At 45.0% G+C, this 144,179-nt stretch overlaps 3 protein-coding genes across 6 annotated transcripts; 1 reads left to right on the top strand and 2 right to left on the bottom strand.

The window, feature by feature from the left end:
- Positions 1 to 51,889: 51,889 nt before the first annotated feature.
- On the bottom strand, positions 51,890 to 54,346 carry LOC136469667 (uncharacterized; the record flags this gene model as incomplete). The annotated part of the gene is made up of 4 exons (XM_066467768.1): positions 54,264 to 54,346; positions 53,655 to 54,189; positions 53,116 to 53,280; positions 51,890 to 52,738 (listed from the first exon to the last, which is right to left on the bottom strand). Coding segments are annotated over exons 1-4 (1,632 nt in total), but the record flags the coding sequence as incomplete, so codon positions are not given.
- Positions 54,347 to 68,981: 14,635 nt separating this feature from the next.
- LOC136477111 (small ribosomal subunit protein uS4y-like) lies at positions 68,982 to 110,343 on the bottom strand. Of its 4 annotated transcripts, none has more exons than XM_066475141.1 (6): positions 109,962 to 110,343; positions 87,970 to 88,056; positions 72,988 to 73,060; positions 72,288 to 72,337; positions 70,329 to 70,559; positions 70,144 to 70,236 (listed from the first exon to the last, which is right to left on the bottom strand). In XM_066475141.1, the coding sequence occupies exons 3-5, from the start codon at positions 73,005 to 73,007 to the stop codon at positions 70,333 to 70,335; spliced, it is 297 nt and encodes a 98-aa protein (XP_066331238.1). In that variant the 5' UTR covers positions 73,008 to 73,060; positions 87,970 to 88,056; positions 109,962 to 110,343; the 3' UTR covers positions 70,144 to 70,236; positions 70,329 to 70,332. The 4 variants fall into 4 exon arrangements, with proteins under 4 accessions (XP_066331236.1, XP_066331237.1, XP_066331238.1 ...); XM_066475142.1 differs by having other exon boundaries at positions 70,365 to 70,559; XM_066475139.1 differs by lacking the exons at positions 72,988 to 73,060; positions 87,970 to 88,056; positions 109,962 to 110,343 and adding exons at positions 68,982 to 69,588; positions 69,923 to 70,048 and having other exon boundaries at positions 70,365 to 70,423; positions 72,288 to 72,298.
- Positions 93,915 to 95,027, top strand: LOC136469666 (MDIS1-interacting receptor like kinase 2-like). Its single transcript, XM_066467767.1, has one exon. It carries the CDS (start codon positions 93,915 to 93,917, stop codon positions 95,025 to 95,027), a length of 1,113 nt encoding a protein of 370 aa, XP_066323864.1.
- Positions 110,344 to 144,179: the final 33,836 nt, after the last annotated feature.

The following is a 144,179-nucleotide window of genomic DNA, read 5'->3' as shown; positions in this document are numbered from 1 at the left end:
GTTCATGGCTCACTTTTGGGAACATTTACACCAAGGCTTAGGAACTAGTTTGATTCGCAGTACCGCTTATCATCCTCAGACAGATGGTCAAACTGAACGAGTGAATGCTATTTTGGAGGATATGTTAAGAGCCTATGTATTGTCTTCTAAGGGATCATGGGAGTCATGGTTACCGTTAGCTGAGTTTTCTTATAATAATAGTTATCAAGAAAGCATCAAGATGGCTCCCTTCAAAGCTTTATATGGCAGAAAATGTAGAACACCATTGAATTGAGTCGAACCTAGAGATAGAAGGTATTATGGCATTGACTTTGTAGAAGAAGCCGAGAAGAGAGTTCAGATTATTCAGTAGAATATGAAAGCGACCCAATCATGTCAGAAAAGTTATGCAGACAGAAGGAGACCCCTTGTGTTTGAAGTTGGTGACTTTGTTTATCTAAAAGTCACGCCAATGAAGAAGAAAAGGTTTGGAGTCCGAAGAAAGCTTGCCGCGAGATTCATAGGACCATACAAGATCTTGGAACAAAGAGGTCCGGTAGCCTACAAGTTAGAGTTACCTGAGACAATGAGTACCGTTTTCCCAGTTTTCCATGTATCACATCTCAAGAAATATTTGCGTGTTCCGGAGGAAAGAATAGAACCTCGAGGTATCCAACTCAAATCAGATTTGATGTATCGTGAGCAACCAGTCCGGGTGTTAGACACTAAGGAACGTGCTACTCGGAATAGTGTGGTGAAAACATACAAGATACAGTGGGATCATCATGATGAGGGAGATGCAACTTGGGAAATGGGAGAGTATCTACAAAAAGCTTATGAAGATTTTTATAACAAATGGTTCATAACCCAAATCTCGGGACGAGATTTTTATAAGGGGGGAGGGCTGTAACACCCCGGTGTTATACCTGCATTTAGTCACTGCAAATCATGCATATCATGCATCATCAAGCATTCTAATCACACATGCCTAATCATGTAAATAAAAATTGAAACACTGCTTCGAAACATTTGAAACACGTTGTGAAACCTGAATGTTGCATACCTTTGTTAGACTTGTTTTGCCCTGATTTTGCTTGCTAGGTTAGTAAAACATGGTTGGCTACTATTGTAAATCATCTAGGATTGTTTAGTTCAAATTTTTGGAGCAAGGTTGTATTCAAATTAATTCGAAATTTGGCTTCAAAAATAAATTCCAAAAATTAGGATTTTGAGTTAAACTTGGACTTTGAATTTACAATTCAAAATCTAGAAAGAATTTGGCTTTGGTCATAAAAGCAAAGTTGTAGAGAATTAAATTCTAAGCAACTTTAATTTTTGGTACATTTTCAAAAGATGTCATTTTCTTGCTCAAAATAATATTTGAAAGATGGCATTTAAAAATTCCTTGAAAATACAAATGAAAAAGGCTTTTCCCTCCTTCGCGGGCCGTCGCCTCACTTCTGGCCCACGACCGAAGTCGGCCCAGCCAGCCTCCCGCGCGCGCCTCGCCTCGCTCGGCCCAGCCCAGCCCAGCGCAGCGCCGCGCCTGGCCTGCCTCCGCGCGCCTACCCGCTGACGCGCCGCGCCGCGCGTCCCGACCGCGGCAGAGCTCGCTCGCCGCGTGGCGACCATGCATCGGCGTCGCCCGCCGCGCGGCAGCCACGGCCTGACCCCGCGCCCACGCGCCCGCCTTCACCTGCCGAAGCCAGTGCGCTCGCTGGCTCATTCTCGCGCTGCCTCTCCTCTCCGCCAGAGCCGAGCGCCCGCAGCTCTGCCTCTCGCCGCGCCGCGCACCCGCCGGCGAAATCCGCCGTGGCTCCTCCACCTCGGCCAGCAAGCATGCGCTCGCAGCTCCGCCTCGCCCTCCTTCAAGTTGTGCTCACATTTGCGCCGCCTGCCGAGCTCAGGTAGAGCCGTCTCAGATTTGCCACCGCCGACCATGGCGCCGCCGTGCTCGGTCGCCATGGCAGGCCCCTCCATTCTCTTCTCCAGCCCTGCCTAGCTACCCTACCGCATTCGCCAGCTTCTCGCGCATCACGTGCGCCCGCTTGCTCACCCTGCCGTGGCTGGAGATGGCCACCGGCCTCGTGGCCGAGCCGCGCCGCCGCGCCAGCGCAAGCGCCGGCATGGCCTCTGCCTCAGTCAGCCAGGCCGAGCCAGGCCGTGGGCCGACGCCTGCCGGGCTGTCTCCCCTCCCTTGCGCTCGGGCCGCGTAGGCCAAAAGCGGCCGTGGGCCAGCTGATTCCAGCGGGCCGGCCCAGTAGCGATTGAAGGAATTATTTTCAATTTATTCTTTATGATTTGAAAATAGAAATGGTTTGCAAAATGTTTGGGTACTCAAAGTTGCTCCAAATCTGTTGAAATAAATTTGTCTAGGTTCCTTATCATCAGATCCACTAGGGAAAATTATTGCATGTCATTTTTGAAATACTTTTCTGTAGAATTTTATTTAATCATGTATATTGCTGATAACTTGAAAAATATGTAGAAAAATCTATATGCTTTAGAAAAATATGATTCCAAGTTTGTTAATCTTTTTATGTCATGTATTTCCTAGGAAAAATATGTTTCATGCATGTGTTGTGGGAAAATTTTGAGGTGTAGTTCAAGTACCTTTAATGACTGAATTTTGTTAATTTAGCTAGAGAGCAAACTTTGTATAAAACATGCATGTGATAAATTTTGTACAGTCATTGTATGCTATGAAGAACATAGGAAAAATACTAACTCTGTTGTTTGACACTTTTCACAGTTCAAAGTATTTTTATGTTCATAATCCTGCCATAGCTTGTGATTTTTGTGTAGGCTAATCCACCCATTCAAATATCATAAAAATCTGTTAGTAAACTACTTAGGGTAGTACTATGCTATAGTAATTTTCTAAGATTTTTCTAAGCAAGAAAAATAGAGGTTGCTATTCAAACCTATTATTAATTAGGTTTTAATTAAGTGTTGCTTTTTGTGGGATTTAAGAAATTAGTAAAGCTTTGGTGTATCTTTGAAGCATTTAATAAAATATGTTGAATTAATATATTAGTGGTAGAAGAGAATGCAGTAGATGACATGTGTTTGTAGTATATTTTCTTGGATGATGTTGACTACCTTGCATTCAAACATATCCATTGTATTCATCTCATCTGATGCACCGATTGCATAAGCACTTACACACATTGCATCATACAGGATCGCAAACCGAGAACCCAGTCGTCATACCCGAGGAGCCCGAGGAGCAGTTCGAGGTGCAGCCACAGGAAGTGCCAGAAGCCGACGAGGAGGACGTTGAGGAACTTCCGGAGTGTCTAGATCACCGTCCGAGCTCCTTCGAGAGAGGCAAGCCCCGGAGCATTTTCTCCTGGTTTGCAATTATTAATTCAATGCTTTACTTTAATTGATGCATTATTTTCAGGAGTTGTTTGCAACCGTTGCTGCATTATACCTTGTTTACCTTTGTTATACTATATCCTTGTTACCCTAGTATCTGCAGTCGAGTCAATGCTTAGCTGGCTTAGACCGGTAGAAGTCAGGTGATTTCCTGTCACCTGCGAGCTATAGGTGGTTACCTGGATCTGCTTGGATGACTATGAAGTCATGGTATAACTAAGTGTTAAATGAAGTTGAGACCGGACGGAGACTTGCAGAGTTTTGGACTGTAGTGCTTTCCGTCTATGTCGATTAAGGACCGACCGTTGTTGGGCCTCGAGTCATGTTGAACGCATGCCTTATATTTAGCTGGCCGGATAAAGTACCTTCTGACCGCGAAGCTAGGAGATTTTTCGGGCCGAGTAGATTGCCCGCAACGCACTGTGCCGGAGCAGGTGTGGTAGGACACGGGGGCGGGATGATAAGACCAAAGTGCAGTCGGTCGGCCCCCGGGTACATGTGGTTCCTAGCAAACTCGAGATTCCTGGAAAGTTGACTCGGTGATCAATATCTCACTTTAGCGGGTGAGTGAGGTTTGTGTAAGGAATAAATCACTAGCTTGTTAGGAATCGATTCGAATCGCCATCGCTCCTGGATAGTGAGCACTTGACTTGAGTTACTTCATCGTAGTAAATGTTTATGGAACACTTGGATAGTTATAATGAATATGACAGTTTGGAAGTTGTTTAATGATCATTGGTTATCATTATCTGCTTAATCACATGTTTACTCTAGTATAGGTGTAAATCTAGTTGACAGGTTAATAACAATTAACTCGACAATAATGCTTTTAGAAAGGTTTTTGAAATGCTAAAAATGCTTCTTTTGCAAATGAGTCAGCTACCCTACTATAAAGCCCTTCATAATCCTTGGTGTCATTTATTTTCGGTTATGTCGGGTAAGTCTAGCTGAGTACCTTCTCGTACTCAGGGTTTTATTCCCACTTGTTGCAGATGGGCAGATGTATTATGGCTACTGTATCAACTGCCTGTATCCTGCGATGGGTGATGCTTAGGACCATGGGCATGGTCATTCCTTACGTCTCGTCTGATGCTTTTGTTGGAGATGATCATTTGCTGGCACTATATTTGAACTCCGCGTGTGTGTGTGTGGTTTGAACAAATGACTTCCGCTACTTTTATTCGAACTGGTTTTATAATAACTATGTTAAAACTCTAATGTATCCATGATGCAAACTTTTATGTAATATGTGATGGTGACCGCTAAACTTATTACGATCTTGGCTAGAATGGAAGTTGGTTTGAAATCCTTCGTGATTTCACAGACTACCGGGTTATACGGGCTTAAGTTTGCTAGATCGTCTGCTCTAGCGGGTGATTTTCTTACTTAATTTCGTATAATTGGTCGGTTCTGTTACACCAAACTATCTCAATGTTTGCAGGGAAAGTGGTCCTGTGATGGGTCCACCAGATGCCTGTAGGGCCTTGGAGCTGGTGTCCTGCATATGAAGCCTTCATGCCTTCTGTCAAACGGAGCAATCCAAACCTTTGCTCTATCGTGCTCAACCATTCATCCGCTTGTAATGGTTCCTCTGCCTCATGAAAGATAGGAGGCTTTGTGTCCATGAAGTCCTTAAAGCTACTATACTGGTTTGGCTCGGGTCCCTGGCGGACATGCCGATCATCACGGTTAGCCATATGGCGCATAGCCTCAGCTAGCATGCACTGACTTTCAACAACTGTTTGCATTAGCTCAGCTGGTGTGGGCGGTGGAGGAGGTGGTTGTTCCTCATCTCCCATGCTACGACCGCGACGAAGGTTATAAGCCATCTACAAAAGGTATAGCCAATGAGCACTGACGATGTGGAAACTTTTGTAGATGAATTGTATAATTATGCCAAACTGATTCTATTGGAGAGAATGCATTTATATAATCAACAGAGGCACAATCATTCATCACAATCACACAACTCATCAAGCGCATCAATTGACACATAAATGCGATGAACTTAACTAGCAACGAGATCTATAGACCGCAAAGACGAAATTCATCAAAAGCTCACCTACGTGGAGCATAATACATTCGATAGGTTACATCCAAGCCATAGAGGTTCCAAACTTACATCAAGGGTAACATAGGGTTCGATATTACATCCCAACGATTAACTTGATACAAAGCTACTCGTTCATGCATGAGGATCAACAAAAGACTAGCTCTAGCGCATTAGCTAAGTAGTAAGCTAAACTACGCATCGTCCTCGGAGTCAGTGTCGAAGATCTCTCCTCCATCTTCATCACTAGCAGGCTCTAACTCCTCATCTTCCTCCTCATCAGGTGGAATGTCCTCAGGTCCATTGACCTCCATGTCATCATCACCTTCAGCCATGATGACACCAGAGCCCATCTCATCCTCATCATCAGGTGGCAGGAGAGGGTGAAGTTGATTGTGTAACAGGTGAACCTCCTCATGGAGATGGTCATTGTACTCTTCGGCAACTGTCACTTACTGCTCTAGCTCCACCTGTCGCGCTCTCAACACATTCTCCTCGTGCCAGGCTTCATTCCGTTGGTTCATCACGTGAATCAACATGCGTTCACAGTTGCGGTGAGCAACTATCAACCTTTGAACCTCAAGGGTCTCTTGGTCCCTTTCCTATGTTACTTGCTCCAAACGGTGCTGAGCCGCATTCCTCTCAGCAGTCACTCAAGCTAGCTCTGTCCTCAGCCTTTCCGCCTCAGTAGGCTCAGAACGGGGCTCACGAGGAGCTAAACGGTGACGAGGCGCCCTACCTCCAGTGGACTTGCGAGCAGTGAGTTTTGTGCGCGCCATCTATAGCAAAAAGTTACAACATAAGGGGAGAATCATTTAAGGGATACGAAATTTAATTAGTCGGGACAATCATATTTTAAAGGAGGGAGTAATGCAAGAAATGCCATGTATGCTTGAACATGATGCATGCACGATCCGTACGTCCTCACAAACCTAGAAAGATTTAAAGGCTAGCGAAATATACGGTGGCATACATACGTTCTCTCGTATACGGTAGCTAGTCGATCTACAACGATACATTGTTAGTGTACCTGCAGAAAATTTTATTTTAGCCCAGTAATTTCCCAAAATGCATAAAAGCAAGCAGTAAACTAAATACTTTCATACATACATCCCCCGATGCATATACTCTAGTATCACAGCTACCCGTCAGAGATACCCACATTTAAGTACTCTCATAGATACATGATTGAACATGTAAGTATGCGAGCAACCACAACTACTCTCCCCTAGACCGACGGTTGGACGGTCATGCTCTCACAACTCCCACTTACCAGAGCATAGAGGTATTTCGATCCATACATTACCACCCAAGCAGATGGCATCCATACAATAGCACGCCGTATGGACGACGAAACAGAAACAAGCAGGAACCCCCAAGTTAGTACTTTAATAAGCCACCTAAGAGTCCTTATTTGGGCATAAGGGATATGACCACTGGCAATACTTAGTATTTAATTTAGGATTTTCACAAATACTTTTGTTTTAAATACACAAATGACATGTTTAGTGTCGAATCTTGCTCTGATGCCAGCTGTAACAGAACCGACCAAATCATAAGAACATAAGTACAAAAACAATCACCGAAGCGATCAAATTCCTGTACTTAAGCTCCCATAATCCCGGTAGTCCAGAAATCACGAAGGATTTCAACCAACTCTCGACATATAAACCAAGATCATAGTGATTCAACACAACACATCATCCGTTACAACATTTCATAAGTAGCATTCGGATTACATCCATCAGAGTGCGAATAAAATATTACAAACCAGGTTTAAATTTGCGGAAGCAACATAGTTTGGTACATAACTTCATAGTTTCAAATACATTGCCAAGTCTGAGTCATGTCCCACAAAAGCATTATCAGGTACGAGAACTAGTAGAGACCGCGCCCAATGGTCTAGTCTTCATCCCCAGCTAGGAGAAGGCAGTACTTGCAGCAACCAAAGTAGAACTAGTCATCTGCAACAGGTGGGAGATAAACCCTGAGTATGAGAAGGTACTCAGCTAGACTTACCCGTCAAAACCAGAAATAAAAGACACCAAGGGTCATGCAAGGCTTTTGAGGTGGGCTAGCTTGACACAGTTGCATAAAAGAGCTTATGATTATAGTAATCAATTTAAACTTAGCATCAAGCTTACCATCATTTACCTGTCCACTAGATTTGCACCTGTACTAGAGCACTCACTTATTAGGAGCAAACAATATTAACCATAGCAGGTATAATAAGGCTGTCATCATCATATCATCATTTCCGAACCATTATGTTATTAAGTGTATCTACTTTGGAGATAAGCTCGTCAAGTTCTCACTAACCGGGAGAGACGGTGACTCGAATCGAATTACAACTCAGCTGAGGGGGTATTCCTAACTCTCACCCTGGCATACTTAGCAAGGGTAGCCGTGGGTCACCTTTGGAACATCTCAGGAACCAAATTCGTGGGTTCGATCAACGCCAGCACTCTCATGGATTACCCTTCTGCCAGGATGATTAGGACTTTTAAATCACCTACCCTTGGACTCATGCCTACGGCTCCCTTCCGAGGCGTGCTTTATACTTATCGACTCCCGGCCTGAGGTGAGCTACTCGGCTTCGTGGTCGGTCTCCAGACCCGACCAACTAAGAGAGAGGCATGCGTTCAACATGAACAGGAAAGGCTCCAAGATTCAATCCTTAATCGACACAGACGGAGTCACTGCAAACCGGCAAGCCTCCGTCCGGTCTTCATTTCAAATTAAGACTGGTTCTTTTCCACGATAGCAAATCTAGTGTATCTTCCTATATCTCGCAGGTGACAGGAAATCACCTGACTTCTACCATGTTTAAGCCGGGCTAAGCACTATACGAGCCTGAGCTACATAGGATTCAGGGTAACAATATCTGGACAAGGATTGGGTAACCAATGCAACAAGTGTTTGCATCCAGCACCTAAACTTAATGCAACAATATATCTATGTAACAATAATACTGTAACTGCATTTCAGAAATTAGGAGGCTTAATATGCTCTAGGGCTTGCCTTTCACAAAGTTGCAAGGACGGTGATCCGGGCACTCAACGGCGACCTCGTCTGGCACTTCTCCTGAAGGCTGCTCCTCCTGAATCTCCGGTGTCGGCTGCTGCTGCTCGCTCGGTTCCTCGAATTCCAGCAGGGTCACTCCTTCCGGTACACCTATTGCATGCCGATGCACAAGATAAATATCATGGATGCATAAGGAATGACATGATGCTCAATGATGAATGAATCACAGTAAGTGTTTACCGAAAACATCACTGGACACTCGTTTACCGAGTAAGACTAGCCCTATTCAAATCACTTTAAAACAGGTATCTAATTTAACTTGAAGAACAAGATCAACTTACCTAACTTGCATAACATAAGATAAAGATGCTCATCTTCAGTTAAAGGCCTAACACCTAGGAACATTACCACAAACTTAGAAATAGTAAAGGCATACATAAATCAACATTTAAAGTTTCATATGCACACAAGTAGTCCCTTAATTCAATCACAATAAGAGTTATACAAATCCAAATGACTTGCATGAGGACATTCTGGAAAGCTTATGAAATTCTCTACAAATCATTTGTAAACATCAAAGCATGATTCTTAAGTTAACCAAATCAAATTCTAGTAAACCTAGAATCTATCCAGAAATGACAGGGTTACTAAATTAATTATTGAATGATGATGCAAAAGCATAATTGGACCAACCCAAGTTTACCAACATGTTTTTCATACCCAAGAAACATCAGAAAGTATAGTGCCAACTTCTAAATAAATTATTTAATTTCCTTTTCCAATTTATTTAGTTAATTAGGTGATTAAAGCAATATATAGTAAAACTGTTCATAAAAATCTACAAAATTTACAGTAGCTATCTCATGCTTCACATAGACTACCATAAAAATTTCAAAGCCATTGAGCAAGCAGAACTTGTTGTATCCAAAATAACAGGTGGCATGCCTATTTTTAGCATAATTAGGAAACCCTAATGAAAAGTGTCAAGCAACAGATTTCACATTTTTCCTAGCATCATTCTAGCATAAGAACCTTACTCACCAAATTTTACCTATACTGGATCTATAGAAAAATTATGAAAATTCACACAAGATCCATCCATTGATAAAAAGAAATTCTATAACTCAAAAACTATATATGCACTAGCTCTGAAATTTTAACCAGAGCTTCTACTAAGCAATAATAGATTACCCACAAAATTTCATAATTTTTGGACTACAGAAACTCAAGATAAAATTCAAACAAGTTTGCATGCATCTAAAAACACATTTCAAAGTCCTATTTCATTCATCCAAAATTTCTAAAACATGTGCTCATATAATATTTTTATTAAATACTATACATTACTAGGAACTCAACAAAATTGGAACCATAGCATTTGGAGCTACCAATTAGGAGATACACATTTTTGAATCATGCACACAATTCTGTGAAAAACAAAATAAACAAAACCAAAAACAAGAAAATCAACTTCGCAACTGGGCCGGCCCGAACAGATCCGGCGGCCCGCGAAGCCCACGCCCGCATACGCCAGCGCGGCCTAGAAGCAGCGCAGCCCAGGTCAGGATCCCGCCTCTGCGCTTCAGCGGCTGACGATGGGGACCCGCGCGTCAGTGAGAGAAACAGGGGAGGAGGAACGGACGGTGGCGTAGTTCGTCGCCGGTGGCTTCTCCGGCGAAGGCAACGGTGCCAACGTGTTCGCCTCACCCAAGCGCACCTAGGGAAACCATTTATTGCAGCTAATGACTCAGCTAGAGGGGGTGGTGATGGCCACGACGGCGCGCGGCCACGGCATGGCCGGCTCCGGCGAGGCTACGGCGTCATGGCCCTAGTGGCTCACTCAATGAGCTTCAGCGTCACACACAGAAGCTAGCGCAAGGGAGAGAAGGGGCGATAAGGGGCTCGAGCAGCACGGCCACGTGTGAGCTCGGCCGGCGGCGGTCATGGCGACCCGGTGGAGCCGCGCTCACGGGGAGGTCTACCTGAGGCGAAAATGGAATGGCGGTGGTGTCGCAGACGTAGAGAAGTTCACGGTGGGGCTGTGGCTTGGATGAATCGGTTAATGGTGCTCGGTGTTGGTGGATTTGGCTCAGCGGTGTCACGGTGTCCCGGTCGCCGTGCTCGCGGAGGAAGGGGACGGCAGTGAGGGGAAATGGCGAGACGCAGAGAGAGTGGCGAGGAGTTGGCCTTCTTCTGGAGCTCGGGCGCATGATGTGGAGCCTTTGGTAGAGCCTGCGCGCCACGCGGCGAGACACTCCTGCGCCGGTCGGCCACGGCGAGTTTTGTCCGATTTCTGAAACGGCTGAATCGATGCCCGACGACATGACTGACAGCGTACTTTTGATGACCTATAACTCCCAAACGGTGGCGATCTGGTTCATGGTGTAGTTAACAAAATTAAAGGTCCAAGTGAGTACAACAACTTTATTAATTGGAGCTTGGACTAATTCGGTTAGGATTGGGAGATACAAGCCTCCAAACAGGGATACTTGAAACTAAAAATCGCCAAAAAGACTTAGAAAAAATTCTAAGTGTGAATTCAGCATGGAAATATGACTTGTGGGCCATGTTTGAGCATGTTCTAGCCATTTTCATGAAATGATCATAGAACAACTTTTGTTCCTTAATAAATTAGCTACAACTTTGATAAAGAGTGCACAGCCATGCAAAGCCTCTAAGCTGGTCTTTTGAACCAGTCAAACAGTGACACTCCAAGGGTTATTAAAAGTCAAACCTTCACTTGAGGGCATTTTGGTCATTTTGATCTACATGAACAATATCCCAACAAGTAACCTAAGTGTAGTTAAGGTGTAATAGACCATAATCAACCACTTTACAAAATTGTTATACCAACTTTTAATGATCACATGTGATAAAGCAACTAAAACAAGCAATTCACTCATATGTTGCAATGCAACGTTTCACATGTTGCATGACTTTGTTGTTATCCTATACTTGTCACATTACTACCATGTTGCCATGTTTCAAAGTATGAGAATTTCATGTTACATTCACATGTTGCACTACTACCATTCTAAGCAATCAAGCATGAAACACACACAATTGAAAATGTTGCATATGCATGTTTCAGTAACAATGACATGCTGAGATAGATGATGCACATGTTTATGACATGAAATGCAATTAGTGAAAGCCAAACACCTAGGGTGTTACACCGCTTTGCACCTGTCGATGATGGCGTCCAGACATAGTGGCCTATTGTCGGGATGAGGAGCTACCTCCATGTCGATACAGTCGAGCACCGGCTTGACTTCAGCCACCACAGCATCGAGTTTTCCCCTCTGGGTTTACGCCTCTAGCTCCAGCACGTCGAACTATGCCTTGGTCCTTTGATGATATTCTATAGACACCAAAGGGATTCGTTAAATGAAGCAATCACATCAGCAACAACTCTGACCATGAGCTACTCACCTTCCAGATCCTTGGCCAGTTTCTCCACTCGCCCAAATGCCTTATCCTTATCCTCTTGGAGTTGACCGGCGACTTAGCGCAATTGGCCGAGCTCCGTGTCTTGCTCTACAAACATAACGATCGTCAGCAACATCAAGACTGTTAGGCAATGCAGAATAAACTCATCGACCGAGAATACCTTTCTTCTGCTTGGAGATGCCTCTTAGCTGCTCGAAGATGCGCCCTAGCTGCTCGGAGATGTTGTTTAGCTGCTCAGAGGTGCGCTCCAGCTGCTCGGAGATGGTCTTCAGCTGCTCGGATAGGATGCCCTTCTGGTACTCTAGGTCCTTGGCGTTGGATTCAGCAAGATCCCATTCGTGCTGGGCCCTCTAGATGTTCTTCTCCATCAGCTTCACCGCCTCCTTTAGCTTCATGTTCTCCTCAGCAAGGGGATCCATCCTCTTGATTAGCTGTTGCCGGTGTGTGGTAGTTCATGCTATGCCCTGCAAAAGCACCAAGATTATAAAGAACCCTATTCTCCAACGCCAAAGACGGACATCACTGATGCAATACTAACCTCGATCTGCTTCATGGCTATGGAAAGGGTGGACCATAGCCTCTTCGCCTCCCTAGAGGTGTCATCCTCCTCCACGACCATAACTTCGTCCCCCCACTTGCGAAGGATGCGGACGGCTTGGGGTCATGATTCTTCATGCTCAATCTCATCAACCTCGTCCTCTTCCTCCATAGCTGGTGGCACTTCCTGGGGGCTTAGTGGCGCTCCTTGGCTGCTCGGTGGCCACACAAAGCAACCAACCATGCCTCGTGGCATCTCCGAGCACGCCGCTTGCTCCTCCAACGCTGCCGGCCTCTGTGCCCTAGACTCCAGTACGACATTGGCAGCTCCCGTTCCCACCTCCAAAGATTCAGTGGCTCTCGCCGTTGCTCCCAGCGTCTACGTTGCATCACCCGCTGTCGTCGCTAGCCACTCCTCTCCAACTCCACTAGCAGCGGTAGTCGACTCCTCCACAGGCCAACAACCACCTGGGGACTCTGGGGCAGAGTCAGCCCGCATTGTCTCCATGCCAGGAACAGCCCCCGGTTGCTCGCCAGTCTGGCTTGAAGGATTTAGATCCTCTGTGCGCCTCGTCCTGCATTAGTTTAGCTCATCGATCACCACAACTATGAAAAATAGAAAGCTACTGATCCCAAGGCAAAGATACTTACACAACAGCTTCTCGGTAGACGGTTCTGAACCAGCGCTGCCACCCCAAGCACCTAGGTGCTTCCCTGGGGTCAACCCGCGTGGCCTAGGCTGGAGGTCTTGCGGCCCCACCATCGATGTCTCCTCCGCCTGCTGCTTGGGGACTCCTTCCCCTCTCTCTGATTACACCTCCGTGCGTGGGTTGAGCGATGGTGCCTTAGCGCTCGGAGGGGGAGCTACTGGAGCCTCGTCGTCGTCCGACCACTCAGACATCGCCGCACTTTGTGTCTGAGCAGTTCGGTCACCACCAAGTGAGATGCCGCCTGACTTGTAGGGAGCTACATCCGTTGTTCTCCTCTTCTTTCTGGCTAGCTCATCTTGTGCCACCCTTTTCCCCCAGACCTTCTCCAACACCGAGGGACTCTCCTTCTGACCAGCACCTGTGCCTCTGAATTCGGATGAGGTGCTGACGGCACCTTCCTCCTACTGAGCAGTCGACATGGCGTCCATAGCCTTCGGCCAATCGCTCCATGGCACACCCGAGAAGTATGCCACCCATTCCTACAAATGGATCTTTCCACAAGCGAATCAGTTCACTACTCGGCACCGATACAGGATAAAAAGCATCAGGAACAACAGTCGAGATTTTTACCTATGGAGGTGGGTTCGTGTAGTTGAAGGCTCTCGGCTGCCCTAGCATGCTGAACGATGCATTTAGAGCGAATAGTTCAATAGCCTGGCATAGCATAGCCTCCTTCGTTAGTCTCTTTGTCCTCTCCCAGGTGCCATCAATATCTCCCTTGAAGTTAAAGCCTAGATGGGCCCTCTCCTTACAGGGCTGGATGCGACGCACTATGAAGCTCACCGACACCACCACTCTATTCATCTTCATGCCCTTTATTAGCCCAAGGTGCTCCTTCACCTGATCCATATTAGCATTGGTCGGCTTCTCTGACCAGCTCTTCTGGTTCTCTAGAATTTGGTCGATGTCGCATCAGACGGCAGGATGACTCTGCTTCATGTAGAACCACCTGGCGTTCCACCCCTTCAGCGAGGTATTCAGTGGCACAATAATGTACTCACCCACTATCCCATCGTGGAGCTGTAGATACACACCGCCGACCACCTTGGAACCGCCCCCGCCCTTCTTCTTCAGCCAGAAAAGGTGTCGAAAAAGATTGAAGTGGGGAAGAATGCCAAGATACACCTCGCAGAAATGGATAAACACAGTAGTGTGCAAAATGGTGTTTGGATGCATATTACACAAGCTCACTCCCCAGAACTCCAACAGATCCCGCAAGAAAGGATGCACCGGAAGTCCTAATCCACGCCAGAAATAATCTTCAAATACTATGACTTCGTCGGTCTGTGGCATTGGATAGGGCTCACCATCGGCCGGACGCCATCTGGTGGTGACTCGGTCAGGAAGAATGCCTACCTCCACCATCTCGTAGAGCTCCATCTCCCCCAAGAGTGACGGCACCCATTCCTTGTCATGGCTTGCTCCGACGGCCACCTTCTTCGGGTTACCACCTCCCCTCTTCGGCGCCATTTCTCAGATCTGGATTGGGACTGGCGGTGGAAGCGTGTGTGGATGCGAATGGGGGAGCGTGAGGGCAAGGAGGAAGACAAAGTGGCAGAGTAGCAAAGGTGGGAGCACAGAGTGTGGTGATGTAGTTATAAAGGCAACATCTCTACTTTTCGCATTCAAGGGTTTTTGGGAAACTGCACCATGATTTGCGCCCTTCCGAATTCCCTAAAGCAGCGTGTTGGTCCGTTATCTGGGCTTCCACGCAACTGTGGCCCATATCACCTATTCTTCGATGAAACTTGGAACTGCACACCGAATATTCACTGACTTCTCCGCAATACCATCAAGGCTCAGTAATTTGTACTGTATAGCCATTACTTCAGGTTTTTTCCACGATTTGATTTCTCTGAGATTTCCACTTGTGGCTCGGGGACTACGTCATTATTATGACTTGGTTTCTCACCATATTGGGGACTTTCTTTTGGTTACTATTGTTTCTGACCCTGGCACCACATGACTACGTCACCTACTGTTAGGCTCGGGGACTAAGTGGACACACTTCACCTTGCGGTGAATGTGCGCTTTTCATTTTAGGACTCCACCCATGGACTGGTTGCCTGCTTGGCTAGTCTTTGGCTTTTCTTCTACTTTCTGGACCCTAGCACCACATGACCACGTCACCTACTGTCAGGCTCAGAAACTAAGTGGGCACACTTCACCTTGCGGTGAGTGTGTTTTCTCTAATCTAGATGACTCCATGCTTCCTGAAGTTGAAGACGATTACCTCCCTTTCTCGTGGTCAGACTCTAAGTGGGCACACTTGGTTCACAACGAGAAAAAATTTGATTTTGAACTTGAGCTCCTTACATCCTTATGGCAAGCCTTACTTGGGATACACTGCTCGGCGACGGTTCACAACTGCTCGGTGACTCATTATGGTGGTTGGACTATGAGTTTGACTGCTCAACTTTGTTCACACCTACTCGGACAAGCTCAAGACGGCGTTGCACGGCGGATACAAGGCGCTCAGGGACTAGCTGTGGGGGGTACGACCTCAGATACCCACGGCAGACTACATGGGCTGCGCCCCCAGGGGTGGTCCATCCCACAAGACAAAGCCTTGTGGAGCACGGCGCTGCTCGGTGCGCCCCGCAAGACACTGGGAAGATATCCTAAAGATACTATGAGATATGTTAGGATACGTTCGATCCCATGATTCGTGTAATCCGTTATTACTTTCTGGTTATCTCCTAGATCTAACCGACTTGTAACCCTGCCCCTAGACTATATAAGGCAGGCAAGGACCTCTTTAAAACACATGCAATATCATATGATCGCCAATACAAACCAACAGACTATAGGAGTAGGGTATTACGTCGCGCTGACGGCCTAAACCTGTCTAACTCTTGTGTCTCTGTTGCCTTCTTGTTCTTGATTATGCGCACCTCTATCGATCAATCTAGCTTCGTGGGATACCCCTCGGAGGACTGCTGAGCATCTTTTGTCGATAGCTAGACTCATCTATAGACGAATTCATGGTTTGGTAATAGAAGTGTTTGCTAAAAATTGAGTTCATCCTTCCTTCTCCAAGTTTTTCCTTTTTGTTGACTTTCATGGTCATTTTTGGGAGTTTTTCTTGCTACTGGTTTGGCTGAGATTTTGGCATGTTTTCTGAAGTATTTGGGACCCTTGGAACCTATCCAATTCATGTCTTGAATCTCATCTTCTAATGCCTTGGTTCCAAGCCCCAAAACTCTTGTCATCTTGCTCGATCTTTTGGTGATTTTCTTGAGAATTCTTTGAGCTGAGCTTTTGGTGCTTGTCTTGGTCCTTTGAAAGGTGCTATAAGGTCTTGAGAATATGTCTAGACTTTGCCTCTAATAGATTTTCCACGAGCACCTAGAAATCCTCATTTTAAGGTTTCTTGCAAAACCCCATTTTGAAAGAGGGATTTTGAATTTCCCATTCAAGATTTTATCTTTGTGACTTGATATCTTACGGACAACTTCTAAATGGGTTAGTCAAGGTCTGTGCAAAGTTTTAGATTTCTTAGAGTTCATTTGAATGGGTTTTGTATCTTTATTCAAAATCTCTTTATTAAACAATGCATACCGAGGCATCTGGTTTGCATACTAGGGGATCTGGTTCAAACTGTGATTTTGAGTTTTTCTCCATTTTTTGCTCATTTTGCTTTCGCGCCTTTGTAGATCCATTTCTAAGGTCAGTAGACATGCTATTGATACTTGATCTTGGTGAAAGCAAAAAGAGAAGAGAGAGAGAGTGTGTGTGTGTGTCGAATTGGGATATAGGTCAAGTTCTCTCTCGGTGAACAATTTTAATTGGCCTCCATTTACCCCCTCCCCCCCCCCCCACACACACATACCCCACTAATCGTCGTTTCGGTCCTTCACAGCCTACTAACATTAATGGGAGTGAAGAGAAGTATGTACGGGAGCAAACCTCGAATGTAACAAGTGAAGAAATACAGTGAAATCCTTATGCAATCAAAATATTAATACAATGGATGGCCCGATAAATATTAAACATCACCACATGAAGAATAAGTGGTTATAAAGATGAAATAGAGAAAAAACAACACCACCAGATAATACACTAGTGGAAGAAGAAGTCATAGGATCATCAATAGGTAGAACGTTGTGGTGGTTCCAGATAACAACCAAAAAAGATTATTTGTACTCGTACCCACAAAAAATAGCATAAAACTCTAAATCATTGAGACAATGCATAAAAAGAATATGAGTTAAATGCATGAGAGACCCTTGAACTTATAACGGGGTGTCACTTAGATCCATGAACTTGAAAAATGCATTTCTGGATATCTAAACTTGCTAGATGATACACCACAGGTCCATACTTGCCACGCAGGCATTTTATCTGACGTGGCATTGCCACGTGGCAGGAAAATATGTAGTGAACCCCTTGAAATCTAAATGGAATATCCAAAGAGGGCATCTGGGTTCTTCCCTCACCAGGTCACGCTCGCCACCATTCGGCGCAATGGCGCAGAGCGCGTCACGCGCTGCCCACCTCGCCTCTGCTGCACCTTGCCAAGCACTGTACATGCCGCACTCACCCCTGGCCACGTCGCCACTTGCCCATGACCTCGCCTTCACCTCCAAAGCCGAGCCATGTTTGGGGATCTGGATCAGTTCGCCGATAGAGGCATCTTTGGCATCTTAGGCGGGAGGGAGGGCTCGGCTCTAGCGAGCCCCTGCTCGATGTCACCGCGTCGTGCGGGCTATAGGAGGTGTCAACCATGGCCTGCTTGCCTCTACTCAGCAGCCGGCGCAGCGACCGTAGCCTGGTTGAGACCGGGGACCACATCCCATCGATGGCCCCGGGCATCCGGCTCGCCGGCAGCAGGGAGTTCATGGGCGGCGTGCTCAGGGCCACGGGTCACATCGAGATGTCGATGACCAGATTCTCCTTCCTGCGCCCGAAGGCTGAGGAGCTCACGGTGGCGGCGCTGGTGCTAGCGACGGGCGGCGAGGGTGTGGCCAGGCCAGCGTTGGTGACCTCGTCGTGGGTGCCCTAGAAGAGGACGTTGGTGGGGAACACGGGGAACTCCAGCGACGCATCGGAGGGCTCCTCCCATGGCAGAGCGTCGATGTCACATGAGGGGGATCTCGTCGCTGGGTTGGAGACGACTGACCACAAGACGGCAAGGAGACCGGCCAAACTGTGCAAAGGTCATGTAGGGGGCGTTAAGGCGATGCTAAAACACGTCTTGGATAGAACAGAGAGGAAAAGAATTGGCGCCATAGCAGAGCTTCAGCTCCGGCGGCCATGGCGGCTGATTCCACGAGATTCCAAAATTTGTCACTTATTGAAGATGGTTTGCAACGAGGTCTCGTCCATGGGCTAGCTAACAACCGGCCGCACTCATGGCTGTGAGGGATTGGAATGGGAGGCACTGGTGTGGACGAATTTTGAAAGGGCGCAAAGGTGGTCGCAGCGCATGCGTGCTCTGCTTAAATAGCTGGCCATGGCAAGCTCGATTGAGGCACAGATGGGACTCGGGCTGGCTCTAGGGCACGGCGAGGGCGCCCACTTGCGCGGGGTGATGACGGCGCACGGTCTTGGGATGAGGCGAGGCAGGGCGGGCAGCAGCTCGTGCATGTGGCCATGGCCGTGGCGGGATGAAGCGCTGCTTGCTTCCCCTGCTTCCTCGCCGCCCTGCTTCGTCCAACACATGCATACACGTCCAGCTCCTTAGACTTTAGGGTGTTCATTGCATATTTTCGGCCACGTGGCGTTGCCATGTCAGATAAAATATCCGCGTGACAAGTATGGACCTACGGTGTATCATTTAGTAAGTTTAGGTATCCAGAAATGCATTTTTCAAGTTCATGGACCTAAGTGACACCCCGTTACAAGTTCAAGGGTCTCTCATGCATTTAACTCAAAGAATATTTAACATTCATGAAATTTTTTAAGCACTTTAAAAGTTAATTTTAAATCAAAACATAATTTTAAGCATGTGCTTATTAAAAACTTTAAATTTCACTTGAGCACATGTGCTAGGAAATTACATGATAAAATATGACTTTACGGGCCATGAAGTTAGTGTTATAATTTGATACCCTTGGTTTGCGCAGCAACTCTCGGATCTTTGAAAGGATATGATAGAGTACACCACAAAGCTTGCAGCATATCAAGACAATGCAGACGAATCTCGTAGGAAACCCTAGATGATGACGTTGAAGCAAACACAACAAGAGATTAAGATTTTGCAAAATCGACCGCAAATTCTATATGCATAACTCCAAAAGTGTACACTGATTGTTGTTCTCTCATAACCCTCTACTTGACCCTGTAGGACCCTTCAATTGTTGCACTTTACAATGATTTAGTACAATAGAATTGTCTAGCATGACTCTCTTGAGCGCTCCCGATCGCTCCTTACAAGCCTTAGATGAGACCCTTGTGTTGGCTTAGTTGATGCCTATTGCCTCCGCCTCTTGTTTATATAGTCCTCTCCAAGGCCCCCATATATTCAAGTAGGATCCCTACTCCTAGTAGGATTCTACACTCAAGTCCTAATAGCACACCTCTCTTGAGTTCCATTACAAGAATACAAAAAACAAAGTGCCACGCATTCTCCTATTGCGGCAAGTTTCCATCCCTAGCTCCTTTTGCACCTCACATCACTGCAATTGGACCCAAAACCCGAGTCAATGTATTCCCCTAAATTGAATCTGTAAAAGAGTTTTGTGTTGATATTTGTCAAAACCTCATGTCATTCCTTTGTTAGCAAAATAAACAACAAATCATTGTGTCCCCTGAAAGGATCTAAAAGGTCTTATCGCGTCTAGAATACCAATTCTTAGATAAGTTTTCGACATTTAGGGGTAGTTTTAGACCTAGCACCATATGAATAGCCTTCCACATAAACCTAGCATAAGTGCACTAAAAAAGAAGTGTTGAATGGCTTCTAGCTTACTACAAAAATAACAAGTCAAATCACCACTCTACCTCTTTGATAGATTGTATTTTTTGAGAATAACCTTCTTTTAAATAATCAAAGAAAGATTTTAGTCTTTAGAGGTATATTTAGTCACAAAAATATTAGTGAGACTCTAATCCCGCTATCAACTCGTTATTGATAAGAATTCTACATATACAGTTTACATAGAAAACATCATTCTTATGCAGCCGCCAAACAAATACATCAGAATTTTGTTGTGGGTTTACATTGGCCACTCTAGCAACTAAGTTATGATACTAGATCCAAATAAAATGGATCATGCATGATCTTTAACATCTAATTAAAAAATTACAAGATTTTTAGGACCCTAGCTCCTTCGTTTTGGATCGAAAAAAAGAAAAGCAACTTAATCGAAAAGTCAAATATAGCATTGAAAGTAGAATTTTCATTTCAAAATTACAAAATCTGTAATACCAAATCCAAGCAAAATGGATAGTGCTTAATGTTTAGCATATCTACTTAAATGATTACAAGATTTTTGGTGGTCACTGGATCCTTCCCTTTTTGGATTAATAAGAAAAGAGAAAAGGCAGCCAAAAATGTGACTCGGTGTAACAGTCACGCTAATCAAGATGGCGTGTGTGACCCAGCCCCATGCCAGGTGGTTGGTATACCCTAGCGTGACCATAGTCATTTGTCCTACCACATATACATCTTGTCATGTAAAAGAACTACTTTCTGAAAATTTAATTTGACACGTGTTATTGTTAAAATATTATTTGTTTATTGTTAAAATAAAATTTCTGTTAGCTAGCTGGGCAGAATGAAACTAAGCATCTTCGTTGTACTGTAGCTTGACGTTCCATAGTTTGTCTTTGGCTTATGGTCGCACCATAAAAGCATTATGCTGGATCACACATACCATAGCAAAATATAAAACATATTAAAATAACTAATCAGTGCAGCCTTTTTGTTATTCAGCTCTGGTGTTTGTGTCCATAAAGCACCACATGATGGCATCTGTGGGTGCTAATTAAATTAAACACAGGGGCAGGAGCAAACCCTAGCTAAATTGCATTGACTGCCCTGTGACACCAGTTGGGAAGTGTGCTCCTAGATGTCTAGTAAATGATCATTTCAGGCATGCATGTTTCATAGTATTGACTAATTAAAGGTAGTACGACCTAAAGTTACACGGAGTACTTTCTGTCGTTTTCATCTTCTAATAATAAGCTACGACATGCAGTCTGGTCGCTTGTGTGTTGTGAAATGGAGTGGGTGAGAGTTCATGTGGTTCTTGCCTAACCTTTCATATATATTTAAACCAACTTTAGCATGAATTAATACCCAGTAATGTGTTGTGAAATGGAGTGGGTGTCACACAAGAGAGTTCATGTGGTTCTTGCCTAACCTTTCATATATATTTAAACCAACTTTAGCGTGAATACCCAGTAAACTAAAGTCAAACAGACTTGCTGTACTATCTATAAATAACAGAGAACGAAGAAGTTTATCTTTAACATAGTGAAGTACTGCCTCTGTTTTGAATTATTAATCGTTTTGGTTATGTATCTAGATATAGTGTATATCTAGGTATATAGTAAAAGTTATATACTTAAAAAACTCAAAACAACTTAATTATAATTTGAAAAACAGAGGGAGTACCAGCAGTCTAGAAGAAAAAAAATTATAATTTGATCCGCATCTAATTTTTTCTACAAAAGATATCCTATATAGATTTGAAAAGATATGTTGCAGTTAGCATCACCTAGTCTTTGTCTGCTAAGGGCGCCAGGCCCATGGCCAACACTAAAACCAAAACCATGTGGCATTTTCTATAACTGCCATATCAAGACACTGTCCCTAGAATTATATTACAGCACAAAATGCAGTTTTCACTACTACACAATACCTTTGTAGGGGCGGCTCTAGAGGCTCTGTAGGGGCGGTTTGCCCAACCGCACCTACCCAAGCGCCTCTACAAATCATGTATTTGTAGGGGCGGTTCTCAAACTGCCCTTACAAATCGATTTGTAAAGGCGATTGGTGTTATCAGCCGCCCCTACAAATCGATTTATAAGGGCAGCTGGTAACACCAGCCACCCCTACGGTACATTTTTCGTAAAAAAATTTAAATTTATAATTCAAATTCAACCAGAATATATATATATATATATATATATATATATATATATATATATATATATATATATATATATATATATATATATATATATATATATCATTACATCATTATCATATTCAGATTAACCAAATTTAACAAGTTCTGCCGCTTGTCGTCAGCGGTGAGCTCCAACAGGCCCGCGAAGGCGTCGTCCGTGTCGACGGTGAGATGCCTCGCCATCTCTGCGACAACGGCCGCCGCCGTCGCATTCTTCATGGGCGTGCCGGTCGCCACCGCGCCGCCGTCGACGCCTGCCGTAGAGGACGCAGAGATCGGCATGCTGTTCATCACTGGGGCTCCTCGGATCGGAAGAACTGAAGCAACGATGAGAAACAGAACAAGAAACCAGTCAAGAAACTAGTCAAGCAAGTCATCACTAGTGCGAGATATGGACTAGAAATCCCACAAAATCGGAAGCAGCACACAAGACAGATGCTACAAAAATGGAAGGAAGAAAGCCCACACCACCAAATCGCGCAACAAAAAAACACCTCAAATCAACCCCACAAAAATCCAATCTTCGGCTAGATCAGGGACTGCTCCACCGAGCTCACGCTCTCAGCCGGCCAGAGAAGGCAAGTGAATAGTACTCCCCAGCTGCTCCATGCAGCAGATCGAAGTAAGAAAGAGAAAAGTCTAGGGAAGCCTACTTGTTGAGAGTCACAGAAGCGCGTGATGCGGCGAACCATCTCAGCAGCGAACCGCCCCGAAGATCTCCAGAATCCCCATGGGGAGCAAGCGTCAAAACGGGGAAGCGCGAAAGATCGGGAGAAAAGCTACGGCCCTCAGTTGACGCCTTCGCGGGCCTGCTGGAGCTCACATCGGATTCAGATCCGGTCGCGCCAGCCCTCAATCCACCACCGGGGACGCCACCATCCAAGATCTGCCGCTTGGAGGATGGGCTCTCCCTGGATCTGCCGTCGGGGAGCGCGCCCACCCTAGATCCACCGCCAGGGGGCGCGGCCAACCTAGATCCGCTATTGGGGGGCGCCACGCGTGCCGCCACCACCGGTACGGGCCGTCACCATAGCTGCCGCCCAGGGTGGTGGCCGCCCCGCACGCCGCCGCCACCGGTTGGGGCCGTCCTGTGCGTCGCCGCCAGTTGGGGTCGTCCTATGCGCCATCGCCACGGAGGGAAGGTGGGCAAGTGCCACCGCCCCGAGCGCCGCCACTGCGGCACCGAGAGAGGGAGAGAGAGGTAGGCATCAGAGGGAGAGAGAGAGAGAGAGAGAGAGAGAGAGAGAGAGAGAGAGAGGTGGGTGAGTGAGGGAGAGAGAGAGAGTGGCCGTCGGGTGAGAGAGATAGAGAGCGAGAGGTTGGATAAGTGAGAATGAAACCTTAGGGTTTGGGAAGTCCGGCGGGTGGAGCTAGTTTTGTTCCTGGTGGGATGAACTTCGGCCGTTGGATTCAGATCAAGGGCTTAGATCGTTAACAGCCTTAACAGGCCTGCGGGTTTCAGTGGCCTACAAGCGAAAGTGAGGCCCAAGCCTAGGTTTGGAGCCTACGGGTTTCGACGGCGGCATTTGTTGGGGCGGCTGGTGATTGAGCCGTCCCTATAAATCGCAACACCGGGGACGGCTGGTGAGTGAGCCGCCCCTACAAATCCCACCCATTTGTAGGGGCGGCTCGTATCACCAGCCGCCCCTACTGTTCCATTTGTCGAGACGGCTGGTCTCGTGGCTCTCGAGCACTCCACTGTAGGGGCGGCTCCATCACCAGCCGCTCCTACAAAAAATTTATCCCGCTGCTACAAACCGTTTTTCACGTCAGGTGGGACACTAATAAATTTTAGACGTTCATTCACACTCTCCCTCACGTGGTATTCTCTCCCATTCACATATTTCTCTTCTATTCACGTTACGGCCACCAGCGTCACCGAGCTCAATCTGTGGCCTGGCATGCGGCGAGCGGCAGGTGGTGTGCATGCGGCCACTGCGTGGAAGGGGGCGCATGGCAATGGGTGGCGCAAGTGAGGTGCAGAGGGTGGTCTCTGTGGCGAGCTAAAGGTCGCGGGCAGTGGTCGTTGGTGGCTGGTGCCTTCCCCATGGCATGGAAACAAATTAAGCCTCGCCCCCAACGCGAAAATGTTCCTTGTTCACAAGTAGACTCAGTTTCTCAAACAAGAAAACCATTTCTGATCTCTTTCTTCATTTGCTCTTCTTCGACGTCATCAAAATGCTAACATAGCAGGATAATAAATACCACTAGACATCACCCATCCGGCACATTTATGTGTGAAAACGGATCAGATATGAATATATCTATTTACCATATTTTTTGCCATATACTTATACATATTGATCCGAATATTGACCGATATTAATACATGATAGATATTGTGGATACCGACTCGCATTCAGATATCCATTTAACTTTGTTGTCTATAACTATAAATATCCATCCGATGATTTCAGCGAAACAATTCTTGTAATGAGATATCGAAATATGGTAAAGTATATTAAACTCTATACATATAGATGACCAATAATAAATGTACAATAGTCATATTAACTATATAAATTAATATATCAATAATCACATTAATTATGTGTGCATTATTAGTATTTAAGATAAAACACGGGCTACTAATTACTCGTGGACACAATTTTTTAATAGTTCTGTCGGTGTTTCGTACAAGCACCGGTAAGTAAATTTATAGTAATGCGCGTTAGGCTCGGATGGTGCGCTAAAGGACACAAGATTTATACTGGTTCGGGCGGAACGTCCCTACGTCCAGTTTGCTGCTGCTCGTGTTATTAGCACCGTGAACGATCTGTAGTAAGGGGTACAAACTATCGAGAGAGGGACTGGTCCCAAGTCTCTGATGGAAGGGTTGAAAGGTGGTCAAGAGCTTCGTAGCCGCTTGACTGTGCGTATGAGTGCGTTCTCTGGTTCGGTGTTCTTTTTTCTTCGGTCCCCCTTGATGGAAGAAGCGCATCCCCTTTTATAGATGAAGGGGCCGGCTTTACAAGGGTAAGGGCTCCAGGAAGCGTACTCTACTTAGTCTTGTGGCTCACGTCTACCTGGTCAGGTCCTCCACTCTGATGAGTGCGAAGGAAGATAAGTGTTTACAATGTTGTCGATGTCTCTGTAGGATGCCAGGTTAGTCACAGAATGCTGCCCTGCGCAGGGTATGGGCTGCAGTACAGTGGTTTTGACTTATGAGCCTCCCCCAGCCTTGCTCCGCACGCCTTCTGGTTCTCATGAGTCCTCGTCGGGAGAATGCGAGGTCGGGGTCCGGTGTAACGCCGTGGTCAAGGCCTTCTGACTGGGAGGACCTGAGGGGTCGGGAAGCAGGCGCCGCTCCCTCGGGTCCACCGTGTGGTGACGGAATACCCATCGTTCGTGGAGATAGCAAATCCTTTCCTGGAGCGTAGCGGTTGTCGTATATCTTCGTCGGGTTCCGTGTCCCAGAGCTGAAGGCGGCGCCTACAACTCTACAGGGTGAGGTGCACGCACCTGTAATACCTTTTGGGCTCTGCGGCGCCCGGAAGGGTCTAAAGCATCAGTCCTATCGTTCCCTGGCAGTCCTTTTCCTGCCAGGGCGCAGGGTATGGTCGTTGGAGCCATGGTTGACCCGAACGTCTTGTCTCGTCCTGTACCCATCATTATGAGGGATAGATATCGATCAGGGCGAGGCTCGTTCTGGGCCGTCGGGTGAGGCTGACCCCGCCCCTCCGGGGTCGGGCGAGACGGAATTCGTCCCTCAGCCCTCGGGCGAGATCGAGCCCGCCCTCAAGGCGTCGGGCGAGGCGGAGTTTATCCCTCGGCACTCGGGCGAGACCGAGCCCGCCCTATAGGCGTCAGGCGAGACGGAGATTAGCCTTGAGCTTTTGGGACGAGGCAGGGTTATCCTACAAAGGCGTCGGGTGAGGCTGACCCTGCCCCTCCGGGGTCGGGCGAGACGGAATTCATCCCTCAGTCCTCGGGCGAGACCGAGCCCGTCCTCAAGGCGTCGGGCGAGGCGGAGTTTATCCCTCGGCCCTCGGGCGAGACCGAGCCCGTCCCGAAGGTGTCGGGCGAGGCGGAACCGAACTCCTGTCACTCGAACAAGGGATGATATGGAGCCCTTATGCATCTAGAAGTTTTTCACGTTCGGTGGTCATCGGTTCCACCTTCTGGGGTACCCTGGTATTAGGTCCCCGACAGTAGCCCCCGAGACTCCAGGTGATTCGGGTAGAATCGCCTGGAGGGTGTTTTTGATTTCGTTGAAGCTAATTTGCCGGAGGGTGCGCGCGAGCGCACCCGATGGGTGTAGCCCCCGAGCCCCCGGGTGGCTCGAGTAGAGTCGCCCGGGGGGTTGTACCGGCCCCTTCGCGGGTAAGGCTGAAGGACTTAGTTTTTCATCAACTGGGTGTTTTTCCGAGTGGGTCGTGGCGTCCCGTTTACTGGGGACTGATTCGGGGCCGTCCTCACTGGTGCTTCTGCCCTTGGTGGCGGATTGTTCGTGGATTCCTTCTTAGTTGGGCCGGCCGGCGAGTTGCTGGGCCCTAGGTGGGCCAAAGAGAAAAGAAACGGGCCTTTGTGGCTTGTGCTTCCCCGGTGGGTGGAGAGTCCGGATTCGCTTGGGGAAGGCGAACCGTCCGCCGAGATTTTTTGGGATGAGAGGATAGGGACTGCGGGCGCGTGTCCCGCGACGTGACGCGGTGGCGTGCGTGGCAGACCCGGAGATCGAGGCAGACGGTTGCCCTTCTCGCGTCCGTCGCCCCCTATAAAACCGCGGGGCTCGCCCCCAGGGTCCCGTGTTTCACTCCCCTTCCTTTGCGTTCTAAAACATCCGCCGCCAATCTTCCCAGCCTCTTGCGCCCGCATCGCCACCGTCGACCGGCCTGCGTTTGTGTTCCAGCCGCCGTTAAGCTCGCGCCTGCCATTCCCCCCTCCTGCTTCAATGGAGTTGTGGGGCAGATCAAGCATCACTTCCCGGCGTCTGGAGGGCCTCGTCCGCCATGGCCTTCTCCGCCCACTATCCGCCGTCCAGGAGTGGTTACTCCCCGGCGACGAGGGTGAGCCGGTGCCGCCTGAAGGGTATGTCGTCTCCTTTGCCATCTTCCATGAGCGGGGATTCGGGGTACCCGCGCATAGATTTCTTCGGGGGCTATTAGATTACTATGAGGTAGAGCTGCAGCATCTCACTCCCAATGGGATTCAGCATATGGCGGCGTTCGTTGCCCTGTGCGAGGGTTTCCTGGGGATCGATCCCCATTTTGATCTGTGGCGGTATTTCTTTAGCATTAGTCTGTCGAAGAGGAAGATTGGGGGGAAAGAAGTGAATGCGCCGATGGGGTGTGCCAGCATTCACCTGCGCCATACCCGGTCGCAGGGTTACCCGTACATGCGTCTGGCCACATCCAACAAGGGATGGCATTCGTAGTGGTTTTATGTTAAGGATGATGTGAGTGCCACCCTACCGAAGTACACCGGACGTCTTATTGTGGATGCTCCGGAGTCGTGGGGCTGGGGCGTCCTGACTAAAGACAAGAAACATATCTCCGACCTTCTCTCCGCCCTCCATGCCCTGAAGGGTCGGGGTGTAAAGGGGTTGGGAATTATCGGCGCCTACCACGCGAGGAGGGTGGCACCACTGATGGCGCGTGTGCTTCCCCTGCATCGGATGATGCCTGGGATATCGTTCGAGGGGATGGTGCTCGTTGACGAGGCGCTCCCTTATTCGGAAGTGGCGCAGCGTATCAAGGAGGCAACGGAGCCGACGAAGGATTCCGCCGGCAGGGTCCTCGACATCGTGTATCCGGTGCCCGGGCATCCTCCAATGCGGCCGGAGCCTGGGTTCTTCGAATTCGTAAGCCCTCTTCTCCCGCATTCTTTTCTTTCTCCTGAATCTCCCTCTTTTAACACTTGCTTCTGTAATGTTGGGGCTAGCCGAGGGGGCTAGTCTTCAAGGATAGCCCAGCCCCGCTGCCGAAGGACAAGGTTGTGGCGGCGGCGAATCGACTCGCGACCGAGCGGGACAAGAAGGCAAAGGAGGAGATGAAGAAGGCGAAACGACTGAAGCAGGAGGCACGGGATCGGGGAGAGGACGTGAGTAGTGAGGATGACGATGATGATGATGACGAGGTAGCCGTCGACGTGGATTGGGGCGTCCTGGAGGACGAGGACACGCTGACGAGTGGCCACCCATCCGTGCAGGGGCCCTTCCCTTTCCACGCGGAGGGAAGTGGATCGATGAGGTCAGTGGAGGCCGGCGAGTCCGCTGCTTCGCATGGCGTGCCGGCCGAGGACCGGTGGATGGGAGAGGGCGGGCCTGTCGCCGCCATCCCCGAGGCGACGATGGAGGGGAGCAGCTCCGGTGCTGCACCCCGTGAGACGATGGAGGGGGACGGCTCCGGTGCCACGCCCGACGAGACGATGGAGAGGAGCGACTCCGGTGCCGCGCCCGACGAGATGAACCCCCCTGCCCCAGAGCAGGGGGCAGGCATGAAACGGTCCCGCCCAGATGAGTCAGGGCAGGGGTCTGGGGATCCATCCCCAAAACGCTTCCGCCGGCCGAGGACGTCAACGTAAGCTGTTGATTCCTCTGTTTTTATCCTTTTTCCATTTTTATTTTGACTTAATGGTTATTACCTTTGCGCAGGTTCTTGCGAACGGGTCACCCCCTGGGGCTGGCGCCCAAGAAGAGTCTCGCCCTTCAAGCGGGATAGACGGCGTCGCCTGGAGTCACCCCTATTTCAGGCAGGAGTGGTGCCGATGTCGGGGCCGCGTTGGCCGAGCCGACGGCGTCCATGGTGGCTCCCACGCCCGCGGAGGTTACTGAGCGAGCGGTCTCTTCGGTGGCGGACGTGGAACAGCCGGCCGAGGACCGCATACCGCCGGTGAAGGTGGTCGTGACTGCGCCAAGCCAGGATCAGCCGGACGCGGTCGTGGTGGCACCCGAGGGCGTGGTGCAATCCACGTCGCCAGGCGCCCATGTGGATCCGCCCGTGGCGCTCGAAGCGGTCCAGACGGAGGAGGGTCCAGCCGGAGGGTCCTCGAGTGCGGCGGTGGTGCCGCACAGGGTCAGGAGGGAGCCGCCACTGACCCCTTTGTCGGGAGGAAGCTGCTCCCCTGCGCGGGGGGAGCCGCCGCTCCAGTGGATGGCCGCTCAGGACCCGACATCGGCTCTTTTCTCGCTCGATGATCATTCCGAGAGCATGGAGCGGGAGGGTCTTGACATCGGGATCTCGACCATGCTGAACGCCCTGGACCAGGCCAGAGGAGCCCTCCGTGAGATCGTTATCCCTACCACTCAGGTATTTTCTGGACTTTCTTCTTTTTTCATGTGTTTTTGTGTTTTCGTATTCCCGATATCAATCTTCTTCCTCCTCAGATTCTTGTTGCTCGTAGCCGGGATAAATCCCAATTCCTCCGCGAACAGAAGGCGGAGAGGGATCGCCTTTCCGAGGAGGCCCGGCTGTGAGCAGACTTGGCCGCCCAGCTTGCTACTGTCCAGGAGCGGGAGGCCCAGGCGCGTCAGGATGCGGAGGAGGCGCACGGGATGTTCGAGGACCTATCGGCGAGGTCTAAGCTGGATGGAGAGGAGATTGCCAGGCTCAAAAAGGAGCGAGACGAGCTGCTGCAGAGGAATGCCGTGGCCAATGAGAAGGCCGGCGAAGTCCTGAAGGAGCTGGAGATGGAGCGGGACCTCCGGCGGAAGGCCGAGAGTAGGGCCATAGCCCTTCAGCAAAAGGTGGACGAGGACGTCGAGGTGGTCCGCTCTCTCCGGGCGAAGCTCGATGACGCGGTGAAAGGAAAGTTGAGTGCTGAGAACATCGCCACCAAGCTGGAGAAAGAGGCTGCCTATACGCGAAGGGCCCTTCAGGTTGAGAGCGATGAGCACGATCTTCTACAAGCTACGGTCGGGGTGGTCCTTAACGCCCTGAATGTGACGGAGCCGGTGGAGACCAGCCCGCTCGCGGCCCGTGTCGGAGGTATCACGGCTCGGGTGGGCCAACTTGAGGAGAGTGCCTTTCACGCCGGGATTACCCAGGCCTTCACCGTCGCCCACGCCCATTATGAGAAGGAAATAAACCTGAAGGTGATGAGCGAAGGCTTTCCGTCCACCTACGAGGATGAAGAACTGGAGGAAATGGAGAAGATGGTCGCTCCCCTTGCGAAGAACCTGGCAGACAATCTGAAAGAAATGGTTCTCCCTTCGCGGGAGTAATTAATTGAACAATTTTGAGAACAGCTTATATGTAATATGTGGACAAGTGTCGGTACTTTTTGAGTCTGGACGCCTTTCGTGCTTTTGCGTCTTAATTTCGTTTTGTTTGATTTTTTGCGATTTTATTTCTTACGGTCTTACCAATATGTTCCCCTGAATTATGCCGCTGATTATAATGCGAGGAGATTTGAGGAGGTAGCCGTACCTTAACAGCCCCCGAGTAAAGTCCGACCCCCGCACCTGCTGGGGTCGGATGTTACTGGAGACCGGAATCGTGGTTTTGGTGAAAATGGATGTCAGCGCAATAATCCCCGCCCTGTCTTCCAACGGAAATCCCCACTGGGGACTTTTATGGGCTCGGCAAGGTGGGGCCTTTGTCCCTGCATTGTTTGGCCCGAGCCCCCGATCCTTGTTAGGGTCTGATAGGGGTCGGGCGTTATTTGCGTGTTATCCCGTCCTCGGTTTTCGCAATCGGAGGGGCTGAGGGAACGACACTTGCCTCGACGGCTTGAGTATCGCGCTCAACGAGCTCGCTAACAGGTACGTTCATGCGGAATCCGGGTCCATCATTTGCTGATGGGGTCGGCAGAGCCCTCTGGGGGCACTCCACAACTTCTTAACCCGCCTCCCGGCAGATGCCTGAGTCGTTCGATAAGCTCAGGGGGCCCAATGGCCTCTCCTCGATGGAGATTCTGTGGGTTTGGCTCGAGGTTAGAATCGAACGAGAGAAGGTCGAGACGTCCCGGTTCGCTTCTGAGCGAGGTCGGGCAGGGCCACTGGGGCTCGTCTCGGTTATCTCTCCCTGGCTCTGTTTGGCGTGAGGCGGCCTCGAGCCCTTTGCGGGCCGACCTTCGAACCTCAGCCTGTGGTTGCCTATATCGAAATGAGGCAACAGCCGTTTCGTGGTGCGACACGAATCGTTGGGATGCAATTTTTTGCATATGAAATGTTTTGAATGCAAGATTTAATTGAAAGTAAAGGCGGTGACGTTACCTTGGTGGTATGAGTGGCGGAAAAGCTCCTACCAGATGGGTTCGGGCCCTGACGTTTGTGACGAGGTTGGAAAAACCTGCGTAAGAATTGCTATTCTTTGTTTTCGTGTCTCGATGACAATCCGAGCTGTTCGATTAACTTGGGCAACCTGACAGCTTCTCCTTTGGGGGAGATTCTGTAGGCGGACCCCTCCGATCCCCTCTTTGGGAAGGCAGACGTCGAAACTAGAGACGCGAGAGACGTTGAGCATGATTTTTCTGGTGAATAGAAACACCGTAGCAATCGGGGCGTAGGGTTTGCTAGTTCGTCCAATTTTACTCAAAGCTTTGTGCCTGTATGTCGCGCCCTTAGTTTCAAGCGTACGAAGGGGTCGGGTGGAGAGGATGTCTAGATTGGTAGTCATCCTCGACAGCCCCCGAGTGATGCTCGCGTCCCTGCTATTTGATGGGGTCGGAATCTTGCGAACAAATTTTAACGCATAAAGTGAGAAAGCTGAGAGGCTTATCTTTCTTTGGTTGTTCGTTCGTCGTGTCTTCTGGGCCGAACAGCCGACCCAGGAGATCTGAAAGGTCCCATCGCCGGGTCATCCGTGGTCCTGCATGGGGAGGCGAAAAAGTTGTCTGCCTATGTGGGTGCCTTAATCGCCGCATCCGGAGCGGGTCAGTGGCGGGCCATACCCAGGCAGTGTTCAGTTTGACCAAAGAGGGACGCCTCGTAGACCGGGGTTCGTCCCGTCACCTCTGGCGCGTCCCCTCAGATATCAATCAGCATTGATTGCGTATTAAAAAAGGGGAAGGGAGAGGGTTTTTCGTCCGACCTTTCGCCTTTCCTTAGTTACAGCACTTCCTCTTTAAATAGGGAGGGGGAGAGGAGTTCTCATCCCACCTCCCCCTCTGCCTCCGAGCCGCTATCTCTCCTTCTTCTTCCTTTCCAGCCAAACGCGTCCGTGCGTCGCGGTGGTTCCTGAGTGAGGAAGAGTTATGCCAGAGAGAGATAGAGAACTTACAAACTTGCTCGTGAGTCTGGTGCGTGATGTCGAGCCGGAGGTTATCCAATGTAGATGAGATGGTGCACGCGGCCCTTGCTGAGGAGTCGCTGCTGCTGAAGGAAAAAAGGCGTCGGTGGGCGTCGTACGTCGTTGACTGCGCCGTCGTTTGCCGCGCTCCTCCCTTGGCGGGAGGCGTTTCCTGCCCATACGCCGTTGTCAGGGTTATGGCTGGAGATGATGGCGTAGTCCCCAGATGCCATGGCGGTGACGTTGCTGCCGGGGTTGCGGCTGACGACGATGGCGTAGTCCCCGGACGCTCCGGCGGAGGCGTCGCAGATGGTGGCGCCTTCGAGGATCCAGCGAAGATGTCGCCGATGGAGAGCGTGGCACGACGACCACAGTAGGCGAGCTGGCCCGTGTACATGCCCCGGACGTCACCGATGGAGAGCGTGGCGCGGCGACCGCCGTAGACGAGCTGGCCCGTGTACACGCCCCGGACGTCACCGAGGGAGAGCGTGGCGCGGTGACCGCAGTAGTACTTGTGGTAGAGCCGAACCGAGACTGTAATGAAATAATGTTGTGGGGAAGCCCCCGAGTAAACAGTTCTCAGAGTATATTGTTCCTTTTTTGTAATGACATCGCTTTGTAAGTGGTGAATTTGTGCAAAAAATGAACAAAATTACATCTTTTGCTTATGGCAAGTCATTTTAACGCTTTCCAACTCTCCTCATGGTCTAAGTCATAGGAAGCTAGGAACATCCTGGGAACTAATTCTGATTGAACTGGTGAGCAAAAGAGTTTGCAGCCACTGGGGCGTGGGTGTCTCGCAGTCCTACCAGTGGTATTCAGAATTGGTTCCCAGGATCTTAGCCCTCGAGACTCGTTTACGAGGCGAATGGAAAACTTAGAGAATGTTTGTAAGTATAACACAGGGATTTTTGTATTTCACATGACATATGTTATGATCACATGCCAGCCCTCGAGTGAGGTCTGACCCCTCGCGATTTGCAGGGGTCGGAAGTCACTAAGGATCGGGGTTCTGTTAAGACAAAAACTGATAAGGAAAAGTGTAAGCTTGTTTTAAGGATAGAAACGACGTAGCTGCTCAATGTTCCAGGCGTTGGTGAAGACCTCGCCTTTGATGGTTTTCAACTGGTAGGCGCCTGGGCAAAGTATTTCCGCGATGATGTAGGGCCCTTCCCAGGGCGGGGAGAGTTTGTGGCGATCCTTGTTGCTCTGCACAAGACGGAGGACGAGGTCTCCGACGTTGAAGGCTCGACCCCGCACTCGTCGGCTGTGGTACCGCCGTAACGCTTGTTGGTACTTAGCTGAATGGAGGAGGGCGATGTCGCGGGCCTCATCTAGTTGGTCCATGGCGTCTTGGTGAGATGCCTCGGCTCCCTATTCGTCATATGCTCTGATTCTTGGTGCTCCATAGTCGAGGTCCGTCGGGAGAACGGCCTCGGAACCGTAGATCATGAAGAAGGGTGTGTAGCCGGTGGCCCAGCTAGGAGTCATCCTTAGGCTCTAGAGCACAGCTGGGAGCTCAGCGAGCCAACATGCGCCGAACTTGTTCAACCGGTTGAAAATTCTGGGTTTGAGGCCTTGAAGAAGCATGCCGTTTGCGCGCTCGACCTGTCCGTTCGTCCGGGGGTGCGCGACGGCTGCCCAATCGATTTGGATGTGATGTTCATCACAGAAATGAATGAATTTCCTACCGGTGAACTGCGTGCCGTTGTCTGTGATGATGGAGTTCGGTACTCCAAAGCGATGGATGATGTCGAGAAAGAACAGCACAGCTTGCTCGGATTTGATTGTGGATATTGGCCGAGTTTCAATCCATTTTGTGAACTTGTCTATGGTGACAAGCAGGTGGGTAAAGCCCCCGGGCGCCTTTTTAAGTGGCCCAACCAGGTCAAGCCCCCAGACCGCGAAGGGCCACGTGATGGGGATCATCTGGAGAGCCTAGGCCGGGAGGTGTGTTTGCCGAGCGTAGTATTGGCACCCTTCGCAGGTGCGTACAATTTGCTCGGCGTCAGCTACTGCAGTGGGCCAATAGAAACCCTGTCGGAATGCCTTCCCAACCAAGGTTCTTGGTGCGGCATGGTGACTGCATGCTCCACCGTGGATGTCGCTCAGTAGGAGTTTCCCCTGTTCGCTAGGGATACAAAGTTGCAGAATTCCGATGTGACTTCGTTTGTAGAGTTCGCCCTCTACAAGAACGAAGGATTTGGCGCGTCGCGCGAGCCGTCGGGCTTCTATCTTGTCGGTTGGTAGTACGTCGTGGAGGAGATAGTCGAGGTAAAGCGTTCTCCAGTCATTGGGAAGATCGGACTCCATTACTGGGTCTTCTTCAAGCTCCATGACCTCGGGGTCGGGAGGAGCAGTTGGCAGATCGGCCCTGGGGGTCGGACTTGAAGGGCCATCGTCGGCTTGTTCCGACCCCGCATAGCGTACCGAGGGTTTGTGTTGATCACTGGCAAAGACGCCTGTTGGAACTGGCTCTCGGTTGGATGCTGCTTTTGCGAGTGTGTCGGCCGCTTCGTTGAGACGTCTAGGGATATGATTGAGTTCGAGGCCGTCGAATTTGTCCTCTAGGCGTTGGACCTCTTGACAGTATGCCTCCATCTTGATATCGTGGCAGCCTGACTCTTTCATGACCTGGTTGACGACCAGCTGAGAGTCGCCCCTGACATCGAGGCGTCGGATGCCCAGTTCGATGGCGATTCGTAGGCCATTGATGAGTGCTTCGTATTCTGCAGCATTGTTTGATGAGGGAAAATGAAGCCGAACCATGTACCTCATATGTACCCCGAGGGGGGATACAAAGACTAGTCCTGCTCCGGCGCCCTTCTTCATCAGCGATCCGTCAAAGTACATTATCCAGTACTCTTGGTCGGCGGCTGCTGGTGGCATCTGGACCTCGGTCCACTCCGCGATGAAGTCAGCTAGCGCCTGAGATTTGATCGCCGTTCGGGGGACATAAGAAATGCCCTGATCCATTAGCTCGAGTGCCCACTTTGCGGTTCTTCCCGTAGCGTCATGGCTACGAACGACCTCGCCGAGGGGGAAAGACGTCACTACTGTTACGGGGTGTGACTCGAAGTAGTGGCGTAGCTTCCTTTTTGTGATGAGGACGGTGTAGAGGAGTTTCTGGATCTGGGAGTAGCGGGTTTTGGAGTCGGATAACACCTCGCTGATGAAATATACAGGGCGCTGCACCTTGAAGGCGTGCCCCTCTTCCTCCCGCTCTACTATTAAGGCCGAGCTAACCACTTGGGTGGTGGCCGATATATATAGTAGGAGAGATTCTCCATCGCATGGAGGAACTAGGACCGGTGGCTTAGTTAAAAATTGTTTAACCATGTCAAGTGCCTTCTGAGCCTCGGCTGTCCACTCGAAACGGTCCGTTTTCTTCAGGAGTCGATAAAGGGGGAGTCCTCGTTCGTCGAGGCGTGAAATGAATCGGCTGAGGGCGGCAAGGCACCCGGTGATCCGCTGAACCCCCTTTATGTTTTGGATCGGGCCCATCCTCGTGATGGCTGATATCTTCTCTGGGTTGGCCTCGATGCCACGCTCGGAGACGATGAAGCCGAGCAGCATGCCCCTCGGGACCCCGAAAACACATTTTTCGGGATTGAGCTTGATGCCGTTCGCTCGGAGTTTCGCAAAGGTGCGTTCAAGATCAGCGACAAGGTGGTCAGCCCGCTTGGACTTGACTACAATGTCGTCGACATAGGCCTCAACGGTTCGCCCGATGAGATCTCCGAAGCAACTAAGCATACAGCGCTGGTACGTTGCCCCAGCGTTCTTCAGACCAAACGGCATTGAAACGTAGCAAAATGATCCAAAGGGCGTGATAAAAGATGTCACGAGCTGGTCAGACTCTTTCATCGCGATTTGATGATAGCCTGAGTATGCGTCAAGGAAACAGAGGGTTTCGCACCCCGAGGTGGAATCGACTATTTGGTCTATTCGTGGCAAAGGAAATGGATCCTTTGGACATGATTTGTTGAGGCCAGTGTAATCAACACACATCCTCCATTTCCCGCTCTTTTTCCGGACAAGAACAGGATTTGCTAACCACTCTGGGTGGTACACTTCCTTAATGAATCCTGCGGCCAGTAGTTTGGCTATCTCCTCGCCGATGGCCCTGCGTTTCTCCTCGTCGAAGCGACGTAGGCGTTGTTTCACCGGCTTGGATCCCGGGAGGATTTGGAGAGTATGCTCGGCGACCTCCCTCGGGATGCCCGGCATATCCGAGGGTTTCCACGCAAAGATGTCCTTGTTGGCGCGGAGGAAGTCGACGAGCGCGCTTTCCTATGCGGAGGAGAGCGCGGTCCCGATTCGGACTTTTTTACCCTCGGAGCTCCTAGGATCCAAGAGGACGTCCCTGGAACCCTCTGCTGATTCGAACGATCCGGACTGACTTCTTTGCGTCGGGTGTCCCTTCAATGACCTCCTCCCTCAGCGTGGCGAGCTCTTCGGATGCGATGACCGCGGATGCGTGTCCGCAGCATTCGACCTCGCACTCGTAAGCGCGCTGGAAAGAGGTGCCGATGGTGATGATCCCACGGGGGCCCGGCATCTTCAGCTTCAGGTATGTGTAATTGGGTACGGCCATGAACTTCGCGTAACATGGTCGCCCCAGAATGGCGTGGAAAGTCCCCGGGAACCCCACTACATCGAAGGTGAGGGTCTCGGTCCGGTAATTGGATCGATCCCCAAAAGTGACGGGCAGGTCAATCTGCCCCAGTGGCACGGCTTGCCTTCCAGGCACGACGCCATGGAAAGGTGCTCGAACGGGACGGAGGTGCGTTCGGTCGACGCCCATCTCGTCGAGCGTCTTGGCGTACATGATGTTGAGGCCGCTGCCCCCATCCATCAGTACCTTGGTGAGCCGCTTTGGACCGACGATTGGGTCGACGACAAGCGGATACCTTCCCAGGTATGGGATGGCATCTGGATGGTCGGTCCGGTCGAAAGTTATGGCGGATTCCGACCACCGAAGATAAGCTGGCATAGCCGGTCCAGCGGTATAGACCTCTCGACGTGCGACCTTCTGGTGGCGCCTGGAGTCGTAGGCCATCGATCCTCCGAAGATCATGAGGGCACCGGTTGGAGTTGGGAAGGTATCGTCCTTCTCCTCCGTGTCGTTAGTGGTGGGAACAGGCTCCTTCCCCTGCTCCTCCTTGTTCAGGCCCCCGGCCAAGTATTTGCGCATAAGGCCGCATTCCTTGTATAGGTGCTTGGCCGGGAAGGCGTGGTTTGGGCATGGCCCCTCGAGCATTTTCTCGAAGTGGTTCGGAGTGCCCTCCGCGGGCTTCCGGCCACCTTTGCGGTCGGCAGCGGCCGCGAGTGAGTTGTCGCGCCGTTGCTTTTTATTTTTCCTTTTGGCGGAACGGTTGGAGGCGCCTTCGCTGGCATCCTCGTCCCGCCTTGTCTTTCCGTCGGAGCGATCAAAGATGGCTCCGACCGCCTCTTCTCCAGAGGCGTGACTGGTGGCGATGTCCAGAAGTTCCTTGGTAGTTCGTGGACCCTGCGTCCCAGCTTGTGGACCAGGGACTCGCAGGTCGTCCCGGACAGAAAGGCTCCTATTACGTCGGCGTCGGCGACGTTTGGGAGCTCATTGCACTGTCGGGAAAAGCGCCGGATGTACCCGCGGAGGGTTTCATCGGCCTTCTAACGGCAGTTCTTGAGGTCCCATGGGTTTCCAGGGCGTTTGTATGTGCCCTGGAAATTACCCACGAAGATCTCAGTCAGATCCGCCCAACTCTGAATAGCATTGGACGGTAGGTGCTCCAGCCATGCTCGTGCCGAGTCGGCCAAGAACAGCGGGAGATTGCGAATAATGAAGTTATCATCACTCGCACCTCCGGCCTGACATGCAAGCCGATAGTCTTTGAGCCAAAGCCCGGGATTTGTTTCGCCAGAATATTTAGGAATGTTCGTAGGTGGTCGATACCTTAGAGGGAACGCAGCGTTGAGGATGTGCCGTCCAAAGGCTTGAGGGCCTGGCAGGACGGGGCTCGGGCTTCGGTCCTCGTTGCTGTCGTAGCGCCCGCCACGTCGGGGATGATAGCCGCGGCGCGCTGCTTCTCCTTCGTCGCCGTGGGCACGTCTCCGGGCGTTGATGATGCTGCGTACGTCGCGGCCACGACCGAGGTGTTGATGTACAGGGACGACGGAGGGCTGCCCGCCGGCTGGCGGCGTTTGGTGTACGGATGCGTCCTTGGTGGGACGCACTAAGGGCGTGCGCTGGCTGGTGTCGGGTTCGCGTCGTCGAGACAACGAACTTTCCGCCTGCTGCGCTGCTGCACGCTCGAGCAACGTGCGAATCTCCCGATAAGCGCGTCGATCCTCGGACGTCGCGGCCTCCGGGAGGCCATGCAGCAAGGCGGTTGCTGCGGCAATGTTCTGGCTGGCTCGAGCAAAGTGAGGAAAGGCCCCATCGTCAGTGAGGATCCTTTGATGTACGGTGCGGGCTGTGGCGCACGCGCGCCCCCCGTCTTTGCGGCGTTCAATCTCGCGATTGATGTATGCGTATTCCCGTGCGAGCCCTTGCCCGGCCTCATCGATCTCTTGCTGACGAGCCCTTAGCTGCTCCATCCTCAGGTGAGATGGGGCCGTCCCTTCTTCCCCGGATCTGCTGTCAGGATTGTTTGTAGGGGTGGCCTCTTCCCTGGAGGCGCTTTCGACGTGACCCTCGGGGGTCTGGGTCACGTAGCATTCCCGGGAAGGGTGGTGGCTCCCCCTACTGGAATCTGAGCTGGAGAGCGATACAGGTTCCTCGTTGAGAAGCTCGTAGAGGGTCTCCTGTATCCCGCTCAATCGCCCCCACGAACTCGATGTCCGTGGGTGGTTGAACCACACGTAGCGCCAGAAGGAGGCCAGCGGTTGCCGCAACGTTGCGGAGACCGAACGGAAACGCTGTCGGGGCGCTCCATACGGACCCTTCTGGACACATGGTGGCGTTGTGAGAGGCCTCCTTGGGTGATGGGACTCCCCGGGAGTTGCCCGGTGGGCCCCTAAGCCTGAGACGGCTGAGGTTGATCGAAGGGGGAGATGGGGCGGCTGAGTGAGTCAGCGCCAGCTCTCCTCCTAGTGTGATGATGAAATCCAGGTCGCCGAAACGCACGGGTGCGCCCGGGGCCCAGGTGATTGCGTGGGTGGCCATCCGAGACCTGATTTGGAACGCGCAAAGCCCCTACCTGGCGCGCCAACTGTCGGTGTTTCGTACAAGCACCGGCAAGTAAATTTATAGTAATGCGCGTTAGGCTCGGATGGTGCGCTAAAGGACACAAGATTTATACTGGTTCGGGCGGAACGTCCCTACGTCCAGTTTGCTGCTGCTCGTGTTATTAGCACCGTGAACGATCTGTAGTAAGGGGTACAAACTATCGAGAGAGGGACTGGTCCCAAGTCTCTGATGGAAGGGTTGAAAGGTGGTCAAGAGCTTCGTAGCCACTTGACTGTGCGTATGAGTGCGTTCTCTGGTTCGGTGTTCTTTTTTCTTCGGTCCCCCTTGATGGAAGAAGCGCATCCCCTTTTATAGATGAAGGGGCCGGCTTTACAAGGGTAAGGGCTCCAGGACGCGTACTCTACTTAGTCTTGTGGCTCACGTCTACCTGGTCAGGTCCTCCACTCTGATGAGTGCGAAGGAAGATAAGTGTTTACAATGTTGTCGATGTCTCTGTAGGATGTCAGGTTAGTCACAGAATGCTGCCCTGCGCAGGGTATGGGCTGCAGTACAGTGGTTTTGACTTATGAGCCTCCCCCAGCCTTGCTCCGCACGCCTTCTGGTTCTCATGAGTCCTCGTCGGGAGAATGCGAGGTCGGGGTCCGGTGTAACGCCGTGGTCAAGGCCTTCTGACTGGGAGGACCTGAGGGGTCGGGAAGCGGGCGCCGCTCCCTCGGGTCCACCGTGTGGTGACGGAATACCCATCGTTCGTGGAGATAGCAAATCCTTTCCTGGAGCGTAGCGGTTGTCGTATATCTTTGTCGGGTTCCGTGTCCCAGAGCTGAAGGCGGCGCCTACAACTCTACAGGGTGAGGTGCACGCACCTGTAATACCTTTTGGGCTCTGCGGCACCCGGAAGGGTCTAAAGCATCAGTCCTGTCGTTCCCTGGCAGTCCTTTTCCTACCAGGGCGCAGGGTATGGTCGTTGGAGCCATGGTTGACCCGAACGTCTTGTCTCGTCCTGTACCCATCATTATGAGGGATAGATATCGATCAGGGCGAGGCTCGTTCTGGGCCGTCGGGTGAGGCTGACCCCGCCCCTCCGGGGTCGGGCGAGACGGAATTCGTCCCTCAGCCCTCGGGCGAGATCGAGCCCGCCCTCAAGGCGTCGGGCGAGGCGGAGTTTATCCCTCGGCACTCGGGCGAGACCGAGCCCGCCCTATAGGCGTCGGGCGAGACGGAGATTAGCCTTGAGCTTTTGGGGCGAGGCAGGGTTATCCTACAAAGGCGTCGGGTGAGGCTGACCCTGCCCCTCCGGGGTCGGGCGAGACGGAATTCATCCCTCAGTCCTCGGGCGAGACCGAGCCCGTCCTCAAGGCGTCGGGCGAGGCGGAGTTTATCCCTCGGCCCTCGGGCGAGACCGAGCCCGTCCCGAAGGTGTCGGGCGAGGCGGAACCGAACTCCTGTCACTCGAACAAGGGATGACATGGAGCCCTTATGCATCTAGAAGTTTTTCACGTTCGGTGGTCATCGGTTCCACCTTCTGGGGTACCCTGGTATTAGGTCCCCGACAAGTTCCAATCTTTTAAAGTTTTTTTTTTTAGAATTATTAAAAACTACATTGTATATACTTTTCCTATTTATTCATATTAACATAATTATCCATATTTTTTTGAGCAAAAACATAATTATCCATATTAACTTAATGGCATTAGTTATATACTAATAACTAATTAAATTTCATATATCCTTATTAATATTAAATTAATATGAGTATTCGTTACTTTTGAATAGTTTCAATGGCATATATTAATAGTATTTATAAAATAAAAATAATTAGTCATTAGTGCAACTTTTAGATAGTTTCACCTAATACCGTATTTTTCATATATACGGATGGTACAATATTTTTTTAATACATATCTAAATTGGATAGAGAAAAAATAATTGAAAATGGATTTGAATACATCCATTTAATACGAATATGGATGTCTATATTACAAGTTTTAACATATATAGATTCAGGTATTTCAAATTTTGATGCGTGCATTTCCACCTTGGAACTGACCTCAGGAAAGGCAAGACAACCAATTCATGATAACTAGTTGAATTCCCCGCATGTTGCTGTGGGAATTTTGAGGTTACAATTTAGAGAACATATCTGTAATTGAATGGGGAAAAAATGTGAATGAGATATGACTGGTGATATCTAAAGTCAACAGTTTAATTTGTAGATGATAGTTGACTAAATTCATCCTAATGGGCATATATATATACCGGCATATACGTAGAGGCTGTGAGCTTTGGAATACACGTGGCTTTAGTAGAAAAGCCAAAAAGAAAATATAAAATGTAGCAGTATTCATATTATATACTACATATCCGGTAAACTAATCCTTCAAAGCTATGAAATACGAAAGCTTAAATATGAAAATATATGATCATGTATATATAGAGGCACAAACTAAGGTAAAACTATTATCCAGTTTGAATCCGAGCTAAAGATTATCGAGTTTGAACCCGTAACCCTGCCTGCTCTCCTTTTCTATCTTTTCACACATCTTCGGGCACTCGCTGGTTCAGCGAAAGGGCACCGCGCCCACATGACGGCCTTGACCTAGTGACCACGGAGGTGGAGGTGTCTGGAGGAGCAGGTTGCGGCGACCGATGCTCATTGTGCCGGAGACGGCGCGGTGCCAGGAATAGACGCGGCTGGAGGAAGATGTGGTGGCACTCGCTCACGGTGCCGGCAATAGAGGCGGCGGGAGGAAGATGTGGTGGCGCTCGCTCGGTCAGAAGCAGCGCTGCGCCGGAGGAGTAGGTGGAGATGGCATGGTGTTCGTGGCGGCACGTGGATGCTTCTGGTGAAGGTACCGATTGGTTGCTTGGCTCGGAGCATGGAGATGATGGGGAAGGGCGGTGATGGTACGTTGTTGGAGTCCAGACGTCTCGCGTCGTCGACACCATCTTCCATGCCTCTTTGGCATCCGACGCCCAAGGATCGCGGCTTGGAGCTGCTACCGGCAATGGCGTGAGGCTCCACTACCGGTTGTGGCGCTGCCATACGGATGGCCTGGGCAGCCTGATCCACTGCCGAGGAGAGCAGTAGCACAACTATTTAAAATGAGGAGGCAACGACGATGGTTCACTTCAGGTACATAAATTGTAGTGGCAGATGAATGGATGCGGCAAATGGCATAATGCCTGTGTGGTTGTGCCCGTTCGCTTTTGTGGCAGATGAATGGATGCGGCAAATGGCAATAATGCCTTTATGGCTGTGCGCTTGTGTGCAAATTGTGCAATTGAACATGCAATGCGTTAAGATGAGGGAGGGAGGCTAATATGTGCTAGGGGGTAGGGAGGTGAAGAGATGAATTAGCAGCTCTAAAAACTGTTGTTCACATCAACTATGTAAATTGAAAACTGCCACACGGATGGATAGATGGAACTCTGGATGCGTGGGCCAGGAGGGAATGATGATGTGGAGAGTTCTGGATTGAGAAAAATTGGTTAGTGGGGTTTTGTTTTTTAAGAGTATATGATTTCAATGGCACAAGAAAAAAAGGGTATGCATATTAATCTACTTAAAGTGTTGTTGATGGCTCCATGTGGAGACAGGTTGTCAATTGACCTAATAATAGTTAACTAGAGGATGAATTCTTTTGACGTACGTAAGTTAGCGGATGAATTCTCAGTGGGGGTAGTTGTTTAGATACACACTTAAATCTAGCAATGTATGAAGGGGTGCATGCAAAATCCAGTCAACCCTGAGAAAAAGTGACCGGCAATGCTGCCTACGCCGGCATGCCTGGTTCGTGCGCGACAGCAAAAAGTTATGTCTCCCACTTCTATTCAATTGCCAATCTTTAGGAAACACACACTTTACTTTTGCAGGTAGTATATACTCCAATATGAGGTTGTCTCCAACAGGAGACCCAAACCTAAAATATACCTCCAACAGTAAAGAATTAGCATATATAAAAGACCTATTTTAGGTGTCAGAAGAGATATAACCCAAATCTGAGTATCCTCTCTCCTGAAGACCCATTTGTAGAAAGGGTTCTCTTTTGGGTCTTGTTGTTGGAGAAGACCAAAAATAGATATTAAACTCTTTGCATTTTAGTGCTACCCAAACATAAAATGGATCTTGTATTTTAGGTGACGATTGTTGAAGACCATCTCACGGGCATGTCTTTAGGAAACTTTCGGACCAGGGTCGTAAGGTTCCCACACTTTACTTGGGCTCTGTCTTTAAATGCACCTTTGTTAAGCCAGTCTCACTCTGTATATACTCCTCAATTGTTTATATTCATCTCAAACTCAATCTATATATATGCGGATGAAATATTAACTAATTTTTACAAAAAAAAATCCAACACACTTGGATTATTGATGTGGATAGGAAGACAGCCAAACAACCCTTACCAGTGGTGACTGTTTGGTGGTCAAAGGTATTGTCAAATGTTGGTATGGCAAACCAATGCATGTAACTAGCTGCTCACACAACAATTAGCATAAGGCGATAAATACTTTGCATCATCTCAGGCGAGTTATGGGGGGCTCGAGCAAGAAATCGATTTATTTAGGACAAAACTTTTGATAATATAATTAATTTAGTTTGATTGACAGGGGTAACAATTGTGCCTAGCAAAAGGCAGTTCAAATGCTCTTGTGAGGGTGTCCGTCCGGGCGTGTCCGTCCGGATGCCTCGTTCTAGGCCTACGCAGCGATCGGGCCCAACATCAACGGGCTTGTGGCCTCTCCAATCGATTCCGCTCGCCAGCTCATCTGTCTACGTGTCGTCTAGAACATTTCCGCACTCCTGACCATCGCGGTCGCTTTCGCCGCGTCGTTCACCCGCAGCGGCTGCGTCCACCGTGCCATGCGTCTGTAGCGGCCGCGTCCACTGCGCCATCCACCCGCCGCGGCCGCGACGCGCCGTCTGCTCGCTCCACTCTGCCTCGCCGCCATGGCCATCCCCTATCGCACCCCATCTCGCGTCGCGCCCGCCCCAATCCCGCGCCACGCCGCATGGGGCGTCCCCTGCCGCGCGCCCATCCACCTTGTCCGTCGTGGCCATGGCGTGTAGCACGCCACCACCACCTTGGTGCCACTAGGAGGAGGTCGTCGTTGGTACCGCGGTAGGTCATGGCCGCGCGGGCGAATGCTGTGTTTCAAGTGTTTCAGGCGTTTTAGACTTTTGTTTCAAGTGTTTCATCCGGATGTTGCAAAAGTAGATGTCGGATGTTGCATATGTTACAATGACAAAATAGGCATGTTGCAAGCCTATGTTTCAAGTGATTCAGGTGTTTTAGACGTATGCTGCAAATGTTTCATCTGCATGTTTCAAAAGTAGATCTTGGTGTTGCATATGTTGCAATGGCTACAAACGCATGTTTCAAGCACATGTTTCAAGTGTTTCATCAATTTTAGACTTATGTTGCAATCTGTTTCAGACTTATGTTGCAAATGTTTCGTCCAGATGTTTCAAAAGTAGATCAGGTGTTGTGGACTGCCGTCCGCCTACTACTACTGCTGAGGTGCCGCCGTGGTTCGTGTGCAGGTGCCTGAGGCCGGCAGACGCCTCCGCGATGTGCATCCGCAAGCGTGGCAAGTGGCGCGCGGGGTCGCGGTTCCGCCACGCGGGGCGCGGATGGGCGTTGGCCACAGTTCTGCCGTGCGGGCACGGGATGGGCGCGGGGCGTGGTTCCGCCGTAGTGCAGCCGCGGGATGGGCGCGGCCGCGCGGGGTGCGGTTCCGGACACTGGCGCTCACTACTGGACTGCTTGAATTCGCCGAGTGTCCGAAACACTCGGCAAACCACCTAAAACACTCGGCAAATGGTTCGCCGAGTGTAACACTCGGCGAACAGCACTCGCCAAAAAAAGTGACGGCAAAGCCAACTTTGCCGAGTGTTTTTTATCGGGCACTCGGCAAAGCCTTTGCCGAGTGCCCGACACTCGGCAAAGTTCAAACCGAAAAAAACCCAAAAAAAACCGGAATTTTTACCCAAAAACAATAGAATTTTTTTTTTTTATCGATGGAGGCCCCCACCGGCCAGCGCCCACCCGTCTACGACATTTTTCGCGTGAATTTCATGGCTACGCGACCGACGCGATTCGAACCCGAGACCTCTCGCTGTGCACGTACCTCCTCTACCACTACACCACACTCGCACTTATGTCTGGATTCCGTTTTAGTTCCCAATAAGGCCAATATATTATATTAAACCGAGTGTAAATTGCATGTTTGAGGCCCTAAACGAATTCAAATAAAAAAGTTGTAAACTACAAAGTTTCATAACTTTTCAAGATCTACGCTTTTAGTTTAGGAATTTTTCCATCCGAGGTCGTTTACAAAATTTGAATTTTAAAATTTTGAAATTCAAACACAGTTTTGCATGACAAGATGTTTTCAAATCAAAAAGTTGTAAACTACAAAGTTTCATAACTTTCTGAGATCTACACTTTTAGTTTAGTAAGTTTTTCCATCCGAGGTCGTTTACAAAATTTGAATTTTAAAATTTTGAAATTCAAACACAGTTTTGCATGACAAGATGTTTTCAAATCAAAAAGTTGTAAACTACAAAGTTTCATAACTTTTCGAGATCTACACTTTTAGTTTAGGAAGTTTTTCCATCCGAGGTCGTTTACAAAATTTGAATTTTAAAATTTTGAAATTCAAACACAGTTTTGCATGACAAGATGTTTTCAAATCAAAAAATTGTCAACTACAATGTTTCATAACTTTTCGAGATCTACAGAGTTTATTTTGGTTGTTTTTTTCATCCGAGGTCGTTTGAAAAGTTCGAATTTTAAAATTTTGAAATTCAAACGCAGTTTTGCATGACAAGATGTTTTCAAATCAAAAAGTTGCCAATTACAAAGTTTCATAACTTTTCGAGATCCACAAAGTTTATTTTGGTTGTTTTGTCATCTGTTCATCCGACATGGTCGTTCTAATATTATTCACAAATCTTATATATCTCTCTTGTAGTTTCATAAACTATAAGAGAGATATGTTAGATTTGTGAGCAAATTTATTTTCACTTTGTCGTATGAAGAAAAGACCAAAACAAACATTGTACATCTTGATGAGTTATACAACTTTGTAGTTGAAAACTTTTTCATTTGAATTAATTTACTGCTTCAAAATGTGCTTTAAAATTTTCTTTGCCGAGTGTCAAAAAAATAACACTCGGCAAAGAGCTTCTTTGCCGAGTGTGAAAAAAACACTCGGCAAATAAGCTCTTTGCCGAGTGTAAAAAAAAAACACTCGGCAAAGAGACTCTTTGCCGAGTGTAAAAAAACACTCGGCAAAGAGCCTCTTTACCGAGTGTCAAAAAAATACTCGGCAAAGGCGTATTTGCCGAGTGCCCGAAAAAGAACACTCGACAAACCACCTGACACTCGGCAACTGGCCGGTCTCCGGTAGTGGCTGGACGATGGGAATGGGACGGGACGTGTGAGAAGCGATGTGGTCACGGGGCGCAGGAGCTGCATCCGGGGACACGGGCTTGGGGCCGAACATCTGGGCGCTAGCCTTACCGAGATCGGGCATATTTGGTTGGCTCTGACTAAAGCTACTTGGGCCTGGTAGCGATCCAGGGGCAGGGTCAACTGCCTTCTGTTGTTGGGATCTTAACCAAACATGTCCATAGTATTTTGTCACAACAATTTAATAGGCATCATAGACATTAGACCGGGCCTTAAGCTATAAATAATCTAATGCTCTCGTCGCATAATCTGTAGCACCTGCTGATTCTTGACCGCACCCCTTTAAAGCCATCTTTTGAATTTTATTGTTCAAAAATGGTATAATCATATTTATCATAAGTAAATGTGTGCTTGTCTAATAGTATGTAGATCCAAAATATTTGAACTTTTCTATGAATTATGATATGAGTAAAGAAGTACATAAAATGTTTGTACGGACAACAGAAAACTCATATGTACTATCATTTAATTTTTGGCCAGTGTGAAAGGCCAATAAAAATAAAGAATTTTCACATGCATTAATTAGTTTAAGAACCACCAATACAAACGCATCTTCACTGGCGTACCATTAGTATTTGCATTATCTTACAGCATGTTTAGATCCATTAGCACTAAAAATTAGCTAGCTAATAGCTACTAATTTTTAGTAGGAGGCCATTTGGATCCACTACTAATAAGTAGTTGAATAGTGAGTTGAAGGTGTATATTAATTATTAGCAATTTCAAACTTGCCAATGAAATTAATAGTTAGCAGCCCTCCAGTTAATAATTAGCTGTTTTATTAGTAGAGGACTGTTTGGATCCTCTCATCTAAACTTTAGAGCTAAAGCTCCAAACAGATGGTCTAAAGTTAGCTCTAAACTTTAGCACATCTCACATTAGAGCTTAAAAGTGAGCTAAAATGCTCTAAAGTTGTTAGACCTCTAAACTTTAGAGGAGAGGATCCAAATGCCATTAGTATTAGTATTATCAGTAGGGCCAGTTTGGATCCATTAGCACTAAAAATTAGCTAGCTAATAGCTGCTAATTTTTAGTATGAAGGCCATTTGGATCCAGCTACTAACATGTGGTTGAATAGTGAGTTGAATGTATATATTAACTATTAATATCTATTAGCAACTTCCAAACTTGCCAATAAAATTAATAGTTAGCAGCCCCATAGCTAATAATTAGCAGGTTTACTAGTAATAGTTAGCGGCTCATACAGGTAATCCTATGCACCCGCGGTTCCAAGCGCACTTCCCTCGCATTTGCTCCAGGCTCGGCCCCCGCCGATGTTAGGGCGGAGCCTGTGCTCGTGAACTGAACAGGAATAGGCAAGGACATGGGAAACCTCAAGAGAAGAGAGATCATGAACACAAGCACCGCCAGGACGAACCGAGGCTCAAGTGTGCCTTGGCTGCATTAGGGCCGCACCGCTTGCCGCACTGAGGCCCGCGCTTGCCTTTGCTACGTTGGGGTTGTGGCCAGGACGCCGAGGCCCCGCCAAGGCCCGCGTTTGCCATGGCCGCATCGAGGCCCGCACTTGCCTAATGATTAATTGTGGCTTTTTTGGATAAATGATTGCACAATTTATATAGATAAAAATAGGAAATTGTTTATACGCCCGAAACATATAATTTCCAATCCGACCTTTAGCTTCCGACCATATTTTGCTGCCGACGACAGATTTAAACTCAGGTCAGAAGGTTTTGACACAAGAAAAAATAACCAAGTAGAGCTACACTCAGTTCGTTGCTTGACTATTTTCTTGGATACATTGGGTAACAAATTTCCTATAATCTTTACCCGAGTCAAAATATCAAACTATAGTGATAATTTTTTCCTTCCATTGCGATTTTACGCTATTCATTATTTGTCCCTATCAGTAACACATGTGGGTACTAGAGAACAGACTTTAGAACGATATCCCAATTTGGCATTAGCCTCAACATTTTTTGTTCCCGGGACTAAAGGTTCCTGCTCAACAGTCGTCCGCGGGACAGGGATCTTTAGTCCCGGCTGATATTACCAACCGGGACTAAAGGTAAACATACCTTTAGTCCCGGTTGGTAATACCAGCCGGGACTAAAGCTTTTAGTCCCGGTTTGGGTGATGCCCCGAGAATAAAGATTAATCTTTAGTTTCGGTTTGGCCCCCTAATCGGGACTAATTATTCCGGCCTATAGACTAGCTCATTTCTTCCTCCTCGAGCCCGAGCCATTCCATTCAAACTCACTGCCTCTATTCTTTAGCTTGCTGTTGTTCTTGCTCTCTCCCCCTCCATTGGTGTTGCTCTTCGATTTTGGAGGTAACAAACTTAATCTTCTTATGTTTTATCAGTAGCTTATCTCATTTTGCGATGTAGATGCATGTGTAACTTTATATGTTGGACTTTATTATGATTTTATGTCATTTTTAGCTCAAAATCACATGATGATTTGCATATATGTTTGGATAAACAAAAGTTAAATTAGTTCATCAAAATGACTTGATAGTTTAGTATTGCTAGTATATGTAGTACATTTCATGGTTTAGTTAGATAAATGAATATTTTTATTTTTATTTAATATATTACTTTAGAAATGAGAAATTTACAATAGTTTGCAAAAATAAGTATAGAAAGTAACTTGATATGGTGGATTTGATTATGATTTCTATGTCATTTTTAGCTCAAAATCACATGATGATTTACAATAGTAAAATCACTTGATAGTTTGATATTTTACTATTATACATAGTACATATTTCATGGTTTAGTTAGATAAATAAATGAGAAAATTTCTTATTTGGCCCTGGTTTAAAGTTGTCTTTCTTCCTTGGTCCTGAAACAAAATTTCTTACCCATTTGGCCTCACTCGAAGTTTCGTTTTCTAATATGACCTTACCGTCATCTCCTGCCTCTAACACTGTTAAGTGGCACATAAAATGACCAAACTGCCCCTGAGACATTTAGAGCTCTAGTTCTTTCAGTATAAAGAGAACCAAACTGTAGTAAGCGTTGTGCTATGAAATAATCAGAGTGACGATACTTACTGCTATAAATGCATCACATCAAAATGGGATCCCCATCAAAATATACTAAATCATGTCAACTTGATCATAGCACACAATTTAAACAAGTTCATCATCCTAAAAATTTAAAAGGGGCACAGAGCACATAGTTCAACATAGTATTCGACACATACATCATTTTCACACATCAGTTTCACAGTGCACTAGTTCGACGCATACATCAAGTTTATATTAAAAGCGACATTGCAGGCACATGAAAGTCACAAACTGAGCCTCCTTTTACTTCTTGTGCTCATTGCAGGGCTAACAGGATTACATATTTTGCTTCTTGTGCCCATCGCAGGGCTATCAAGTATCAGTGGCTTTATGGCAATGTCTTTAGCTATATTCTTCCGCTTTGTCTTTGTCTTAGCCTTGGCCTTCATAGTTTTAGATGTTGGTGCTGCACCACTTGTAAGCTCCGTAGATGGTTCAGGTTGATTTGAGCCTTTTTTGGACCTGCAAAAATGCATGTAATGGGGCATTCATTTTAGTTAAACTTGGAGAGATATACTGTATAGAACTAACAGCTTATTGATTAATCTCTAAAAACTATGACAAAATCAAATCTGCTCATAAGCCATTTTTTATGCGAATTTCCATGCATTTGATAAGAAATATGTTCTCATTGTGTACAAAATTGACATCTTAGTAAATCAGCAAGAACATGTTGTTTGTCATTTTTGCCTGCTCACTGCATTTCGCTTTCTAGAGAAAAGTTAGCTTGGGAGTGGCAGCTAGGCTTGTTAGGTTCTACTATGTACTTGATCAACATATTGAAGTGAGTCTTGCTATGTGCTACAGATGTTTCCTTTCAGATTTTGGAGTTTCTATGACTCAGATTAGTGAGCAGAAGATAGTTTTAAGCTATATATAAGCAAGGTAAATTTGCTTCAAGGGACAAGGGTAGCTCGATGCTCTGCTGAAAACTAGAAAGCTCGATGCTCTGTCTTTCTGTGTCTGTGTCTGTGCTGCACTGATCTATGAAAGTGAAATCTGCTGAAAACAAAAAGAAAGCTGCTATGCCAGCGAAACCAATAGAAATCAGTAGCAGTACCTTGCTGATCCTGCAGATTCAGTCGTGCCTTGTTTGGACTTTTTCTTAGATGCAGGCTCAATGCTTTGGCTACCTCCTACAAATTCAGATTTTAGTAATCGAAAAGTTGAGCAAAAAAATTGTACAAATAAGAATCATACCCTGCTGATCCTGCAGATTCAGTCGTGCCTTGTTTGGACTTTTTCCTAGCTGCAGGCTCAATGCTTTGGCTCCTCCTACAAATTCAGATTTTAGTAATCGAAAAGTTGAGAAAAAAATTTGTACAAATAAGAATCATACCCTGCTGATCCTGCAGATTCAGAAGCGCTACGCTTGCCTTTTTTCTTAGTTTCTGGTTCCACGCTAAGGCTATGGTAAATATAAATGAAGTTACATTCAAAGCATGTTTTCATATAATGATGAACACAAGATTTTCAGTTAACCTTGCTGGAAAAGACATGGATCGTGTTGTTGTTTCATCATCCATCGGCACAATGCTAGGATTGAGATGCTGCCTTCTTCTTCTTCTTTGGTTCCCTACAAGTGAAAATATTAAGTCAGGGCCACTTATCTTTAAATTTCCTCTCTTCTATGGTACTGAACATATATACCGACTTTTATTACCTCAGTGCTGCTAGAGCTTTCTTGTCTTCTGGATTACCCTTTTTACATGTATGCCAGTGATGCCCAACCTCCAAACAAATAGGACACTTATGCTGTCTTTTTTTCTTGTTCTTGTCAGTGCATCCTTTGAACCTTTGGTTCCTTCGCCTACCAGAAGTGGGTTTTAAGAGTGGAGGATACATGAAAAATTCATGTGTTGCTTTAGGCCATTGAGTCTTGTCAGGCATAGCTGGGATTAATTGAGCATATGCTACTCTAAATTTGTCAACAGAGTAATAAGGGTCCACATAGTTATCTAGAGCTGCATTGCTAAGTGATGTAATAAATGCTATGGCATGTCTACATGGAATTCCAGAAACCTGCCATTGCCTACAAGAACATGTTCTATCAAGCAAGTTTACCACAAACCGAAAGCCACTACCCCCCAATGTAGTAACTTCTCCCACTTCCTCTGAGCATTCCTTAACTTCCAACTCCAACTCCCTGCTCTGTTCATTCAATTTCTTAATTATATGTGGGAGAATCAAGCCATCTAGCTTCCTTGAGATTTTTCTTCTTTGGTTCCATTTGCTCATCAGCAATTGCCTAATCTTGTCCAAGAAATCATCCAAATTCAGGGACTTGTGTTCCTTAATCCAATTATTGAAGCTCTCAGCTAAGTTGTTGGTTACATAGTCTACCTTTGATCTAGTGGAGAACTGACTCCTAGTCCACAACCTACTATGGCATTTCCTTAGGTATGCGGTTGCGGCTGGTTTTTCTTTCTCCATTGCAAGCCAATGCTTCTCAAATACATAGGGGTTCCATGAGTAAGCTGCTGCCCAAAGATGGTCATCAAACACTTTTCCATGGAACTTCTTCTTAAAGTTGGTCACTAAGTGAAACATGCATTCCCTATGTTCTACTTGTGGAAACACCTCTTTTACACCATTCATGATTGCCTGCCCTGCATCAGTACATATGGCTAAACTGTTTGGTGAACCAATAGCATCTTTGAGCAATTGCATAAACCAGATCTAGTTATCATTAGTTTCAGAATCAAAAACCCCAAAAGCTACTGGATACAACCAATTATGGCCATCAACACCCTGAAGCACTAGCCAATTGTCCCTTGTACTTGCCTAGTTAAGAATGTACTGTCTATAGCTAGATATGGCCTGCAACCAGAAAGGAACCCCTCTATGCAAGGTTTCAAAGCAAAGAATAGGCCTTCTAAATCTGAATTTTCTCATTAACTGTGTGATGATCAATAATTACCATACTACCTAGGACAACATTGCTCAACTGCTGACTTAAACCTAAATAGATTATCAAAGCTGCTGTCCCAATTACCATAAAGCTGATTTAGTGCTAGCTCCATACCCTTATACACTCTCATATAGTGAATGTGTACCTTGTGGTGCTCTTTTAGTTTCTTCTGCAGTGCTTTTGCTCCCAAAGTTGCATCATCAATGAGCCAGTCCTTCACCTTCTCACATATCCAATGCTTCGTAGCATTCACTACCTTCTTTTTTCTTCTCGTGCTAGAACATGTATGCTGAAATGAATTCTTTTTTACCTGAAATGAAATGTTGTAGTTAGAAACATTTAAACAATAAGATGGCAAAGTGTACACAATGGTAGGATTATTACCATTATAGTCTGCTTGTCTTTTGTTGTTGAAGCATGTATCCTCCACGAACATTTGTCTTCATTTTTCCTTGAACAAATACCTGTGAATCTTTTTGGTGCACTTTTCACAGTTCTATATTCAAACTCATTTTTATTGCATGTTGAGATAATGCCAATTTAAAAGTTGCCATGTTGGGATATGTTGTGCCTTCTGTCATTGGAGGGTCTTCTTTATCATATTCTGTGTCTAGGACATGACCTTTCTCATTGTCGTCTCCTACTAAATCCTCAGCCTCCTCTATTTCAGACTCCGACTCAGACCCTGACTTTCCCTAACTCAGACCCTGACTCAACTTCATCCTCATCATCTTCTACTAGAACATATTGCTTATCCTTGTCTTTGGCAGAATAAACAACTAGGTCCAAACCATGTACAGGTTCATTGTACATACCCTCATCATCTACACCAACATGTTCATTCTCTGGTTGTGGATTTCGTAGATAAGCATCGTCACTATCCCACTCAGTGATAGGATGGTATTGCTCAGAAGGATCACAATATGCTATGAACATGTCCACAACCTTTGTATTCATGTGTCTCTCAAACATTAACATCAAGTCTTGGTCTGTTTTAACTTCTGGAAAGCTTTTCAAAATGTGGTCATGATATTGAAGATGAGCAACTTCCATGTAACCAGGTGGATATTGCTCTATGATTGATTGAATTAAGTCCTTTAAATTTGTTCTGTCACTATCCACAATTTTCTCAAAACAAAAACATCTCAGATCCTTCCTAGTTTTCTTTGGATTACCAAGATGTTTAAAGTTCAGCATAAAAGTGGATTTAGGATCCATCCTGTGAGCAAAGTAATTGTAAACTTAAGTCATTTATACAAACACACAAATTAGAGTCAGTGATTGTTAACTCACCCTTCAAGCCAATCTGCTTGTACTGCAGATGCACCACCTCCTCCAATGTCTAGGTCCTCGTCTGCACCTCCGTCGGGCTCCATTCAACTCGTGCTGGCGTCGTAGGCCACTGGCACACAGAGAGCCGAAGTCCAGGCCAGCTTCACCAAGAGGTGGAAGAAAAACGACGGACGGAGCAAACACACGAGATCGGGAATGCAGCCGGTCAACCTACAATCGGGAAAAGTTAGTGGAAAAAAAGAGGGAACTTCTGTATTTGAGGAACTCATGGCTGGCAGTGTTAGATGCGAGGGGAAGGGAGCGCGAAAATTGAACAGAAACCGAGCTCAGCGAGGGGACGGAGGTAGAGGGAGAGACGAACCGTGGCGAGACAGCTGCGCGCGCGGCCGCCGGCGACGACTATGCGACGGGAGTGGAGGTCGCCACTGTCTCCAGGCCGTCGCGCACCCTGGCCGCCGCGACCCCAGGAAGCCACGCGCCCTGGTCGCCTCGAGCCCAGGCCGCCGCGCGCCCTCGCCTCCGCGAGCCTAGGCCACCGCGCGCCCTCGCCTCCATGAGCCCAGGCCGCCGCGCGCCCTCGCCTCCGCGAGCCCAGGCCGCCACGCGCCCTTGCCTTCGCCCGTCCAGCCGCCTGCTGAGCCTGCGCGCCCTAGCCGCCGCCCTGCAGTACCTGATGAGATGGTGGGTTAGGGTTCTTTTTGTTTCAGAAGAGAGCGGACTCGAGGGACAGAGACGAGACCGAGAGGTCTGAGATAGAAGAGAAAGAGAGACACGGTTCAGTTAGGGGTATTTCTGTCTGTTCAATAAAAACTGACGACTCGACGATGGCAAACTTCAACAGATCTCACGGTAAGACTAGATTGGAAAACAAAATTTCGAGTGAGGCCAAATAGGTAAGAAATTTTATTTTAAGGCCATGAAAGAAAGATAACTTTAAACCAGGGCCAAATAAGAAATTTTCTCTAAATAAATAATTTTAGTTTTGTTTAAATATATTATTTTAGAAAATGTGAAATTTACACTAGTTTGCAAAAATAAGTATAGAAAGTAGATGACAAATGGTACCGGATCCTCGGCCTCTCGTTCGGTTGCGAAACGACTGAGGCCAGAACTCCCTCTCATTATCTGCGGCAAGTGTAAGCAGAAGATTGTGATGGAGTACCGAGTCAAGAGACAGGGACCCAACAAGGGTCGTGTTTTCTACAAGTGCCGAGATCGTGATGTGAGTTTCTTACGCATTTGATTATTATGGCTAATTGACCTGCTTTTCTTGAATATTTTTGACTAAATATTTTTTAGCTTTAATTTCAGTGGGAGGGCAATGGATGCAATGGTTGGTACTGGGAGGAAGATTATGCTACATACGTGCAGAATTCGAGTGCGCTTGAGGTAGCGGCTGCTGATGATGAGGCAGTGAGCCAGCAGGAGAAGCTTATTGATATTCAACAGACGAATGATTTGTCTATTTTAGTTGCGTACGATCATGAAATAATTATGTTACTGAAGTGCATTGTAGTTTTAGTTTGTTTAGTGATAGTTGGGATTGCTTACGTTGTAGCCAGGCTTAGTTAATTAATCAACCATGTGTGTGTCATCTATGTTGTGTAATAAAATACTTAATTATGTTCAAGGTTTTCATAATTTGTCATGTAATGCAGATTATGTCATGCCATTGGATGTACAATGTCGATCGCCGCTCCCAAGACTTTATTGAGGGCGTGCACTATTTCTTAGGTGTGGCTGAGGCAAATAACCGGGATGGTTTCATGTGCTGTCCATGTGCCCTATGTAAGAATTTAAAGGAATATTCAAGCTCAATGAGTCTTCATTCACATTTGCTTAAGTCAGGTTTCATGTCAAACTATATATGTTGGACTAAGCATGGAGAAAGAGGGGTCATGATGGAAGAAGGTGAAGGAGAAGATTTAGACATTGATGACATTATTACTCAGTATGGTGCCTTTGATGATACTACAATGGGGGGAGATGAAGAAGAGGTAGCGGCAAAAGATGATCTCGGTGATGCTCTTGGCGACGCCATTCGTGATGCACAACAAGAATGCGAAAGTGAAAAAGAGAAAGTTAAGTTCGAGCGCATGCTTGAGGGTCATAGGAAGTTGCTATACCCGACGGCCGAAGAGGGGCAAAAAAAACTGGGTACAACACTGGAATTGCTACAGTGGAAGACAAAGAATGGTGTATCCGATAAGGCATTTGGGAATTTATTGAACCTCATAAAGAAGATGCTTCCGAAGCTAAATGAATTGCCCACCACTACGTACGAAGCAAAAAAGGTTGTCTGCCCTTTGGGATTAAAAATCCAGAAGATACATGCATGTCCTAATGACTGCATCCTCTACCATGGCAATGAATACGAAAATTTGGATGAATGCCCGGTATGTAAAGCAGCGCGGTATAAGATCAGGCGCGATGATCCTGGTGACGTCGAGGGTGAATAACGTCCTAGAAAGAAAATCCCTATCAAGGTTATGTGGTATGCTCCTATAATACCACGCTTAAAATGTTTGTTCAGAAATAAAGACTATGCAAAGTTGTTGCGGTGGCATAAAGAAGACCGTAAGGTAGACAATATGCTGAGACACCCAGCTGATGGGTCCCAGTGGAGAGCGATAGAAAAGGAATTTCCAGGGTTTGCAAATGAGGCTAGAAACTTAAGGTTCGCCTTAAGTACAGATGGTATGAATCCTTTTGGGGAGCAGAGCACTAGTCATAGCACTTGGCTAGTTACTCTATATATCTACAATCTTCCTCCATGGTTATGTATGAAGTGGAAGTTCATTATGATGCCGATCCTCATCCAAGATCCGAGGCAACCTGGCAACGACATTGATGTCTATCTGAAGCCATTAGTTGAAGAACTTCTAGTTTTATGGAACAAACTAGGTGTACATGTCTGGGATGAGTACAAATAAGAACACTTTGACCTACGAGCAATGTTGTTCGTAACAATCAATAATTGGCCTGCTTTAAGTAATCTTTCAGGTCAGACAAACAAAGTATATAATACATGCACACATTGTTTTGATGACCTTGACAGTATATATTTGAAAAGATGTCGAAAGGTCATGTACCTTGGCCATCGTCGACTCCCTCCTTTGAATCACCAAGTAAGAAAGAAAGGGAAGCATTTTAAAGGTAAGCCAGACCACCGGAAGAAGCCTCATAACCGAACCAGGGAAGATGTACTTCCAATGGTCAAGGATGTGAAAGTAGTATTTGAAAAGGGACAAGGCAGCAAATCTGTTCCCAAAGATGCTAAGGGACACGCACCCATGTGGAAGAAGAAGTCTATCTTTTGGGAGCTACCCTATTGGCAAGTCCTAGAGGTCCGCAACGCAATCGACGTGATGCACCTGACAAAGAATCTTTGTGTGAACCTGTTAGGATTCATGGGTGTGTATGGGAAGCCAAAGGATTCACTTGAAGCACGCCAAGACTTGCAGGGCATGAAAGAATGAGACAACCTTCATCCAGAGAAGACAGATGTTGGACGTCATTACTTAAGTCCTGCTAGCTACACGCTCAGCAAAGAAGAGAGGGACATCATGTTTGAATGTCTAAGCAGCATCAAGGTCCCATCGGGATTCTCCTCCAATATAAAGGGTATAATAAATGTGCTAGAGAAGAAATTCCTAAACTTAAAGTCCCACGACTGCCACGTGCTTATGACGCAATTGCTTCTAGTTGCTTTAAGAGGAATTCTACCTCCACATGTACGTCTAGCCATCGTGAAGCTATGTGCATTCCTCAATGCAATTTCTTAGAAGGCAATCAATCCAGTGGAACTAGCTACTCTACAGAATGATGTGGTTCAATGTCTTGTCAGCTTTGAGTTGGTGTTCCCTCCATCCTTCTTTAATATCATGACACACCTCCTAGTTCATTTGGTGAAGGAGATTAGTATTCTTGGACCTGTGTTCTTACATAACATGTTCCCCTTCGAGAGGTTTATGGGAGTCTTGAAGAAATATGTGAAAGTCTGTTCTAAGCCTGAAGGAAGCATCGCCCAGGGCTATGGAATAGAGGAGGTCATTGAGTTATGTGTTGACTTTATTCCTGACCTTGCCCCGATTGGCGTTCCCGAATCACGACACAAGGGGAGACTCAGTGGTAAAGGAACTTTAGGGAAGAAAACATATATCGGCATGGAAGATGATTATTTCAATAAAGCACACTACACAGTTCTTTAGAACTCGTCATTGGTGCATCCGTACATCGAGATACATAAGGAGTTCTTACGATCCAAGTTTATAGGGAAGACTGAAGCTTGGATTAGGCGTCAGCACATGGAAAGTTTCAGTGGTTGGTTGCGAAAAGAATGTCAAGGCGATGACAATATTGATGAGCAACTGTATTTGTTGGCTAGGCAACCATCGTGGCATATCCTAACGTACCAAGGGTATGAGATAAATGGAAATACATTTTACACAGTTGCCTAAGATAAAAGGAGCACCAATCAAAATAGTAGTGTTCGCATAGATGGCACAGATCCAAATGGGAATATACAAACATATTATGGCCACATAGAAGAGATATGGGAACTAGACTACGCACCTAATTTTAAAGTCCCTTTGTTCCGGTGCCAATGGGTGAAGCTGACCGGAGGAGGGGTAACAGTCGACAAAGAGTATGGAATAACAACAGTGGACCTCAACAATATTGAGTACAAAGACGAACCATTCGTCCTTGCTGCCGATGTGAGTCAGGTGTTCTATGTGAAAGACATGTCTATAAAATCAAAGAGAGGAAAAAATGAAGACATCAACTCAATGATCAATGAGCCAAAGCGCCACATAGTTCTTTCTAGGAAAATAAATATAGTGGGAATTGAAGACAAGTCAGACATGTCAGAAGATTATGAAAGAAATGTCCGAATTCCACCCTTCATAGTGAAGAAAGATCCAAGCATCATGTTAAATGATGAAGACACTCCATGGTTCAACAAAAATTTCCTGTCATTTTGGTCAAAAACCGAGAAAAAATTGAAACATTGACGTTACAATAATGTGATAATAAATTTCCTATCGAATAATATTAGTTTTATTAATTTTAAGTTACAAATATATTTTTGCATTAACAAAATACTTAGTATTAGTAACATTTATATTCTATATTCATAAAAGAAATTAAAAACTTTAGGTTACAAAATTTTCCTATTTACAATAAATAATTAGTTAATCAATAGTATTTTTTAAAATAAATATTGCAAAGTATTGAAGTTGCTATAGAATTAATTGATTAACCTAGTATTAAACAAGGAGAACAAAATCAAAATCCCAGGCCTTTCCAATTACTCTGGCGGGCTGCCAAAATTTTTAGGCCTTCAGTCCCGGCCCAGGCTAGGAACCGGGACTAAAGGGTGGGCGGAATTGCCCGCCCAAAAATACCTTTAGTCCCGGCTGTTAACACAAACCGGGACTAAAGCTCCTTTAGTCCCGGCTGGTAAGTCGAGCCGGGACTAAAGGGTTGGACCTTTAGTCCTGGTTCGGCTTACCAGCCGGGACTAAAGGAGCTCTAGTCCCAGTTGGTGTTACCAGCTGGGACTAAAGGGTCCCGGCCTATATATATCGAACGGTTCCTGTTCTATTCATCTTCTACTTTTCGATCTATACGTCGATCTCGTCTCTGCCGCGCCCAGCCGTCGAGCTCGTCTCTGCCGCGCCGCCATCGTCGTCTACCCCCACCCGGCTGAAAGGTCCTAATATAGCTAGAGGGGGGTGAATAGCCTATTTAAAAATCTACAAATCAACTAGAGCAATTTGATTAGTATGACAAATAGCGTAATGCAAACTTGCTCTAGCTCTACAAGGGTTGCAAGCCACCTATCCAACAATTCTAGTTACAATGATTACTTAGGCACCCAAACTTGCTATGTAACTACTCACTAAGAGCTCTCAATCTTGCTACTCTAAAGAGATCAACTAGATGAATGACAATAATAAAGCAAGCTCTCAATTCTAATTACACTAAAGAGCTTGTATCAACTAGTTTGCAAGAATGTAAATAGGTGAGTAGGGTGATTATACCGCCGTATAGAGGATGAACCAATCATAAGATGAAGATTAAGCCAATCACCGGGAGAATGCAAATGACAAGAGACAACCAATTTTTCTCCCGAGGTTCACGTGCTTGCCAACACGCTAGTCCCCGTTGTGTCGACCAACACTTGGTGGTTCGGCGGCTAAGAGGTGTTTCATAAACCTCATCCACACGATAGGACACCGCAAGAACCGACCCACAAGTGAGGTAACTCAATGAGACGAGCAATTTACTAGAGTTACCTTTCGGCGCTCCGCCGGGGAAGGTACAACTCCCCTCACAATCACCGGAGATGGCCACGAACAATCACCAACTCGTGCCAATCCTCCACCGCTGCTCCAACCATCTAGGTGGTGGCAACCACCAAGAGTAACAAGCGAAATCAGCAGCGCAACACGAATACCAAGTGCCTCTAGATGCAATCACTCAAGCAATGCACTTGGATTCTCTCCCAATCTCACAAAGATGATGAATCAATGATGGAGATGAGTGGGAGGATTTTGGCTAAGCTCACAAGGTTTCTATGTCAATAAAAATGTGCAAGAGTATCCCTTGAGCCGGCCATGGGGCTATAAATAGAGCCCCCATCAAATAGAGCCGTTATACCCCTTCACTGGGCAAATCACGGGCCGACCGGACGCTGCAGTCCAACTGACCGGACGCAGCACCGGACGCTCCGGTCATGAATACCGGACACGTCTGGTCGGCATACCGGACATGTCCGGTAGCCCCAGACTGCCACGTGTCCGGTTCAACTCATCATAGCCGTTGCCGTGCATACTGCCGATGACCGGACGCTCACATCAGACGCAGACACTCAATTGACCGGATGCTCCACCGTCGAGTCCGATCGAGTCCAGTAAGCCACCAGGGCCGACCGGACGTGTCAGGTAGAGACTGACCGATGCTGAGCCTCAGCGTCTGGTCGAGTATAGTAAGCACCCATGGACGACCGGACACGTCCGGTCACACCGGACCGGATGCTGCCAGCGTCCGATCGACTTCACTGCGGAACACTATTTTTCTGAGTCATACCGGACGTGTCCGGTGTGGCGACCGGACGCGTCCGGTTGCGGAGTCTGCCGCCGAATACCAGACGTGTCCGGTCACTCTGTAACCAGCACGAGTACCTCCTCTTCGACTCTATCTTTTTCACCCTTGCTCAAATGTGCCAACCACCAAGTGTATCACCATGTGCACATGTGTTAGCATATTTTCACAAACATTTTCAAGGGTGTTAGCACTCCACTAGATCCTAAATGCATATGCAATGAATTAGAGCATCTAGTGGCACTTTGATAACCGTATTTCGATACGAGTTTCACCCCTCTTAATAGTACGGCTATCAATCCTAAATGTGATCACACTCGCTAAGTGTCTTGATCACCAAAACAAAATGGCTCCTATATTTTATACCTTTGCCTTGAGCCTTTTATTTTTCTCTTTCTTCTTTTCCAAGTTTAAGCATTTGACCATCACCATGCCATCACCATTGTCATGATCTTCACCATTGCTTCATCACTTGGAGTAGTGCTACCTATCTCATAATCATCTTGATAAACTACGTTAGCACTTAGGGTTTCATCAATTAACCAAAATCAAACTAGAGCTTTCAATCTCCCCCTTTTTGGTAATTGATGACAACCCTTATACAAAGATATGAATTAAAGTTTATTTGAATCCATGTTGCTTGCCCAAGCATATTTACCATGTGTAAAGGATATGGACAAATTTCATGAACTCCAAATGGTAGCAATTGCCCCCCCTATATATGTGCTAAGAGTTTGGATTGTAGCTTGCACATATGCTTAGATAGAAAATATAGGAGACAATTTCTACCAAATGATGCTAAGGTGTAAGAGATGGACCTTTGAAGCGTGATACCAATCGGAGTGCACCAATATACCATCCTTAGCACCATTAGTAACTAGACATATACAAGAACTAGAATACCCCGTGAGATCAACATTACATGCAAGGGTCTAGTTTCCATAGAATGAACATAAGTCTAGTTACTTAGCCTATGCATGCTAATTTTTCATTTCAACATTCAAACCTACAACTAGCATACACCACACAAGCATGGATATTTGAAATTAAAACTTATGCCATGCAAGGAAACATATGTAATGCTCATTCAAATGCACCATACAAGTTTATGAGCTTGCTCCCCCTATTTGTATGCTTAAAATTTTAATTGATCCCCTTCTTTTGTCATATATTATCTCTCCCCCTTTGTTTCACTATCTTTGTACACTATTTCTCCCCTTTTGTCATCAATGACCACAAAGGCTTAAAGTATAGATAGGGGTGACCTCAAATTATAGATATGTTGGGGTGAAACCATGTGAAATGAGGATCATTTTCCCAATTTGTTCAATCTAGAGTACTTGCAAAAGTTATTTAACTCGGTTTGATCCAAGGACAAGCTTCTTCACACCTCCAAATAAGGGTTATCTTGTACCATGTTGAGTTAAACACTTATAGCTCATTTTCTAAATCAAACACTAGGTTTACAAGCCCACAAACATGTCATATGCTACCACTAGATCATTTCAAACATACAAGCAATAGTGGTACCATACAAGCATCAAGTTCATTTAATCTTCATGAATGAGCCTATTTAAATGTGAAATATGCCTAGATGCACTAATCATGTCCTTAGCAAGGATGTATGCCATGCCAATCAACTTTTACCTTGGATTGCTCGAAGGAGAGGCATGTCAAATAATGGGGGTGCATCAACACATATTGGAGAAGTTAAGTATATTCAATTCATTCCTTAGCTTGCAAAATCTCTTCTCATCAAGTGGCTTGGTAAATATGTCGGCAAGTTGATCTTCGGTGCCCACACTCTCTATGCAAATGTCCCCTTTTTGTTGGTGATCTCTTATTAAGTGATGACGAACATCTATATGCTTTGTTCTTGGGTGTTGAACCGGGTTGTTGGTGAGCTTTACGACACTTTCATTGTCACATAGCAATGACACTTGCTTGAACTTGATTCCAAAGTAACTCAAGGTAGCCTTCATCCAAAGTAATTGAGCACAACTACCAGGCGATATGTACTCCGCTTTGGTGGTTGAAAGTGCTACACTATTTTGCTTCTTTGATGACCAAGATACAAGTGATCTTCCCAATAGTTGATATGTGCCTGATGTGCTTTTTCTCTCAACTTTGCATCCAGTATAATCGGAATCCGAATATCCAATCAAGTCAAATCTTGCTCCTTTGGGATACCATAATCCAACATGTTGTGTATGCTTCAAGTACCTCAATATTCTCTTAGTTGCCTTCAAATGACTTTCTCTTGGCGAGACTTGAAATCTAGCATACATGCATACACTAAACATCACATCCGGTCTTGATGCGGTCACATAGAGTAGGCTTCCAATCATAGACCGATACATCTTTTGATCCACCATGTTGTCACTAGCATCACTATCCAAGCTTCCACTTGTCCCCATTGGTGTACTAATAGCTTTACTCTCATCCATTTCAAACTTCTTGAGCATGTCCTTGATATACTTGCCTTGACTCACAAATGTGCTATTCTTCATTTGCTTGATTTGAAGACCAAGGAAGTAACTAAGTTCTCCAATCATAGACATCTCAAACTCACTTGCCATCATCTTGCCAAACTCTTCACAAAATTCTTGATTTGTTGACCCAAAGATGATATCATCAACATAGATTTGCATTACAAATAAGTCTTTCCCAAGCTTCTTGGTGAAGATAGTGGTGTCAACCTTTCCCATCTTGAATCCCTTAGAGAGTAGGAAATCCCTCAATCTCTCATACCATGCTCTTGGTGCTTGTTTCAATCCATACAAAGCCTTTCTCAACTTGTCAATATGGTTGGGTTTCTTTTCATCTTCAAAACCGGGAGGTTGCTCAACATACACAAGCTCATTGATGTACCCATTGAGAAATGCACTCTTCACATCCATTTGATACAACTTGATGTTGTGGGCACATGCATAAGCTAGCAAGATCCTAATTGCTTCCAATCTTGCAACCGGGGCATATGTTTCTCCAAAGTCAAGACCTTCAATTTGAGTGTAACCTTGAGCCACTAATCTTGCTTTGTTCCTTATTACTACCCCATCTTGATCTTGCTTGTTTTGAAAGACCCACTTAGTTCCAATCACATTATGATCCTTAGGCCTCTCAACTAAATCCCATACTTGGTTTCTTGTGAAGTTGTTTAGCTCTTCATGCATAGCATTGATCCAATCAACATCCCTCAAAGCTTCATCTATCTTCTTAGGTTCAATAGATGACACAAATGAGAAATGCTCACAAAATGAAGTCAATCTTGATCTTGTTTGCACACCTCTTGAAATATCACCAATGATAGTGTCCAATGGATGATCTCTTGCAACGTTGGTTGGTTGAAGCACTTGCACTTGATTGCTTGCATTAGATTGATTACTTGGTTGAGATGATGAACTAGCCATTTGTTGATCTTGCACATTCCCATCACTAGTGCTTGCTTGGATTTGATCATGAGAACCACTAGCTTGCATATTTGAGTTAGAGATCACTTGATTCTTGCATCTTCAATATCAATTACCTCTCTAGGCCTTAACTCACCAATGTCCATGTTCTTCATTGCATTGACCAATTGAGTGCCTCTTACATCATCTAGATTCTCATCTTCCTCTTGGGAACCATTTGTTTCATCAAACTCCACATCATGAACCTCCTCAAGAGTACCACTAGCCAAATTCCAAACTCTAAGCCTTGCTAGTAGTAGAGTAACCAAGTAAGAAACCTTTATCACATTTCTTTTCAAACTTGCTCAATCTAGTGCCTTTCTTCAATATATAGCATTTACAACCAAAAACCCAAAAGTATGCTATGTTGGGCTTTCTTCCATTCAATAGCTCATAAGGTATCTTTTCCATCATGGGGTGACAATAGAGTCAGTTGCTATAGTAGCAAGCCGTGTTGATTGCTTCGGCCCAAAATGAATGACTCACATTGTACTCACTCAACATTGATCTTGCCATGTCAATCAAAGTTCTATTCTTCCTTTCAACTAAGCCATTTGATTGAGGAGTGTACTTGGCTGAGAATTGATGTCTAATTCCAAATTCATCACACAACTCATCAATTCTAGTGTTCTTGAACTCACTTCCATTGTCACTTCTAACTTTCTTGATGGTTGTTTCAAACTCATTGTGAATGCCCTTGACAAATAATTTGAATGTTGCAAACACATCACTCTTATCAACGAGAAAGAACACCCATATGTATCTAGTGAAATCATCTACAATCACAAATCCATATTTGTTTCCACCAATGCTAGTGTATGTGGTTGGTCCAAACAAGTCCATGTGCATCAACTCAAATGCCTTAGAAGTGCTCATCATGCTCTTCTTAGGATGTGTATTACCAACTTGCTTTCCTGCTTGACATGCACTACATAGTTTGTCCTTCTCAAAAGTGACATCTTTTAAGCCTCTAACTAAGTCATGCTTAATCAATTTGTTCAATTGTTTCATTCCAACATGACCAAGCCTTCTATGCCATAACCAACCCATGCTAGACTTAGTGATCAAACATGTTGACAATTGAGCTTCTCTAGCATTGAAATCAACTAAGTATAGATTCTCATATCTAAATCCTTTGAATATCAAGTTAGAACTATCTACACTTATGATCTCTACATCATCCACACCAAATATGCACTTAAAACCAAGATCACACAATCGAGCTATCGACAATAGGTTGAAGTTCAAGCTCTCTACTAGTAGCACATTGGAAATGCTCAAGTCATTGGATATTGCAATCTTACCAAGTCCTTTGACCTTGCCTTTGCCATTGTTACCAAATGTGATACTATCAATCCTATTGCTCTTGCTTTCATTGATTGAATTGAACATTCTTGGATCACCGGTCATGTATTGTGTGCACCCACTATCAAGTACCCAATGCCTTCCTTCAGCTTTATAATTTACCTACAAAAGAAGATCAATTCTTTTTAGGTACCTAAACTTGCTTGGGTCCTTGTAGGTTAGTCACCAAGGTCTTTGGTACCCAAATGGCCTTCTTCTTTGGGCCAATAATTGGTGTACCAATGAACTTAGCCTTCACACCATTGGCACCCTTATAAAGCATGTAACAAGAATCAAACTTGATTGAGGATACATTAGGTAGCTTGCTCTTGTTAGTCTTGCAATTTTGCTCTATATGCCCAACTTGCTTGCATCTATTGCAAAACCGACCATTATCCTTCACAAAGCTAGCTTTGAGAGTGACAAAGGCCACCTTGCCTTTCTTGGGGGTATAGCCTAATCCCTCTTTGTTGAGAGAAAACCTTTGGCTACCCAAGCACTTTAGCAAGCGGGCATCTCCACCATAGACATTGCCTAAGGCACGAGTGAGCTCATTCACCTCCTTCTTGAGGTTCTCATTTTCCACCATTAGTGATGTATCATTCATAGGTGGAGTAGTAATGATTGTGCTACAACAAGTGTTAGTAGGAGCAACAATAATGGGTTCATGAAAAGATTCATCAATAAGATCACATGTTAGTCCCACATCATATGTTATGATCACTTGCTCCTTCTTGGCTTCCTCCACTTTGACTTGCTCAATAAGAGAGGAGTGAGCTTTTTCAAGCTTAGAGTGAGCTTTACCAAGCTTCTCATGGGCTTCCATTAGCCTCTCATGAGTGGCATTGAGCTCATCAAGGGATTGCTCAAGGAATTTGACTTTCTTGTTCAATTCCTTGCACTCCTTTCTCTTCATCTCAAAGCAAGTATGCACTTGCTCACACATGTCCATGAGCTCCTTCTTAGAGTACTCATCATCATCATCATCACTCCTACAAGCATCACTTTCACATTCATCATCATCACTCACATCATATTTTACCTTGGTAGGTTTTGCCATGAGACACGTCGATGGAGTGTCGAAGATGGAGGGCTTGTTGTTGATGGCAATGCTTGCTAGTGCTCTCTTGATAGATTTCTTGTCATCATCACTAGAGCTATCACTATCCAAAGAGCCATCACTATCCCATGTGACCACATAGCCTCCACCTTTCTTCTTTTTTTGGAAGGTCATTCTCTTCTCCTTCTCCTTCTTTTTTTTCTTATCCTCCTTGTGCTTCTTCTTCTCATCCTCATCATTGTCACTATTGTATGGACAATTTGCTACTACATGATCGGGACTTTTGCAATTGTAGCATCTTCTCACATACTCTTTCTTCTTTGTGTGATCTCTTCTCTTTCTTGCACCATAGCCCTTCTTCTTCATAAACTTACCCATCTTGCGCACAAAGAGAGCCATAGCTTCATCATCAATATCACTAAGATCATCATCACTTGATTCTTTCTTGGACTTGCCCTTGTTCTTTGATGATGATGAGCTAGCCTTGAATACTATTCTTTTCTTCTTCTTGTCTTCTTCTTCCTTCTTGTCATCCTTGTCATCCCTCTCCCTTTCCACACAGTATGTCTCTTGTGTCATGACATCACCTAGTACTTGGTTGGGGGTAATATCCTTCAATCCTCCTCTTATGATTAGCAATCTTAACATCTCAAATCTTGGAGGTAGGCACATCAAGAACCGATGAGAGACGTCATCATCCTTGATCTTCTCTTCCAAAGCCTTCAAGTCATTGATAATTACTTGCAATCGATGGAATATCTCCGAAATGCTCTCATCTTCATTCATCTTGAAGCTTGTTAATTTGTCCTTGAGGATATACAACTTGGCACTCTTCACCGCCGGTGTGCCCTCATATGTTTCCTCCAATCTTGTCCACACCTCATTTGCTCTTTCACAATCCTTGATTTGCTCAAACACTTTGGAATCAATGGCATTGTTATGGTGTTGAGGGCCATTGTGTTGCATTACTTGTTGGTCTTATCTTGGTTGGTGGGATTGTCGGGATCAATGATAGCATAATCATTTTTGGTCACTTCCCATACTTGATCATTGATTGAACCAAGATACATCCTCATCTTTCTCTTCCAATAATCATAGCATGTGCCATCAAAGAACGGTGGTTTGCCCCCCACATGGTTGAACACAACTTGAGCCATAATTCACTACTAGGGATGTGTACATCAATGATGCTCTTCTTTCGTCACTGAAGACTCCAAAATCATCACATATATTATTTTATGACAAATTTATGACGATATGGTATTCGTCATTGAATGCGCGTCATATTTTACCTATCGTGACGAAACGTCTATTTTCGTCATAGATGTGCATTTGTTCTATGACGAAATGGCCATCGTCATAGAAGTGTATTCTTTCTATGACGATCTATTTTCGTCATTGATATAGCCCCTTTTTCGTCATGACTTGCCGTCTGTTAGGCGGCCAGACGACGTCTGCCACGCTGGCAGCTGACGTGTCTTGTCCACATGGCGCGTCCACATTGCAGGTGACGTGTCCGACCACGTGGCAGCTAACGTGGCCAATGATGTGGATAGCCCACGTGTCCAATTTTTATTGGGCCACAAGGCTTGCTGTGATAGGTTCTCATTTTCGTCACTGAAGTAAATAGAAATTCATCACAGAATCAATTACCAAATCATCACAGAAAGGTCAGATAATTCATCATAAGTGCACATGCTGATTTCATTATAGAATGTAAATAATACTGGAATGACCAAAAGCTTCCATAAATTAACAGATCCAGTATTCCAATGACCAACAACTTAATCAACAATTCTAAACTCGGTTCACATTACTCACTAGACATCATATTTGAACTACTAGTTTCATCTCAGTTCACATTAACATCATAGGAAATAATAAAAAGTTACCAACCACCAGCAACATAAGTTACTACATAAACAAAATCACCAGCAGACCCCTTGCTTAATGAACCAGCCGCTACGAGCAACGCTCATGTCGAAGAAGCATTGTTGATGGCCAAGATACGCTTGAGCAGTGCATTGTTCTCCTCCATTGCCTTGTTGCTTATCTCTGTCAGCTTCTTGTACTCCTCCATCTCCTTTTGTGTCCTCGCCAGCTTTTCCTCAGCTTCTTCACTTCTCTTCCTGAGTTCATCGATTTCACCTTGTACAACAACCGTAGCTTCAGCTGCTAGTTGCTCCCGAAGCTCACTTTCATTTGATGATGATGATTTGGAGGATGGCACTGGTTTGATGCCAAAACTCTTCAGGAAAAGGTTTGAGCTGTTCTGGGAGAGCACCTAGGACACAACCTGCACACTGGACACTGCTGTCTCACCTTCAGCAACAGGTTCTGTCCTCAAAGCTTCCATATTTGACTGAAACAGCAATGACCCATCATTAGTTGATACTTATTGCATTAATTTGAGGAGGAAATATTACACAAGATGTATTTTAAAAAATAAAAACCTATGCTGCATTGACAGAAACTGATGCCAAATAGGTATGCAATCATGAGTCATTTATTTATTGTCAGGTAACTGAATACAAGTAGAAGTCAACAACATAGGATTATTATTTAGCAAGTATGTCTAGCTATATTGGATTATGACTAGTTTTGAGCAAAAGACAGAATACAAAATGTTTGAAACAAGACATATTATCCAATTAATGAATAGTTGTTGGCACAGCGAAACAGATGTCATGACTTACAATTGCTTCTCTTGCTAGTTCAGTCAGACCATGTTTGGAGCTGGTATGGCAGGTCTTGAAGGCCTCCACCGCATCAAGTTCTTCATTTTGTTCTGTGCTTGGTTCTGCATTGTTTTTCTTCTTCTTCTGTTTCATAGATAACCAATTACAGCAAAGTTTTCTCAGATGAAATGCAAAATAAGTTGTTTAGTGCAAATATGTACAGGGTACTCTTTACTTACATATGCATGTAAGTGTGCCACATAGCTGCGAGAACCCGTAGCTTGATGATACTTGACTTTACGGCGATTCTGCTTGTTCTTTTCACTTGATTCCTACAAGATAATGAACATGTCAGATAAGATCATAGGTTTAAAATGAGAAGATCCTTTGGAAACTGATTGAGAAAGAATATATGACAAGATACCTATTCATCGGTTCATGCGGCAGAGGAGCGCCTCACCCTCAAAGATACGGCGTGGGTTCTTCTCATCCAGGGTGAGCAGCTCCCTGGCTGCATTTCTGATACGGCTCAGGGCATACTGCACGCACCACAGCTCACGCTTGCAGCGTAGACCATACTCACCAACCAGCTTCAGCTCAGCATCTAAGCGCTCCTTCTCATATGGACGCCTTGGCTTCTTGAAAGTCTTCCCATCTGCAACATGCAACAACATAAGCTACTGATAGCACTACAAAATTAGCTTTGGAAAATAACTGAGAGTGGTATCGGTAACAACTAACCTGTCACTATCAGTGAATGAAAGATTTCTATCCAACTTTCTAGTATTGAAAACACAGCTAGAGCCTATACTAAATGGTGCAAATAACCAGTTTCAGGTTGACTGGTTGAGCAATAACGAAAATTGCGACAACTGTGTATGGACATTGTCTGATACTATTTGCTTTTAAAGAGTACTAAACTAGTACAAAGCTTGGTATTTTGAATTCTGATCCAGCACAATTTCACCCCTATATACAGATTTGAAACCACATTCATGCCCGCACAATCAGTTCACCTAAGGGCAATCCACCATACTTTGGGCTAGAAGTTAACTGTAGTTAACTGTAGGGGCGGCTCTAGAGCCTCTGTAGGGGCGGCTGCGCCAGCCGCCCTTCCCAGGGTGTTCCTACAGAGGGTGCCTCTGTAGGGGCGGTTTCCTGACCGCCCCTGCAGTGCCCTCTATAGGGGCGGCTGGTGTTTTCAGCCACCCCTACAGTGCCCTTCGTAGGGGTGGCTGGTAATATCAGCCGCCTCTGTAGTGGACTTCTATAAGGGCGGCTGTATCACCAGCCGCCCCTGCTATGTGTATTTGTAAGGGCGGTTCAATCAAGAACCGCCCCTACAGTGGATTTTCCAGCAAAAAAATAAATAATTTAAATTCAAATGCGTAATATTGTGCTTCAGTATATCCACCAAATCATCTGTGTTTTTTGGTATGATACTATACAATCACAGTGTGTGCAGGTTTGCTAGAGAAAGGCATTGGCTTTTTAAAAATCTAGCAGGCTATTAGTTCAATCAAATCAGGAAATAGTAGTCTTGATTTCTTGTTAGCCTAATGTACAGAAATAGCAGTCTACATGCTTCAGTTCTAATTTGATACTAATTCAAACTGAATATGGACTACAATAATGAGAGCTGATCTGCCCAATAAAAAAATACCCTTGAAACTTAATATGGACTACAATAATTGAGTACTAATGCAAACCTACTACAATTAAGACATTTTTTGAACAAAGAATGCCAGTTCAAGGCAAACCTGACTTGTGTAAAGCGAACAAAGAAGGGCAGTTCAAGGCAAACCTGACTTGTGTAATGTGAACAAAGAAGGGCAGTTCAAGGTTTATAATTGGCTAACAGTGTCTTATTCAGTACAGCAGTTTGGAGAGGTTCACTAGATGCAATTAAAAGCTTTAAGGCTGCTGTTTCAGATGTACTGATGATCAGGAAATTGTATTAGAGCACTCCAGTTTTTTTTAGTAAAGAACATGATTACCTAGTAATCAACGAGTTAAATGGTTTCTAGTGCTGCCACATGTAAATTATTACATGCACATTTGTACAAACAGACGGTAAAGATTCTGAATCACAATCACTTGCTGTGTAATAGTAGCTGATTTATAAATTATTATAGGCACATTTGTAAATTAGCTGAATCAAGACTGTAAGCAAAGAATGCTTACAGACTTATAGTTTACTAGTTGTGTAGTAGTAGCAGTTTATAATTACTGGCACATTCATACAATGATTCTAAATCAGAATCAATAGTTAAGGTTTCAGGCAAATATAATGAAGTACTGAAAAGGGGCAGAACAGAGGATTAAGTGTGCAGGTTCACATTGATCGAATAGAAAACAACAATCAAATAGAAAGGGAACTGACCCATTCTCAATTTTTCGACAGGGTCTCCATGTCCATGCTTGCTTCCTCCACTGCACATATGAGCATGAATAAGTAGAATTGTCAATTCTCTTGGCAATAGCAAGAAAACGGATTGTTATCCGACTAAACAAATTTCTTTAGATACTAGGTCCACGTTCTCTAAGTCTTATTATAATAGCACAAGAACACATAAGGACATGTGCATAAGGAACAAACTAGCTGATGTACTGAAAAACAAGTAAACATGCAGGATAGTGTGACATGCAGAATCACATATATGTGTGCAATGTTTCAGAACATCAAAACTGATCAAAACTACATAACTAGTGCTTGAGCTATGGCTCAGTTAAATATTTAATACATTAGTAAAATATATAGGTACTACTAGTAGTAGATTTACTTTTTATTTATAAACTATTATAGACACATGCGTACAATGATTCTGTATCACAAATATTTAAATTTCCACAAGATTGGTGAGATGCAACAAAAATGAAATTTATCCAATATGAGAAATATTGGCTGCGACCAAGAATTATTTCCATCATGTTTATCTAATGCAGTCAGAAATTATGCGCAATTGGACGATGAGCAATCTAACGTTTTGCACCCACTTTTTCCAACACAATATAATTCAAGTATTCAATAAATCGGATAGCAAATAGCAACTGAATGTAGGGACTACACATGTTTTCTGTACCTTTTTACAACATATGTCATGATGTGCCTGTGCTTGCCGTCACCTAGTGTAGCGCCACTCTATCAGTCTGGCTCTGCATCAGAACAAAGCATGTTTTTAATATTATCGAATCTAAAGCAAAGTAACCTGAAGCAGGGCGTCACCACAAGTAACCTGGGTGCAGAGATAGGCAACGCGTGTAAGAAATCCTCAAGCCCAAGCACATCAGCGTATAGCCCTGCAGAGGAACCAACTGAAAGGAGCAGCTAGCATGAGATGGACCAGGGTAGGCGGGCAAAGGCAAGCAGCGCACTTTGTGGTTGCTGGGCAAGGGGCATCGCCAGCTTTGGAATGAGCAGCGGCCTGCCTCACCGCTGAGAGACGCATCGACGTCAGGAGGAAGGTCGGTGGCGCCACGACTCGAGTCGCATCGCATGGACGAGCATTAGCAGGGTTGCGCCGCCGCCAGATCTGCCGTGCCCCCGGCCGGAATAGATACTCCACTACCTGAATCTCTGCACTTGTCGGTGAGAATCGCAGCGCTCTGGCCGGATCTGGCCCTAGCTGACTGGAAGACAGAGGGGGCGACGGTGGGACGGCAAGCGCTTGGCTAGGGTGGGGTGCTACTGCCTGCCTCCTCCATGCGCCATGCCCCAGCCTCGACCTGCTCCAATGGGGTGGGAGTGGAGCGCACTGGCCTGGATTAGGTGTGGTGTGTTGCGCCAGGCAGCCACGACCGCGATGGTCAGGTGGGGTGAGGGAGGCGGCGGCTGATGGTTTGGTGTAGTTGAGCAGCGACGTGTCGCCGGGGGCTGAAACCCTAGTCGCCCCTATTCGCCTCCGGGGCCGATGCAGTGGAAGGAGGGGAGGGGAAGGGAATGACCCTCAATCTTTTATTTTCACTGTAGGGGCAGCTGAGGTTATAAGCCGCCCCTACAATTGAATTTTTTTTCAAAATTCTAAATTAAAATGAATTATTCACATGTAAATAATAAATAATACAATACAAAAATTTATAATTTTTTATAGATATATTTACATATACAATAACTAAAACAACTACAACAGTTTAAAATTACAAAATTGAACCTTTAAAAATGAGAAAAAATTAAATTTTAAAAAATTAAAATCAAAATTATTAAAATAATTTTGAGACACCAAATAATCTCAAATAAAAATTTGATAAATATCAAAGTTGTAGAGGTCATTAAGATCTACAACTTTTATTTTGGTCATCTTATCATTTGACAAAATTTAAACCTTTCAAATTTTAAATTTTAAAAAATGACAAGTTCGAACCAAAATTTGAGACCCAAAATGATTTCAACATAAAAGTGATGAATACCAAAGTTGTTCAACTTATTATTATCTACAACTTTTATTTTGGTCATCTTGTCATTTGACAAAATTTGAACCTTTCAAATTTGAAATTTTGAAAAACGACAAGTTCAAACCAAAATTTGAGACCTAAATTGATTTCAACATAAAAAGTGATGAATACCAAAGTTGTTCAACTCATGAATATCTACAACTTTTATTTTGGTCATTTCTTCATTTGACAAAATTTGAACCTTTCAAATTTGAAATTTTGAAAAATGACAAGTTAGAACTAAAATTTGAGACCCAAATTGATTTCAACATAAAAAGTGATGAATACCAAAGTTGTTCAACTCATGAACATCTACAACTTTTATTTCGGTCATTTCTTCATTTGATAAATTCTTAGCACACATTGTTCACTAATCTTACACATGTCTCATATAGTTTATAAAACCTTATGAGAGATGTGTCATATTTGTGAACAATATCATTACCACTTTATCTTATTAAGAAATAACCAATACAAAAGTTGTAGATCTTGATGAGTTATTCAACTTTGGTATTTATCATTTTTTTAGCTGAAATTATTTAGGGTACCAAAATCTTGTCTGAAAGTTGCATTTTTTTTAAATTCAAAATTTAAATTGTTCAAACTTTTCATATGTATATATTGACAAAACAAACAAAATAAATTGATAGAGAATGATTTTAGAAAATTTTAGGAAAAAAAATCATCAGATTTGGAGTTAGTACGAAGAAGAAAAACTAGTTACAAAGTTGACCCACAGATTAAAAAAGAAATCACACTGTTTACTATGATCATGTAAGTATCATCTAGAACAGTGTAATTTCTCTTTTTAATCTGTGGGTAAATTTTGTAACTAGTTGTTCTCCCTTGTACTAACTCCAAATGTGATGGTTTTTTTCTAAAAATTTCTAAAATCATGATTCAGTATTTAAGTTTGATCAAACTTGGATGTGACAATGTTTTACGCATTTAAAAATTTGAAATTTGAAATTTGACAAGTTCAAACCAAATTTTCAAACCCTAAATGATTTCATATGCAAAAGTGATGAATACAAAAGTTGTTCAACTCATCAAGATATATAACTTTTATTTTGGTCATCTTGTCATTTGACAAAATTTGAACCTTTCAAATTTGAAATTTTAAAAAATGACAAGTTCGAACCAAAATTTGAGACCCAAAATGATTTCAACATAAAAAGTGATGAATACCAAAGTTGTTCAACTTATTAATATCTACAACTTTTATTTTAGTCATCTTGTCATTTGACAAAATTTGAACCTTTCAAATTGGAATTTTTGAAAAACAACAAGTTCGAACCAAAATTTGAGACCCAAAATGATTTCAACATAAAAAGTGATGAATACCAAAGTTGTTCAACTAATTAATATCTACAACTTTTATTTTAGTCATCTTGTCATTTGACAAAATTGGAACCTTTCAAATTTGAAATTTTAAAAAACGACAAGTTCGAACCAAAATTTGAGACCCAAATTGATTTCAACATAAAAAGCGATGAATACCAAAGTTGTTCAACTCATGAATATATACAACTTTTATTTTGGTCATTTCTTCATTTGACAAATTCTTAGCATACATTGTTCACTAATCTTACACATGTCTCCTATAGTTTATAAAACATTGTGAGAGATGTGTCGCATTTGTGAACAATGTCGTTACCACTTTATCATATGAAGAAATAACCAATACAAAAGTTGTCGATCTTGATGAGTTATTCAACTTTGGTATTTATCACTTTTTCAGCTGAAATCATTTGGGGAACCAAAATCTTGTCTGAAGTTGCATTTTTTTGAAATTCAAAATTTAAATTGCTCAAACTTTTCATATGTATATATTGACAAAACCAACAAAATAAATTGATAGAGAATGATTTTAGAAAAAATTAGGAAAAAATCATCAATTATCATGTTATACGTTTACAAATAGAAAAACATGCATGCCTTTATCACAAAATGGCGAGTGCTCCAGTGGTAACGCACCAACATGTCTAGCAGCAGGTCACGGGTTCGAATCTCCCTGCGTGCGCTATTTTTTGGCAAAAAAAAGGGAGGCGGAAGGATGCAGGTCCACCTGGACTATGTGGGCCACGCTGCCCCACTTGTTCGCCGCCACGTCCTCAGGCTGAGACCCGCTGGTGGGACCGCATCGCCACTTCTTTGAGGTTGGGACCCAATGGTGGGACCACATCGCCACGTCCTCAAGGTGGGACCTGCTGGTGGGACCACGGCGCCACGTCCTCGAGGTGGTACACGAGCCAAACGATCTATGACGATTTAGTTTTGTTGTTTTATGACGATTCTTTTGTTTTCGTCATTATTCTTCGTGCCAAAGCTCCGTCACTTGTTACTTATGATGAAGCTGGAAATTTCGTCATAGAAAGTGCTTGTTCTGTGACGAAATTTGTAAGCATCACGACTGAATCGTCATTGATGAACACATTTCTAGTAGTGATTTGACATCGAGGTTGTTAAGCCTTCAATCAAACGGTGACCACGGCTCTGATACCATTTGAAATGTCCTAATATGGCTAGAGGGGGTGAATAGCCTATTTAAAAATCTACAAATCAACTAGAGCAATTTGATTAGTATGATAAATAGCATAATGCAAACTTGCTCTAGCTCTACAAGGGTTGCAAGTCACCTATCCAACAATTCTAGTTGCAATGATTACTTAGGCACCCAAACTTGCTATGTAACTACTCACTAAGAGCTCTCAATCTTGCTACTCTAAAGAGCTCAACTAGATGAATGACAATAATAAAGCAAGCTCTCAATTCTAATTACACTAAAAAGCTTGTATCAACTAGTTTGCAAGAATGTAAATAGGTGAGTAGGGTGATTATACCACCGTGTAGAGGATGAACCAATCACAAGATGAAGATTAAGCCAATCACCGGAAGAATGCAAATGACAAGAGACAACTAATTTTTCTCCCGAGGTTAACATGTTTACCAACACGCTAGTCCCCGTTGTGTCGACCAACACTTGGTGGTTCGGCGACTAAGAGGTGTTTCACAAACCTCGTCCACACGATAGGACACCGCAAGAACCGACCCACAAGTGAGGTAACTCAATGAGACGAGCAATTTACTAGAGTTACCTTTTGGTGCTCCGCCGGGGAAGGTACAACTCCCCTCACAATCACCGAAGATGGCCACGAACAATCACCAACTCGTGCGAATCCTCCACCGCTGCTCCAACCGTCTAGGTGGTGGCAACCACCAAGAGTAACAAGTGAAATCCGCAGCGCAACACGAATACCAAGTGCCTCTAGATGCAATCACTCAAGCAATGCACTTGAATTCTCTCCCAATCTCACAAAGATGATGAATCAATGATGGAGATGAGTGGGAGGACTTTGGCTAAGCTCACAAGGTTGCTATGTCAATGAAAATGTGCAAGAGTTATCTCTTGAGTCGGCCATAGGGCTATAAATAGAGCCCCCATCAAATAGAGCCGTTATACCCCTTCACTGGGCAAATCGCGGGCCGACCGGACGCTACAGTCCAACTGACCGGACGCAGCACCAGACGCTCCGGTCGTGAATACCAGACGCGTCCGGTCGGCATACCAGACATGTCCGGTAGCCCCAGACTGCCATGTGTCCGGTTCAACTCATCATAGCCGTTGCCGCGCATACTGCCGATGACCGGACGCTCACACCGGACGCAGACACTCAATTGACCGGACGCTCCACTGTTGAGTCTGGTCGAGTCCAGTAAGCCACCAGGGCCGACCGGACGCGTCAGGTAGAGACTGACTGGATGCTGAGCCTCAGCGTCCGGTCGAGTACAGTAAGCACCCATGGACGACCGGACCGGATGCTGCCAGCATCTGATCGACTTCACCGTGGAACACTATTTTTCTAAGTCATACCAGACGTGTCCGGTGTGGCGATCGGACGCTTTCGGTCGTTGAGTCTGCCGCCGAATACCGGACGTGTCCGGTCACTCTGTAACCAGCGCGACTACCTCCTCTTCGACTCTATCTTTTTCACCCTTGCTCAAATGTGCCAACCACTAAGTATATCACCATGTGCACATGTGTTAGCATATTTTCACAAACATTTTCAAGGGTGTTAGCACTCTACTAGATCCTAAATGCATATGCAATAAATTAGAGCATCTAGTGGCACTTTGATAACCGCATTTCGATACGAGTTTCACCCCTCTTAATAGTACGGCTATCAATACTAAATGTGATCACACTCGCTAAATGTCTTGATCACCAAAACAAAATGGCTCCTATATTTTATACCTTTACCTTGAGCCTTTTGTTTTTCTTTCTTCTTTTCCAAATTTAAGCATTTGACTATCACCATGCCATCACCATTGTCATGATCTTCACCATTGCTTCATCACTTGGAGTAGTGCTACCTATCTCATAATCATCTTGATAAACTAGGTTAGTACTTAGGGTTTCATCAATTAACCAAAACCAAATTAGAGCTTTCACCGGCCTCGTCATCGAGCCCCGCCCGGCGGCCGTCGAGCTCGTCTCCGCCATACGTCGTCCTCGCGCGAGGTGCTCAGCTCGACCCCGTGGCCGGCCAGCACGCCCGCCATCCGCCCCAGCTAGCCTAGCTGCTCTCGGCCATATTTTTTAGATAGTTCTTTAGATAGTTATTTAGATAGTTTTTAGATAGTTTTTAGATAGTTTTATATATATATATATATATGTTAGATTAAAATGTATTTAAATTTAATTAGTAGTTTATTCTTAGTTTTTAGTTAGTTTTTTAGATAGTTTTTGATATATGTTAATTAGATTTAAATGTATTAAAATTTAATTAGTACTTTATTTAGATAGTTTTTTAGATAGTTTTTATTATAGTTTTTGATATATTTAGTAATTATTATTCTATCTCTCTCTATATATGTGTTAGATTTTATTTTGATTTAGTAATTCTATCTATGTATATATGTTAGGTTTAATTAGATTTAGTAATTAATTCTATCTAGATATATGTGTGTTATTTTATTTAATTGGATTTAGTAATTATATTCTATCTCTCTATATATATGTTAGATTTAATTTTGTTTTAGTAATTGACACATGCATATTTTATTAGTAATTCTATCTCTATATCACATGCATATTTTATTTTAGTAATTCTATCTATATATCACTTGGATATTTTATTAGTAATTCTATCTATATCACATGCATATCTAGAGAGAGATTCTATATGTATACATATATATGTACTTAATTATTTCTATGTGTATATATACATGTACTTAATTATTTCCATGTGTTGAGAGAGAGAAAATTGTATCTAGAGAGACATTCTATGTGTTATCACATGCATATCTAGAGATATATACATATGCACTTATTTCTATGTGTTGAGAGAGAGAGAAAATTGTATCATTCTATGTGTATATATACATGTACTTATTTCCATGTTTTTGGTTCGAAAGTGTTTTTGATTCGATTCCAAAGCCTATACCTTATTATTGTTTATCCTTATGAAATATTATGTGTTATTATATTTAATTGGATTTAGTAATTCTATATGTGTTATCACATGTACTTATGTTATGTGCCATAGTAATTCTATCTATGTGTTATCTTGAAGATACAAATGGCTGCTCCGGATGATAACTTGAATGATGACATAATGGCGGATATTATCAACGCCGGCACCAATGCAGATGTAGATGACATGAGTCAGTACTTTACTGATTATGAGGATATCCTAAATATTCCGGTGGTTGAAGATCAATAAATTATCGCGCAAGAAAATACTGGCGAGGTATATTCGATTATCTATCATCTCTTATAGATGCATGCGTACGCATATTTGTTGTTAATCGTTGTGTTTCTACTCATGTAGCCGGTCTCTGGATCTACATCAACCACCGGCAAGAGTAGGAAAGTCCGAGGGCCAAAAAAGCCATTAGAGGACCGTTTCATAATATCAGAATTCGACACCGACACCGACACCGACAAACCATTGGGACCATATGCTCAGACATATGTCAATCAATGTGGGTTCATTGTAAGGGATAGGATCCCAGTTAGTGCTCGTGAATGGAAGCAGAAGATATCCGCTCCTAATGTTAGTTTTGTATCTGATCGTGACAAGAACCTAGCTGGGAGAGATATCACTCAACATTTCACATTACAAGCAGATGATGCTTTGAAGGAGCTAGTGAGGGATTGGACAATGAAGAAGATGGCAATATTGTTCCAGAGTTGGAAGAAGACATTGTATAAAAAATTTATCTTGAAGAATGATACGCCAGATTTTAATGCTAAGGCATTTGTCAAGTTGGAGTCCCATTGGGATGACTTCGTACAATACAAGACATCTCAAGAGAGTGAGGAACGTGTGATGAGGAATCGGTAGAATGCCCGACAGAAGCAATACCATCATCGCATGGGATCAGGTGGTTATAGGAGTGCTATTCCCAAGTGGCAGAACCTAGAAGCAGAGATTACTGCCAAGGGAATCATACCTGAAACAATAGAGAAGAACTGGTCTCAACGCGCGAAGAATTGGTTCTACGCTCATGGGGGAAGCCTAGACCCAGACACTGGCAAGCTAATTTTCGGCCAAAAATTTGAGAGAGCAACACACAGACAAGCTCATGCTAGGGAAGAAGCTGATAGTGGTGTTTTCAAGCCCAATAGAGAGAAGGATGAATTGACATATGCCCTAGAGAATCCTGAACACGGTGGTCGAACAAGAGGCTATGGGGCGGTTCTGTGGCTACAAGCATTTCCAGCAGACAAGGATACCTACAGAAGCCGCCAGAGAAAGAAGGATGAGGAGGCAGACCGAATCCGTGTATTAGAGCAATTTATTAATGAGTCACGACAAGTATTGCTTGAATCACGTGAACGAGAAAAATCTCTTGAGGCAAGAATGCAGGAGGAGATCAAGAGGCAAGTGTAGCTAGCAATGAGTCAAATGCAATCGCAATCAACGCCGAGAGTCACCATTAGCCCCGTTGGTCAGATGAAAAGCAGTTGTGCTTCCATGGAGCTGCCAGTTATTCAAGATGACGCTGGGTTGCGCTTCCCTGTTGATGACATTACTGAGCCTCTAACAACATGTGAGCTGCACATTCCAGATGGTAATAATGCATCAATCATGGTGGCTGTCGGGGTTGTATCTCCAATAGACCGAACGAAGACACCAAGAATCCATAGGTCAGTTATTCAACCTGGATATGCTAGCGTCTCGATCGATAGAGTGCTCAAAGGTTACAGCAATGTTCCTCTTGACATTGAAGGCGGTGATGGGGAGAAGACACTAGGAGAAGTAGAGAAGACATTTATTCAATGGCGCAAACGCTTCATCATCATCCTGGGACACCACCGCTTCCCCTACCTCACCCTAGGTACGAATGAAAGTGAATGAAATATTATTTTCCATTAATTTTATATTGGCTTCAAAAATAATTGACTCACAACTGGTTTTTGTAGCAGGGTCTCCCCCCAGCCTAGCCCAATCATTCATTCCCCATCTCATCACAGCGTCGCGGGGGCGAGACGACTTCATCCCCACGGCGATCTCCAACTCCTACACTAGCCCCATCGCCTCCACAATGATCTCCAACTCCTACACCGGCCCCACCGCCTCCACAACGATCTCCAACGCCTCCACACCGGTCTCCAACACCGGCCTCATCGCCTCCACGCCGATCTCCAACACCTCCCCCACAGCGACGCACTACAGAGACGTCTAAGGTCCCAGCGGCAAAGAAGACCCCGAAAAAAGAGTTATTTCTCAAGAAATACTTTCTAAAAAGACTGATGAGCAAATAGCAGCTGAAGAAGACAAAAAAGTGAAAGATTTTTTTATAGATATCCAAAAGCAGAGACAAGCGAAGCTTAAGGAGAAGTCGTACTTTTACATACCACGAGATCTGCTGAGGCAGAAGGTCGAAGCTCACAAGAAAAAGATGCTTAAACTTCATAAGCCTCCGCCACTATCAGACTATGACCGCTCCCTTGTGAAGTCACATGATGCAGATAAGAAAAGGAAAAGAGCATCAGGGAAGGATGTCCCACAGCTCGGACAACAAAAGCAACCAATGCAAAAATCTTGTTGTTGCTAATGAATATGGTTCCAACATAGAAGTCTATCGACCAGACAACTCTGGAGAAGTGTCGGTTCAAGACCTTAATGTTTTTTTTGAACTAACTGGTTTAACCTTGGATCAATTGATGGGTAAAGCTCCAATCCAGAACCTGAAAGTTGATACCTGAGGAAGACTTATAAATTTGGCAAAAGTCTGTACAACCCTGCAGCTCTGAATGAATTGGGTACGTAAATGTACTTGCTCAACAAGTGGTACATGCAGGCGTGTGGCAGGGGTGAGGAGTGGATCTTTGTCAGATTTAGAGACCATCATTACTTCCGTGGCGATGACATCTTACATATTAGTTTCGAAGAATTGCATCAACTATACCACATGGACACTCTGGACAAATCAATCATTAGCTCCTTTTGTTTGTAAGTGATTCGTACTTTTATTTAATAAACTCACTTCCATGCGTACATGTATATAATTATCCTTACATGTAACTTATATTTATATATAGATTCCAGATGTCAGAGCTCTAAAGAATACAAGATACCAGTGTTGGCTTCATTGATCCTTATATCGTATTCAAAACCGATATTATTGCCAAGGAGCAGTGGGTATCTGAAGCACAGAAGAATATCATGAGGTTCTTCATGAAGCAGCACGACAAGACAACAATACTTTTCCCGTATAACTTTGAGTAAGTGTTAATAATAATGTAGTCTACACATTTTATGTAATATCAATACAACTTATATACATGTACGTGTGTGTATAAACCAATGCAGGTTTCACTGCATACTCATTGTCATTGAGTTAAACTCAAGTCGGTTAGTAATCTTGGACTCGTTGAGAAACGAGCGGGCACTATACCAAGATATGATAGACATTATCCAGGGGTAATTTTGATCTCTCGCGCACAACTATTATTGAATAGACTTTGCCATAATTTATTAACGATCGTATATTATTGGTCGCACAGGGTTTGGAAAGAGTTTATTCGGCAACACCGCAAGAATTGCAAGGCACCACTTAATGTAGTTGAAATACTAGTAAGTTGTACTATATATACTTGCCCACGTGTTTAATTACTATATCGTACTTCAATTTACGTGTAAGATGATGAGAATAATCTTCTTCTCGTACAGTGGTGTTTGCGGCAGCAACCAGGTAATAACTTGTGTGGATACTACGTTTGTGAATTTATCACTGCACACATAAGAAGAACTCCTGAAGATGTCCTCAGAGTACGTATATATCAATTTTTTATTTATTTTTAAATGAATATATATATATGTATTAATATTTTTCCTTTTATTTCAAATGTAAGACTGAATGGTTGAAACAAAGGGTCATGCAAAAAGACCATCTGAAAGTAGTTCAAGAGTCAATAGCAAGATTTCTTCTAGAAAAAGTGCTAAATCCCAACGGCGAGTTCTACTTTGATCCTAAGGAATAAATGATGTAAATTAAATGTTTATTGATATCGTTATTTTCGAGAACAAAATTATGAAAGTGTTGTATATATACATATATATCTATAATATATATAGTTTCATACTTTATTCGAATATAATAATGCTCGAGATGAGAATTAGATATAATTATATGCGTGCGTGTATTTATATTAGCAGTGTAGAATACGTACATAAAAACATATTATATATTAAATAAATATGTGTAACTGAACTGAAAACAAATTAAACAAAAAAAAAAGAAAAGGAACCTTTAATCCCGGCTCGATGACCCGGGACTGAAGGTTGCACCTTTAGTCCCGGGATCGTTGTCCCGGCGCGGTAACCGGGACTAAAGGCCGTTACCGCCCGGGACAATAAGGCCATCCTATGGTAGTGGGGGCCTCACGTGTGATTGAGGCATTGATGAAAATAAGGGTCTGCAAAAGTTTTGATCTGCAAATCGATGGTTGGCCTTACATCGTCCAAGGTCAGGTTGCCTGAAATAGGACACACCAAGTGAAGTGTACCTTGGTTTTTAATGCACTGCTCTGATACTGGTGCTTAAACTAATTCAGGTGTCCAACACTACTGGAAAGTGAAATTTCCCTGTCAGTACGAAACTGACAGGAAAATACGAAATATTGACAGAACATAAGCGTTAGAGATAGAAAAAGTGTCTGTGAGTGAACCAATTTCTCTTTAAGTAAAATTCTAGGCCACCAGGTCTAGAATTCCTTCGCACACCAGGTCTGGAATTCTATCCCTATCACACGCTGATGACAAGACAAAATACATTTTCCGGTTTAGTAATGAATTCTCTATCGACCATAAATAAAATGGTTTTCCTTGACAGTAAGCCCTTAGACATGAAAATTGTCCACACAGATACCTCATTTATTTACAAATTCGTGAAGTAACTCATACATGGTCATGGTACTCATTCATTTAGTACATGCAACAACTACATATATGAGACATGATTCCATAAAATTTTCAACTAGAAAATAAATGTAACATCAGTCCACATGACTTACATACAAATAAGATGCCCACAATCAGCATCAACCGAAACCTAAATTAAGATGTTGATAGGTTTGTTACCAACACAGAAGTGACATGACTTCCTAAAAGCAAGTATTAGTTTCGCAACTCCACCATTACTTCCTACTCCCTCTGTCCCACAAAGAATTAATGTAATTCTAGCATAGTGTCATATTTTAGTATCTTAAGTTTGACCAATTATAGATAAAAAATTATTAACAATTATGATACTAAACAAATACCATTAGATTAAGTACAAAATGTATTTTCATAATAAATTAATTTGGAGCCATAAATGTGAATATTATTCATTAGAAACTTGGTCAAACATAAACCATTTTAGATGGCACGCAACTCGTAGTTGCATTCTTTTTGGGACAGAGGTAGTAGTTGTTATGCCTTCCCAAAAGCTAGCATTAGCTTCTTGGTTCCACAATTCACTTCGGATTTTAGTTGAGCTCTCACACTACTACAGATATGTCATCACCGCTGCCTCAGAAATCATCATCATCGTTGATTTTGCATGTCGACAGTGATAGTGGGCGTTGATCTGAATCGACACCACCGTCGGTTTGAAACGACGTTGAAAACCTAAAAACGATTGCACCCGCTGCTGCGCATTTGCGAGTCATCCGTGCCCAACACCCATCGGCATTGTCACCTACCGATCTCGCATTGTCGCCCACCGAGCTCAAGCCCGCACCCGCCTGCGTTGTCGGCAGTCGTCCACGCTGTCACCACTGAGTTGTCACATAGATCCAGTCCGCGCCTCGCCAGTGGCACTGCTAGGCCATGGTAGAGGGGCCGTCCTGGATCTGCAGCGCCAGCCGAGGGGAGAGGAGGTGGTGAGTGGCGAATCTACAACGCCGACATAGGAGGAGTGCCGACAAATGGGAGGGAGGAGAGGTGCAACAGCTGCTATGGGGAGGAGGGGCGCGAGCCTAGGAGTCAGGGGAGAGAGAGAGAGGGGCAAGTGGGTGAGCAAGGAGAGAGAGATGGTAACGGGTTGGGTTAGGGTTTTCATGTATATATACTTGGGGACAATTTTCATAGCCAGTTTGTGGCTCGAACTGACACTGAAAATCATTATCACTGCCACAGCCTCCAAGTAGTAATGAACCGGCGGTGATAATGTATCGCTGCTGGTTTAAATAGAACCAGCGGTGAAAGTAGGTTAGGGAAAAAATAATTTTTGTAATAGTGTCTATAAGGAAAATGGACCCTAGGCCCATTTACTTTGGATTTTGGTGTTTGATGACCAACACAACCAAATTAGACTAATGAATTTACAAGTGATTGTTTTGTAGTTCAACAGGGTGCAAGACGTGACTTGGACGAAAGTGACATGATGATCCGATGATCAACACCTTAAGCAAGACCCTAGAAGCACAAAAGATCTTCCAAGATATCAAGCAAAGTCCAAGCACGAAGTTAGGAACCAAGCCAGACGCAAGATCGTGAAGAAACGAGCTTCACAAAGGTGACTGGACGCAGCCCTAATAAGGATCGAACGCATCCGATTAGTTGCTCAGCAACACCAGACGTCGGCAGCTATGACCGGACGCTGAGCGAAGCAGTGACTAGACGCATCGGTTACACTGTTCATCGTCACGGAAATGTTTTCAGCGTGACCGGACGCAACGGCACTGGACGACCGGACGCACGAAGTGCAGCGTCCGATCGTTTCTAAAGAGGTTCCAGAGCGGCGCCAGCGCAACCGGACACGTTCGGTTGATGATGACCGGACTCTGAGCCGAGTCCGATCAACACGCGCGCTCCAACGGTCGGGACAACCGGACGCGTCCGGTCAGGACGTGATCAGCATCCGGTCAGTAGCAGAAAGTTGGGTTTCGTCCCCAATGGCTACTTTTTCAGTGGGGCTTATAAATATACCCCTCAACCGACCATTTGAGTTGAGTGTGGAGCTGAGGAAACATACAAGGGTGTTAATACACCATTTTAGTGATCTCCACTTGCATAGTGCTTAGTGATTCGTTAGGTGATTAGCGTAGGTGCTTTGCGAAGTACTTAGGTTGATTAGACCACCTCTTATGCGCTTGCTCTAGGTTTAGGCCTAGTATTTAGTGAGGTTTGCATACCTTTTACCACTCGGTGCTTGCGCACATCATTGTTGTACGTTGGAGGGGCTTGTAGTCTTACGAGATCACACCAACCGCGTTTGTGGTGTCGCCGCCACCGTGTACCGATGGGAACAAGGCCCGCGGCGTTTTGACCGGAAGCTTGATAGTGAAGACGGCGGGGAGCGGTCGGGAGAGGCTTGCCGGAAGGTACACCAGAGACTCACTTGCGCGTGGGGAAGGTCCGGAGCTATCCACGGAGTTACTCGACCGGGAGCTTGGCCCTTGCGAGGGATTCCTTGCGAGGGGCTCCAACGAGGACTAGGGGGAAGCTTGCGCGCTTCTCGATACCTCGGTAAAAATACCAGAGTCATCGACGGGAGTTTGCATATCTCTACCTTACTCTTTAGCTTCTGCATTTACATTGTTTGTATAACTCCTTTTGTGGTAGAGATAGCAATACACTAGCAAAAACCATAGTTGCACATTTAGATAGTTTATCTTTTGTATAGGTTTTTGTTAAGGTAGAACAAGAGGTCATATTTTAGAGTTAGAATTTTTAAGTTGTCTAATTCATCCCTCCTTAGACGTCACGGTCGCTTTCAGTGTCGAGTTCATTCTTTGCTTGGCTCGTTGATGGCCATCGCACTAGCTAGCATCCACCGACTACAGCTCACAGTACCATGAAGAGAAAAAGACCACTTTGGTTAGTTGAACAAAGTCATGGTGTTGATAGCATGCACTCTTTGAATTCTTCGATACGGTACTTCCTCTGTCTTTGAGTAAATCAATTTCTAAATTTGTCTAAAGTCAAACACTTAATGTTTGATCGAATTTATAGAAAGAAGTACAAATATTTGTGATACCAAATGAGTATATTATTAAAATAAAGTTTATGATGTATCTAATGATACTAATTTAGTATCATATAAATCTTAGCACTCTTTTCTATAGATTCGGTTGATTTAGTCATGGACGGAGTAAGTATTATATTAGTGGATACAAAAAAGGCACTTACAAGAGCTTTGCTCGGAGGAACCAAACAATGTCTTCTGCCGTAGGTTCCATTCCTCTATGTTCAGACGCGACTCGATCTGTCACCATCCTGCACAATATAAAAATGAATAAGAATGTCTATTTCAACATGTAATCACATTAGTCGAAGTAATATAAGTGCCAAAGAAAATGAACAAATATGAACTTTGGTCTCATTTTCACCAAATATAATCGCATGTCCAAAATAACCAGGTTTTAAGTTATCACTTCCAATAGTTGAAGACTTGAAGGATCATACTAACTAAAATAAATGATACATGTTCAATTCAACATGATAAAATTTAAATGATATTCCTTCCATTCCAAAATCACCGTAAATCATTCTGACTATTCTAGATACTTAGTTTTTGTTACCCACTTAGATATGCATATATAGATATATAGTAAAAACTATAAATATATAAAAGGCACAACGACAACTTAGAACGGAGAGAGTACATATTTTATTCCGACCAATGTGGAGTTGACTTGAAAACCACCAGGAGATCGTATACGAATAGGAAAACCAGTAAACTTGTTCAAAATGTTGACCAAGACCAGTCTACTTGCTACTGATTTTTTGGGCCATATAATATTAAATGACTATGGAGTTCATTAAATGTTTTCCCTGAATTTTTCATAATTTAACGGGAGGCTGACTTGAAAACCACCTGCAGGAGATCGTGTATACCAATAGGAAAGTCAGTAAACTTGTTCAAGATGTTGACCAAGACCAGTCCAGTTGCTACTTTTTTTTTGCAATATAATACTCAATGGCTGCTCGGAGTTCACTATATCTTTTCGCTTAAATTTATTTTATTATTCAACAGCTTTATTCTTCTAACAGTGGCCGGTGGGTGATATGGACAGAGATAAAGCGTGACCCGTCGCGCGATCCACGACCCGGTACCACCCTTCGTCTTCCTCCTCATGCTCGCACTCGTCCTCGCTCCACCCCCGCCTCCTCCCTTGCCGCCCCTGGCCAGCGGCTGCATCGCTGCCGGCGTGCCGCCCGCCTCCCGCCCCTGTCTCCACCATTGGTAGAGCTATATTCAAGGATGTGGGTGCGGCCACACCCACGCAAATTTAAAATCACAGCAGAAAGAGTCAAATTTTCACCATATTTGCACCCTCATATTATAGATCAGTGCACCCACAAGGCAAGATGCACCCCTTCGAATTTGCTCTAGCTCCGCTCCTAGCCTCCGCAACTCGACCCTGCCCTCCTCTAACCTCCACCACGACGCACCTCCGTCGTAGTCATCCTCGCCCCGCCCCCACCACCGGCGGCCAGTGGCGAGACGCCTCGCCGCACCACCGACCTCCCGCCCCTGCCCCCTCGGACCCCGCCCACCCTAAACCCTGAGCGCCAGCGAGCTCCGCCGTGACGCCCCCGCCACCAGCCCTGCCACGACTCCTCCGCCGCCAACCCTGCCCAACCACCGTCCCTCGCCACCACAGCGGGCAGCGCCCCCGCCGCCATCTCGCCCGCCTCCACCGCCGTGTCGTGGCCGCCTCCTCCCAAACCCCCTTCTAAGCCCGCCAGGGAATGGAACCCTAACCCCGCCACCGCCAGAACCCTAATTGCCGCCATCTTCTTCTTCGTCTCCGGCGCGGGCATGGGCGGGAGGAAGAGCATGGGAGGCAGAGGGAGACACACGAGCGGGGTTGCGCCGTCGTGCGACCCATCTCTTAATAAAATTTGTGGGGTGATATACCCATCAACGAGATATTTGTGTTGACTTTATTATTGGATCTTTCTGCTCAAGTATTTTAGTGCTCATATATAATCATAGGGATAGAACGTGCCTGTTTATAGCCAGTATATACGTCTGTGCTACAATTTTAAATATTTTTTTCTATAGTAGGACCCATTACATGTGTTTACAGCTAAAATGTATAGGAGTGCGTTTATAGCGAGCATGTACGTCTGTGCTACAATTTTAAATATTTTTTTTCCTTGCAGTGTGTTTATTCTCTCATACTTCCTCCATTCTAAATTGTAAATCGTTCTAGCTTTTCTAAATACATAATGTTATTATACATCTAAATATATATTATGTCTAAATGTATCGCAAAAGCTATTCCTATGTATCTAGAAAGTCAGAACCACTTAGACCATGTTTAGTACAGCTCTCCTTCACTAGTAGAGTAGTTTCTTAATTTGTCTTCGCCTCCAGGAGCAGCTCCACAGTAGAGCTAAAAGTGTTTTAATTGGGCATGTTTGGTAGAGCTCCAGATCTAAAAAAACAGCTCCAGATCCACGGACCTGCGCAGCTCCACCGTAGAGCAGCTTCACCGTGGATCTGAGATCCCGAAAAATGTTTGGTATAGCTCCAGGTTTCCTTCCATCTCACTGCCATCTAGGGTCCACGCATCAGTATCCTCTTCCTCACAGGATTTTCTTCCCCGTTGAGCAGGAGGACCGGACCCGCGGCCATGGCCGGACACGGCTTCGGCGGGCGCATCCACGGCCGGGCGTGGCCACAACCATGGCGCGCGGGGAGGGGCGGAGCGCGGCCTCGGCTGGGAGGGGCGGGGCCAGCCGAGCGCTACTCACGGCTAGGGCGAGCTGGAAAGGGCGTGACTGGCCTGGGGCGGCTAGGGTTGGGGCTTCGACGAGCGAGTGCGAGGAGGGGCGGCGCGGGCAGGGCTCCGACGGGCGAGTGCTGCCTCGCCGGCGAGCAGGTGGCTAGCGGCGAGCCACTGCCGAGCATGGCCACAGCCAGGGGAGGGCCGCGCGGTGGCCAGGGAAGGCCGAGCGAGGGCGTGGTGGCCAGTCACGGTGAAGAATAGTCGCAACTAGAGAAAGAGAAGAAACTCGCGACCGGAGAAAGAGAAGGAAAAATAGAACGAACCAGTCATTTTCCACTTACTAGTGGCAATGGTGGGTAATTTCTCCTAACTCCATCAAACTTAGATTTGGTAGAGCACCCCTTAAGGTGCTCCAAAAAAATCCATGGATCTGGGGGGAAGATTCACCGTTTTGGTGGGGAATATCTGCGGTGGAGCTGCGGGAGCTGGGAACGTTTGGCTAGAAAATTTTGAAATGGAGCTGTTTTTGTGGATCTGGAGCTACGTGGAGCTTTGCCAAACAGGCCCCGTTTGGTAAAATAGCTCCCTATAGAACATGAAAAGGATAAAACATCCATAATACCCTTATCTTTTTCCCAAATTTCTCCCAGACAAAGATGGAGAGCGGAATTGGCTCTCTAGAGCGCGCACATGATATAGAAAGTTGTTAGAGGATGAAAAAGATATAGATAGCAATTTTATTCAAATGGCTCTCAAGTGATAATTTAGAAAGTAAGTTTAAGAAAACCTCTTGAAGATGCTCTTAACATTTTGAAATTGAGTGGCTTCTAACCGATATTGACCCAACCTCTCATTTGACTTGAATAGCAATTATTAGCTCTGGCGTGTAAAGACGGATTATTGTGAAGAAGATCTAACTTGAAGGTATCCTATCTAGCAATTAACTACGTAGGTAGCAATCTATAAATGTGGTTCATAAACACTAGCAAACCACCTCAAAGGCTCTTCCTTTCAGGCCTTTAGTTCCTCCCCTAAAGTTTAGACTCTATCACATCGGATATTTAACATATGCGTGGAGTATGAAATATAGACTAAAAAAATAACTAATTGTACAGATTGTGACTAATTTACGAGACGAATATTTTTAAGCCTAAGCAGGCCATGATTCGACAACGTGGTGCTACAGTAAATCTACAGTGAGCATGTGCTACTGACGGCTTGCTTAGGCTTAATAGATTCGTCTCGGTGGAGTACTGGGGACTCCTATAATTTGTTTTATTTTTACTATTCGAACACTTCCATGTAACACCTCAATGTGACAACCGTTGTCACCCTAAATATCCCTAATATCCCTAGTAACAACTGAGGCAGCCCGTCACCATGCTTCCCTAAGAGCTCAAGCAGCAGCTCTTCGATGGAAATCTACCATCAAAGGCAACTCTACAGCTCTGAGTTCTTGGAGGTCTGACATTCCACCATGCAACTGGACCGGCATCACGTGTGGTGATTTAAGCCATGCACCTAGAACATTTGTTATCAACAGAATCTCCCTCAGAGGGGCTGGAATTGTTGGGCGGCTGGACACGCTTGACCTTCTCTCTTTACCCTAACTACTACAGAAATGAGATCTAGTCCCGGTTGGGAACTAGCTCTACTCCCGGTTTCCCAATCGGGACTAGCAATCTGGAACTAAAGGTGTTGTTCTTTAGTCCCGGTTTGCCACAACCGGGACTAAAGATCCTCCTAGCTTTAAAAAAAATTAATGCCTCCCACCACTATGCTCCATAAGATTCGAACCCAAGACCTCATGCACTGCTTCGTCCATAGCTTACCACCCCACCTACACAACACATCTAACAATGGATGTGATGCTTTCCTTTTGAACTAACCCATCGGAGGACCTTTAGTCCCGGTTGGTGTCCTTTAGTCCGGATTGATGTTACCAACCGGAACTAAAGGGTCTACCTTTAGTCTAGGTTGGTATTACCAACCGGGACTAAATGTTGGAGGACTTTTAGTCCCGGTTGGTGGCTCCAATCGGGAGTAAAGGTACACCTTTAGTCCCGGTTGGTGTCTCCAACCGGGACTAAAGGTCCCCTGCCACTATGCCAAGCGCAGTAGCCGTTGGGTAGGGACCTTTAGTTCCGATTGGAGACACCAACCGGGACTAAAGACCTCTCTAGTTCCGGGGGCGAAAAATGCCGAGGCTAATGCCAAATTAGGACATCGTTCTAAAGTCTGTTCTCTAGTTATATCACCAGCCTTGACCTCAGCAGCAATACCATCTCAGGCCCAATTCCGCCAACCATCGGTTCTCTCCAAGCACTGTCCATCCTCGACCTCTCTAGTTGCCACCTCGAAGGAAGCATACCTTCAACAGTCAGTAACCTCACCATGCTTAGAGGTATGTACTTGTACAATAACCTACTCTCTGGTCCAATCCCTGAAGAGTTGGGAATTCTCCCTCTTTTGGTGCATTTGGATATTTCTAGCAATAAATTGACTGGACCTATTCCACCAAACATTGCGAATCTCACTAGTCTATCTTATATGGTTCTCTCATACAATAATCTTACTGGTTCAATTCCCAAAGAGATTGGACGCCTTGAGCAACTTGTTTCCTTTGATGTTTCTCACAATCTCCTTACGGGGTTCATCCCTTCCACTATTGCAAACATGACTGGCTTGCAAACTCTGATGCTACAAGTGAATAGCTTAGGTGACACCATCCTTGACAATGTTAAGCATCTTCTTAATCTTCAAGTTTTGAATATCCACCACAATGAGTTTAGTGGATCAATTCCTTCCAGTCTCGGAAATCTCTCCAACCTTGTGCAACTTAACCTTGGATATAATAATTTTACCGGTTTGATTCCTCCAAGTATAGGGCATTTGTCTAATCTCTTTTTTCTTAGCATGGCCAGTAACCCACTACATGGAACCATCCCTCTGGAACTAGGGAATCTAACAAACTTGCAGTATATTTGGATCTACTTTACTCATATATCTGGATCGGTACCTGAGAGTCTTGGGAACCTGCAAAACATGTTGGATATACGGCTATTTGCTAACCTACCTCCAGCGCTTGAAAACCTTACCAATATGGTATTTGCTGATTTTTCCAACAATAGCTTCACAGGGAATTTGACAAATCTATGCCAAGGGAAAACGTTGCAACACCTCAATTTTTGGTTGAATATGCTTCATGGTTTTGTTCCAGATAGCATCAAGCACTGCACAAGCTTAGAGTTTCTCAGCTTCTCAAACAACCAATTAAAGGGAGATTTATCACAGCATTTTGGAACGTACCCACACCTTATCACCCTTGATTTAAGCACAAACAACTTTGGATATCTCTCGCCAAATTGGGCATCAAGCCATAATTTTGAAACTATGTGGATTTTTGAAACCCTGGTCAATGGAACCATACCTTCGGAGTTGTCCAAACTAACAAATCTTAGAGACCTACGTCTCCACAAAAATAGGTTAAATGGTGAGATATCACCAGAGATTGGTAATATGAGAAACCTCTATTGGTTGGATTTAAGTGGAAATCAACTATCTGGGAGGGTCCCTTCAGAGATTGGCCGGCTAAATGATCTTCAGTTTCTAGATTTGTCTACCAACCAACTTAATGGAACAATACCTCGGGAACTTGCAGAATGTCAAAAACTAATTTCAGTTAAGTTGAATGACAACAACTTAACTGGGAACCTTCTTGGAGTCATTGGAAGTATGGCAAACTTAGCTGGGCTAGATCTGAGCAAGAATAATCTTAATGGGTCATTACCCCCAGAACTAGGGAATCTAAACATGCTTGGATCACTCAACCTTTCTCACAATCGATTCAGTGGAGTATTACCATCCTCCATAGAACGTATGAAAAGATTGGTTATACTTGATGTGTCATACAACAATTTGGAAGGTCCTGTTCCAAAGGGATTCCAGAATGCTTCGGTAAGTTGGTTCATCCACAATATGGGTCTGTGTGGTGACTATATTGGTTTGCCACCATGTTATTCACCCCCAACACACAATAGCAGGAAGAAACACCAAAAAATTGTAATAGCAATTGGGATTCTTCTACTTGCTAGTGTGCTATCAGGAATCACAATTTTCTACATTCGACGGAAGAGAAAACCTGAAGACACATCTACCACGATTGGCAGAGATGTATTCTCTATCTGGAACTTTGATGGAAGAATAGTATTTGATGATATTATTAATGCCACTGAAAACTTTGATGAGAAATATTGTGTCGGAGCAGGAGGTTGTGGTAGTGTCTACAGAGCACAGATACAGACTGGTAGAGTGTTTGCTGTAAAGATGCTACACTCATCTGGGGAAATGGTGGATGATGCAACATTTTGTCATGAAATTGAAATATTGATGAAGATACGGCACCGCAACATCGTCAAACTGTATGGTTTCTGTTCACACAGACGGTTCAAAATTTTCGTTTATGATTATATTGAGAGAGGAAGTCTGGCCACCGTCCTCCGTTGAAAGCATCTAGACCTCTAGTTGGGTTTCGGTAATTAATAACAATACATGATTACTGTGACTAACGTGTGTTTTGTAGAGGCAATTAAGTTAGGTCACGGTAATGGAGATCGATTGGGCAATCACGGTGGTCATGCCCCTACGATGGAAATCGTTTCGGTTTCAAAGGATGGACGACAAGGTTAAGGAAGGACTAGTTCTAAGTGTCATTTGGAGTTGAAGAGACACTTAGAGTAGTTTAGGACTTTGTTTTTTCTTTGGCCGTACTATTAAGGGGGTATGGACAGGTAGCTTGATCTAGGTGAGTCTAGTGGGTTAGGTGTGGTGCACACTTACTAAAACTAGCGCTAGGTAGCTCCAAAATAACCCTTAGATCCAATAGAGCAAACTTCATTCACATATGATCGAGAGTTGGAAGTGAATGGAGAGTCAAATACTGACCGGACGCTGGCTCCGGTGTGACCGGACGCTGGCTCAGGGTCCGGTCAGTTTATTTGACCGAGATGTTTTCGTCTGGTGCGACCGGACGCTAAGAGGTCAAGTGACCGGACGCTGAGGGTCAGCGTCCGGTCGACTCCAGTAAGGTTCCAGAGAGGGAAAATCTCGACCGGACGCGTCCGGTCAGTGCTGACCGGACGCTGGCCAGCGTTCGGTCACACTGTAAACACTGGAGTTCAGGGTAAACTGACCGGCGCGTCCGGTCAACATGACCGGAGCGTCCGGTCACCCCGCAGAGGCACATAACGGTTTGTTTTTCAGCCCATGTTATAAATACCACCTCCATTCGTGTGTGGGGGTACTTTTGCTCATTCAAACAGCTGAGAAACACGTTTGAGAGTGCCAAGAAGAGCAAGGTCATAGTGAGGTGATTGAGATTTGAGAATACCAAAGAGAGCCCTCATTAGTGAAGCAAGAGTAGCAAAGTGTGCATCCACCCTTCTCATTAGGCTTGTCGTGGTCAAGTGAGAGTTCGTGCTTGTTACTCTTTGTGATCGCCATCACCTAGACGGCTTGGTGGTGATTGGGAGTTTAGTGATCATCCGGCGGAGCTTGTGGGTGACCCAACTCAAGTTGTGAGCGGTTGTGGGTGATTCACCGCGATGGAGTGTCAAAGAATTGAACCCGTAGAGAGCACTTGATCCTTGCGCGGATCAAGGGGGAGCTACACCCTTGCGCGGGTGCTCCAACGAGGACTAGTGGGGAGTGGCGACTCTCCGATACCTCGGCAAAACATCGCCGCGTTCCTTCTCCTCTCTTTACTTTAAGCATTTACTTTGAGCAATTCAATACTTGTCATTTACATTCCTAGAATTGCCATGCTAGAGTAGGATTAGAACTTAGAGTGCTAAACTTTTGTGCGTTAGATCAATAGAAACACTTTCTAGGCACAAGGGGTTAATTGGGCTAACCATAGGATTTGATTATTGCAAAGAAATTTGTAATTAGCCCAATTCACCCCCCCCCCTCTTGGGCATCTTGATCCTTTCAACTGGTATCAGAGCCTCGTGCTCACGTATTTAGGCTTAACCGCCTAGAGCAAGATGTCTCACGGGGATGGACCTCCTCCTATCTTTGAGGGAGATAATTTTCCTTATTGGAAAAATCGCATGGAGGCGTATCTAGAAGCTCTAGATGTTGGTATTCTTAGAGCCGTCTCACAAGGCTTCCCAAAACCTCAGGATGCTACTCACCTACAAAGCGATGATATGAATTATGAGAAGTGGAATGCAAAGGCTCAAAACACCATCTTTAGAGGCCTTTGCAAAGATATGTTCAATCGGGTGAGGAACCACAAAGACGCCCATGCACTATGGTCAGACGTTTCTGCGCTCTATGAGGGAACTAAGAGTGAGCGTGAGGAACGCTATCATCTTGTCATGAAAAAGCTCAACTTTTTGAAATACTTCCTAAAGAATGTGTTAATGAGATGTATTCACGTTTGAATGTTCTTGTAGAGGAAGTCAATGGGCTTGGACTCACTCAAATGCAACCATCCAATGTTGTAAGAAAGATCTTGAGTGTCCTCCCCATTGATAAATATGGACATATTGTGACCGTGCTTCATCAAGGTAATCTTTCCACCACTACACCGACACAAATCTTGGGAAAGATCAATGCTCATGAGATGTACATGCATATCACGCCACAAGATGGCTCATCCTCTACCAAGAAGAAAGATAAGGACTTAGCATTCAAAGCTAGCCAAGAGAAGGGTAAAGCGAGACTTGAGTATGAGAGCTCAAGTAATGATGAAGTTGATGATGAAAGTCTTGCTCTCATGGTGAAAAAGACTGCCAAGATGCTAAAGAAGCTCAACAAGAGTGGCATCAAGTTTGATGGCAAGAAGAAGAAGTTCTTCACTAGCTCTAGAAGAAAGCCAATCTCCAAGATGGATTGCTTCAATTGTGGAGAACTTGGTCATCTAGCACACCAATGCACTAAGCCCAAGAAAGACAAGTTCAAGAACAAATACAAGGGCAAGAAAGATGACTCAAGTAATGAAGAAGAAGAAGAGAAGAAGAAGAACAAGCCATACAAGAAGAGAGATGGCAAGAAGGACTTCCACAATAAGAAAAAGAGTGGAAAGGCATACATTGTCGGTGATTGGCTCACGGACATTGATTCATCTAGTGCCTCATCCAATGATGATACTAACAACGAGAAGGTGGTCGCAATTGTTATTAACTCTTCATCATCTTCACTGCCACCACCGCCATCATCCTCTACACACCTATGCCTTATGGCTAAGGGTGACAGCAAGGTATCTAATAATAATGATAGTAGTGATGATGAGCATGCTAGTGATGATGATAGCGATAGTGATGATGATGAATATGAATCACCTTCTTATGATGATCTTGCTAGATTGCTAAAACAATACACTAAGATCATTATAAAAACTAAAGCTAAAAATGAAAAGCTAGAAGCTAAAAATGATTCTCTTTTAGCCAAATGTGATATAGAGGAAAAAGCTAGTGTTGAGTTTAAAGAAGCAAATGATGCTATATCATCCAAACTCAAGGAGCTCAAATCTTCTAAGAAAGAGCTTAAAGAAAAACATAATAAACTTGAGAGGACACATAATGAGCTCATCACTAGCCACAACAAGCTAAGAGAAGAATATACTACTCTTAAGGTTAATCATGATAATCTTGTTATTGCTCAAGAATTCTTATCCAATGAGCCACATGATGCTACTAACGATGTTGTTAAGATTGATATAGCTACATCATATGATGACTTGATTATTGAGAGCATTGAGCAAAGTTCTAGTAGCAAGGGCAAGCAAGTGGTTGAAGCCGATGATTATGATGAGTTTGTCAAGCTCAAGAATGATAATGAAAAGCTCAAGAAATATCTTGAAGAACTCAAAACCACCAAGTCTATTGTGCTATAAACTATTATTCATGATGATGGTTTGATGCTTGAGAATGAGAAGCTCAAAGATAAGAACAAGAAGCTCAAGGAAGAGAAAAACAATGATGCTCTCAAGGAAGAAAACAAGAAGCTCAAGTTAGAGAAAGAGCATCTTAAGATTGGATTGAGCAAGTTCACTAGAGGCAAGCATCTTCAAAGTGAGCTACTAATGAACACCATCATGAAGATGGATAGAAGTGGCATTGGGTACTTAGCAAACCAAGAAAAGAAGGCTCAAGCTCAACAACAACATAAGTCCAAGCCAAAGCCAAAGAGATGTTTTGAGTGTGGACAAGAAGGCCACTTTGCTTATAAGTGCCAAACTCCACCACCACAACCCTTGCCCAAGCATGCTAGACCTTTTGCCTTCAATGCTCACTACATGCTTAGAAAAGATTCTAGTGGAAAGATGAAAGTGGTGTTCTTAGGACCTCCCAACAAGAATAGGCCTAAAAAAATTTGGGTTGCAAAGTCACTTGTTGAGAAGGTGAAGGGCCCTCAACAAGTTTGGGTTCCTAAAGCTTGATCTTTTGTGTGTAGATGAACTATAAGACCGGTAGAAGTTATTGAATTATTGATAGTGGTTGCACACAACATATGACCGGTGATCCTCGTATGTTCACCTCACTAGATGAAGAAGTAGATGGACAAGAAAGAATCACATTTGGAGATAACTCAAAGGGCAAGGTCAAAGGATTGGGTAAAGTGGCCATATCAAATGATCATTCCATCTTCAATGTGCTATATGTTGTTTCATTGAGTTTCAACTTGCTATCCATTGGACAATTGTATGATCTTGGCTTCCAATGCTTGTTTACTGAGAAGGATGTTGTTGTATCTAAGAAGGATGATGATCATGTGATATTCAAAGGATTTAGATACAACAACCTATATCTAGTAGACTTCACCTCCGAAGATACAAACTTAAAAACATGTCTATTCACTAAAACAACACTTGGGTGGCTATGGCATAGAAGACTTGCTCATGTTGGGATGAGCTCACTTAAGAAGCTAACGAAGAATGATTTGGTGAGAGGGTTGAAGGATGTGAAGTTTGAGAAGGACAAGCTTTGTAGTGCATGTCAAGCCGGCAAGCAAGTTGTAAATACCCATCCAACAAAAGCTTTTATGTCAACCGCAAGAGTGCTAGAACTCCTTCATATGAATTTATTTGGACCAACAACATACAAGAGTTTGGGAGGAAATCTTTATTGTCTTATGATTGTTGATGACTATTCAAGGTATACATGGGTATTCTTCCTTTATGACAAATCCGAAGTTGCATCTTATTTCAAGAAGTTTGCCAAGAGAGCACAAAATGAATTTGAAGTGAAGCTTAAGAAGATAAGAAGTGACAATGGGAAGGAATTTGACAACACAAACATAGAAGCCTATTGTGATGAAGTTGGTATCAAGCATGAGGTCTCCGCAACATATACTCCTCAACAAAATGGTGTAGTTGAGAGGAAGAACCGGACATTGATCACTCTTGCAAGAACAATGCTTGATGAGTATAACACCTCCGAAGCTCTATGGGCGGAAGCTATCAACACCGCATGCTATGCATCAAATCGCCTATTCCTTCAAAAGTTTCTTGGCAAGACATCTTATGAGTTGCTCAATGGGAAGAAGTCGGACGTCTCCTTTAGGGTGTTTGGTTACAAATGCTACATCTACAAGAAGCGGCAACACCTGGGGAAGTTTCAAAGACGTTGTGATATTGGTTTTCTTATTGGTTACTCATCAAAGTCTAAAGCATATAGAGTATTTAATCATACCACCGACTTGGTTGAAGAAATATATGATGTGGAATTTAATGAATCTAATGGCTCCCAAGGAGCACATGAGAATCTTGATGATGTAGGTGATGAACCATTGAGGGAGGCTATGAAGAACATTCCGGATGGAGACATCAAGCTTAAAGATGATGAAGATGATGTACAAGTGATTGATCTACCTTCTTCATCAAGTGTGCCACAAGATGGTGATAAAGATGGGAGTTTAGAAAATGAAGACACTCATGTCTCCCATGATCAAATGGTGGTACAAGCATAAGATGTTGATGCTCCACAACCTCCTCCTCAAGTGGTCAATAGAAGAAATACACCTCTACTACAAGATCATCCACAAGATCTCATCATAGGAAGTCCATCAAAGGGTGTAATGACTCGCTCACAAAAACTTACTTTATTTATTGCTCATCACTCTTTTATCTCTTGCTTTGAGCCTACTAAGGTAGAAGAAGCTCTTCAAAATCTAGATTGGATAAATGTAATGCATGAAGAGTTGAACAACTTCACCCGCAATAAAGTTTGGACTCTTGAAGAGCGACCAAATGGTGCAAGAGTCATTGGAACAAAGTGGGTGTTCTGAAACAAGCAAGATGATCAAGGCATTGTTGTGAGGAACAAGGCAAGACTAGTAGCAAAGGGGTTCTCTCAAGTTGAAGGTTTAGATTTTGGAGAGACCTTTGCACCGGTTACAAGATTAGAAGCCATCCGTATCCTCCTTGCATATGCATCACATCATGAAATAAAACTTTATCAAATGGATGTAAAAAATGCATTTTTAAATGTCTTTATTAATGAACTAGTCTATGTTGATCAACCTCCTGGGTTTGAAGACCCTAGATATCCTAATCATGTTTATAGGTTGTCCAAGGCATTATATGGACTTAAGCAAGCCCCAAGAGCTTGGTATGAGCGCCTTCGAGACTTCCTCATCGAGAAGGGCTTCACCATTGGGAAGGTCGACACCACACTATTCACCAAGAAGCTTGATGGGCATATCTTCATTTATCAAGTGTATGTTGATGATATCATCTTTGGATCATCAAATGAAGATTCTTGCAAAGAGTTTGGTGAATTGATGTCAAAGGAGTTCGAGATATCAATGATTGGAGAGCTTACATTCTTTCTTGGTTTTCAAGTCAAGCAAATGAGAGAAGGGATTTTCATCTCTCAAGAGAAATATACAAATGATCTTCTCAAGAGATTCAAGATGGATGAATGTAAGCCAATCAAGACACCAATGCCAACTAATGGACATCTCGACCTAGATGAGGGAGGTAACACGGTTGATCAAACTCTCTACCGCTCTATGATTGGTAGCTTGTTATATTTGACCGCATCTAGGCCCAACATCATGTTTAGTGTGTGTATGTGTGCTAGATTTCAAGCTAATCCTAAGGAAACCCATTTAATTGCCATAAAAAGAATCATCAGGTATCTTAAGCACACACCAAGCATTGGCCTTTGGTATCCCAAAGGAGCTAGATTTAAATTAACTGGCTATTCCGTTCGGATTATGCCGGGTGCAAAGTGGACAGAAAAAGCACATCTGAAGGGTGCCATTTGCTTGGTAGATCACTTGTATCTTGATCCTCCAAGAAACAAAATAGTGTGGCTTTGTCCACCGCCGAAGTGGAATACATTGCTGCGGGTGTTTGTTGTGCATAAATACTTTACATAAAACAAACTTTGCTAGACTATGGTGTAGTTCTAGATAAAGTACCTCTTTTGTGCGACAATAAAAGTGCGATAAAACTTGCAAATAATCCAGTTCAACACTCTCGCACCAAGCACATAGATATCCACCATCACTTTCTTTGAGATCATGTTGTAAAGAATGATATATCATTAGAAGGTGTAAGGACCGAGGATCAATTGGCGGATATCTTCACTAAACCGCTAGATAAGGCAATATTTTGTAGATTGCGGAATGAGCTCAATGTGCTTGATTTTAGTAACTTCACTAAAAAATAAGCTTGTGTTGTCCCTTGCATTGCATTCTAATATACAACATGTTTAATGTTTTGTAATGCATATAGGGCTTGTCTAACATGGTTAAGATAACCGCCGAAAAGCATGTGAAGAAGCTTAACCTTGGATCAAACTTGACAAGCAACTAGATTTACTTACAAGTATTGCATTGCATATGCATGAATGTTGTTTTGTCATTTGTCTTCAAATTGCCTTCTTATTGCCTATTTTCTTAGAAAGAATTATAGCCTAAGGCAAAATATTTTTGAAAATTTTAAGGGTTTGAGAGAGGTCACTCACATCAGTCCCAATTGGTGTTTATTTGGATCTTATTTGAGTTGGGACTTGATTGGGAACAGGCAGCACTAAGAACTTTGAAGATTTGCTGGAAAAAGAGTGACCGAACGCTGCACTGGACTCTGGTGTCCAGCGTTCGGTCAGTTCACAGGAGGTGAACAGCTGCCGAGAAGGAGTGATCGGACGCTGAAATAGTGTTTTCCCAGCGTCCGGTCAGATGGAGCTTCAGCATCCGGTCGAGCAAGAAGGCGTCAAAGCAAGGTGACCGGACTCTGGCTGCGTCCGGTCGGTGTCCACCGGAAGCGTCCGATCGTGATTCCAGGAGATTTGGACCTCTCTGGAATCGACCGGACGCTAGGTGGCAGCGTCCGGTCGCTGCCACCGGAGCATCCAGTCAATAGGAGTCGTGCAGATTTCGATCTCTATTCTTCTTTCCTTATCCAACTTTGTCGGGGACCCTTTTAACCGTGAGCCGCCACGCGTCCTTGACCTATTCCACCGACATCGCCACCTCTGCAACCTCGCCAAGCCGCCGCGCCAGCCTTGCCCTAGCCGCTGCGCCAGCCTTCCCGCGCCACCGTAGCCGTAGCCTCCCGCGCCCGTGCGCCGCCTCTGCAAGCTTCGCGCGCTGCCCGTAGTTCCCTGCACCCTTGCCTCCCACGCCTCCGCATTGCGCCGCCACGCCCTGCCTGCGTCGCTGAGCCTGCGCATCACCTCACCGTAGCTCACCACGTGCCCTGCTCGTCGACGCTCCAACATAGCCGTAGCTTGCCACCGCTGTGCCCTAGCTTCACCAGCGCCTCCCCTGCCCGCACCAGTGCCACACCAGAGCTTTGCCAGAGTCCCTGCTGTCAATTCTTGCAAATCAGCCAACCCTAACCCTAAGTCTTCCGGTCGTTCCCCGCGTGTCGCTTCTCTTCTCTTCTCGGGTCGCCAGTTCGTCAGGTAGCAAGCCCCCGTTTCAATTTCATACCTAATTGCTTGCTTTCTTAGGGTTTCGTATCTTTAGATGAATAATTAAAATTATTGGTATATCCTATGTATTCTATCGTGCAGCGAGTCGGTGCCATTGAGGTCGTATTTGCAATTGTCAGACAACTCAGGGCTAAGCTCGCGAGTACGGATCGAGGCCAAGCCTCGAAAGTGACAGTTGGCAGTTGTTTCTTATCAGCGGTAGTTGTTCTCTTCAGATCCTTCAGATGGCTCGTGTGAAGAACGTCGGAGGTGGTCCAGGTGATGAGGATCCGAGGCGTCAGCCTCGCTTGCCTGTAGATCTAAAAGGCAAGGCGACAAAGAAGATGGCAATAAGGAAGTGTAAGTATCCAGATGCAGATACAGCTAGAGAAGCTGTAGTTGTAGAGGCTACAGAGCGTGTCGAGAGAGGAGGTGCTCGCAGTGGAGTCTGAATTGCAGATTAGCTTTCACCAGAAGCAAGGGCTACACTTGAGCAGGTTGAGCGCCTTCATGGTGGTCCAGCTAGGACTCTCATGATTGGAGGTCGGCATGTTGCCATCGATGAGGGTCAGCCTCAGGAGGAGTCACAGCAGCAGGCACCGTCAGTAGAGCAGACTCAAGAGGGACAGCAGGCCGAGGAGATAGAGCAGGCACCTCAGCCATAGCTTCGTCGCTCTGGTCGTACCCGTGCTCTAGTCACGCCGAGGGCAGATACACAGCGGAGGGGTTCTCGTCCACCGCCTAGACCACATGGTCCGTCTCCAGTGACACATCTAGATCTGAGGGCCGCCATGGCCAAGCAGGTGCAGTAGCTCAGGTTTGTGGAGTTTGAGCAGTGGTTCCTGCCGAGGAGGGATGATAGAGCATCAGAGGACTTCTACACACCACTCCAGGAGAATTTCTATAATGCATATCTTAATAGTGGAGCTGTATTCAGACCTCAGAGGGTGTGCAACATTGAGTCTATAGTTGCAGCAGCTGGAGAGAACATTCGCCCTACCGTGCATATCTGCCAGGGCTGATAGACTTGATTGGACGGACAGGATTATATGTTCCATCTTGGGTCCGTTAGTTCTATGCTTCACTATGGATTGACCCGCAGCACAGATACATTCACTTTGCATTCAGAGGTAGAGATTATAGGCTGATGAGCACTAGGGTTAGGGAGATACTCAGGCTTCAGGAGCAGCCCGTTAGGTCACATGATGTTTGCTATGGACAGACAGCGCCTCCCAGACGCTCTCATGGTGGTATGGTGCCTCCCATAGATTTGGTTCGCCACTGCTTCAAGGAGCCTTTTGGCGAGGGGTCGAGCAGGACTCTCAGTGATCTCACTCCTACAGCTAGAGTGCTGCATGCCATTATGAGGAGGACCTTGATCCCGAGGATGGGGTATCGTGAGGGCTTGACTCGCTTACAGCTATGGCTTCTCAACTCTCTGATGTAGCAGACAGTGTTTGACATTTGGGATCTCCTTCTATCAGAGCTAGAGGATACTATTGCTGAGGGGTTCAGAGGTCATCGATAGTTGCCCTATGCCCATTGGATCATATTTCTTATTCACAGGGTAGTTACAGTGAGGCCGCCTAAGATGCTAGCTGAGTATAGTGGTGCTACTACAGAGTTCCCTACATACAACCTGACTTAGATGATCTGCCATAATACACCACAGGCACCTAGTCAGTCGTGCCATCGTCCAGATGTACCAGAGACTACAGCCCAATAGGATGCTATTATCAGGGGTATTGCAACTACTGAGGAGGAGCAGCTTGCTCAGCAGGAGGGGATGGTCGAGAGCGACCCCAGTGACAGCTCAAACGAGGACTACCTGGACATTCCTCAAATGCCTGCACGTCGACATGATCATGAGGTCGATAGCTCTAGTTCAGCTCCACATGCACCGCAAACAGACCCCGCTCTCCTTGCTATACTTGAGCGGATGAGGCAGGATCAGGCATGCCAGGCTCAGGAGACCGCTGCCACTTTTACACAGTTCCAGACTCGGTAGGATGAGTTTCAGAGACAGTAGCTGGCTATTCAGCAGTAAACACAGGCTCTATAGCAGCAGCAGTAGGCCATGCATCAGCAGCAGATCCTCATGCAGCAGCAGCTTCTCGGATTCATGCAGCATGTAGTGACAGCGAATGGGGCTCCACCGCCACAGCCTTCGCCCTAGCTTGGTCAGCCTGCCACCACTTCGATGACTCCAGCATTACAGCCTAATGTGCTTCAGAGTCAGGGATAGCCACTAGCACGGTATGCTTCACCTACAGAGCAGGTGTCCTAGTGGTTCGCTTTGCCAGTGATAGCCCCGCAGTTCACACCTCTTCAGACGGGCTTCATACCGGCTTAGACATCGTCGCTGCTAGTGCCAGACACTTTAGTCTCCAGGAGCCTTAGAGCGACCTTCAGCGAGTTGATAGGGCAGCCTACTCCACCATACCTGCATGTTCTAGGTCCTTCTACAGCTGCACCTATCACAGCGACTACAAAGACGCTCCCTTCCTCAGTGGCATCATCAAAGCCAGCTGCTACCGTTATCCTTGTAGAGTCTACAGCAGCTCCAGTCCCTGATCCGACCTAGATTGCTTTAGCTTCACTACCCGCTATAGAGGGTCAGACTGCTCAGAGCTCAAGGTCTGATGATGATGGTGCCCAGTTCTAGCTAGCTCCTCATACCTCAGCACCCGGCTCGTCCGCTGTAGCCCCGCTGACCGACTCTTAGGTTTTGGTGTTTGACGTCAAAGGGAGAGAGGGTTCGAGTATGATAGTCTTAGGGGAAGCAACTATTTAGGGGGAGCTTAGCTTACTTAGTAGCTTATTATCTAGTACATTTGGAGTTTTATGTATGATACACTTTTATGCATTCGTCGTGTGTTTACTTTTATGCATTAAACTATATTTATGTGATAGTGATATCTACGTGATCGTGATATATGACATGTGTGCTCTCTACTTTGAATTATTTATATGTCATATCACGTGTGCTATGCTCATTTGCTTTGCTTCCGTGTTTTACTCCGATGCAAATGAGCTTTATTACTAGTACTCATGCTTATTTCATATCCTTTGAGTACATCATGTTGGCTTGGGTCATATAAGCATGCCTAACACTTTTGTTCTTATTGCCAAAAGCTTATATGAACCAAGCATGTTAAAAACCTCATCTCTTTCACATACTCGAGGTAGTATTGTCATCAATCACCAAAAAGGGGGAGATTGAAAGCATCTAGGCCCCTAGTTGGGTTTCGATGATTAATGACAATACATGATTACTGTGACTAACGTGTGTTTTACAGAGGCAATTAAGTTAGGTCATGGTAATGGAGATCGATTGGGCAATCATGGTGGTCATGCCCCTACGATGGAAATCGTTTCAGTTTTCAAAGGATGGACGACAAGGTTAAGGAAGGACTAGTTCTAAGTGTCGTTTGGAGTTGAAGAGACACTTAGAGTAGTTTAGGACTTTGTTTTTCCTTTGGTCGTACTATTAAGGGGGGTATGGATGGGTAGCTTGACCTAGGTGAGTCTAGTGCGTTAGGTGTGGTGCACACTTGCTAAAACTAGCGCTAGGTAGCTCCAAAATAGCCCTTAGATCCAATGGAGCAAACTTCATTCACATATGATCGAGAGTTGAAAGTGAATGGAGGGTCAAATACTGACCGGACGCTGGCTCAGGGTCCTGTCAGTTCGTTTGACCGAGATGTTTTCGTCTGGTGCGACCGGACGCTGAGAGGTCAAGTGACCGGACGCTGAAGGCCAGCATCCGGTCGACTCCAGTAAGGTTCTAGAGAGGGAAAATCTCGACCGGACGCGTCCGGTCACACTGTAAACACTAGAGTTCGGGGTAAACTGACCGGCGCGTCCGGTCAACATGACTGGAGCGTTCGGTCACCCCGCAGAGGCACATAACGGTTCGTTTTTTAGCCCATGTTATAAATACCACCTCCATTCGTATGTGTGGGTACTTTTGCTCATTCCAACAGCTGAGGAACACGTTTGAGAGTGCCAAGAAGAGCAAAGTCCTAGTGAGGTGATTGAGATTTGAGAATCCCAAAGAGAGCCCTCATTAGTGAAGCAATAGTAGCAAAGTGTGCATCCACCCTTCTCATTAGGCTTGTCGTGGTCAAGTGAGAGTTTGTGCTTGTTACTCTTGGTGATCGCCATCACCTAGACGGCTTGGTGGTGATTGGGAGTTTGGTGATCATCCGGCGGAGCTTGTGGGTGACCCAACTCAAGTTGTGAGCGGTTGTGGGTGATTCACCGCGACGGAGTGTCAAAGAATCAACCCGTAGAGAGCATTTGATCCTTGCGCGGATCAAGAGGGAGCTACACCCTTGCGCGGGTGCTCCAACGAGGACTAGTGGAGAGTGGCGACTCTCCAATACCTCGGCAAAACATCGCCACGTTCCTTCTCTCTTTACTTTAAGTATTTACTTTGAGCAATTCAATACTTGTCATTTATATTCCTAGAATTGCTATGCTAGAGTAGGATTGGAACTTAGGGTATTAAACTTTTGTGTGTTAGATCAATAGAAACACTTTCTAGGCACAAGGGGTTAATTGGGCTAACCATAGGATTTGATTATTGTAAAGAAATTTGTAATTAGCCCAATTCACCTCCCCTCTTGGATATCTAATCCTTTCATCCGTGATGACGAGCTAGCAAATCAGTTCCACTGGAAAAGGAGAGTATCCCTCATTACTGATGTGGCTCGGGCTATATATTACTTACATCATGAGTGTGATCCACCCATAGTTCATCGGGACATTACGAGTGGTAACATCCTGTTGGATGCCGAGTACAAGGCCTTTGTATCAGATTTTGGCACTGCTAGAATTATAAAACCTGATTCATCAAACTGGACCGAGCTAGCTGGAACATATGGCTACATGGCACCAGGTATGCGCATCTGCGATTACTTATTAAATAGTTTCAGAAAGAGTAATCTACATTTCTAGTAGTCCTGCAACATTAACTTTCATTCTTTTGCAGAACTTTCCTACAGATATGTGGCCACAGAAAAATGTGATGTGTATAGTTTTGGTGTGGTAACAATGGAGGTGGTGATGGGCAAGCACCCAGGTGAACTTATAGGCCAGCTACCCTTTCTTGAAGAACATGTCTTGCTTGAGGAAATCATTGACAAACGCCCAGTGCCACCAGCAAGCGATGAAGAAGGGTACATTGTTCGGCTTATTTCTGTTGCCAAATGGTGTATTCAAGCTTCCCCAAATGACAGGCCAACAATGCAGCAGGTGCATCAAACCCTTACGACCTCCTGTTAGCATCCCTCGCATAAACGCATTGTTACTCTGGTTTTGGTATGAGTTTGCCCATTTCCCAACTATGCTGTTAGTGGGAGTGAGCTGAGATTTGTACTAAATAAAGCACCTTCCAACAAGGGTGACATTAGTTCATTTTATATAAGCAAATTATTTACAGAATTACATGTCAGTAAAGTGGACTTGTATTCCTTTTAATATAATGGAATAGTACAGTCCCGACCTGCAACTGTGCTTCTCGTTGGAGTTTGGACCTTTGAATGTTGTCTACATTGTGCCAATTGAACTTTCGGCTGCTTTAACCAAAGGCCACAAGTAATGATGTCTCCTCTATGGATTTTGCTTCTCTCTGTAACTATCTGTACCGGTGTCTGGTGTTAAAGGTATAAGCAGTGCAAAGATCTAGAACTTTGATTCATATATAGTATAAAGCAAACACTTTTTACTCTGGAGCAAGTGCAAGTACCAGCTTATACTTTTCTAAGTACGCTGCCAGATGGCAGCAGCGGCAGTGTGGCCCAAGCCTAACCAAACATTGGTGCACGCTGGGCTATTTACCAATGTCTTTACGACCTTAACTAAGGGGTCTCATTCTACGATCCTAATCAGTAGTCTATGTTTCTATGATTTTTATGTTTACGATCTTACCTAAAACCCTCTGATTCAATTTAGAATCTATAATTTTTTATTGACGACCTTGCCATCCAGACGCACTGTACCAGACCACGCACTCGCCCAGGCACCGGGTACAGTCCCTGGCGTGTCCTTCGCGCAGGCACAAGCTCGTACGCCCCAAATCGGCCACAGGTTTGCTCAACTGCTAGGTGCCTGGGCGCAGTGGCAGGTCCAGAAATCAGGTATGAGGCGGCTAAATAATTGAAGAGTATATATCTTACAAGCAGCAAAATCATCAGATTGGCTTTAGAAGGTCAGCAGCTATGTCCATTGACATTAGGCTCAATCCATGGTCTTTTTTCTCAACCTAGCTGTTTTTAGTTACGATATTCTTCTTCGATGCATCTTTCTTACTAAAATAAAATACTTTTTCATCCTAACCGTCCTATGCCCTACCGTCATTAGAAACTAACAATTAGCTTGATAATAATAATCATCTAATTCTTCTCTTCTCCTATGCAATTATTAGAAACTAACAATTGGCACTCATCAATCAAAATAGGATGCATTGATGTAAGATAACTATAATTAATACTCAATGACTCACTATGTAAGTGCAGCAGCCAGCAGCAGGGGGTATTGGGCCTGGGATCTTGCCAGCTGTGGGTGACTCCGCTGGGCGCTCGCTGCTGCGTCAGCTGCCGGCCGCCGGGGCAGGGCAGGCTTAGCTGTAGACGGGGCACCAGCCAGTGGGGCGCTGCTGTGCTGGCTGCCTAGTCCGCCAGCAGGGGCCGAGAGGCAGACCTGGGCAGCACCGCAGCCTGACGCGCGTAGGCAACCAATGCCCAGCGCGGCAGCGCCCTGCAGGTGCTGATCTGCGCGGTGGTGGCCGAGGAGGGGGAGGCGCCGTCACAGGAGAACGGAGCCGCGGTCGGGAGTCCGAGGATAGTGCTGCTGCCTCTGGCCTCTCGATGGGATTGGACTTTGGAGCCTTTTGTGATGGACTGTTCCTGGGCAGATGTAATTGAGTCAGAATCCCTAATTAACTGTCGTCGTTGATTTCTGTATCGAAAGTTTGACTCCATCTATACAAAATACATGCAACATTTATATCTCTAAATAAATTTATTAAAAAAACTAGATTCAAATATATATCTAATAATATTAATTATGTAATATAAATATTAATATTTTTTTAATATATATTTAGTCAAAGTTGTTTTTTCAAAAGCGAAAACGGCAGATGCTTAGGGGCCGAGGGAGTATAGAAGTGTTGGGCCTGTCTAGATAATCAGTCATTGAAAGAGGGGCGATTATGTTATTATTGCAAATGGACGCAAATCTTAACGGAACGACGGAAGTGGCGTCAATCAAGGGAGCACAATTTTGAAATGATAATAATTAAACAGCATCTCCAAAAGTTTATCTTAAACTCCCTCTCTAAATTATCATTTATAAAGATATTTGAATAAAAACCGATCTATATGTTTTCACCTCCAATGCCTTCTTTGTATCTTGTGCGTACTCTCCATCTTTGCCTAGTAGGAAATATGGGATAATATATTTGAAGATCTAATAAAAACTATTGGAGGGTATTTTTACCAAAGTTTATATTTCTACCAATTGGGAAGAGTACAAAGAAATTCTTTTAGTTGCTCGCAGGAAAGTAAAGAACCTCCATGGCACTTAGGGAAACAATATTATTTTTAGTGGCATTTAAAGAAGTTGTTCTTCTTTTTCTTGAGACGGTCCATAATGCTGGTTGCATTTTATCCAAGGTTTAGTGTTTGCTTGAAACATAGTCCAATATGAAGCATACCGACTACTAAAAAACAGAATTTTACTTTTATATATGCTACGATGTGAATACACTTCCTTCTCAAATACATATTGTTGTGTCTGTGTGTTCGTCATCAGCAAATTTTTTAGATGAAGGCATTGAATCCGGCTTCATCGCTTAAAACTAAGGGAATCCACAAAAACTAACATAAAACACGTTCAACTTAAAACTCAATTCTAACATTATTTGACCATCCAAATGAAGCAAAGAAATGCATAGCCGCTTCTAGCTCCCAACATATTGGTGAATATGTTCTTTGTTGTAATTGCACAGTTGTAGCTGTGCCCAATGTCGTAACCAGTGCGTTCCTCTGAACAAGACATGTAAAAAAGTTTTAAGTTGGCATTTGTCAAAAACAGCTTCAATTTTTGTAAGCCACATCGACCAACAAATGGCTGCACCTCCTATTAACAACAAAGAATTGTTTGTCCCACGTTCTTGTGTTGTACCATCTATGAAAAGCTTAATAACATCCAAAGGTGGTCTTCCTAAAATAATATATATCGCACGCTAAAGAAACGTTGCATAAAGGCAGTCAAAAAACAAGTGTTGAATTGTCTCATTCTAGCAACAAAAGGCATAAGATACTCCGTCCGTCCATAAAAGAATGCAATTCTCGCTTTTCGAGAAATCAAACAGTTTGAACTTTGACTAAATTTATATAAAAAAGTACTATTATTCATGATACAAAATAAGTATCATTGAATTCGTTATAGGATATATTTTTTATAGTAAATTTATTTGGAGACATAAACATTAATACTATTTACTATAAATTTGGTCAAACTTAAACTAGTTTGACCGGCACGAATCCCATAGTTACATTCTTTCCTGGACAGAGGGAGTATATTCCAACGCCATTTTTTTCTTGCTAAGTTATCTTTGGTTAAAATAACCCTGGTTTTAGGAACCATAGAAAAATCTTTATTTTTTAGAGGCAGCTACACGCCAAAAATCCATAGTAACTTTGATCCCCATGTCGACACCTTTCTAACTAGACAACCTCTTTTCAATTCTTTCCTCAACTCCTTTCTAATCTTTGTTATTAAGTTTTCTATAATGCATTGGCAGATCGAGGTATTGTAATTCACATTCTTTCGCTTTCCCAAAGCAAAAAAAAAAAAATCGCTCTTGTAGAAGTTTTTTTAGACCTAATAATTGCTCAAAAGTGCAAAGTAATAGTTTGATATTCATTGCTTGTTCAATATCATGTTCTAAAAACAACATTGAATCATCCGCATATTGCAGAATCAAGAGACCATCTTCGATCAAATATGGAACAACCCCTTTAACTTGCCCATTTTATTTTGGCTTGTATGTCCAAAATATTGTGGAACAACCCCCACTAACATGCCCACCACAATATTAACCAAAATCGAGGATCACTTTGTCTTAGGTCTTTTTCGTTTGCAAATACGACCCAACTTGGTCATTTACTTTTATGCCTACATTACCTCCTTGAACAAAAGTTTGTATCCAGCTACACCATGTTTGGCTAAAGCCTTTCATTCTTAAAGTTTGTTGGAGAAAACCCACTTAACTTTATCATAAATCTTCTCAAAATCAATCTTAAAAAATAAACCATGTTGTTTTTTTCTTATGCAACTCGTGTATCGTCTCATGTAGAATGATGTTTCTATAATATTATACTCGGAGGAAAAGCCTTTTGCGAGGGTCTAATTATCTTCTATGCAACTAAAACAATCCGGTTAGTAGCTACTTTGGTAAAAATTTTGAATCTCACATTAAACAAACAAAATGGCCTTGCCGTATTTGCTTTGCCTCATTAGTTTTGGCCAGCAAAATGATGGTTCCAAAATTCAAAGTATGTATTTTTAGACCAAAGGCTTTTGGCCCTGCTTATATTGAAAGCAATATGGTAATTGTTGGGTTTACCAGCTTACAGCTAGAGTATATGATTACATCACGAGGTTCCCCAATACCTCCCCCTATCCCCATAAAACTATCATATTAGGGGACAACTATGTTTTTTTTTGCTCCAGCAGTTCCCTAATACCTCTCCCCTTTTTTGGTGGCCACCAATATTTCCCTCATCTCCCCTCAAAGAAAGGGGGAAATACAACTCCCCCAATACCATGGGGACCATCCCAACTACCACTTTTTAGCAGGGATGAAAGCGGTATAGATATTTTCGGACCGTATTTGAGACCGAATCCATTTAGAGGGATCTAGATCTATCCGTATCCGAGTTTGGATATTCAACATCCGATACCGTTGTAGGGTCGAGATGGCGGACTAGATGAGGGTGAATAGTCCTTTCTAAATTTAATCGCGCCGGCTAACCGAAATAAATAAGGAATTAAAACTATCGGTCTAGCTAAGACAACACCCCTCTAAGTTCACAAGGACCTTATAAAAATCCTAAAGAGGCAACAAAGGTGTCGGACTAGTTAGTGCTCACCTATCCAATTCAAGCCTGCAAGGTTACACAAACCTATGCAACTAGTACTTCAAGCAAACCGGGGAGCACCTATACAATCTAGTAAGCAAAAGCACAAAGCCACCTAAGCTCACTAGCAATGCTCAATAACAAGGCTACATAAGCCAAATTAGAGAGCGCAAATTACTTTGCTACACAAACTAAGCAATGTGACTAACAAGGTTACTAAAACCAAATTAGCCACGCAAGGGAGCTACTTCTATGCTACACAAGCAAGAAGACAACTAGCAAGCTACACAAGCAAACTAATTACAAGAGCAACTACACGAGCATAATGTATATGAAAGTAAATACAAGCTTATGTAAAGGGGATGCAAACCAACGGGAAGACAAGGATGACACGGTGATTTTATCCTGAGGTTCACGTGCTTCCCAACACGCTAGTCCCCGTTGTGTCAACCGCTCACTTGGTGGTTCGACGGCTAATTGGTATCACCCACCAAGCCCGCATGCCGGGCACCGCAAGAACCTACCCCGAAAGTGAGGGTAGCTCAATGACACGCTCTACTAGAGTAGCTCTTCGCTATTCCTGTGGGGTGAGCACAATCCCCCTCACAAATCCTCCTCTAGAACACCGCACAAATCTTCCTACGTGCTTCAACGGAGTCGCAAGCCACCAAGCCATCTAGGAAGTGGCAACCTCTAAGAGTAACAAGAAACACCGGCTTGCAACACGATCACCTAGTGCCACTCGATGCAACCTCACGATGCAATCGTACTAGAATCGCTCACTCACTTGATTGGATAATCACTATCAAGCTCGAGTGAGTTAGAAGGCTCCCAAGCACCACCACACAAGTCACCAAGGCTCTAGTGTGCTCAGCAACCGGCCAAAGGCCGGCCAACACTTCTATTTATAGCCCCAAGGGCTAAACTAGCCGTTACCCCTTCACTAGGCGTTTTTTGGGTAGACCGAACGCGCTGGCCCAGCGTCCGGTCGTGCTACGCCGTCCATGTGTTGCTCTACGTTCAACTGGAGCCGCCCGATCTCAACGGTAACTACACGCGCCAACAGTCAAGACAACCAGACGGTCCAAGCCCACGACCTGACGTGCCAGAGCCGCGTCAAATCATCCCCGCGCGCGCACAGCCAACACCTGACCGAACACGCCACTACTCCACGACCGGACGCGCCACCACCTGAGTCCGGTCGTTTCTAGAGAGCTCCCCGAGCCTCTATTTTGCGACTGGACATGTTAGGTGAGTCACGACCGGACGTAGCACCTAAGTCCGATCCTTCACCGCCTGCCATGTGTCAACGCTACACCCATGCCACTGTGTCAGCATACGTCAGAGATGACCGGACACGGCCCCTGTGAGTCAGGTCACTCTTTGCGCCAGCATCCGGTCACAAGACCGAGACCGCGCGCTCTCTGCAGCCACTTGACCGGACACGCAGGTCCTTCCGAGGACAACGTCCGGTCACTCACAGTGACCTCCTTTCGCCTCCTTTTCTTCAACGAGTTGATTTGTTTCAACTCTAACTTCTCTTCCTTTGCAAATGTGCCAACACCACCAAGTGTACACTAACATGTATATGTGTGTTAGCATTTTTACAATCATTTTTTAAGGAGTTAGCCACTCAACTTGCCACGCCACTCGATCCTAGCAACGATGCAAAGTTAGATCACTCGAGTGGCACTAGATGACCGATATGCAAACAAGTTTGCCCCTCTTGATAGTATGGCCATCTATCCTAAACCCGATCATCAACTTCTCTACACACATATGACCGGTGAAATGAAATGCCCTAGGTTATTGTAACACCCTCGGTGTTACGCCCTAAACAAACCACTAAACCCTGTCATGAGCATCATGTTTATGTGATAATGCATGTGATAGAATGTGTAGATAAATTTCTTGTAACCTAAAATGACCAATAAAAATATTAAATAAAAATTGATTCAATAGCTCATGTTATGCCAAGTAGGGTTAAAAACCAATTTTTATTGAGCAAAAATATTATAGAACATGTGTGCGATACCTAAATAAAGTTTGAAGTACAAACTTTATAGATGACAATGCAACTCTTGCTGCAGAAAATTAACATTGCTAGCTAGTATTTCTAATAGCTTAGAAATGGAACTTGAAATTGAATTTAGCTCAAGTCTTAGAAGATTCTTTAAGTTTATTGATAGCAAGACAATGCCATATTTGGAGATTTATTTTGCGAAATTGAGTTAAGAGGTGGTATCATGTTTTAGCTCGAATTGGTTGCCTAATAGACCCTTTTTAGCATAGTGAAGGCAGTTTAGTATCAACCTCAACAGTTTAGTTGCCATCGACGCTTTAAAATTTGTGCACGACACGATCTCGGTGGTTGCCACGCTCGGGCACACAGCGTCGCCACGCTGGCTGCCCCGCGCGCACGTGCGCTACCGTGTGTGGCCAGCCGAGGCTACTTCCAGCCTAGCCATGGCTTAGCTATGGCCTTGTCGACATAGATTTTTTGTCCCATGCCGAGGACACACATAGCAAGCTGGAAGGGTCTGCTCGATGGAGCTGTAGATCCGCCTAGTTTCAGCGCAGGGATGGTCGATCTTGCGCACTCCTCCCGAGACATGCCAGTCAATTTGACCCTGTAATTGACAAGGAGAGAAAGTTTATCAGTAATTAAGGGCGAAACGTACCGGTGTTGCCAGACAGTCCTGAATGTGCGGCTCTGAGAGCCGATATGAAAGGAGATCGACTAAACAGTCGATTCTAGCATATTCGTGAGAATAAATCGGGTAAAGCTCCTTGGGTTGTATAAGAAGAATCGGTTATCATTCAGGATAAATGTCGTTATTTGAACAAATATTAATCAATGGTAATAAGATTTCAACAATGATTGGTTTATGCTAAGCCAATGATTACAAGTAACCGAACCCCTTACTATATAAAGAAACAACTCAATACCATTTAACCGTTTAATAAAGATAAATTTAATGAACATGTTAGATCTCATCTATCGTTATGACCAGTGGGGCATGAGGCAGAATCATGCAGGCCGTAGAAATAACAATAGACTCGACGACCCTAACTCATTACTAATATCAGTGGGGCATGAGGCAGAATCATACAGGCCATAATATAATAATAAGATCATGGGGCTAACACATCTTTCAGCCTATCTTTACTTCAACGATCTCGTGACGTGAACTGTTTGTGAAAGCACTCGATATCGGCTAAAACAGCCGATTCAGGCATAGCGCACAGTTAAAGTCATGCCTTATCAGGAATAGATCTACCAAATGACGATCCCCACTCCACGGTGCTAACAGTGGGGTGTGAGACAGAATCACACAGGCCGTGATAACGGGCCATGGAATGGTTTTCGCTAGCCAATAAATCTACTCAAGACGTAGCATGCTTTAACCGCACGCTATGCACAATCAAGATTGACGTAAAACAGCCGATAAAACATAACTCATTGTTTAATGTGTAGATGAGATCAGTTTTAGATTAACAAACGATGGACTAAATAAGATATAAGGCCGATCTAGATCAATCCCAATCGGGCAGAGTGATATTGCTGCAATTTAGATAAATAATGAAAGCAATAAGCAATATCGGTAACTTAATGAATCTACCAAAGACTGTTATTCTAAGGTAGAGCCAATAACTTGACCTTGATCTAGTTCATGCAGTGGGGGTCAACTGGATCAATGCAGCCATACTTGAACTAGGCAAGAATCGATAACTAACTTATACCAGAGTCATAGTGGAGGTCGACCGGATCGATGCAGCCGTACGAACAGAGGTATAAGCCATTACGATACTTACAACAAGCAGTGGAGGTCGACCGGATCGATGCAGTCATACTTGCTGAAGAACTCGCCGAGATCTACTCTACTCATACTCCTAAGGGGTGGCCGGAGCCGAAAAAGTAAATGACTTGTATATTAGATTGATTGTGTTTTTTTTATAATAGCCGGGGTTTGATATTTATACCTGGGACCTGCGCATGACTCCTGTCTAAACACGACTTATCACAATTTTTGACCCTAGAGAAGATATTTCTAATTTAAGATAACTTGGACTCTAATCTTTCCCTTTTTGTAGAGTCCAACATGTCTCGTCCTGGCGCCAATCATAGCCTTTGTCGTTATCCACTGGCGCTGTCTGAAGAAAGCCGATTTTTAGTGTTGCTTTCGAATCAGCTGATTCTGATCTGCATGCAATTGATTCCTCGATGACATGGCTTTGGAGCTCTCGAGTCCCTACGACTCTCCTTCCAAATCTTGGTGTAAAAACATGCCCCCCAATTTTGGGATAAAAGTAATTTTATTCCAAAATTATCACGTCTGTATCCCCGATAGGTCCATAGTCACGGGTAAAGAATCTTGATCTAGGGTCTTCTGTTTGTCGCCGTCTATATTAGCTCATCAGCCCATGCTTAAAAACTTTTATAAGAGCATCATTGCTTCACGAGCACTTGGATTCATCCTACTAGGCCAGCTATAAAATGTCTATCAGACCCTGGCAAGAGCAAACTCAACAATTTAGCCATGTTCTTCTTCTATCTGCCTCCTCGAGTGCTCCTGACTCCGCTGGACCCTCCATGGTCTATCCTTTTGCTATGAAGATCTTAAGCGGTTAGAAGAATTCTTGTGCATAGGGTGATTGTATCGCTCATTTTAGCACCTTGTCGAGCAAGATAATCAACTACTGCGGTTAGAAGAACTCTTGTGACATCACCTGGGTCTTCTGTCCATGATCGCAGAGTTGTTCTAGTGTTTGCAAGGGCTAAAATACATGGACACCTTCCCTTTGTTTGCTTGATCAAATGCCCACCGGAAAAGCCACAAGCTTCTTTCCAGTGGTTTCCCAGTCACCAAGAAATCAGCTAGGTATCTGTTGGGTAGACGGCTTTTCTATCATAATTTCCCTAACGGGCCGATGTGACTCATTTCATGATAACTTTCAGCCCTTTAGGGATTCAAACTCCCTTCAATCCAAAGTAATCTTGGGCTGATCGCTGGTCAATGTAAATCTCTTGTATCCATCCCACGATATTTTGAACTTGGGGAAGCAATAAATCTGAATTCATTACCTCCTCGTTATCTATCCCCTGAACTTCTCGAGCATCGACCCATTTCCATATCTGGTTTCATTCCCACACCCTCGGCGAAAACTATCTCCTCGCCTTCCCGGGCTATATATACGGGCCATGGCTGGGGATCGAAAAATAGCTCGCTCTGTTTCAAACCTTCCATGTCCTTAGCATAGTTCCTACTTTTCTATAGGTTTTGAGGTTATGGAGAACAGCAAGAGGTTTCCTGAAAAGGCCCTCATAGGACCTACATCATTGCGTCAGCGCCTTTATCATCAAGAGGGTACAACTCACGATGCCCCCACTGCCTCGGGGGATAGGGCCGACTCTGTTCGGCCTTTAGGGTCCTCTTCGTCGACAGCTCGTCGTCAGCTCTCTTGTTACCAAAGGAGGCAGATTGACAACGATGATCTGCTTGCCTCCTTTGACCGGCATGGCTAGGGTCTTGCTGAATGCCTCTCTCTTGCAGAATCGACCCTAGTCATGGTTCGATGTCGATCACCTCTCGAGGCCGGTTCAGTGGAGGATAGGTTGGCCAAGGCCGAGGCCAGAATCATGGGTGAGATATCTGTCATAACCTTTGCTTCCTTTCAATTTTATCCTCAAGATTCTGATCATCTCTCCTTTAAATCTTTTTAGACTTGTCTATCCAACTAGAGAGCCTTCAATTGGCTACAGAGCATGCGGCGGGATTCATCAATGCCAGAGGCGCCATCCCGGTGGTTCGCCTGCACGACATCCCAAATCGTGTTAGGGAGGTCGCTTTGCATGGCGTCCGCCATGGTGCTGCTATGGCGTTGGCTTCTGCGCAAGCCCATTCTGGCCACGAACTTTGGTTCCTTTCCCATGGTTTTCCAGCCACAGCGCACCCTGAGGATTGTGAATGCCTGACCGAGGATTTCTTCAGTGCTGCTAACTCTATAGCCTTTATCTCCCATGCCGATGATATAGTAGCCAAAGTGTTTTCTAGCCCGTAGTTTGTAATAGGTGATATTAGCAAACAATTTCTTCGTATTCAGTGATTTTCCTTTTGTCTCGTACTTTATACCATATGCATCACCTTGTCCATGTTTGTTTTTGCTTCTACGGGCGATACACATTGTACTGGCTTTTTACCCCTTTGAGTTTATTTTCATACTAGAAGTGATACCCTTCTGGTATCGGCTGTTAGAGTTGACAACTGAGCAAGTTGGTTGCCAAGTATTAATCCAAACATTAGGGCAATATTTCTTCAAATATTCCCCATTTGATTGCTCTGCCGAATTCTTTTTCCTCCCTCAGCGTTTCCAACATATAAGCGTACTAGGCGCGCAACGTTTGATCCGATAAGGTCTTTCCCAGTTAGGTGACCATTTGCTGAATTTACAGCCTTTTGACCCGATCGGTAATTTCACTTTCCAGACAAAGTCTCCTTCAGAGAATTGCTTAATCTTGACCTTTTTATTGTAATATTTTGCAAACCTCGGCTTATTGGCTTCAATGTCTCTTCAATAGCACACAGCCGAAGGCAACTCAAGTCTTCTAAATCATCCATCATAAGATTCTGGTAGACTTCAACTGATAAATCACTCTGCCACATAACACGCCTTGATCTAGTTTGAACTTCCTAAGGAAAGACTGCATCGTGTCTATGCACAGTTCATAAGGCGATCACATCAGCTCTTTTGCTCTTGGTCATCAAGGGCAATCCATTCCCAACCTTCCCCTGAGTCTTGTTCCCCTTTTCCATTTTTGAAGATCAGGTCCTGAAGGTGAAACAGGCTTAGAGGAGTTTGTTTGATCGTGAAACCCTTTTGGCCAAGGGGAACTTGGACAGGCAAGAGGCTAAAGAACCGTCACAGTCGATTGATCATCTCCGTTTCAGCTAAAGAGCCAATTTTGAAAATAGCCGATTCCAGACTCCCAATCTTAATCCCACTTAGGTCTGAAAACACGGCCTTTATTAAGAGAGCCCTTCGATCTCCCATCCTCAGTCATCTGGTGTCGTATTCTCTTCAGCATTGGTGAAGCGGCGCTTCGCCTTCTATTAACTGCAGTTGCCTTTTGTGCGTCCCGAGGCGTCCACCCCTTCGCTTCATGTCTTCAAATACCAGTCGAGGGCTTTGGCCTTAAACACATCTCCATCCACCACTGTTCCTTTGCTCTTTTCTGCCTATCAAAGCCCTACAGCAGTTTTCTTTCTTCCTTTCATAGATCCAATCATCTCTCATGGCTGGCAAGGACAATCAAGGCAAGCGCGCGGTGGAGGAGATACCAGCAGAGGACATGCTGATGAACTAGCATCTTTGACGCATGAGGTGAGATTGGCAACCTCTGTTCATGATGATGATCTATTCTGACTCGCTTATAGGTTTGTTGCGAATGACAGCCTTTGCCCTTTCCCTAGGATCGGCAAACCTGCTGATGCTGCATCTTCCGCACCGGCTTCATCGTCAGATTCTTCCAACTCGTATGACGGTAACGATGCCTAGTGCTTCTTCCATGAATGGAGGGCAGTCGAGGACCGCTATTCCGAGGTGATTCAGAACAATTGCCAGCTTGAGATTCGTCTAGAGGTCTTCCAAGCGGCCCTTAATGCGGCTGAGGAGGAGGCCAATGCCATTCAAGCGTGGCTAACTGAGTCTGACGCTGTAGTAGCAGGTAAGATGAGTTCCATGAGTGTTTCTATTCTGGTTTCCACCACCTTTATCTTGATAGTCTTATATAATTGCCAGCTCAAATGGTGCAGTTGGAGTCTCTCCAACTAGCTGTGAACACGGCCGCGGATGCCGTCAATGCTCGGGGTTCCCCATTGACGCTTGTCTCCAAGACATCCTGGCCCGCGTTCAGGAGATTGCCCTTCACGGCGTTCATCATGGTGCGTCGGTGGTGCTAACTGTGGTGCAGGTCTAGACCGGGCATGACCTCCATGCCATGGAGGTTGGCTTCCTGATTGGCGATGGCCCTAAAGGACATAAGGACTTGATAGAAGACTTCACCGTAGCGGCGAAGGCCATCATGGACATCACATCTGCTCAGGATGTGGTGAACAAGGTCTTTGATTAGGTTGTATCTAGGGCAAACTGATGAACAAAGACTCTTATTCTTTTCATGTATGCGCCTCAGTGCAATGCCCTTGTGTATGGCTATTTTTGCTTTTTGTTTTTGCTCTATAGGTGATACATATCGTATCGGCTTTTATTGTCTTTGGAGATTTTCATTTTTTTGAACTAGAGGCAATACCCTCCTGGTATCGGCTGTTAGAGCCGAGAATGAATCATCTATCAAATGTTGACCAGATGCTAGGATAACATTCCGCAGAACTTTTCGTATCAAAGGTCAAACAATTAATCAACCCAGGTCAAGCATCCTATTAAGTGAAACAGAACTTCTTCAAGTCCATTAACTCTGAATCGCACTTACAATTCCATTTAGCATTCATACGTCGGCCTAAACCCATACCCAGAACTAATGCTTGTTTTCCTTTATTCCAATGGCCGACGTGAAGCCACAATTTTTCTACTAAAACAAACTCTTAGAGCCAATCGCTTGCATCGGCTGTTGGCTTTCATTGTTGATCTTAATGAAGCCTCCTTCCCATGACTTGCCAGAAAAACATTCGAAGTCTCCTAGTTCTCAAAAGACTAGATCGGCTGTTGTGATGCTCACGGACTCATCAGCACGAACCAGTTTGACATCATCTCCATGCCATTGAATCAAACACTGATGCATGGTCGATGGTATACAGTAGTTCGCATGAATCCAATCTCGATCGAGGAGCAAACTGTACGACCCTTTTCCATCGATGATGAAGAATATGGTGAGCAGAGACTTGTTCCTGATTGTTAGTTCGACGTTTATTGCCCCCCGGGTCTTAGACGTATTACCTCCAAAATCCTTAAGCATCATGTCAGTCTACATTAGGTCTTCTAGTCCTTTGCCAAGTTTACGAAAAGTAGTGTAAGGCATAAGATTGACAGAAGCACCTCCGTCCACCAACATCTTGTTCATCGGCTTCCCATCAACAAGACCTTTCATATATAACGCTTTTAAGTGCTGATGTTTAACTGGCTTGTCAAATATTGCCTGTTGTACAACCATTAACTTGGCAACTATCTCCTCATACTCTGATTCATCAAAATCCGAATAAACTTCTTGATCTGTCGGAGCTCTAAATTCCAATGGCAACAGAAAAGTCATTTGGATATTAGCCGATGGTTGCTTTCTATTGGCTATTTGCTTTGTACGCCATACTTGAGGTTTACCGGATGCCTGAGCTTGTTCCATTTCTTTATTCCTTAGGTGTTGCACCCTTCTCTTCTGGCTTCTTGTTAATCCTCCTGGACACCATTGGCCTTCCTGCCAAACATACTCTCTTTCTTCTTTTCTATAATCAGCCCAGTCTTGGTCAACAACTCGCTTTCCAAGCCGATCATGAACACTCTTATTTTTTAAGCGCCGATCCATGCTATTATGATTATATGCATCTTGGGCATGGATAGACTGGTGGTTGGTTTGAGATTGCCTATACTCCCGATATTGATTGCTACATTCTGGACAGTTATGTCTGGTAGGCAACTTCAAACCTTCATTCCAGTAATGTCTGAAGAAAGGACAATTCTAATGTAATTCGACTTGTTTCCTTTCATACATCTCTTCTTTCAGTTGATGCTGGTATGCTTGATCCTTCAACCAACACTAATAATCCTTTTCCTTCTGCCACTGCCATTTATTCAACAGAATCTAAGATGTAACTCGCGGCTTTGTCGTCCCTGCTTTTGATGTCTCCCCCTGCTCGTATCGGCTCTTTTGCTCGGCACGACGTCTCCTAATCTCTCTGTACTCGTCAGCCGATATTTGCATCTTGGGACCGACCGTTCCAATTTCTTTTGATCTGGTTGATGTTAGGACCTTAGTCTTTCCTTTGAGTAGCGCAGCATCAACTATGTTTTGTTCTCCTAGGAAAGGATTATCATCAACTTTCATTTTTCGAGGTGTATCAAATTTGAGCCTCCCCTGCTGAATAGCCCTCTGTATATGCTGCCTGAAGATTCTGCATTCATTAGTGGAATGAGAAGTAGCATTATGGAACTTGCAAAACTTCTTATTCTTCAACTGATCAGGGGGCAACATAACATGACCATCGGGCAACTTGATCTGCCCCTTCTCAAGTAAGAAATCGAAGAGCTTGTCTGATTTGGTGACATCAAAGTCATAGCTCCACGACTCCTCTTCCCTAAGGATTTGGCACCATCACTGTCTTTTTGCCCCAATTTCATTCAGCCGTAGCAACCTCTTCTTCTTCATCTTCATAGCTGTCATCGACTGAATATGGATCATAAGCTTCGGCTACTGGGTACTCTTCTGGAACCAGGTATCCCTGTGCATACTCTAGAATTGACTATTGAGCGCTGCCACTCGTTGAGCCAATTGACCTAAGTTGTCAAATTCTTATCCCAGCAGCTTTTCTTTCTACATTGGCAGCATTCCTTGAACAGCTAACGCAGCTTGTTGATCATCAGCCAAATTTAAGGAGAAGCACAAGTTTCTGGTTTCTCGGAATCTCTGAAGAAATTCAGTGCCCGATTCATTAGTCTTCTGTCTTATAGTTGTCAGATCGGTAATCTTCTTTTCTCCAGTCTAGTGTAAAAATATGTATGAAACTTCTTCTCTAGGTCAGCCCAACTGGCAATGATGAAAACAAGTGAAGGCTGGCCCTGATAGGGACATAGAGAAGAAACAAACTCGATGGGCATCCTCAACTGATGTTTCATCCAATTGTGTAAGATACCGACTGATATATTCTATCATGCTTGTACTATCTTGGCCAGTGAACTTAGCAAATTCCGAGAGCCTATAATTTATGTGAAGAGCGACCAAATCATACCATTCTAGATATGGGCATTTGTACGAGAAGGTTAGCCCTTTTGGCTTTAGACCGAACTGATTTTTCATCATCTCGGTCACCCTCAGCAACAATTCATCAGCTTGCGGATTTGGATTCCTCTACACCTGCTGACCCATCTGTGGATTGAAATCCCACGTGCCTTGATATCCTAGATTTGGCATCATGTGAAGGGTGTTGTAATCTGTGCCATTGTGATACCCTTGTGGAATCTCGATTTGCTGGGTTCTTTGCCGGTTTGCTGCTTGAAGTCTCTAATTATAGACATAAGGATCTATATCTCTATGGATCCTTTGAATTGATGGTGCTATTTTTTGAGCCGACGGTGGTATGTGGCCTGATGTGCCAAAATTGATCACCTCGTTCTGACTTTGCCCCGTCAGCTGTTGCACAACCTGTATTGATGGTCCAGGATTATACTATATCTGCTTCGTAGTAGTTCCTTGAGCCTGTTCAAATGAACCCTGAACTATCTGGACATCACCATTACCAGCTGGTGTTGCTTCTTGATGGCTGGTACCGACTTAATTAGTCCCTTGGGTCGATGGATCTAGAATATTGTAATAAGCTAGCCCACCTTGACCAACTGGAAATCCATGAATCAGCTCTCTCATGGCATTGTGGAATATGTCTAGGAAAGCTTCGTTATGGCTTGATATGGCATCACGAATAGATTTGTCTACAACTTCCTTAAAGAAACGCTTGTCTTCATCTTCAGTTGTATTCATCTGCCCGTGTAGTAGAACTCTTGGTAGTGGAAATTTCTGAACAATTGTGTTGTCACGTGTTTTGGTGTAGGACAATAAACACTTGTTCTGAAACTCTTCTATAGCTTTGCTGATGATACCCTTATCCCCATCAGGTAGATCTTCATAATGCAACATAAAGATATCGTTGTTGTTGTGAACCGCCATGACGATTGTGGGGTCCCACAGGGCATGCCAGAAACGCGTGTCGATACAGAATTTTTGTCCTGTGCCGAGGACACACGTAGCAAGCCGGAAGGGTCTGCTCGATGGAGCTATAGATCCACCTAGCTTTAGCATAGGAATGGTCGATCATACGCACTCCTCCCAAGACGTGCTAGTCAATTTGACCCTGTAATTAACAAGGAGAGAAAGTTTATCAGTAATTAAGGGCGGAACATGCCGGTGTTGCCAGACAGTCCCGAATATGCGGCTCTGAGAGCCGATATGAAAGGAGATCGACTAAACAATTGATTCCAGCATATTCGTGAGAATAAATCAGGTAAAGCTCCTTGGGTTGTATAAGAAGAATTGGTTATCATTCAGGATAAATGTCGTTATTTGAACAAATATTAATTAATGGCAATAAGATGTCAACAATGATTGATTTATGCTAAGCCAATGATTACAAGTAACCGAACCCCTTGCTATATAAAGAAACAATTCAACACCATTTAACCGTTTAATAAAGATAAATCTAATGAATATGTTAGATCTCATCTATCGTTATGACCAGTGGGGCATGAGGCAGAATCATGCAGGCCATAGAAATAACAATAGACGACGACCCTAACTCTTTACTAATATCAGTGGGGCATGAGGCAGAATTATGCAGGCCGTAATACAATAATAAGATCATAGGGCTAACACATCTTTCAACCTATCTTTACTTCAACGGTCTCATGATGCGAACTGTTCGCAAAAGCACTCGATATCGGCTAAAACAGTCGATTCAGGCATAGCGCATAGTTAAAGTCATTTCTTATTAGGAATAGATCTACCAAATAACGATCCCCACTCCATGGTGCTAACAATGGGGTGTGAGGCAGAATCACACATGCCATGATAATGGGCCATGGAACAGTTTTCGCTAGCCAATAAATCTACTCAAGACGCAGCATGCTTTAACCGCACGCTATGCACGATCAAGATTGACGTAAAACAGCCGATAAAACATAACTCATCATTTAATGTGTAGATGAGATCAGTTTCAGATTAAGAAACGATGGGCTAAACAAGATATAAGGCCGATCTAGATCAATCCCAATCGGGCAGAGTGATATTGCTACAATTTAGATAAATAATGAAAGCAATAAGTAATATCGGTAACTTAAGGAATCTACCAAAGACTGTCATTCTAAGGTAGAGCCGATAACTTGACCTTGGTCTAGTTCATGTAGCGGGAGTCGATCGGATCGATGCAGCCATACTTGAACTAGGCAAGAATCGATAACTAACTTATACCAGAGTCACAGTGGAGGTCGACCGGATCGATGCAGCCATACGAACAGATGTATAAGCCATGACGATACTTACAACAAGCAGTGGAGGTCTACCGGATTGATGTAGCCGTACTTGCTGAAGAACTCGCCAAGATATACTCTACTCCTACTCCTAAGGGGTGGCCAGAGCTAAAAAAGAAAATGACTTGTATTTTGGATTGATTGTGTTTTTTTACAATAGCCGGGGTTTGATATTTATACCCGGGACCTGCGCATGACTCCTATCTAAACATGACTTATCACAATTTTTGACCCTAGAGAAGACATTCCTAATTTAAGATAACTTAGACTCTAATCTTTCCCTTTTTGTAGAGTCCAACATGTCTCGTCCTGGCGCCAATCATAGCCTTTGTCGTTATCCGCTGGCGCTGTTTGAGGAAAGCCAAATTTCAGTGTTGCTTTTGAATCAGCTGATTCCGATCTGCATGCAATTGATTCTTCAATGACATGGTCTTGGGAGCTCTCGAGTCCCTGTGACTCTCCTTCCAAATTTTGGTGTAAACAGGCCTAGCGCTGTAGGCCGCTGCGTTACAGCTCCCCTCGCCACCACGCCGTTGTCACCACCGCTGCCGCCTTGCCAAGCTACCGAGGCACAACCACTGCCGCCCATGGCCACTGCCGGGTGGTGCTGCTATCGTCATGAGGCCATGCTATGATGCTACTGCTCACCTTGTCACCGTGCGCACATGGGTTGTCCCGGCTGCCTTGCAGCGTCGCCTCGCCTTAATGGCACTGCGGCCGCGCATGCCGCGCCCCCACCTGCCTCCGCACGTGCGCACATGGTTTGGTTGTGTTGTCACATAGCGAGTGCGCAGACGCTGCCTCAGGTCTGGCTGACCGCTTGCCGCCATGGTGAGGACGGCCAGAGCTTGGACACATCCCCTCTCCCTGCCGCCTCTGCCATCAGAGCCGCACCCTCGCAATTAGCCAGGGAGAGTTCACCTCAATCCAATTCAAAGCGTCCATGGTGTCATCATTAAGTCCTTTAGCTGCCTGACCCCACCTAGCCTTGAAGCGGGCACAACCAAGCTCCAATTTGGGGTTTTCCCGCTGCCGTGTCGATGAGACCGCGCTCGGCCATTGTCGAGGGTAGCCCTCCATCAGTCCACCCCTTACCAATTTGAGTGCACCGCTAGCTTCGCTTCCATCCCCTCTTTGCCCTGCGTGCCTTGGCCGAACCTCTATTGCTTCCTCGATGTTGCTGACGCGACCATGCCATCATGGTACACCACCACATAGCTGGGCCGCACATGGCCAACCCTCCTCTGTCATCCTCCACTCCTACTATCACCTCGGCTAGGTCCACGGTGAGCCCCTATTGCTCGCACGTCAGCTAGTTAGGCTTCTAGCCACTCGAGCTCACCAAAACAGTTGCATCGCCATCACGGATGGTCGCACGCCGCTGCAACCTTCCCACAAGTCCCACCACCCCTACCGCCGCTTAGCGTAGCCACCAAGATCAGAGATGGTGATCGACCCATTAGTTGGGCCCGCGTAGGTCCCAGGTGGTCGGCGTAGGCGCCTAGTGCAGCCGCTCGCCGCGCCGCCGTGCACTGAGTTGCCGAGGGTGTGCGTGGGTGAATTAGGGAAAGATCAGGGGGTTAAGTGAGATGGTGTGAGAGAGGGGGAAATAGTGTTAGTACTTAGTTGTGATTTGGAAGAAGTTTCAGGCCCCTTTTGCATAAACGCCAACGCACACGGGATTCCCCCGCCGTGGGCCGTCCGTGCGTGGGCTGGCCATGCGTGGGCCGCTACGTGTGCACTGTGTCACGTGGGCCACGTGGGAGATTCGATTTTCATTTTCCTAAGGAATTAGAAATAGTTTTCTAATTTAATTTCTGAGCTGATCTTTGGTAATTAGTATAAAATCATGTAGGTGTCCAAAAATTGTGTTGATCTGTTGGTGTACTTAGTTCATGTTTATATGTGTTGACATTAGGAGCTATTAAATCATTTGAGAATGCTTAATAATATTAAGTTAATTATTGTAGGAATTTTTGTGGTAAATTGGTTATAGCTTTAGTTCTCAAATTTTATAGTAGCTTCATTGTATTATTATATGCTCACTGTAATTTTTGTGACCTTAGAATAGACTAAGCATTGGGGTAGTTAAATGCTCTTTGTTTCAATATACATTAAATCGCTAGTAGAACTAAAGATATATCCGTAATTTGTCAAGCTAAGGGTTTGTTAGTTGAACCCAACACTTTGCTTGATGAAGATGATAGTTAGCTTAGTATCTTAGTCATTAGAGCTAGCTTAGTAGCTTGGTGTGCGTATTCTTATTTTAAGAGTTGTTGTTGCCTAAATGCTAAGTGTTGTATCATCATCGCATGCATGTAGAGAACGAGTTGGTGGAGATAGTGACCATAGACGATCGTGAGTTCGAGGAGATCGTCGAGGAGTACGAGGAGGAGATTCTCGTGCAGGAGGAGGTCCTAGAGCCATCGATGACTGACTCAGCTAACACCGCGCCTGCCCAAGGCAAGCCCTGATGCAGAACCCTTATTTTTGATAATCACCGTATATATATGTGATGTGCATTTATGTTACAGGAATTTTATGGAAACCACATGCATATATATAGCTATCATATGGGTCTTACTAGTGCAGGATTGAGTAGCTGCTATGCTTAGATTTATCGATAGCGTGGGTAACCTGTCGTTACTCACAAGTAGGTGAATACTACTATTACTCTCATAATAAAATGATGGAAGGAAAAATAGTGACCAGATAGGGATATAGCATGGGATATTGGTGGGTATAACAAGTTGTATCCCGTGGCCAACGGTGCTTAACTTGGTTACGCTGTTTTCCCTGTTTGTGTCGATTGAGGACCGTCTGTTGTTGTGGATGGTAGTCAGGTCACAGACTTATTATCTTGAGCACATACTTGCTTATGGGAGCGGGAAGGCTCGTTACACTCTTGTTGTGGGTTCCAGTTCTTTTTGGACCAGCTGATTGGAGGCAGGGAAAGGTGGAGGTCTAAGCACCATATTGAGACCGGGTCTCAAGAGTGGGGGCTAGGAGTCCAAGTTTCAACGGGGACCTAGACCCTATGATAGGAGTGGAATGGGTTGGTCTTGTTTGTGCCTGGGGTACAAACGGGGCATGTATTTCGGGGTACCCAGCTAGGATACAATGGTTTGTGAATCGTTGTTTCTATGAGACTGTACAACTTGGCTATGGTCTAGCACCGTAGTAAGAACTAGAAGATGAAATATGGTGAAATGGTTCTAATTGTTCAACCCTTGCTTGAAAGTAGAATAGGTGCTTACATAGAATGGTTAGCTAATGAAGTAATCATGACTGCTAATAAAACTTAACTGTAAGGATGAACTATTAGAAATGCTTTCCGCAAACAAAAAGAAAACATCAAACCCATATTGCCTATCATACCCTTGGAGCCAGGAAACTATTCCCACTAGTTGGGTAAGTCTTGTGAGTACATTGTATACTTAGGGTTTATTTACCCTATTACAGGTGTAGCTTGAGGAGTAGCTCTTGTGTGGAGGATTCTTCTTGTAGGCACAGATGGATCCTTGTATCGCTTTTGTTAGACGTTTATTTCAATTCCGATGTTTAATTACCGCACTCTGAACTCTAGTATTGTAATAAATAATTTCCAAGAACTCTTATTGTATGAAATGGACTAAGTATTGTAAACTCGTACTCATTATTGGATTCTAGATGTAAAATGTGGATTATTTCGAGTTCTCCCTTAGGGTGGGCTCGACGGAACTGTCCGATGTAGCTAACTTTTGGGGTGCTTAGTGTCTAGCAGAAGACGAGTGCCTCCGAAAGCATGTTATTTCGGATGGTTCTGACACAGGTGGTATCAGATCCAATAATGAGTCTACGAGTTTAAAAACTCTTTTCAAAAACCTAAAATTTGACCAACAAAAGATTTGTGAAAAATAGGATGCGATAAATTTACGTAAGTAAGTATAAGCCCTAGCAATATGGTCTATCTAGGATAGTGGCATTGGTTTTATCTAATCAATCTTCTATAGGTACACTAACTTACACTGCGTAAGAATCATTTAGCGTATGGGAAGTGAGTGTGCGCTGTGCCAAAAATTATATACGAATGCCGCTATATTCTGGCTTGAGCGAACGAATAGGTCAATTCATGCATCATGAAAAGAGGATCTTGCTTAAACTAAACTCCCCTACATGTATAATTTTGGGTAGTAAATTGATAGGATAATAAATAAAGAGAAATGCTTTAACTCTTAAGGAAAAGTTCTCGCTTGTAACCATTTATTGGGCCTTATCATCTCTCTAGCCATTTGTTTTTAAGTATGGAGGCTTGGTCCCTAACGGTGGGTTCCTATCTATTTATAGATGAACCTGAGGTCTAGTTGTGGGAGCACCAGTGCTAGGATGGGTCGTGGTCTTGGTGAAGACCAGGGCTAAAATGGTCACGACAATGATCATGGCAATGCCAACAGGGAGAGACACGAGGCACCACACCTTGGTCCTCCTCCTTCGCCACCACCACCGCCTCCAATGACCCATGCCGAGATGATGGCTGAGATGTCGGCTGCTCGTCGTGAGTTAGCCCGTGCCCTGGAGATGCTGGCATAGGCTATTGGTGGCTCTGCTCATGGAGGCCATGGTGGTAATGGCAGGAACGGGGGTGGTGCCCGTGGTCCCGAGACGCCCTATTCCTATTAGGACTTCTTGGGGACACCCCCGCCCACATTCACGCCGACTACTAAGCCTCTGGACACGGAGTATTGGCTTCATATTTTGGAGCAGAAGTTTCAGCTGCTTAATGTGACTAACGAGCAGAAGGTGCGCTTTGCCGTACAACAGTTTCTAGGATCTCCTAGTGCTTGGTGGGACACTTTCAACACCATGCATCTTGTGGACCACCATGTGACTTGGCGGCAGTTTACCACTGCTTTTCATCAGTACTATATTCCTGCTGGTTTGCTAAATAGGAAGTTATCCGAGTTTCTAGAGCTAAAGCAAGGAAACATGACTGTGATGGAATATGTGAACAAGTTCAACCACCTTGCACAGTATGCTAGAACTCATGTGGATACTGATGAGAAGAAGATGGATCGTTTCAATTGTGGTCTCTCTTGCATCTTGCAAGAAAAGCTGTATACAGGGGGCTATCAGACCTTTGGTGCTTTTATGAATGATACCATTGCTATGGAGGGACTTCAGCCTGACTCTCAGGCTGAGTGGAAGCACAAGAGGGTGATCACTGGGTCTTCTAGTCACCCATAGTCACAAAAGGTCTAGGTGGTGAGGAGGGTGTCTTATCACTCTCCGGGTGGACAGTCATCTCGTTAGACTCAGTAGACTTACCAGGCACCTCCCACTCATTACCGTGCACCTACTCAGTAGGTGCAGCAGCCTCAGGGACAACAAGTTCTGTCTTGTCAGGGATAGGGGAACACGCCGGGTGCTTGTTTCAAGTGCGGCAAGGAAGGCCACTATGCTCGTGAGTGCCCCCAGAACCAACCTACTCAGTCTTCCCAGCCTTCAGCCAACTCTCATCTGGTTAAGAGGACTATCATCAGGAAGAAGGTGCCCGTGAGCCGCTCGGGACATGTAAACTTCACTGAGGTTGAGGAGATCTCATAGGGAGAGCCTGTGATGGCTAGTATGTTCACCATTGATTCCCACCCAGCATATGTATTATTTGATTCTGGTGCATCACATTCATTCATGAATATGGGGTTTGCACAAAGGCACAATATATCTACTATGTCTATTCCTATTACCTATAGAATCAGGACCTCGGGTGCGCAGTTGTGCGTTAAAACTTGGACAGACATAGTGAGACTAGTGTGAGCCACTCACTCTTATCGTCTCCAGTTCATGGTGCTGCCTGGGCAAGGCATAGATGCAATTCTAGGAATGAACTGGTTGAAAAACTATGGGGTAGTCTTGAACCATAGGCAAAGAATTGTTGAGTTAAAGCTTCCTTCTTCTGAGGATAGAATGTCTCTCCTTATGTCTGTAGTTCCCACCCTACCAGTTGTTGCTCATGCTGAAGCTTCTCCGAACCTTTCTTCTCTTCTTGTGGTCTGTGAGTTTTCAGATGTCTTCCCTGAAGACCTACCTGGGTTATCACCGAACCAGGATGTGGAGTTTGCCATTGAGTTAGAACCTGGTACTACTCCTATTTCACGGTGTCCTTACCGCATGGCTCCAAAAGAATTCACTGAGATGAAGAAACAGTTAGAGGAATTGTTAGAGAATGAATTTATCCATCCAAGTTCTTCACCATGGGGTTGTCCAGCTATTTTTGTGAAGAAGGATGGCACTCTTTGGATGTGTATGGATTATCGCCCTCTTAATGCTATAACCATTAAGAACAAGTATTCTTTACCTCGTATTGATACTTTGTTCGATCAGTTGGCTGGTGCAAAAGTATTTTCAAAGATCGATCTTCATTCTAGGTATCACCAAATTAAGATCTGGCCACAAGATATACCAAAGACAGCTTTCTCTATTAGGTATGGGCTCTATGAATACCTAGTCATGTCTTTTGGTCTCACCAATGCTCCTACATTCTTCATGTATCTCATGAATTTAGTCTTCATGCCGGAGTTAGACAAGTTTGTAGTGGTGTTCATTGATGACATATTGATATATTCTAAGAACAACAAAGAGCATGCACAACATCTTCACATAGTCCTGACTCGATTGTGGAAACACAAGCTATATGCCAAATTCAGCAAGTGTGAGTTTTGGTTGGATCGAGTGTAGTTTTTTGGACTTGTCCTGACACCTGAAGGCATCTCTGTGGATCCTGGCAAGGTGCATGATGTGTTAAATTGAAAATCTCCAAAGTCAGTGCATCAGATTTGTCAGTTCCTTGGTCTTGCTGGTTATTATTGGTGCTTCATCCCTAAGTTTTCTAAAGTAGCTCAACCAATAACCAAGTTGCTCTAGAAGGATGTCAAGTTTGTATGGAGTCTGACTTGTGAAGAAGCTTTCCAAGCCCTGAAGAAGTTTCTTACCTCTGCTCCTGTTCTTGCCCAGCCAGATATTGATAGGCCGTTTAATATGTATTATGATGCCTCTAGGACTGGATTGGGTTGCTTATGCAAGATGGACATGTGATCCCTTATGCTTCACGTCAACTGAAAAAGCATGAGATGAATTACCCCACCCATGATTTAGAGCTGGCTACAGTTGTGCACGCTCTAAAAATTTAGAGACATTACCTATTGGGAAATAAAGTGCATATCTACACGGATCACAAGAGTCTCAAATATATTTTCACTCAATCCGAGTTGAATATGAGGCAATGGAGGTGGCTTGAGTTAATCAAGGATTACAATTTAGAAGTTCATTATCATCCGAGAAAAGCTAATGTGGTAGCTGATGCCTTAAGTCGGAAGTCACATCAAGTTGAAGAAGAATCTTTGCCCTTCACCCATTTTGAAGTGTTAGCCCATATTGCTCTAGTCTCGGATTTACTTGAGCAAATTATTATAGAGCAAAGGCAAGATGCTTCGGAAATCTCCCATATCAAGAAGTTAATTGCCGAAGGGCGTGGTCCTCATTTTAGTATTGATGATCAAGGTGTGGTGAAGTTCAAGAGCCGATTGGTGATTCCCTCAAGTGATGAGCTTAGGAGAAAAATTTTGGATGAAGCCCACAACTCCAAATTATCCATTCATCCAGGAAGTAACAAGATGTATCATGATTTGCGTCACTTGTATTGGTGGCTAAATATGAAACATGATATTACCAAATACATCTCAGAATGTGACATTTGCGGAAGGGTTAAGGCAGACCATATGCGTACACCTAGATTTCTACAACACTTGCCTATTCTTGTTTGGAAATGGGAGGATATTTCCATGGACTTTGTTGTGGGTTTGCCTCACACGGCAAAGGGGTATGACTCTATTTGGGTCATTGTGGATCACCTTACCAAGTCCGTTCATTTCCTCCTAGTGGATACAAGGTATTCAGCCAAGAAGTATGCCAAGTTGTATTTTGCTTGGGTTGTGACCCTACATGGCGTTCCTCTTACCATTGTTTTCAATAGAGGGTCAGTCTTTGTCTCTCATTTCTGGGAGCAACTCTATAAATGTCTTGGTACTCGTCTCCTCAGAAGTTCAGCTTATCACCCACAAACTGATGGTTAGACAGAAAGGGTCAATCAAGTACTTGAAGACATATTGAGAGCTTGTGCCATTTCTTATCCAGAAAAGTGGGATGAATGCTTGTCTTTAGCTGAGTTTTCTTATAACAATAGCTATCAAGAAAGCATTCGAATGGCACCTTTCGAGGCCCTGTATGGCAAGAAGTGTAAACACCTCTTAATTGGGTTGAAGTGGGTGACTGTGGTTACTTTGGACCTGATTTCATAAAGGAAGCAAGAGAGCAAGTTAGTGTTATTCAAAGTCATTTAAAAGCAGCTCATAACCGTTAGAAAGCTTATGCAGACAAGAGAAGAAGGCCCTTGCAGTTTGAAGTTGGTGACCATGTGTACCTAAAGTTATCCCCGATGAGAGGTGTGCATCGGTTTGGAGTCCGTGAAAAGTTAGCTCCTCATTATGTTGGACCTTATAAAATTTTGGAGCGGTGTGGTTCGGTTGCTTACCGTCTTCAACTCTCGGATATTCTATCAGTAGTCCATAATGTCTTCTATGTTTCCCAGTTAAAGAAGTGCATGCGGGTTCCTGATGAAGTGATGGAAATTAAAGGACTCCCTCTCCATCCTGATCTTTCTTACATTGAGCATCCCGTCAAAATTTTGGATGAAAAAGAAAGAGTGACTAGGAACAAAGTGGTGAAATTTTATAAAGTCTAGTGGCAAAATCATTCGGAGGACGAAGCAACTTGGGAACAAGAAAGCTATGTTTTTAAACATTATCCTCATCTCCTTTCTAGTTCACCAAGGTAATTATGTAAATTGAAATTTATTTCTTATCTCTTTCCCACACTAGGCACACACATGAAATCTCGGGACGATATTTTGATTAAGGGGGGGTAGAGCTGTAACACCCTCGGTGTTACACCCTAAACAAACCACTAAACCCTATCATGAGCATCATATTTATGTGATAATGCATGTGATAGACTGTGTACATAAATTTCTTGTAACCTAAAATGACCAATAAAAATGTTAAATAAAAATGGATTCAATAGCTCATGTTATGTCAAGTAGGGTTAAAAACCAATTTTTATTGAGCAAAAATATTATAGAACATGTGTGCGACACCTAAATAAAGTTTGAAGTATAAACTTTGTAGATGACAATATAACTCTTGCTGTAGAAAAATAACATTGCTAGCTAGTATTTCTAATAGCTTAGAAATGGAACTTGAAATTGAATTCAGCTGAAGACTTTGAAGATTCTTTAAGTTTATTGACAACAAGACAATGCCATGTTTGGGGATTTATTTTGCGAAATTGAGTTAAGAGGTGGTGTCATGTTTTAGCTCGGATTGGTAGCCAAATAGACCATCTTTAGCATAGTCAAGGCAGTTTAGTGTCAACCTCAATAGTTTAGTTGCTATAGACGCTTTAAAATTCACGCACGACATGATCTCATGCTGGTTGGCCATGTGGGCGTGGTCACCACGCTCGAGCGCACATTGTCGCCATGCTGGTTGCCCTGCGCGCACGCGTGCTGTCGCGTGTGACTGGCCGAGGCTGCTTCCAGCCTAGCCATGGCTTGGCTATGGCCTGGCGCTGCAGGCCACTATGTTGTTGCTCCCCTTGGCACCGCGCCACTGGCACCGCCGCTGCTGCCTTGTCGAGCTACCGGGGTGTAGCCACTGCCGCCCTTGGCTACTACCGTGCAGTCCTACTATCGTCGTGACATCGTGTTGCGCTGCTGCTGCTCGCCTTGTCACCATGCGCACGTGGGCTGTCCCAAATGCCTCGCGTCGTCACCTCACCTTAATTGTGCTGCGGCCGCGCATGGCGCGCCCCCACCTGCCTCCACGTGCGCATGTGGTCTGGCCGTGTTGTCATGTAGTGAGTGCGCCGATGCTGCCTCGGGTTCGACTGACCGCTTGCCGCCAAGGTGAGCACAGCGAGAGCTCGAACCCATCCCTTCTCCCTGTCGCCTCTGCCGTCAGAGCCACGCCCTCGCAATCAGCCAAGGAGAGTTCACCTCAATCCAATTCAATGCGTCCACGACCTCATCATTAAGTCCTCTAGCTGCCCGACCCCACCCAGCCTTGAAGCGGGCATGGCCAAGCTCCAATTTGGGGTTTTCCCACCGACGTGTCGATAAGTCAACGCTCGGCCATTGCCGAGGGCAGCCCTCCATCGATCCACCCTGAACCAATTTGAGTGCACCGCTAGCTTCGCTTCCATCCCCTCTTTACCCTGCATGCCTTGGCTGAACCTCTATCGCTTCCCCGACGTCGCTGACGTGACCGTGCTGCCGTGGTGCGCCGCCGCACGGCTCGACCACACATGGCCAACCCTCCTCCATCATCCTCCACTTCAACTATCACCTTTGCTAGGTCCACGGTGAGCCTCTGTTGCGCGCACATTAGCTGGTTAGGCTTCTAGCCGCCCGAGCTCACCAAAATAGTTACGTTGCTGTCACGGATGGTCACACGCTGTTGTAGCCTTCCTAGTGAGTCCCGCCACCCCTACCGCCACTTAGCGTAGCCACCAAGATCGGAGATGGTGATCGACCCGTTAGTTGGGCCCACGTAGGTCCCAAGTAGCTGGCATAGGCGCCTAGTGCCACCGCTCGCCGTGCCGCCGTGCACTGAGTTGCCGATGGTGTGCGTGGGTGAATTAGGGAAAGATCAGGGGGTTAAGTGAGATGGTCCGAGAGAGGGGAAAATAGTGTTAGTACTTAGTTGTGATTTGGAAGAAGTTCGAGGCCTCTTTTGCATAAACGATGACACGCACGGGATTCCCCCACCGCGGGCCATCTCGCGCGTGGGCCGCGAAAGCGGGCCGCTGCGCGCACGCGTTGTGTCGCGCGGGCCATGCGTGTGGGCCGCGCTGGAGATTCAAATTTTGTTTTCCTAAGGAATTAGAAATAGTTTTTTAATTTAATTTTTGAACTGATCTTTGATAATTAGTATAAAATCATGTAGGTGTTCAAAAAATTGTATTGATCTGTTGGTGTATTTAGTTCATGTTTATATGTGTTGACATTAGGAGCTATTAAATCATTAATATTAAGTTAATTATTGTAGGAATTTTTGTGGTAAATTGGTTATAGCTTTAGTCCTGAAATTTTTATAGTAGCTTCATTGTATTATTATATGCTCACTGTATTTTTTGTGACCTTAGAATAGACTAAGCATTGGGGTAGTTAAATGCTCTTTGTTTCAATATACGTTAAATCGCTAGTAGAAATAAAGATATATCCTTAATTTGCCAAGCTAAGGGTTTGTTAGTTGAACCCAACACTTTGCTTGATGAAGATGATAGTTAGCTTAGTATCTTAGTCATTAGAGCTAGCTTAGTAGCTTGGTGTGCGTATTCTTATTTTAAGAGTTGCTGTTGCCTAAATACTAAGTGTTGCATCATCATCGTATGCATGTATAGAACAAGTTGGTGGAGATAGTGACCACAGACGATCACGAGTTCAAGGAGATCATCAAGGAGTATGAGGAGGAGATTCTCATATAGGAGGAGGTGCCCGAGCCACCAACGACTAACTCAGCTGACACCACGCCTGCCCAAGGCAAGCCCCGATGCATAACCTCTATTTTATAATTCACCGTATATATATGTGTTGTGCATTTACGTTAGAGGAATTTTATGGAAACCACATGCATAGATATACATGTCCTACGAGTCTTACTAGTGCATGTTCGAGTAGATGCTATGCTTAGGTCATCGGTAGCATGAGTAACCTACCGTTGCTCACAATAGGAGATTATTATTACTCTCATAATAAAATGATGAAAATAAAATGGAGACCGGGTAGGGATATGGCATGGGATATTGGTGGGTGTAACAAGTTGTGTCCCGCGACCAACAGGGCTTAACTTGGTTACACTGTTTTCCCTGTTCGTGTTGATTGAGGACCGTCCTTTGCTGTGGATGGTAGTCAGGTCATAGACTTATTGTCCTAAGCACATAGTTACTTATGGGAGTGGGAATGCTCGTTACGCTCTTGTCGTGGGTTCTGTCTCTTTTCGGACCGACTGATTGGAGGCAGGGAAAGGTGGAGGTCTAAGCACCATATTGAGACCGGGTCTCAAGTGTGGGGGTTTAGAGTCCAAGTTTGAACTGGGACCTAGACCCCGTGATAGGAGTGGAATGTGTTGGTCTTGTTTGTGCCTAGGGTACAAATGTGGCGTGTGTTTTGGGGTACCCAACTAGGATACATTGGTTCACGAATCGCTATTTCTATGAGATGGTACGACTTGGCTATGGTCTAGCACCGTAGTAAGAACTGGAATATGAAAGATGGTAAATTGGTTCTGATTGCTCAACCCTTGCTTGAAAGTAGAACATGTGCTTACCTAGAATGGTTAGCTAATGAAGTAATCATGACTGCTAATAAAACTTGATTGTAAGGATGAACTATTAGTAATGCTTTCCGTAAACAAAAAGAAAATAGTAAACCCATATTACCTATCATATCCTTGAAAGTCGGAAAACTATTCCCACTAGTCGGGTAAGTCTTGCGAGTACATTATGTACTTAGGGTTTATTTTACCCTATTGCAAGTGTAGCTTGAGGAGTAGCTCTTGTGTGGAGGATTCTTCTAGTGGGCATAGACGGATCCTTGTATCATTTCCGCTAGATGTTTATTTTCATTCCACTGTTTAATTATCGCACTCTGAACCCTGGTATTGTAATAAATAAATTCCAAGAACTCTTGTTGTATGAAATGGACTAAGTATTGTAAGCTCGTACTCTTATTGGATCCTAGCGGTAAAAGTGGATTGTTTCGAGTTCTCCCTTGGGGTGGGCTCGACGGAACTGTCTGATGTAGCTAACTTTTAGGGTGCTTAGTGTCTAGCGGAAGACGAGCGCCTCCGAAAGCGTGTTATTTCGGGCGGTTCTACCACAGATACCTTGGTGTCACCTTATGAGAAGAAGCAATGTGGTGTAGTGGATGGGCTTGTAATAGCATCACAATCATGGCCCGAGCATGAACTATCATCATTACCATCAAGTGTGCATAGAGTAGCATCGTCATTGGCATCACTTGAGGCATCATCATCATCAATCTTGTTGTCGGTGTTTCAAATGAACACCAACTAGTAAATTTATATTTGTTGCGCGTTAGGCCCGGATGGTGCGCTAAAAGACACAAGGTTTATACTGGTTTGGGCAGAATGTCCCTACATCCAGTTTGCTGCGGCTCGTGTTATTAGCACTAAAAAGGTTCATAGTAGGGGTACAAACGGTCGAGAGAGGGACATGTCTCAAGTCTTTGATGGAAAGGTCGAGAGGATGCCAAGAGCTCGATTGCTACTCAGCTATGTGTTGTGATGTGTAGGATTGATCCGTCCCCTTAGTGGGGTGCCCTGTCTTCCCTTTTATAGATCAAGGGGAGCAAGGGTTATAGATGGGAGAAAGAAGAAAAACCAGAGGTCAAGAAGGTCTTTCGAAGGTGCCGGGTCTTCCTTTTCCTCTGAGCTAGCCCTGCTGACATGGCAGACGGTGCCAGGGATAGAACGTTCGCTGATCTTGATAGGACTAAGCCCTGGCTTCGGTCAGCAAGTGGTCACGTCCCATCCTACTCTGGCGGACGGTGCAGTGTGCCAGGGCGCCGAGCCACGACCCTATGGGGAGCAGATGGCATAGAGGCCCCCACATTCCTCACTGTAGGTGACATGAGTTTCCTCTTGGACCGTAGCGGTTGTCGTATGTTTCCATTAGGATTCTTGTCCGAGGGCAAATATCGACGCCAATAACACTGTAGGATAAATGTTGGCGCCCACAACACTGTTTTGGGCTCTAACATGCCTGGAAGGTTGCTTAAAGCGCCCGTCTGGTCATATTCTGATGGTACCTTCCTACAGGCGGGCAGGGTATGGTCCTCGGTATTACGGTTGACTTGAGTCGCCTTATCCGCACGCGTAGTTAAGAAGGAGCAGCGCACAGATGTCGCGCGGGACAAAGCCTGCCCCTAGACGTCGGACGAGGCGGAGCCTGCCCCCGGCCGTCGGGCGAGGTGGAGCCTACCCTCGGACATCGGACGAGGCATAGCCTACCCTCGGACATCGGGCGAGGCATAGCCAGCCCTCAGACGTCGGGGGAGGCGGAGCCTGCCCTCGGATGTCGGGCAAGGCAGAGCCTACCCTGGAGGCAGAGCCAGTCCCTAGACATTAGGCAAGACAAAGCCAGCCCTCAGCCATCGGGCGAGGCAGAGTTCGGCCCCAGATGTCGGATGAGGTGGGGTCCAGCCCTTAGGGGTCGGGCGAGGCACAGCCAACCTTCGGTCGTATGGGCAAGAAGTGTAGTTGCACTCTTGTCTGTTCAAAAGCATCAGCGTTTGATGGTTATTAATTCCACCTCTTTGGGTACCCTAGTATTTAGTCCCCGACACTTGTCAAGTGAACTTGTAGTGGATCGATCATCATCATCATTTGACCATGAGGTGGAGCAATCTTCCATAATCTCCAAATTATGGTCATGCTCAACATCCTCATGTGCATCTTCCTTAGGCTCATCCTCCTTGAACTTGCCATCATCTCATATGGAGGAGTCACCGAAGGTGTGCTTGATTGATTCCCACAACTCATGGGCGGTTCCTTTGTGGTTCACCTTGTAAAACAACTCAAAGCTCAAAGCATCCATTAGAAATAAATAAGCATCAGAATCAAGTTCAAAGAGAATCTTTTGAGCTTTGGTTAGATTTTTATGGTCCAAGACATGGGTGAGACCACTTGTGACAACCCACCAAAAATTAGGTCCTTTTGCACAAATATGATCAAGCATATGGTGTTTCTACCGTGCAAAGTGTGTGCCACCAAAAAAATGTGTGTCACAATCATCTAGCCCACTAGACGCCATCATCTCGGGTTAGTGAAGACCACAAATGAGTGACCTAGCTTTGATACCACGTGTAGGATCGAGATGACAGACTAGAGGGGGGTGAATAGTCCTTTCTACATTTAATCGCGCAGTTAACCGAAACAAATATGGAATTAAAACTATCGGTCTACCTAAGACTACACCCCTCTATCTAAGTTCACAAGCACCTTATAAAAATCCTAAAGAGGTAACAAAGGTGCCGGGCTAGCTAGTGCTCACCTATCCAATTCTAACTTGTAAGGTTACATAAACCTATGCAACTAATACTTCAAGCAAACCGGGGAGCACCTATACAATCTAGTAAGCAAAAGCACAAAGCCACCTAAGCTCACTAGCAATGCTCAATAACAAGGCTACATAAGACAAATTAGAAAGTGCAAATTACTTAGCTACACAAACTAAGCAATATGACTAACAAGGTTACTAAAACCAAATTAGCCACGCAAAGGAGCTACTTCTATGCTACACAAGCAAGAAGTCCGGTCGTGCAAGGGAGCTACTTCTACGCTGGTTGCAATGACTGAACGCACTGGCCCAACATCTAGTCGTGCTACGCCGTCCATGTGTCGCTCTACGTTCAACCGGAGCCGTCCGATCTCAACAGTAACTACACGCGCCAACGGTCAAGACGACCGGACGCGCCAAGCCCATGACCTGACGCGCCCGAGCCGTGTCAGATCGCCCCAGCGCGCGCACAGCCAACACCTTACTGGACGCGCCACTGCTCCACGACCTGACGCGCCACCGCCTGAGTCCGATCGTTTCTAGAGAGCTCCTCGAGCCTCAGTTTTGCGACTGGACGTGTTAGGTGAGTCACGATCGGACACAGCACCTGAGTCCGATCCTTTACCGCCTGCCACGTGTCAATGCTACATCCACGCCACTGCATCAGTGTACGTCAGAGATGACTGGACGCAGCCCCTGCCGTCAGCTCACTCTTTGCGGTAGCGTCCGGTCACATGACCGAGACCACGCGCTCTCTATAGCCACTTCATCGGACGCGTAGGTCCTCTCGAGGCCAATGTCCGGTCACTCACAGTGACTTTCTTTCGCCTCCTTTTCTTCACTGAGTTGATCCGTTTTAACTTCAATTTCTCTTCCTTTGCAAATGTGTCAACACCACCAAGTGTACACCACCATGTGTATGTGTGTTAGTATTTTCATAATCATTTTTTAAGGATTAGTCACTCAACTCGCTACGCCACTTGATCCTAGCAACGATGCAAAGTTAGATCACTTAAGTGGCACTAGATGACCGATATGTAAACAAATTTGCCCCTCTTGATAGTACGACCATCTATCCTAAATCTGGTTATTAACTTTTCTACACACCTATGACCGGTGAAATGAAATGCCCTAGGTTATACATTTGTTTTGCGCATTCCATTCCATCTCCTCCAAAGATGATGCAACACATGCACCAACACGATCAACAATGATATGATTCACTTCATATCATCACGCGACCATATTGGTTTGTCGATCTTAACCTCACTTGCTCTTCATCGTTGCTTCGGTCCATCGACGCCAAGTCATCACTCAACTTGCCCTTCACACTTGCAACCGGTCCGTTGAGCCAAGTCATGTCTCGATCTTCTCCACCTTGATCACATGACTCAATGTCATGTCTCATGTGTAATGAGCTCCTTCATCATTACATGCGTGAGCTTTGTAACATCTCCGAGCCATTTTCACCTCCATGGCATATGTTGCTCACACATATGTACATGTGGACTAATTTTCTGTGTATCTCACATTAAACACAATTAGTCCACCTAGGTTGTCACTTAATTACCAAAACCAAACAAGGACCTTTCAACTGTACATGTATCCGAATACTCAAATTATATATTTATGATGTCGACATCTAATCGTATCATATCCGGCATGGTTGATAATATCCATATTTGAATCCGAATCCGACCAGAAATATAAAAACAAATGTAATATCAGTGATATCTGTCCGTATCCGAACCGTTTTCATCCCTACTTTTCAGCCATATTTTCTCTTGCACTCCTATAGGACCCACCTTCCATATGTGTATTGGGGGAGATATATTAGGGTACTGTTGCAGCATATCCCCCAATAAATTTAGAAAGTGATATTAGGCTACCCTAATACCATCTTATTAGAGGAGTTGTATTGGGGGACTGCTGGAGATGCTCTAACATAAAAAAAACAAATATCTGGCAAAAGCATAAGGAAAAGAAGACCAGCGCCTTACGACTAAAGCAGAGGCTACGTCTTCAGATGGCTGCCTTCATCAGTTCTTTAGGCCGTCCTGCAGCTTCAGGATAATATCCTCCGTATGAGTCCACTCCTTTAGCTTCATCATCTTCTTCCACTGTGTCAAAAATCCCACAATTTTGTAAGCAATCACCTTTGGAGA

Source organism: Miscanthus floridulus, chromosome 8, assembly GCF_019320115.1.
Source record: "Miscanthus floridulus cultivar M001 chromosome 8, ASM1932011v1, whole genome shotgun sequence".
In the NCBI taxonomy this organism is placed as follows: domain Eukaryota; kingdom Viridiplantae; phylum Streptophyta; class Magnoliopsida; order Poales; family Poaceae; genus Miscanthus; species Miscanthus floridulus.
Note: the sequence above shows the minus strand (reverse complement) of the source record. Positions and strands in the feature narration are given on the sequence as shown.

What these genes read in the sequence shown, in the direction of transcription:
- LOC136477111 (XM_066475139.1), bottom strand. An exon ending in CCCACGCCGTATCTTTGAGG is followed by an intron (nt 70,237 to 70,364) that starts GTGAGGCGCTCC and finishes ATTATCTTGTAG; the next exon opens with GAATCAAGTGAAAAGAACAA. An exon ending in AACTAGCAAGAGAAGCAATT is followed by an intron (nt 69,589 to 69,922) that starts GTAAGTCATGAC and finishes TTGCTGTTTCAG; the next exon opens with TCAAATATGGAAGCTTTGAG.
- LOC136469666 (XM_066467767.1), top strand. Translation starts at nt 93,915, where the DNA reads ATGTGGATTTTTGAAACCCTGGTCAATGGAACCATACCTTCGGAGTTG.